General features: G+C 32.2%; 13 protein-coding genes and 1 non-coding gene across 27 annotated transcripts; 11 read left to right on the forward strand and 3 right to left on the reverse strand.

Moving 5' to 3' along the window:
• Positions 1–6,125: 6,125 nt before the first annotated feature.
• On the forward strand, positions 6,126–17,789 carry LOC8283160 (sterol 3-beta-glucosyltransferase UGT80B1). The gene is made up of 15 exons (XM_015722462.3): positions 6,126–6,412; positions 7,373–7,713; positions 8,763–8,911; positions 9,434–9,679; positions 9,941–10,052; positions 10,450–10,620; positions 11,484–11,547; positions 12,952–13,009; positions 13,115–13,292; positions 14,417–14,547; positions 15,118–15,220; positions 15,828–15,904; positions 16,211–16,258; positions 16,437–16,586; positions 17,316–17,789. Exons 2-15 carry the CDS (start codon positions 7,398–7,400, stop codon positions 17,517–17,519), a joined length of 2,007 nt encoding a protein of 668 aa, XP_015577948.3. The 5' UTR covers positions 6,126–6,412; positions 7,373–7,397; the 3' UTR covers positions 17,520–17,789.
• Positions 17,790–18,364: 575 nt separating this feature from the next.
• On the forward strand, positions 18,365–22,505 carry LOC8283161 (protein PHLOEM UNLOADING MODULATOR). The gene is made up of 4 exons (XM_002524248.4): positions 18,365–18,837; positions 20,378–20,772; positions 21,413–21,600; positions 21,707–22,505. The coding sequence occupies exons 1-4, from the start codon at positions 18,539–18,541 to the stop codon at positions 22,103–22,105; spliced, it is 1,281 nt and encodes a 426-aa protein (XP_002524294.1). The 5' UTR covers positions 18,365–18,538; the 3' UTR covers positions 22,106–22,505.
• Positions 22,506–22,883: 378 nt separating this feature from the next.
• LOC8283162 (thioredoxin Y2, chloroplastic) lies at positions 22,884–26,201 on the forward strand. The gene is made up of 5 exons (XM_002524249.4): positions 22,884–23,355; positions 24,959–25,047; positions 25,274–25,451; positions 25,827–25,897; positions 25,997–26,201. Exons 1-4 carry the CDS (start codon positions 23,176–23,178, stop codon positions 25,890–25,892), a joined length of 513 nt encoding a protein of 170 aa, XP_002524295.1. The 5' UTR covers positions 22,884–23,175; the 3' UTR covers positions 25,893–25,897; positions 25,997–26,201.
• Positions 26,202–32,413: 6,212 nt separating this feature from the next.
• On the forward strand, positions 32,414–33,678 carry LOC125369362 (abscisic stress-ripening protein 1-like). The gene is made up of 2 exons (XM_048371496.1): positions 32,414–32,758; positions 33,284–33,678. The coding sequence occupies exons 1-2, from the start codon at positions 32,516–32,518 to the stop codon at positions 33,464–33,466; spliced, it is 426 nt and encodes a 141-aa protein (XP_048227453.1). The 5' UTR covers positions 32,414–32,515; the 3' UTR covers positions 33,467–33,678.
• A 3,039-nt stretch (positions 33,679–36,717) lies between these two features.
• On the forward strand, positions 36,718–37,466 carry LOC8283164 (abscisic stress-ripening protein 3). Its single transcript, XM_002524251.4, has 2 exons — positions 36,718–36,957; positions 37,076–37,466. Exons 1-2 carry the CDS (start codon positions 36,820–36,822, stop codon positions 37,256–37,258), a joined length of 321 nt encoding a protein of 106 aa, XP_002524297.3. The 5' UTR covers positions 36,718–36,819; the 3' UTR covers positions 37,259–37,466.
• Positions 37,467–38,296: 830 nt separating this feature from the next.
• On the reverse strand, positions 38,297–38,722 carry LOC8283165 (egg cell-secreted protein 1.1). The gene has a single exon (XM_002524252.1). The coding sequence runs from the start codon at positions 38,720–38,722 to the stop codon at positions 38,297–38,299; it is 426 nt and encodes a 141-aa protein (XP_002524298.1).
• Positions 38,723–54,496: 15,774 nt separating this feature from the next.
• Positions 54,497–61,240, forward strand: LOC8283166 (cellulose synthase A catalytic subunit 5 [UDP-forming]). Its single transcript, XM_002524253.4, has 14 exons — positions 54,497–55,107; positions 55,759–55,954; positions 56,051–56,271; positions 56,403–56,499; positions 56,611–56,785; positions 57,164–57,430; positions 57,507–57,852; positions 58,134–58,271; positions 58,386–58,511; positions 58,598–58,810; positions 58,912–59,209; positions 59,458–59,654; positions 59,765–60,115; positions 60,311–61,240. The coding sequence occupies exons 1-14, from the start codon at positions 55,027–55,029 to the stop codon at positions 60,890–60,892; spliced, it is 3,288 nt and encodes a 1,095-aa protein (XP_002524299.2). The 5' UTR covers positions 54,497–55,026; the 3' UTR covers positions 60,893–61,240.
• Positions 61,241–61,948: 708 nt separating this feature from the next.
• LOC8283167 lies at positions 61,949–71,441 on the reverse strand. 5 transcript variants are annotated; one of them, XM_048371143.1, is made up of 12 exons: positions 70,798–71,400; positions 66,905–70,145; positions 66,770–66,829; positions 66,305–66,697; positions 66,139–66,189; positions 65,855–65,917; positions 64,451–65,737; positions 63,760–63,981; positions 63,131–63,559; positions 62,879–63,028; positions 62,546–62,665; positions 61,949–62,451 (listed from the first exon to the last, which is right to left on the reverse strand). In XM_048371143.1, exons 1-12 carry the CDS (start codon positions 70,909–70,911, stop codon positions 62,159–62,161), a joined length of 6,423 nt encoding a protein of 2,140 aa, XP_048227100.1. In that variant the 5' UTR covers positions 70,912–71,400; the 3' UTR covers positions 61,949–62,158. The 5 variants fall into 5 exon arrangements, 4 of the variants coding, with proteins under 4 accessions (XP_048227100.1, XP_048227098.1, XP_048227099.1 ...); XM_048371141.1 differs by having other exon boundaries at positions 63,760–63,972; positions 66,305–66,829; positions 70,798–71,441; XM_048371142.1 differs by having other exon boundaries at positions 64,451–65,713; positions 66,305–66,829; positions 70,798–71,399.
• Positions 71,442–76,937: 5,496 nt separating this feature from the next.
• On the forward strand, positions 76,938–79,731 carry LOC8283169 (60S ribosomal protein L3-1). The gene is made up of 6 exons (XM_002524256.3): positions 76,938–77,067; positions 77,570–77,669; positions 77,910–78,020; positions 78,231–78,535; positions 78,743–79,152; positions 79,259–79,731. Exons 2-6 carry the CDS (start codon positions 77,585–77,587, stop codon positions 79,515–79,517), a joined length of 1,170 nt encoding a protein of 389 aa, XP_002524302.1. The 5' UTR covers positions 76,938–77,067; positions 77,570–77,584; the 3' UTR covers positions 79,518–79,731.
• Positions 79,732–80,377: 646 nt separating this feature from the next.
• On the forward strand, positions 80,378–87,934 carry LOC8283170 (polypyrimidine tract-binding protein homolog 3). Of its 2 annotated transcripts, XM_048371145.1 has the most exons (16): positions 80,378–80,526; positions 81,229–81,296; positions 82,196–82,267; positions 82,367–82,443; positions 82,596–82,677; positions 83,790–83,913; positions 84,254–84,318; positions 84,425–84,474; positions 84,736–84,777; positions 84,878–84,929; positions 85,032–85,053; positions 85,198–85,211; positions 85,972–86,079; positions 86,172–86,315; positions 87,130–87,545; positions 87,736–87,934. In XM_048371145.1, the coding sequence occupies exons 2-15, from the start codon at positions 81,240–81,242 to the stop codon at positions 87,529–87,531; spliced, it is 1,311 nt and encodes a 436-aa protein (XP_048227102.1). In that variant the 5' UTR covers positions 80,378–80,526; positions 81,229–81,239; the 3' UTR covers positions 87,532–87,545; positions 87,736–87,934. The 2 variants fall into 2 exon arrangements, with proteins under 2 accessions (XP_048227102.1, XP_048227101.1); XM_048371144.1 differs by having other exon boundaries at positions 87,130–87,934.
• Positions 87,935–88,354: 420 nt separating this feature from the next.
• On the reverse strand, positions 88,355–93,719 carry LOC8283172 (protein LIKE COV 2). Of its 2 annotated transcripts, XM_025158284.2 has the most exons (8): positions 93,338–93,719; positions 93,163–93,215; positions 92,962–93,071; positions 92,705–92,872; positions 91,184–91,281; positions 90,123–90,249; positions 89,130–89,245; positions 88,355–88,768 (listed from the first exon to the last, which is right to left on the reverse strand). In XM_025158284.2, the coding sequence occupies exons 1-7, from the start codon at positions 93,455–93,457 to the stop codon at positions 89,145–89,147; spliced, it is 777 nt and encodes a 258-aa protein (XP_025014052.1). In that variant the 5' UTR covers positions 93,458–93,719; the 3' UTR covers positions 88,355–88,768; positions 89,130–89,144. The 2 variants fall into 2 exon arrangements, with proteins under 2 accessions (XP_025014052.1, XP_002524305.2); XM_002524259.4 differs by lacking the exon at positions 88,355–88,768 and having other exon boundaries at positions 88,837–89,245; positions 93,338–93,715.
• Positions 93,720–107,333: 13,614 nt separating this feature from the next.
• LOC8283173 (eukaryotic initiation factor 4A-14) lies at positions 107,334–109,075 on the forward strand. 7 transcript variants are annotated; one of them, XM_048371102.1, is made up of 5 exons: positions 107,340–107,400; positions 107,450–107,476; positions 107,542–107,628; positions 107,761–108,191; positions 108,326–109,075. In XM_048371102.1, exons 1-5 carry the CDS (start codon positions 107,340–107,342, stop codon positions 108,962–108,964), a joined length of 1,245 nt encoding a protein of 414 aa, XP_048227059.1. In that variant the 3' UTR covers positions 108,965–109,075. The 7 variants fall into 7 exon arrangements, with proteins under 7 accessions (XP_048227061.1, XP_048227059.1, XP_048227056.1 ...); XM_048371104.1 differs by lacking the exon at positions 107,450–107,476 and having other exon boundaries at positions 107,334–107,409; XM_048371099.1 differs by lacking the exon at positions 107,450–107,476 and having other exon boundaries at positions 107,340–107,413; positions 107,525–107,628.
• Positions 109,076–110,037: 962 nt separating this feature from the next.
• On the forward strand, positions 110,038–112,531 carry LOC8283174 (5-formyltetrahydrofolate cyclo-ligase-like protein COG0212). 2 transcript variants are annotated; one of them, XM_048371504.1, is made up of 6 exons: positions 110,038–110,537; positions 110,687–110,777; positions 110,908–111,134; positions 111,451–111,526; positions 111,808–111,951; positions 112,241–112,531. In XM_048371504.1, exons 1-6 carry the CDS (start codon positions 110,127–110,129, stop codon positions 112,390–112,392), a joined length of 1,101 nt encoding a protein of 366 aa, XP_048227461.1. In that variant the 5' UTR covers positions 110,038–110,126; the 3' UTR covers positions 112,393–112,531. The 2 variants fall into 2 exon arrangements, with proteins under 2 accessions (XP_048227461.1, XP_002524307.1); XM_002524261.4 differs by having other exon boundaries at positions 110,047–110,537; positions 111,808–111,933.
• Positions 112,532–112,625: 94 nt separating this feature from the next.
• TRNAN-GUU lies at positions 112,626–112,699 on the forward strand. Its single transcript has one exon. It is a non-coding gene; the product is annotated as a tRNA-Asn (tRNA).
• Positions 112,700–113,757: the final 1,058 nt, after the last annotated feature.

The raw sequence follows: 113,757 nt of genomic DNA on the forward strand, positions 1-113,757 counted from the left end.
AAGTAAATCAAAGAAAAGAACTCCTATTAATGTAGAAGAAATTAGTTTAGTTTAGAGAAAAAATATAAAAAATTATTATCTTTCATAATTTAGTAATATATTTCACAATTCTAAATTTTTTTAGTATTTTCTACATTTGTCAATTTTTTATAAAATATTAAATTTATAAAATTAATTATTTTTTTGTAATATCATTTATTTTCTTACAACTAATAATATTTTGTGTGATGAAAATAAAATACAGAGAATTCATCAGGACATCAACTTATGCTATTTCAAAAAATTTACGGACTTATCAAGGCTCGCCCTAGCAAACATAGAGTTATCGCTCACGTCATTCCTTTCTTTTGTGTTCTTTGTCTACCCTTGTGTTTAAATCAATTCTACTTGATACTTGCGCTTAGCCGTATGAAAGAAAACAGAGAACTTGAGATTTTTTTTTTCTTATCGGACCCGAAATCCTACCTATATTCTGATCTCGTTCGTTTCTTTTTTGCCTTATATAGATTTTATATTATTTTTCTCTTATAATTCCTGGTGGTATGGATGATTTTGTTAATTCCAAATGGTGACTAGATACTAAGAATAAGACAAAATAATTAATTTATGCTACATATATAATTGTCCATAATATGATTATGATTTATGAAAGTTGAACTATTTTTAGAGGCTATTTCCAATGAAAATATATAACTTGCAAGTTAGCACCACAATTTTATTTTTTTTTCTGTTCTTAAATAATAATTAAATTATTTTGTCACTCTCTCTTTCTTTAAAGGAATTAATTTCTTTAATTCCCTGAACACGAGTTCAGGTGGGAAGCTATCTCAAGGTATTAATATATGGGATATGAATGCCCTTTTGAAAATGTAGACTCGCGTTTTTATTTGGATTCATTTCAAGTATAAGATTATTTTATTTTATTTTATTTTTTCCCTTTATTCAACCTAAAATTTAAATATAGTTAATTTGATTTACATATGTATGATAATAATATGAATAAATTTTATATACAACTAGGATTGATAATATGTAAATATCATAAAATATATTTCATAAAATTATTTAGATCTTACCATAGCTGTGCTACTTACTTGGATTGATCCAAAATTTTCCAAATTTGATAATGTAATAACTTTTGTCTTTAGCATAACATAGTTGAAAATGTAAATTTCATATCCATCCCAATTAATTTAGAAATTAGAAATTAGAAATGCTCAGGTTGCAAGCGTGTTTATTATTAAGAGTAAGAGATTTCAAGTTCAAAGTTTTTTATATATTAAATGTGTTATTATTTTTATTATGAATATAAAAAAATAACTATTTTTATTACGTAATCTATGGCCATTGACTTTTTAATGAATAAAAAATTTAGAAAATATAAATAAAAAAGAAAGAGATAATGCAATTGGTGAGATAAAAGAGAATTGGCCTCTCACATGTATTTAACCACAATGAGCTAAAAGAAGACAAAAATTTTATAAGAATTTATTACATTTAGCGACTAAAAAGAGTTAAAATAAATGATTATAATATTGGTGTATTTGAATCACTAGCAAATAATATTGGCCTAATAAAGAAAGAAGACAAAAAGGAAAAACGTCCAAACACTGAGGAGAAAGAAAATAAAAAAGATATATTTTATTTTTTTTCATTGCAAAAAAGGAGCCAAAAGAAAAAAGACAAACAGTAGATAGATACTTTTTTTTTTTTCTGAATATTCCTTTGAATGTGGATGTTGTATGGTTTAATTAAGGATTTTATTCAAAGATAACAAAAGCATAATTCTTATAAGATACTCAATAATATTTTTTTTAATAGAATCTACTAATGGTGAGTGGTTAAGTGCATATATTTTACTTACAATTTATTTCATTACAAGTAATAATTGAATAAAAATAAATTTAAAATTCAGATCAACCTGAAATATACATCTAAAACGTCAAATTATTATTATTATTATTATTATTATATAATATTTATCTATTTTTTATACATAGTCAATAAAAATATTTTAATTTTTAAAATATTATCTGAATATTTATTTGAAATTATATTTAATCATAGTAGTCTATTTTTTAATTCCAAACCCAACAATTGAAATACATTTTTAGATTTGAAAATAAAAATAAAAATAAATAAAAATAAAAACTAATTTCAATCACATAAATATTTAATTAATAAAATAAATTAGTTTGATAAATGTGACTTAACCGTGTTGTAAAGGTGTAGCCAGCAAAAGCGCGGCTGGATACAAAAAGATTCCTTCCTTAATTGTTTGATGCAATAACTACCCTTCTATTTTTATTAGAAAATGCCCATGAAGTTATTAAAAAAATTTAATTAAGTTTTCATATTTTCTTTAGCTCAAATAAATTTTATTAATTTTTATAAAATATTTAATTAATTTTTTATTTTTTTAATTCAATTAAATCTATTAACTTTTATAAAAAGTTCAATTAAATTTTTATCTTTTTTTAGCTCAACTAAATCCATTAACGTTTACAAAATGTCCAATTAACTCTTAATGTTGACATTGTCTAAAATATCATTAAGTATAAGGGTTTTATTATTCTGAGAGCGTAAATAATAACTGTTTTGAATATTTTAAATTCACATCTATATCACGTGAGAGAGAGAGAAAGCCATTTTTTCTTTTTTATTTAACTTACATCGTAGCCCTGAAAAGAAAAATTTAATTAAGATTTTTGTAATAAGTTTAAAAATATTTTTATACTTTTTACTTTAATTATTTGATACAGTAACTACCCTTCTTCTTTCTTTAGGTTTGAGTATCATCTTAATCCCTAATCATAAATATTAGTAGTGCCTTTAGATTATAAAACAATTTAGAAAGTATACAAAATTATATTGTGATTCTAAGAATCAAAATAAGTTAGTGTTAAGTATTTTATTTAAACACTCTCTAGCCGTTTTTTTTTAGTCAGTCTTAGAGTATAGGTTTTTTTTAATGATTAATTTGGTAAATAATTAAAAAAATATCCTTCTTTAATGGCATAAATATTCGCAAATGCAAATTAATTTTTACATTTTATATTTTAAAATTATAATCTTTTGTAGAGAATTCGATAAAAAAATTTCAAAAAATAATAGAAAATTAAGGAAAATAACTAAAAAAGTCTTATAACTCTAAAATGAACTATTTTTTAGACCAAAAGAGTATATAATTCTAATCAATAAAAAGTCATTTTTTTATGAGACATATGAGCTAAAAGAAGATATTTTTGACAAATAAGTTAATGTTTTTAATTTGTATGTTTAGCTTACATATAGATAAAAAGAATTAACGCAATTTCTATGTTTATTTGACTTATTATATTAATATTACAATATATGATCAATTCAGTAATTATTATAATATTTTATTAAATAATTGATTACAATACTAAAAAAATATAATTAATATAATAACAAATAAATTACTATTCTAATCACACAATGATTACTTATTCTAAAAACAAGATATTGATTGTAATTTTTATTAAATTATATAAATATAATTAATGTATTAATAAATTTTTGCGTTTTATATAATGTATTGTCAATTATATATTTTATTGAACTGTTATTTATATTAAATTTAGTGTTAGTTAAGTTTTAAGTATATAAAAATTTTTAAATAAAAAATCTAATTTAAAATTTTATAAATTGTATAATAATAACATTTTTGTATCAGGTGGGTAAATAATTAGATTATAATAAAATTTTAATTCTATATCTTATTAATATTTCTCTAAATATGGTTTTAAGTATCAAATTTCAACTTGACGGCTTCAAACTTTCCATTTTAGTACCAATTTTCCTTCACATGAATTTTATGAAAATACTTAAAACTTTTCTATTGAGATCCCAATTCCGTTTCACATTAATTTTATGAGAAATAAGGAAATTCACAAACCATTTGTACATAGTTTAACACAACTTGCTAGTGTGTCTTAAGGTTCTTTCTAGTCAAAACTTGTTCTTTAATCCAATAAAAATAACAAAAGAAAGTAAGAAAATAAATTTAAAATGAAAATGATATACAAAATTTGTATATAGATAATTATTAATTAGTGTTGAATAAAGATGTAAATAAGTCAAGTCCAATTATAAATTAATTAAATTTATTTTATAAGAATTTCATTAGATAAATTTTCAAATTTATGTAATTGAAATTACAAAATTGAGCTAAATACTAATTTTAGAATAGTTAATTTGAGAAACTTACCAATTTAAACAAGTAAAATAAAATTGTTTTGTTTAAGTATCCTTGATCAAAGTGTCTATTCGAACAATTTTATTTAATCTTTGATCTAAGGTTACTAATTTTCTTATTAATGATAATATTACTTAAACTAAATTGAACTAAAATACATTCAATTATAGATAGAGTTGAACTTGAATATGATAATAAAATTAATGCTATATTCGGTTGAAATCTATTTTAAATATTTATTTTAATTTAGAAAAAACATAACAGAAAAAAATAAAATAAAATAATAATGTTGAAATAGATATTCTCGTTTTGAAAAATGAAAGAGATATTTTGATGTTATAAAATATATTAACAAACTAATGTAAAATTAAAATTTTATTTATTTTGTTAGAACTTAATTTAGCTATAATCAATTTTACATAAATTTAATTATGTAGAATTCTAACTTACTTTTGACTTTATTCAAAATATATAAACTTTAAATTTGTAAATAAATTTTATGGATTTCAATAGAATATAATACAAATAAGTAAAATTTTAAATTTAAATTTTTGAGTTGAGTAAGATTTAATATTCTATTAATTAAATTACGGTAAATAGCATTAGAGTGAAAATTGATTATTAGTATTTTACTATATTATATTTTTAAGGATTACTGCCAACCCTCCAAGGTTATATGAGAGATATAAGTCGATTTTCTATTTTTCAACAATACATTATGACCTCCTTAAGGTTTAATTTAATATATTATTTATTTCTTGTTAATATAATTAAAATACGATTTACCTTTATGAGATAAATTACTATGACCCCTATACTATATTAAAATTATTATGACCTTTTCATCATATTAAAATTACTATATATCAAATTTATAAAATTTTAAAAAATATTTTTTTAAAACTTTATTATATATTTAAAATAAATTATAATTATAATAATTTAATTATAAATTATAAATATAATTATATTTAATATTAATTATAAAACTTAGTAAAAAATATGCGATTATATTTTTATCATTTAAAAGAATTATAATTATAAAATTAAAAAATTAGTATTATATATTGTATATACAATTTGTAAATAGAAACTTGTAACTTTATTGATTATATTGTAATTATAAAACTAAATTTATTAAATTTACTAAATTTTAATAAATTATAAGAAATTAATATAGAATATTTAATTTAGTTTTAAAAATATATCATAATAAATTTATTTCATTCACCTTATTTTTTATAATTTATAATTAATTATCAAAAAATTTATTATCATAATCTGTTTTGGTAAAGTTATTACTATAGTTATTTGTAAGAAATTTAAAATTTTTATAATGTTTTATTATAATTTAATTTATTATGTTAATACATTTCATTAGTTAATAAAAGATAAAAAATAATTTTAATTTATAAACTAAAAAATCTATTAATATATTATATCATAATTAATGAGAAAAATAGTAACACACTTGGAGAGCTATTTTAATATATTAAAATTATTATACTTTAGTTATTAGAATATTTTTTAAAATTTCGATAAAAGAGTTAAAAGATAATTAAGTTACATCTTAAAAGAGATTTAATATATTATTAAAAAATAAAAATAAAATTAATTTATATATTTTATATAATTTCAGATATCGTACTAATTTATTTATTTTTAAATGTATATTTATTTTCATAACATAAAGCTTTAAGACTGTAATTCTTTTTAGACAAAATATTGTTTGTAAAAAAATAAAATAGTCGTCCAGACAATTTATGCTGCGAATTTTACGTTGTCTAACATGCAATACAAAATCTAATTTTCTTTTTATAATTTATTTTTATTCATTTTTAAAATACAATAAACAATTTCAACCTTTTTTCTTAAAAAAATATATCTTTCCTTCTCGGAAGTCGCAAACCTTTTCAATTACAGTCTTCCTTTTGTAAAGTTTTCGTGCCTTTTGTTTCTCAAACCTGAGACAGGGAGAACTGGTAGAAACTGAAAACTCTCTCTTCTAATCATCATCATCACCACCACCGCCCCTTCTCTTCAACTTCAACGTTGCTGGTTATCCAATTCTTTCAACTCTCAATCTTTGACTCATTTTTTTAAACTAACTCTACACAGAAACCCCTTTAAACCCCTCTCACATACTTCTTGCTTTCTGCTCATTTTTAACCTTCCAATTCGCTTATGATTAGTGTAAGTTGGCAATTATTACATAATTTAATGAATGTAACGCCTCTGACACTGTATGAACCTATAGAAGTTACAGTTTTTTTTATTGATATAAGTGTCAATGGTGTTGTTCTTGCTGTGGGTTTCTCTTGAATCTGCCTTATCTCGTGTTAATCGTGATTCTTGATTTTTGGAACTTTTTTAGCATAATTGTTGCCTCTAATCCGGGTTTAGTGTGACAAAACATGCTTGCCTAACGTTCTTTGTGGTCCAGTTGACTGGTGGTTGGGGTGTGTGTTAGTTTTCTTGCCTGCTTAAATTTGTTTGTTTGTTTGGTCTAAGTATATTCTTTATATAGTATTCAAAGCTTCATTTTTCTGCTTCTTTTTGGTCTTTTTGACTTCTACCCACCTTTTCTTTTTCATGTTCATATCCATTTTTATTCAAAATTTCAAGAATTTGTATTCTGGGCTTGGTTTAGTTTTATTGGATAATAGTAGGCTTGTAGTTAACTTTAGTTGTTGGAGTTGTTCTTTGAGGAGTTGGATGAGGGCGAGCTCTTAAAAGGGTTTCTAGAGCTGTAAGACTACTTAATGCTGCCTTATGATTTTTGCGTGTATAGCTTGAATCCTTGGAGAAATTTGGGAATGCATACTAGGAACTTTTAGTGAAGGGTTTGGGGGTCTTGTGGGTTCTTCTAGGTTTTGATTCAGATTTTAGGTTTTTTTGGCAATTTTTGGGAACTGAGATACTGGGAAGTGTTATTGAATGGCAGTAGAAATTGTAGGTCTTGGAATTTTTATTCGTTGATTGGTTACTTTTGACATTTTGCACTTGGAGTATTCAGTGATTTAGACTTGTGTGCCAGGTGACATTTGCTAGTTGGCTTTGTATTTCTACATTTCAAGTTCTAACTTGCAAAAAGATTGAAGAACTCTGGCGTGAAATCTGTGGTAGTTGAACTTAATGGTCTTGTTTGTCTAGGTTGTTGGACTCTGGATTTGATGAAATGGGGAGTAATGGAGTAGATCATCCATTGAAGAACTCAGAAGAGGAAGGAATCAGCAGCAACCAGGAACTGGAAAAGAGCTTCCACCAGACTGGTGGTGTTGAAGGGTCAGTGACATTAGAGTTTGTTTCTTTAGATGAAGAATTTGAAGCAGGTCCTCTTCAAGAAACACCAACACAGGAGACAGATTTGGGAAATACAAGAGCTGATCCCCTTCATGAAACAAGAAAACAGGAGGAAAATTCGGGGCAGCGTCCATCAGTTCTAGAGATTTTTCAATCAAAAGAATTGAACATTACCTCTTCCCCTAGACGAGGTTTCTATTTGGCAACTTAATCTTTTGTTTCTTAAGTTATTTTTTGTTCACTTTAATTATACTTGGCTGTCTATATTATTAAGGAGGAAAATCTATAGTATTGAAATTGACATTGCAGTGCATAAATCTGATGATGATGGGAGATTAAAAACCTTATAGAAATAGAATTTGATTTTCCTTGCTAGGAATTGCATTTTATGCTATCTAGATTTTGATGGCTTCCTTTCTTCTTTCAACCTTGAAGATATTTTTCTGATTATTTTGGATAGTCTGTTGCATTTATTAAAAGCTTTTGGAAAATCTGCTCACCTAAAAGTTTATATTTTTTTTTAATCTCAAATCTGTGGTCATGCTTCAAGCATCTTAACTGAAAAAGCATGGTGTAAATATAATAAATCGCAATAAGAAAAGCTATACATGTATGTCATGCACATACACGGGATATCCTAGCAATGCAGTTCATCTAAAGGAGAATAGATTTGTAGGTATACTTCATCGAGAGAGAAATTACGTAGTTCTTTTTATTACAGAAGTAATGTATGGCACCTTCCTTTGCATGCATTGGATATTCATGCTTATGACCTGAGTTGAGTTGGAGGAGAGAGACTTCTACCTGAAGCCACATATCTGCCAGTAATCAATGAATTTGTTCATTTTTGTCTCCCAGTGCCAATGGCATGGAAATTCCAGTCAGTTTTGGCTCTTATGGAATGCCATATACAGTTCCAGCTTACACATGAATTGCGAGCCCCTTGGTGCTAGTTGTAGTGATATACATTGTTGATTGTATATGTGTATATAGCTCAACTGGTTGTACTAAACTTTGCTGAATATGGCTTTAGAGACTGAGTTGATATTCTATACCTTACAAAGCCTTAATACTACTTCCCCTTTTAAAAGATATCTATTGAATGGACGCCTCAATTATTTTCCTAGTGTATGAGTTGAAATTCTTGATTTGGAGATCTCAACTTTTGTAATAAAAATTGAATCTTATGTGTAATGAAGTTTATTCAATGTATACTTTGAATTAACATCTTATTTTGAAGGTTTGGATCACTGCACCACCGCCCCTGTTCGCGCCCATAGACATCCTCTTCTTGATGACCATGATAACATCATATTCTATAGATCCATGACAGAGAAGAAGACCTCAAAGCATGAGCTAAAATTGGATAGACTATCAGAAAATGAAAAGGTAATTAGCAGTGCCTGCAAGTTTCCTAGCTTGTGCCTCATCATATATTTTCCTAGCTTTCTATACATTGGCAAATTATGTAGCTGAGAGGATTTTTCTTTTGCTACTACACTTTCCTATTCTGCACATGATATGTTTTGTCATGCATGATTTCTACAAATGACAGTCTTTCTGTACTTGAATTTGATAGAAGTTAGTGCCTGTCATGGAAATAAAAGAAAGGAAATCCTAAACTATCTTTCATATCATTATTTCACAAACCAACATCTAATTCCACTGCGTTTGCCTAATTTTCTTTCTCAAGAAAAATTATAAAACTATTAAAATTTAATTTCATCTGTTGCATTCAGTATTACATGGTTGTGGCAATTTATTGAGCTGTCATTGATGAACTTGGTTGAGGAATTTACTACACAAATTTTTTATCCATTTTACCTTCTTCATAGATTATATCCTTGCATTCTTTTTAAGGTAATGTTTTCTTCATAATGATCATGTTACTTTCTTTTAATGGTTTTACAGCAAAAACTAATTATTGAGCTAGTCAAGATTCAAAATGATGGAACAGTGGAAGTTGATATAGAAAAAAGTGCACCCGTTGCTTCTGAATTGCTAGAGCTTTCCTCTGTTGAAGGGGCATCCTTCTATGTTGATGATAACTCTCTTAGTCCTTCCAATAAATCAATTCCAAGGTTAAAAATTGCCATTCTTGTGGTTGGAACAAGAGGAGATGTACAGCCTTTTCTAGCTATGGCCAAGAGACTTCAGGCATGTTTACCATAGTTTGTTGACTCTGATATATTGTTTTGTCTATATTTTTCCTGCTTCGTGGTGCTGAAATCTTCATTTATTATTTATTCATGATTATGTCAATTTTTTGTGTTATTTTTCCTATGTTTATTTTCATTTTCTGCATATTATAAATTTCCTCTGTTTGTATTGTGTGCCCCAATTCCATATCATGTAGCTAAATAAACCTTGGTAATCATTTGTTACATTATGTTTTGATGATCTGATGCTTCATTACAGGAATTTGGTCATCATGTTAGGTTGGCAACTCATGCTAACTTCAGAAGCTTTGTAAGGTCAGCTGGTGTAGAGTTTTATCCCTTGGGTGGTGACCCTCGGGTTTTGGCAGGATGTAAGAGGTTCCTAACTTGTGAATTATGTTTATATTACTGTTTCATTTCAACTCTAACTTTTCTGGTTGCTACCCTGTTCGAGGACCCTCCATTTCCTTTTTTCTGCTCTATCATGTTTATAATTTTCTGTAGCTTTTACAAACTGATGGGAATATGCATTAACGTATAGTTAGCAATACGTGGCAATTTGTTATCAACTTTTAAAAGCATTAAGAGCTTTACTATAGTTGCATATTAAGATCTCATCTCTTGGAACTCTCATTGTCCTCGGCTACATGCACCATTTTGAAGATACCCAAATATGTCCTATATGATCTAGATTCTTTTTTCTTTTCCATCTTTTCTTTGAAAACTGCTTGTATTACAGTACTAAATGTGAGTGACTTTGAAATTTAGATATGGCCAGAAATAAAGGTCTCATCCCATCTGGACCAGGAGAAATAAGCATCCAAAGGAAGCAGCTGAAAGCCATAATTGAGTCTCTTCTTCCAGCATGCACAGAACCAGATATGGAAACTGGTGTGCCTTTTAGAGCCCAGGCAATTATTGCAAACCCACCTGCTTATGGTGAGTTGATATAACATGAAGATCATCACCATCTTCTTCTAAAATCATATCTCTTCATTTTAGTTTTCCTCCTCAAAGAAAGCTTGTAGTTTTATACATTTCTGATTGATAGTTGTGCCTTTAGCTTATGTGCAACTCCTGTTCTGTTACTGTGTGCTGCACTTTGAGAATAGATTCTAGATGCTGAAGTTTATACACAAGTAATTTGCTTCACGTCCCTTCTTACATCATTGCTTGTCACTTGATCACACTATGAAGAAGTTAAATCCTTAAATTATATCATTACATTATGTTAAATCTTGCTTTTGATGATTTAGATTATATTTACAAATGAAGCCTCTTGCTTGAGATCTGGAATCAAAGCTTCCTACCTAGAGCAGTGGCTGGAAGGAATAAAAATCTTAGTTATGTGGAACATATATGGAAGCATTCATTTGGTGTCAAGATTTTGTTCATTGGTTTAGGACCAGATTTCTGTTTGAGAAAGTAAAGCTGTTTGATATAAAATTGAACAATATTTAAACCTTTGATTTTACTTATTTTTGTAACTTTGATTGATTCATTGTGAACTTTGCATTTAAGGTTACTATATGCTTGGTTTTTGCTACATGTTATCTTTATTTTATTAAGTCTGTGGAAGTGTGTTTTGACGGGCAGGAGCCTATAGGAGAAGTGAAAGTAAGAGGAAATGTACTAAAATTGAAATGCTTATGGCACAAGGAGTGACAAATGAGAATATTTACTAATATTAGTGCTTGATATTTTTTATGTTTGGGGACCTTAGGATCTTCTCCATATTTTTCTTTATGGAGATAATGTTACTTCTCAATAACATCAGAATCTAATTGTAGTTTGTATTGCAGGACATGTACATGTTGCTGAAGCACTTGGGGTACCGATTCACATTTTCTTCACAATGCCTTGGACGTGAGTATTAATTAAATATTGTTTTGCTTATAAATTTGAAATTAAGTCATTAGCTTGAATCTTGAATATTCTGAAGTAATTGCTTTACTTTTACTATGAAAATGATGCTATTGCTTCCTAAAAAGAAAAAAGAAAAAAGAAAAGATAAAACAGCCATTTTTAACTTTTAATTATAGTATGCTGAATATGCTCAATAAAGCAGAGATGCCTCTGCTTGATTGCTTTAGTTTTATGCTTGTTATTCTGATGCTTGCTTTCATAGTTGGAAAATGTTCTTCTATTTTTGAACACTAGTCATTTTTCTCTCTTGATACACGGGTATCTGTATTCCAAAAAATACAGAGATAAATATACAGTAGAATTTTAATGTTGTTCCTTCATAAAATAAAAACAAGTTTGTGATTTTATTTTTTTTGAATAAGGGAAGGAAATAGAGAGGTGTTATTATTTTTAGCACATAATCAAATTATACAGACTTATGCTTGGTTATCTTAATAATTTTTTTATATAAAAAAATTAATTCAACTTTAAATATGTAATTCTACTTTTATCTAAAAAGGTGATTGAAATTCTTCCAATTGAATTTAATATAGTTATAGCTGTTTTCTTTCTGTTTAATAAAGGAAGTAGCATTATCACTAAAGGTATTGAATTTTGTAGGTAATAACAAATGATCTTATAACTATAATCTGATAAATCATTGTATATATGCAATCTTTTTATTGCAATGTTAAATGTTATTCCCCAAGTATGATATACACATGCTTTTAGTCCATTCCATCTATATCAAACACTAAAGAACGTCTTTTTTTCTTTAAGCATATCACATATCATTAAAATATAATATAAAATGTATACATTAACATATAAAATTCACATTGTAAAAACTCATATTAAATTACATAAAAGAAAGAGGCACTCTTAAGCTTACAAATTAACAAAACATCAATTCAGAGAGAATTAAGTTAATTTAATGAGAGAATAAAATATAATTCTACTCTCATTATTAATTAAGAACTACATATTCACCCTCATTCTCAATTGTTGACCCCTTATCAACTCACTCTAAAATTAATTCTAATCAAAATCTAACTTTATTCTTTCACTTTCACACACATATATATATATATATATATATATAATGTAGTTCTAAGTCTGGAAGAATCTTCCATGGGTTTTGGATAAAGCAACCTGCAAATCATTGGAATTGGTTCATGTAAATGAAATGGGAAACGGTTAGTTTAGGACTGACATGATGATGCAGATGGAAATTATGGGAGAGATCAACTACACACACACACACACACACACACACACACAACATGCTATGTTCTCTGAAGCTTTTGCAATTTTATAAGTTTTTACTTGAAATTATGTTGTCTTACTTCCATCTTAAATAGGCAGGCCGACTTATGAATTTCCTCATCCTCTAGCACGTGTACCACAAAGTGCTGGCTATTGGGTATGTTCTTAATTCGTGTGCCACACTCTTATCAAATTCTTTCTATACCAGGCAAATCATTGGGGTAATCCATAAAGTGTTTACACTTGTTCTTACTGGTTCCAGCTCTCTTACATTGTTGTGGATTTACTTATATGGTGGGGAATAAGAGGACATATAAATAGCTTTAGGAAAAAAAAGCTGAAGCTTCCCCCAATTGCATACTTCAGTATGTATCGTGGATCAGTATCTCACTTGCCAACAGGTTATTTGTGGAGTCCCCATCTTGTTCCAAAGCCAAGTGGTAAAATTCTTTGCCCCCTTCTTTCCCCTGTAATTAATTATAGCTGCACAATCCTTTCTTTGTTCTCTTCCATTCAAACATGTTATGCAGTTAGAACTTGTATAATTGTCTAAATGCCATGATCCTAGTGAGCAACCTTTGTGCATGGTTGTATGTGAACAACCTCAGTTTGGTCATATATTATTTATATATTATTAATTTTTTTTTATGTTTTCAATGCAATTGAACAAGGAGGCAACCTAGGATCTCTACCTGGACCCTTAAGTCCCCCAGCCACTTGAGCTAAGTCCAAGTGGCTGTGATCTAGGACATCACTTTAAAAAATTTGTGTTAAATTTTCAAGTCACTAGGGCAAGTCTACAACTTTCATCTGGCAATATTTTGCAGAGATGGGAAAGAAACTCATTGAACATGATTTAGAAGAAATATTAGATGGCAATACATATTTAATTGAAAACATTCAGCTACAATTAATTCCTTGTTTTTGGTGTGTGAAAAGCATGGTATCTATTTAGGATAAATGGTTTAAGTAGCTGAACAAAAATTATTTATTGTGGTAGCAATTTCAAGATTATGCCTTCTAATGCATTTGGTGTTTTAGCTGACCTTATCGGTTGGCAGGCTTGGTTAGTTGCTGGCAGAAATATGATTATCTTTGCCTGGCAGAGTAATTGCCAACCCTGGTCGGGTCTGGGAACTTGCTGTGGACTTTTCTGTAGTTTGGATTGGGCTAGTCCCTATGCCCATGGTTAGATTCAATTTTTCAGTAGCTGAATATTGTTGTCTGGTTAAGAGCAGTCACAAAAGCAGCGCTACCCCAAAATGAGTAGCTTTATTGCTTAGCTGTATGGAGAGTTCAATTAGCTATATAATTATTGGGTTCTTCACATTTCTCTTTGAAGAGAGAGATCTAGCCTTTGCTTTGCTCCAGATCAGTTGCTAATTACTCTTTATGTTCTCATTCTCTGTGCCATTCCTTTTTGGCAATATGATTCCTTTGGATGCACTAAGTTTTTTTATTTATTTTTTTTTTATTTTACTTACAGTTTATTATATATTTGCTATGGCCAATGCTAAATTTATGCTTTATTATTGAAGACTTAACTTTATAAAATATTCTGCAGATTGGGGACCTATAGTGGATGTTGTTGGTTATTGTTTCTTAAACCTTGGGTCAGAATATCAGCCTAAAGAACAATTTAATGAATGGATTCAGAAAGGAACAAAACCCATATATATTGGATTTGGGAGTATGGTATGTTAGTTTCCCGAGAGCAGTTGTAATTGTTATTGTATTTTATATTTATTTATTTACTTATTGTCCTTTCTTTTATTTTGTGACCAGATGTACTGCTGTCATCCTTCCATTCCCTCCATATTGTTGTTGTATTGTTATATATTTCTTTTTTTTATATTCTGCACATTGTTTGAAACTCCAGTCCATTTGTTGGAGTATTGGGGCCTGAAGGGATTTGTCATATCTGTGGACCTGCTTAAGTAAAACTAAGATAGCTAGTTTCTTAGTTACAGACTTACAAGTATTGATCCTATTTATGGAAAAATGTGGGGCCACGATACTCACTTTTGGTCTAGTGCTTACCTTTAGGAATGCTATTAGGTAGCTCATTATATGTTTGAACTTTGAAGTGATTCAGGAAGGGAACTGGTATATCTTTTCTTGTGCTTACTTACACAAAGCTACCATTTCCATGTCTATTGCTCTTGTATGCTCCGCATTATTTTTTATGATTTGTACATTTTGAAGATAGGATTAGCTTCTCTTAAAGAAGGCTTTAACTGAAACTATCACTTTTTCTTTGCTAAGCCTCTTGAAGATCCCAAGAAAACTACAGACATGATATTGGAGGCCTTGAAGGACACTGGACAAAGAGGAATAATTGACCGAGGATGGGGAGATTTAGGGAACCGTAAGTATATCCTTTTCATCTTAATTTGCTCTTTTTTGTTTGTGGGTGTTTTACAACTTCTGATCACTTGGACTAAGAAACCCATTTTTTATGCTAGTTGCTGGTTTAGTTGAAACCGCATCAATTCTTATAATTTGGCTGTGTGCCTCGATGGCGCAGAGGCTTGCTGACTCTTGTTATTTGCTGGTAGAGATTCTTTGTTGCCCCATTATATTTTCCAGTTTGTTTTCTTGAACTTAATCAGCAATATTAGAAGAGATTGCTAAATGGAGATGCTCCTGCCTGTGATAAAACCTTCTATTAAGCTTCCGTTGCTTTTGTAATCCATTCTTCTCCTTAGAATAATACCCTTCCAAGAGAGAAAATGGGACTCTCTTCCTTGGATGTTTGAAGGACATCTTTTCTGGAAGAGGAAATGTATCATCAGGCAACCAGCAAGAGCAAATTGGTTCCAGATGAATATTTTTTTTCATCATATGATGATTGTTGCTTTATGTTTGGTTATGTGGTGCTGTAGTTTTAGAATTTTTATCAGGTATGATTTGTAGTGAGTATGCTAATTCATTAATCGTGTTTAGTTTTCCTCTTAATTGTTTGTATGTTGCAGTTATGGAAGTTCCTGAGAATGTCTTCCTTTTGGAGGATTGCCCCCACGACTGGTTATTTCCTCAATGTGCTGCTGTCGTAAGTATCTTTTGTACTCTTAATGGAGCACAACTTATTAACAATTTTGTTGCAATTTGACGAACTTCTGGTAGTTGGCCAGCATATGGTCTTCTGTTTTTGTTGCCCACCAACTCCTCTCCTCCTCTCCCAGTTGCAACTAGTCAACTTTCTAATCCCAACAGCTTTAGTTGCTGCACAATTTTTAATTTTGTGAATTTGGTGTACTCAATATGGTAGAATGATGTACATGGCATTGTTAGTAGTGCACGCATCATGTTTCTATTATAATGATATGTGGTTAACCTTGATTATAACAATTTCCAGGTTCATCACGGTGGTGCAGGAACCACAGCTACAGGACTGAAAGCTGGGGTAATGCTCTTATCAGTTAGTCTCCATTCTAATTATCATAGCTGCATGTGAGATGGAATGGCTGAAATATATCTCCAATTTTTCATGTAGTTTGAGCCTCTACTTCAAACTATATAATCTTACATTTACTACAACTAAATTGCTTTTAGTTTCTGAGATCATTTATTGCTAATTACAGTGCCCAACAACCATTGTGCCATTCTTTGGAGATCAGTTCTTTTGGGGTGACATAGTACATAAGCAAGGGCTGGGACCCGCACCAATACCAATAGCTCAACTCAATGTTGAGAGCCTTTCAGATGCAATAAGGTTCATGCTCCAGCCAGAGGTAATTCTGATGCCATATATAATGTGCTCCAAATATATGGAGTTGATTCTTGAGCATTGCAAGAGAATAGATTATAGTGGTCTTGCTTTATCATCTCGACAAATATTAATTAGTGTCGGACAATATTTTATTGTATTTGATTTAATGCTCGAACACGGGTAATTTGCTCCGCTGGTACCAAACCCTTGAACTCTGTATCTAATTGGCGCACAATGTTTTAATTCTTCTTTTTGATATCAGTATTTCTATTTTTATTTCAATTTAGGATACTTCTAATATTTCTGGTCTATTTTTTAGACGTGGCTATCGAAAATGGAATGTTCTTGATTGATTTGCCACATCAGCAATATTAACTCACTAATAACTTATCTTATGTGCCCACTTCTAAATGTGTGTGTAGTTTGAAAAAATTTATAAGTGGGTAATTAGTAAGATAAGTTATTAGTAAGTTAACATCGTGGATGTTGCGAATCAATAAAAATATTTTATTTCCAATAGCCACGTCAGCAAACATAAGCTAAGAGTTGTAGATACCCTAAATTGAAACAGAAATAGGAGTACTAGTACCAAAAAGAAAAAAAAAATATATTGGGTATCAATGAGATATTATGTCGACCATCTCCCATTTGATGTTAGTGACTGCCATGATATGCTTCAATCTCCATTCCTTCAATTTTCTTTACAAAAGCTACTGGTTAGTTACTAATGGGGCACTTTAAACTTTCTCAGGTGAAATCACGAGCAATGGAACTAGCAAAGTTGATAGAAAATGAAGACGGTGTTGCAGCTGCCGTTAACGCATTTCACCGGCATTTGCCTCCTGAGCTACCTTTGCCTGCTGCTTCTTCAGATGAAGATGAAGGACATCCCAACTCTATACAATGGTTTTTCATTCAGCTTAACAGGTGGTGCTGCCTTCCTTGCCGTGTGTAGGCTTCTTTGTTGTACCGCTGAGGATTGTATAGATTGATTCTTTTTTTATTATATTCACAGGCTGATTTTTGTCATTACTTTATAATATGATTCATTCATTCCATTGAAGGGTTATACTGTGTGGTGTGTAGCAGTTGCAGTTCAAGCTTCAGATATGAGGATAGGTTAAATATTTTTGTAACAGTCTTAGGCTTTGTTTGGGGTTAAATATTTGTAACAGTGACCTCATAAAAATTGAATGCCAATAAGCTTAGTTTATGGATTGGTTAATTTCTTCGTGTCTTCTGGCCATTTATTACTCATTTGTTCATCCAAAGAATGATACAAAAAAATTACCCAGAAAAAGTTCCACAGGACAAACACAGAATTTTTGTTAACCTCTTTTCTCTCCTCTGGATCACCTCCCCTTCGCTTCTTCCTCTCCAACAGTCTCTACTTTTGCACTCAAAACCGCCAATTGCCCATCCGCCGCACAACCACCACCACCACCACCCACAAAAACCTCACTCCCCAACTCCATTCGAGCTCTAACTTCCACTCCTCTTTGCATCAATAATGCAGGAGAATCGGGTCTTACCTTAGAGCCAGAACAAAAAGAGTGATGGAATTAAATAAAATCTTGCACGGATTTTTAATTTAGAGTTTGAAATACGGATTTGGATTTTTTTTTAATTTTTAAATCTAAAAGTTTCTTTGATTTTATTATTTAAATTTGATATATATCTCATTTATATGTTAAATCAGTAGATGATTGCTTTAGCTTTAAATGATAGATTATATATTAATTAAGAAAGCTCTAAACAGTACTAAAATAATAGAATCTATTTAAAATAACGCAGTGTCTGATTATCATACATAATTATTCATTGTGCATTATTAATTACTTATTACCGTTGTTGAAAAAGAGAAATTTACTTATTACTTAAAAAGAAAACTAACAAGACTTGCCACTTTTTACTTTACGCTTACACTATACTTTGGTCTGTTTGTTGTTTCCCGATATCACCGCTACCACGACCATGAGGCGTTTAACTCCGGTGAGAACCACCGGCGGTCTAGGCGTGGCCGCGATATCGTACGTGGCGGTGGACTACCTCCGCAACATATCCCCGACTTGGCATGAGCGGCTGCAGCCAGCACTTTGGTCAATACTCGCACTAATAGCAATCTCTCGTGTTCCTTTCTACAAGCACTGGTCCTCCGAGATTCGCGCCGCTATTCCATTTGTCGGTTCAATGCTTTTTATGCTCTCTTGTCTTCTCTTTGAAGCTCTTTGTGTTCGCTTCTCCACCGCCGTTCTTGGCCTTGATTGGCACCGGTAATTAGTTTTATTTATTTATTATTATTTAAGTTGAAACTGGAGTGACCGAGATGGTGAATGTGGCTTCAGGTGAAGTGGGTTCGGTTTGTGTGTGTGTGTGTGTTCATTTTTGGGGTTAATATGATGTGGGTCAAATTGTTTTATCTTACTTTTTATATGAAGCGGGTCAGATTTATTTTAATTTCTTTTCCAGAATTGGTGTTTTTCTGTGCTTTTCAGATTGTGCAAGATAGAGATGATTGCGCAAGTTTAGTTTAATGTTACTTCTTGGATTTGAGCTATATGCTAAGTTACACCCATTTGGAATGGTATTGATTTGATATGGTATCTGATCGGTGATCTAAATTATGGTTAACTTTATTGCTTAAGTAACTGATTTTTAGACTACGTCAATGGTAAAGTTCCTAGCTTACTTGTTTGTGGTGCTTTCGGGCTGAGATATTCTGGTTCTTTCCCCTTCAAATAGTTCAATCTGCAGATATCACTCAATTAATCATGGATTTTTAGGGATTGGGTGGGAGAATTTGAGGAAATTTTTCCAGATATTCCCCATAATGTACAATTAGTTTGCAGCTTTTATAAATCATGAATGCATGTGCATTTCATTGTAGTAAGTGATTAACAGGTTGCAGTCCAACAAAAAAAAAAGTGGTCAATATGTCATAAGGCAGTCTTAAGATAACTTTGTTTTGATTAACATGCGGGTCTTTCCATTTTGTAAATCATAGAAATCATTGAACTCAGTTGATAATTTGTAGATCAAGTGAAAAAAGGAAAGGGTAGACTTAAACTAACATGGAGTAAAGTGGTACAAGATAATCTAGTGGCTCTACATATTTCCAAAGATGTAGTCCAATATCGTCTGGAGTGGAGAAAAAGAATCTATTAACTGATCCCAGTAAACATGGAAGAAGGCTTTGTTGAGTTGATAAAGAATAAGTAGGTATTTGAAATGAGGTTTAAGTTTATGAGTTAGAATTTTATTCATAATCATTAAGTCTATTAATCTTTAACAAGGGAGTGATCTTGATGGTAGAGTGCATGTGCTTAAGACTTCTCAACAGAATTCATCTGTAGCCATCACAAGGGCTATATACTAGTATGCTTATATGGTTGTGTTTTGAACCCATTGTAATTGGTGTCAAGATACGGGGCACTGTATTATCTGTGAATTGTGTTTTATGAAGGTCTAAGTCCCAGTATGAACTAAAATAATTATTAACTCTATTCAATCTCACCAACTCATTAAGAAAGTAGATGCAAAATATATATTACTAGAAGAATCAGACCATATATTCTGATAGACAAGTACTTCTCTGATTGAATACTAAGTCAAAATTTCCTCCCTTCGCCTGATGCCTCCAAATTTTGCATGACTTGCATTTCAATAAGCTAATTCAATCTGTGATTATTTGTTTTTATCAATTTTCATGAGTTTTCCTGAAAAACGGTACTTCCATATCCTAAGCTGTTTCATTTTTATATATTGGCTAATATTCTTAACAGGACTATTCATTGGCTTGGTAATATTGAACAGTGGTACACCTCCTCTTCCTGACGCTGGCCAGTGGTTGCTCCTCTCACTGAATGAGAAACTTCCTGAACCTTTGGTTGAGATTCTGAGAGCTCATATTATTGGACTGCACCATTATCTGATGTTGTTTATGATACTGGCATTCTCTGTACTGTTCGACTCTGTAGAAGCCCCTGGCCTTGGACTAGGAGCACGGTACATGTTCACGATGGCAATTGGCCGTTTTCTTCGGGCTATAACTTTTGTCTCCACAATTCTTCCATCTGCTCGACCTTGGTGTGCTGCATCTCGGTTTTCAGTTCCAGCATATCCTCATCATTGGGCTCAAAAGTATTATGTCCCTTATGCTTCAGATGCTAATGCTATTCGTCAGATTATACAACAGGATATAGCCTATGGTATGTTCAGTTTGGTAAATGCATGTCTCAGCATATATTTTGTCTTAATTCTGTGTTTTAGTAATTTCATCTCCACCTTAGACCCAATTTTGTATCTGGTTAATTTACTATCGTACTTCAAGAAGTTCCAAAACTTCTATGGTTTCTTTATTGTCTAGCTGAACTTTGCTTAAATTTACCTTGTTACTCCAGAGTAAGTAAAATCCATTATTCTTTTAAATCTTTCCCAGTAGTTCCATTAGTGGATTCATGTTGAAGCTGCATTTGCTGTAATGGAAGCTAGATGGCTTTCTTGGAATGTCACCAGACAAATTGGTTATCATATTGTTCTTGATTACTGAAATTTGAATCTGACCATGGTGTTCCGAGGACTTATTCTTTTAGCCACTCTAGTTCACAGATTGGGTAACACCCCATCATAGAGAACCATGTTCGGAGGGTTAATGGTGGTGGGATTTAATCTTATGTTATAATGAAGCTCTTTTGGTGCTTCTTGCATGTTGTAATCGTTTCTCCTTTTGTAAAGCTATTCCCGAATTAACTTACAGATGTGTTTGCTTTATGTTAGAAACTTCTTTTTCACATTTTATCATTTAGAAACTTTTTGTTTTTCTCACATTATCTCGTTTTCCTTTTCCAGCTGATACTGGTGAACTCCTGAGGGATTACCGTCCCAATTGGGGTTCAATGAATTTCCTGATAGATATCTTACGACCGACTTCAAGAGGATCATGGTTCAGTCTACTGAAAAAAGCTGGAGGTGGCTGCAATGACCTCATATACAGTGGCCACATGCTTGTTGCTGTACTAACAGCTATGGCTTGGACGGTAGATTATAGTAACTCAAATTGATTGTCTTTTCATCTGTGGCTAACTGGCGAGTACACAATTTTTTCTTAGTGGGTTCTTAATCTCTCATTGCTTATTTCTGCAGGAAGCTTATGGAGGTTTTAGCTCAGGCATTATATGGCTGCTTGTACTGCACAGTGCACAGAGAGAAATACGGGAACGCCACCATTATACTGTAGACTGTATCGTGGCCATATATGTAGGCATCCTTCTCTGGAAGATGACAGGTTGTATCTGGCCAACTAAGAATGGCACTAGAAGAAGAAAGGTCTCGAAGCTTGAGAAGATTCAGCGTAGATTAATCCAAGCTGCAAAAGACTCGGACATGGAAGAAGTGAGGGAGCTTCTTAAGGAGGTTGAATTAAGCAATCAGGAAACCCAGAACAAGGGCCAAAGCAAGTTTATGTGGGTGTTTGCTTGTGTGACCATTATCTCAGCACTTGCGATTGTTCTTCTAGCCTTCACATTGACAAGCGACGGGTGATCTCTTCCTAGTCCTTCTACACGATTTTCTCTCATGAGTCTGAAAGTTTGAAAATGTATTTGTATGTGTTGTAACATTGATTACGTGTTGTTGTAGGGTTTGCCACTTAATGGGGAATGGTACCTGGAAATTCTTGTAATTCTTCCAGGAACCAGTTCCCAAAGCAACAGCGAAAGACATTTTACCACATTCACAAAATGTCCAGTGGGTAATGCTTAAAGTTTAGATAGTTATGGAGCTTTCGGTTTGCCCCTTTTCTGCTGGAATAGTTTAAAGCCTTCTTCTTAGGGATTTAATGGATGCTGTTCCAACAGTTGAAATCTTTGTGACTTGTATCTACCCATGGATGCTCAAATTATAGTCTGAAGAATGAGGAATTTCTTTTTTCTTTTTTCTTTTAGATCTCTGTTAACAGCTAAAGCTTCTTTCTTTCTCTTTTTCTTTTTTTTCTAGTGATCCTACAAATTTTAGATTACTTAAAATGTCCATATCTGATTGGCCTCTCAAAATGTGGAAGGGAAAGCATGTGGATTGGGCTCAATCTCATCAGACCGAACGAGTGGGAAAATAGGATTGGGCAGTTATTAACTCCTCCACTTCCAATTTAAATGACACGTGTCAACCAACTGTCTCCACAGTTACAGGAAGATTAATTTATGTTGGTCTTTGAGTTTGAGTTTTCTGGCTTACCCAAAACAGATGTTTAGGTGGCACCATATATTCTTCTCTTCTCACGTCATCAGGTGGAGCCAACCAAATCATGACCCACGAACACACATCACCCATCAATGACTCTCATCATCTGACGGCTCAAAAATCCCACCGATCCTCTACATCATATAATCCGACTGTCGCCAATCAATCGTTCTAATCTTCAAAATTGTTCCGAAAAAATCCTAATTCACATAATATAAATAAAACCCACCAATAAAATCGGCCTCTCTTTGCCACTCTCTCACAATTTTGTTTCTTGCTATCAAGATATATATATTTCTTTTATTCTTATTGTTTCAATTTTTATAGTGCTTTTTGTGGGCTTTGTGTTTCCAAGGAGAATTCTCTAGAAAGAAATGGCGATTTCTTCTGTATCAGCATCAACAATCCCTTCTTTGAAGACACCACCCTCTCAGTCCCAACTGGGTACCAAATTAACTTCCTTATCTTCTCTGCAGCTTCCAACTCAGCTCCATCGTTTTCAATTTGGGAACGGATGGATTTCTTCTCCTTCTAGGTCTAGAATTTTGCCTCTGGTAATTGTTCTCATTCAACTTTAGAAGATTTGCAATGCCCTTTTTTGTTTTTTCGTTTTTTCTTTTATGTCTGCAAGTAAATTTTGTATCTTATCGTTGACTTATCAGGGATTAGGTTTTAAGCCGGCCTCACACCATGTTTTATATGATATGATTGGGTACAGGTCTTTTATGCTTTAAACAGTTAGCTAAATATAGAACCATTCTGCTTGCTTAAAATCGCTTTCAGTTCCAGATTTTAGCTAGTGAACTTGCAACAGAGTAGATGTCACTTGGAACATCTTGATTTTATATTAGGTTAGCATAGATGAAAGGCTAGGTGTTAAACCCAGGGGAAAAATGTGCAATCATGTGCCAACGAATTAACATAAGAGATAAATTGATGGGATATGGATTGTTATGTTTATTTGTGGCCTGGGATATGGAATCAAATTATCTGTTTCTTTTCGAAAAGGTTCCATTTACATTTTCTCATGAATCAAGCAATACCATACATTGTGCTCTTATGCTTAAATGTGCTTGGAATGCTTATCTTCCCCTATTTATACACGATTGTGCCATGGGTTTAAATATGTTTCTGGAGTACATTGTCACTTGTAGTCATAATCAGTAAAGGGCATTTATATTTCCTTTTCTCTGTTTGTTGTTAACAACACTAAGTGCTTAATGAAAAGCAGTTGCTTAAGGATTTACAGGCCTTGATGTTTACCCCATTAACAGTTCCTTGCCTGGTAAATGAACTATATTAATGAAACTTGTATCTTGGAAGGAGATGATTTCACAACTTGGATCTCTGTTTACCATCTCTAGTCTCAGTTCATTTTGTTCTGTCCTTCTGGGTAGTTTAGGTGGTCATGGTATTAATAGGACTAGATAACAGTATCAAATATTATGGTGCTTTAAACTTACAATTGTTAACATTACCCTTTACATTATGACTATCGCACATAAACTGATGGTAGCAACTCAATTACCTCTGTTGTGGATCCCATAGCACATGGTATTGGTATGGCATTGCGGTGTGTCATTATCGCAGAATAAAATTGGTGCTTTAAAGCACATGTATTTTTTCCAATAAGAAATTCTGCGTAGTATTGCGGCTTACAGAAGTCTTATCTGACGGCACAGCTATAACAATGTAATTTTATTATGGAATGAACTTATTCCCTGTTTTAGATTGGTTTTCCTGGAGGGTGTTCTTTAGGCTTAAAGTAATTGGAAAACAAGCAGCTTTTGTCTATATTTGAGTGTTTCCCGCATTTAGTCAAACATTTCTATGGTCAAATTGGCAGTTAAACATAGTACACGCATTGTAGTAGATTTGTCTACCCATAAATCATAATTACATAGCGACTATTGGTTTCATTCACAACCATGAATATTTTTTCCATCTTATGCTTTTGTATCTCTAAGGATAGATTGATTTCAATTGTGCATGTGCTTTAGTTGAATTTACAATAATGCAATCTAGAGAGTCTTCATCCTGACTAGATCAAATTGGACATAGTGATCGCTTATGTTAGTAGTTTTCTTTGACAGCTAAACTATATCGAATTCAAAGTGCCTTTTGTATGACAGTGTTCTTTTCCAATGATTGCTGTAGGTCGCAGCAAAGAAGCAAACATTTGCCAACCTTGACGAGTTGCTGGAAAATGCTGACAAACCAGTGTTGGTTGACTTTTATGCAACTTGGTATATTCCATTACAATTTTTTTCTATATAATTTTGTAATTAGCCCCTCTTTTCATCTCATATTGTGACATGGAGATGGTGAAAGTAAAAGAATTTCAAAATAGTTAGTTCTTTTCAGAATTATTTCCACATATAATGTGAAACTGGATTAGCATTTAAGTGCAAGGGCGGAATATGAGTGTTTGGGCTTAAGAGCAAGAATAATTAACCATGCTGTGGTTTGCAGGTGTGGTCCTTGTCAACTTATGACTCCAATTCTCAATGAAGTTAGTACTATTTTGAAAGACACAATCCAAGTGGTGAAAATCGATACTGAGAAGTACCCTAGCATTGCCGATAAGTACAGAATAGAGGCATTGCCTACTTTTATCATTTTTAAGGATGGCAAACCTTATGATCGTTTTGTAAGTTCATTCAGTATCCACTTACTTTTCTGTGAAAATAGCTATGCATCTTAAGCATGATATTTAGAAATGCATAAATAAAGCTCTTTTATGAGACCATCTGTTTTTTTTTTTTTTTTTTATCAAACCATCTGTTTCTCCATATGTATTTGATTGTGATTGTCCTGCCAACAGCACTATTCATGTTATAATATCAGAATAAGATATAAACCAGAATAGACAGTGCATCATAATGGCATTCTTTATTGCAAGGCCTGCATCCAATTGAGAATACAGTAATTCACATCCTCTCAGCATTAATTATCACCAAGCTGATTTGTTTCTTTTCTTGATGAGTTTGAGTTTTGATGACTGGTTTGATTTTTTTTTTTCTAGGAGGGTGCTTTGGCTAAAGATCGTTTCATTGAACGTATCGAAAGTTCATTGCAAGTGAAGCAATAGTTACTGTGAGCCCTTTTGTTATCCCTTTTGTGTCTGTCCCTTTTGAAATGCTTGACTTGGATCTGAGAAGATAACTCTTTTCGTCTCTCGTGATTGGCCCTCAGGTGGTGTGAGCAAAGCAGTGATTTGAATTCTTCCCAGGAACAGAGGCCCATTCTTCCCCTCCCAAAATGCTGTAATGACTCATTATATACCCAGTAAAGAGTGACAAACACAAATACTGATGGCAAACTTCTTTTAACTGCTGGAAATTTTGCTAAATGGTTGTATTTATTTTAAAACATTGATAAGAGAAGTTCTACTTGCTTATTTTGATGGTTCCTCTACTTGGTGTAGCCAATTATCAGGTGAAGATTGTGTTTGTGTGGAATGATGTTACCTGATTGCAATTCAGAATAGAAATTAAACTGCTGAATGAGTCCTCAATTCTAGCATTTCGACTCCAAGAAAGACATGAAAATTTAATTGTCAATCACCACAGGCCCTGCTCTGTTGACTTGCTGCTACTCTGAAGCCTTCACAAAATTGTTCACACTCTAGTCCTTCTCTTTTTCGTTCTTTTTCCTGCTTTTCGGGTAGTGATAGAATTGAATATTACAAAAGGAAAGCTTGATGCAAGGGGCGTTAGTAAATGAATCTACTTGTATTTGACTTGAAAAATAATCAAATTTGCAAATTCAGTTTGATTATTGTCAAGTGGAGCTTGAGTAATTCAAATTTTGTGATGCTTGAATCGAGTAATGATTGGCTGGTGAGCGTAATATATAGATTCTTAAAGTTAAATTTGAGCTCATTCAATAAAAGCTCATTTGAATTTTTCTTAGCATTATTTTGAAGTGATGAAATTTTATTTATTAAAATACAGTAATAACCGAGTCGAGTTGTCCTTAACTTGACTGTGATTGAAGTCTGAGCTCAAGTTTGGGAACTATACTGACTCGATGTATGCTCAGTGCTTGGGTTCCGTTGACTTGATGTCTCAGATCAAATCAATCCAAATTACGCTTTGGTGTGTAATTGTTTATCTGTGGATAGATTTGAAAGCCAAAGCCAATTGGTTGCTTGCTGAAAGTCCAAATGAAGATTTTGACAACATTTTAAGTGAGTTTCTGAAATGTGATCCCTAGTTCTTTATGAACATGTTTAAAGATCCCAGAAATTTCATTTTGCTAGAAAATTGCTGTATGTATCAGATTTCTCGATTTTTGAGGCTGCTTTAGTCGCAAATCACATGGATTCAGATTGTTGGTCTGAGGGCGAAGAAATTCCCGCAACCACAGGACTACAGATTAAACATTGTTGAGCCTGGCGTCCATCGCTTGCTCTCTGCGGAATTCCTGGCAAGCATTTGGCGTGACAAGCATTCCCTGTTGGACTAGACACATTCAAAGCCTCTACATTATGAAGAGAAAGGAAACAAATTGCTTGGTTGCATTATCATTAATGCAGTATGTTAGTTAATCTGAATTTGCTATTACACATTAGCCTTTGCCATTTCATTTCCTTTTGTCTAACAGAAAAGCAAAAGATCTTTCTGGATGCCAGGGTTTGATCTCTACAGATGATGAACAGCTTCTTTGTCAAGACCACAGATTAACAGTACCAATCCCCAATGATCAACGATCACACTTCCCATTTTAAATAAGGACCTAAAATCATTTAGCCTGTAATCACTTTATGTTAAACATTTTGTCAAAACAATGACAGCGCAGTTGCATGGAAAGCTTGCATGTATTCGTAAATGTTCAAGATTTTTGAAGATATCACAAATTCAACACGTATTGGCATAAATATAAATCTATCTTATATCGCAATAGAAATATCTAATCTCCATTTAATGACATTATCATACGACGGAGTCTGGTTGCATCCATCGACTTAGCCTGATAATAAGTGTATCTTGCAATTCAATTAAGATTTTAAATTAAAATCCTCTTAGCTTCATTGGTAATAAATAAAAAAATAAAGTGGTTTATGGCAAATCAAATGAAAAAGAAAATTGATTCCTTTCTATGGAAATCAGATGGCACCTTAGAAGGAGAGAACTACAAAATATTTGAACGTTAGGTTAGAAAAGAACAGTATTAATTACAATGTACTATATATATGAATCAACACCTCCTTACACCACACAATTTTCTGTCTGTTGAGAATAGTTTTGGTTATTTGATGGGAGTCGTGTTCTAAATAACATAATAAATTATATGATACAATCAAGATATTATGTCATTATTCCATTAAAACATAAGGTACATATTTCTTTCTGTTTTTCAAACATTATGAACATGAAAGTTTCTGAATGGTTATTAACAGAGATGGGTTCTTCATGATGCTTTAGTTTGTAATGTATGACCGACAACCTAATCCAAAAGTAACAGTAACAACTGCTTCACCCACTTCCAAAGACTGAATTGAATGCACTAAACCCAACTGCAATCCTCTCTTTCTTTCTTTTACATTTGTGTGGTCCTAAATAACTCCCAACAAGATACGACTAAGGTTAACAAGACTTGGAACACGCGTTGCACACTCGGTGTACAACAACTTAATTAAAAAAAAATATATATATATTTGTCCTGTAATATTAAAAAAAAAAAAAAGAAACAAAAACAAAAATCAAGAATCAGATTTTGGATAATGTTTTTCTCGTTAATCTGAGTTTATAGAATTATTTAAGATTTTGAGACTTTGGAGCACGAAATCTTATAACCGTTTTTTTAGAATAAATTAATTTTAATTTTAAGTGTGGAAAGAGAAGAGAGAGTAAATTTTTAATAATTATATATATATATATATATTATAATATTATTCTATAATATTAATTAATCTAGAATATTGTTATTTATGGAAAAGTAACTTATCTTGCAACTAAAAATTAATAATAGAAGGCTTCATTTTCTAAAGATATCATAACAATTTTTGCAAATTTTGAATGATAAACTTGAATAATGGGAATGTAAATGACTAAAAAGGGTAAATAAATAGTGAAACCCAATTGGTTATTTGCATTATTTAAAGTGAAAAATGTCAAAGTAATCACATTATTTATATCACTTCTGCTGATCATATCTCCACTTTCTTTCTTAATGATTATTTGCATTATCTCCAATTGATTTAAAGTAGTTTTAACTATTATAGTTGCAATAAAGATGCATATATTTTCTATTTATTTTCTCCAATTCTCTTCTCCTTCCCTTTATTTTCTATTTATTTTCTTACGACAAAAAAATAATAATTATAATTTGACTTGGACCAGTTTGTGCATCTTAGTGTATTAGACTAATGATTAGCATCTAATAATTTTCTCGAGATATAAATAAAATGATTTTTTTTAATTATTCTGAATGCATTACATGCATATAAAATAATTATAAAATTTAATAAAAGATTGAAAAGTATTTATATATATTTAAATTCGTTACTAGTTGTTGAAAAAATAAATTTAAAATTCTTTAATCTAATATACTAAACTTTTTTTAATTTTGATATAAATTGTTTTCCTTTGAATATATATTTAGAAAAAGTATTAATATATCTATTATTTATAAAAATTAATGAAAATTAAAGCTTTGATGACCTTATTGATACGGTGGAAATGAGTTTATGAAGAGATGATATTTGTAGGAGTGGAGTGAAGATGGATAATACCTTTGCCGACACATATCCATAACCTTTCAACTGCCATTCAATGGACCTCTCATCTCTTCACCCTTCATTATTGCATTATATCTTCTCCAACACTGATGGGACTCATCTCACCCACGTATTTCTTTTTTTTCTTTTTCTTTCTGAAAATCTCTTCACCAATTAATATATTTCAGTAAAAATATATAGAAAAAAATAATAAAATTTATTTAGAAATTTTATCTATTTTATTAAAATTTAATTTAACTATTTATATAAATTTAATTATATAAAATTCTATATTAAAACCAAATGCTTAATTGCCTACTTAAAGGTGTGCATCTCTAAATTACTTAATTTCTAATGGCTTCATATATTAGTCAAATGATTGCATATGGAAAGAAATGACTCAAATTTTCTTTACTGGTTAGAGTGGAGTTTGATTAAAAGCATAGCATAAAAAGGTCTTAAAATCGGATTTTTTTAGTTCACAATCCATAACTTAGATATAGGGTTTTCCTTATGGGTAAAAGAGGGAGAAAAATATTATTATTTTTTGAAACTTAGTGATGTTTAATATAATTATACAACTTACTTAACTTAGGCATTGTGCTTATTTAACCTCATTAAATATAATTATATTTAGGAAGTTTTTGAACTTTCCGCCAAAATGCAATTGAACTCTTAAATTTTAAATTAGTTTAAATACAGCTCCAAAGCTTAAAAAAATAAAATAATTATATTCTTGGAGCTAATTCTTTTTGTAACTACTGATGATAATATTGATTTTTCTTTGTCAAAATGAAGAAGAAATTAGTATTGTATAGTTTACCCACTAAAGATAGAGTCAATACTTTAAAAAATGTGACTTGAAAACAGTTAATGCACTTTCTTTTAGTATTTAAAATCAATTAAGTCTCATGCAATTTATCCGGTGAAATAGAAGAAACTAGCTTTAAGAATGCAATTATTATATTTTTTTTCAAATTTAAAGGATGTAATTGAATTATTTAAAAATTTAAAAATTTAATTGTGCTTTGGTCGAAAGTTCATAAATTTATTTATTCTTTTACCTCATGTTTAATTTATTAAATGTACATGAATTTTTACTTTTTTTGGTTTGGAATACAAATGTATATATAAATAATATTCAAATACTATATTTCTATCTTTTGTTTAGAGAACACAACAAATACTTAATTAGATGAGATAATGAATGGATACATAATAATACGGACTACTTTGATAAGATGAATCTTAGGACTACCTTTAATAACATGAATCTTATATTCTTAAGCCAATTTTCATAATAAAACGCTAATGTAAAAACTTCATTTTATTTAAAAAAAGAAAGACATAAAAGAAATAAAATGAAAATGATATAGTTGTAACAGATATTTTGGTGTAACATAATATATTAACAAATTAATATAAATTTATTTAAGAATTTTACATATTTTATTAGAATTTAGTTTAAGTATAACAAATTTCACACAATATAGATTATGCAGAATATTAAATTGATATATAGATTTTGGATTTGTAAACGAATTCTATAACTTTTATAGATTTTAACTAAATACAATGTAAAAAAAAAAATCATATCTTTTTCATTATAGTACTTTTGGTAATTGGTGCATATTTCTTTATAATATATATATATTTATGTATATATTATATAATCTTCTTAATTTCATAGGTTAGCAATAAAGTTAACACTTTATGCTTAAACAAATGTTTCAGATTGAAACATCTTAGGTTTCTTTTGTTCATTCACCGAAATTAGGTTATAAAAATATAAGAAATGTCCGTTTTTCTTACTTGAACGAAATTCCATAACTTCCCATGTATATCAAATGATTCATGATAAACCAATTATAATTATGCCTTATTTTTTTAAATAGAAATATGGATATTCGATTAATGAGAATTGACAAATACATTTTAATATAAACAATAAAAAATAAGCATTAAATCTGATATAAAGAAATTTATTCTTAACAATTATCATTCGGGTTGATGAAGCAGTAGATTGCAATTCTACGGGAAGAATGCTCCACTCGGTGACACTAAGCCACGTATCGATTTTATAGATGTATTTTAACAAGTCTAATTATTTGAATATCGTATTTGATTTTTTTTTCTCTTTATCAATCTTATAAAGAGTTTAGTCAACATTCTCATAATGGAGGACCATAAATTTCTATAAAAGAAAAACTCAAAATTCTCATAATAAAAGACTATAAAATTCATCAAGAAAAACACTAATATTTATTTATAAAACTAATCAATAAAAAAAAAAAAAAAAAAGGAACCACCATCAATCTAAAAGTAATTAGCAGTGGACCAAAAAAAAATTTAATAAAAAATAAGAAAATAAGAGAGAAAGAAAAGATGGGGCGACGGTTTGTATTTTTCTCATTATGCATTTTCTATTTAAGAAGTATAGAATCTTTTATATAAAGAATAGATATAAAAATAGTTCTACAACATAAATATGTCATTTACTTCAAAAAATATATTAGATGAAATTCATGAAATAAATAAGATATATTCATGAAATAAATAAGATATACATTAAAAAGGAAAAATGAAACATCTTTTAAGCCATTAAATTAAATTTAAAATATCTCAATGTTTTATAGATTATTCTGAAATTCAGAAAAAGATTTCCAATATAAAGCTAAAGATTATTAAAAGATCATCTGCTAATTTCCTTTTCCAGAAAATTTACAATGTAAAACGAAAAATAAAAAAAAATCCCTGTAACATGATGAAAATATTGTGGTTTTTCTTTTCTGGGCTGATGAAATTCGAATTAATGTTCAACCATAAAATAAATTAATTACATTCACATTGACTAAAAGCTTCTTGCCATCACTTATAAATAGCATCCACAACCTATTGTCTAACACAACACTTGCATCATAAACCCAGCAAACACCCCATTGCTCTTCCTTGTTATTGCATTTTCTTAATCAACTCTCCGCCACCTTACCATGGCTGAAGAGAAGCACCGCCATCACCTCTTCCACCACCACAACAAGGACGAGGAAACGCCCACTGAGGCTACTTTCGGTTATCAGAGTAACCAGTTCTCTGAGACTACTGCTGATGCTTACCCTAGTGAAGTAGTCCCACCACCAGTTCATGAACATGACTATAAAAAGGAGGAGAAACACCACAAGCGTCATGAACACCTCGGGGAGCTTGGCACGGCGGCCGCCGGTGCCTATGCCTTGGTATTATTATTGTCTTACTTTTATAATTACCTTTGTTTATGCACTACACAGGAAAAATTAATTTTTAAATCTATGTGGCTGTCTATACACCAAATCGATAAACGATTGATTTATATCTTATCACTGTTAAATAATTAAATATATATAGATAATCTAATATCAAAGTGTAAATATTCATATTTAAGTTTTATTCTTTTATTCATGAAATTTATGTAAATAAATTTTTTTATTATCAGTGCGTTTGAGATGAAACTAAAAAATGATTTTTTTTGCTAATGAATTGCACCGACGAGGCATCAAATTAAATTTCAGAATGCCCCAAAAATATTTTTAAATTTTGTTTATTACTGACACAATCATTAATAGATTTTAGGTATAATTGGCTTATCCGGTGTGACTCCCATATACAGATATTTGAACATCAAGTTAGTAATTCAGTTAAAAGAATAATTCAGCATATCTTAGAATCATAGCGATCCTTTTTTTATTTAAATTTTATACAAATTAATGATTAAAATATTTCAGTACGAGAAGCATGAGGCAAAGAAAGACCCAGAGCATGCACACAGGCACAAGATAGAAGAGGAGATAGCAGCAGCAGCTGCAGTTGGAGCTGGAGGATATGCCTTCCACGAGCATCATGAGAAGAAAGAAGCTAAGGAAGAAGAAGAGGAAGCTCATGGAAAGAAGCACCACCATCTCTTTTAATTAATTAATTATGTGTTTCTACCTTTAGTTACTATTATTAAGAAAAACTCTGAATAACATTTGCTTCATCCATAGCTGTGAGCTTCCTGCTGCGTGTTAAGTACCTGTCCCTGTCAAAACCGTTGGCTTATCTGTTTCCTTTTACGTTGTAATCCATGTTTAAAATAATATATATATATATATACATTCTAATAAAGCTTCTGTTATCTTCAGGCATATGTATACATATCTAAATCAGTTCTTGTTACTAAATATATGAATTTTTTTCTTTCTGAACTGAATATATAATAAATAAGTTCTTTGTTATGTTTGTACAAGATAATCATAAAGAAAATAATGTATTTAGTTAGTTGCTTATGGTATGTTTATTAAAAGCTTTTTCATTCTTTAGACGGTTAATTCTGTTTATAATCAAGCCCAATGCATATAAAAACACAATATCAGAATTAGAAGTAAACCAGCCCCAACGTTTGCATCACTACTTTGTAGTAATACGGATGACGTTCTCAGAGTTGTCATGCAGGTAGTTATTGCAGTAAAAGCTAACCGAAAACCTCGGGGACGAGGCCCCTGGAAACGCAGAGATTTCATCAAAGTGCAGAAGTTACCAACAAATCTGGTAGCTTCTTCGACAGTCCCATAAAAAATTCAAGAGCATAACAGCACTTGAACATAGCACAAAAACTCACCACAGGCTTTTACCAAACTCTTTTCTTTTTCAGAAAAGGTAGCAACAAAAGATCAGAGCATGGCGCCATATGACAGCAGTTTCAAAAACCCAAATTCCAAATACAAGACAGTGTTCTCACCATCGCCTTCCTAGTACTACACAAAAAGACAACTCCATGATGATCGGCCGCTATTAGTTATAAGGATAGCGTGGCACAAAAATCAGCCATGCATGAACAGAACCAGAATGACCAACATAAAAACTGATACATACCTATAATACTAAATTTGTTGTATTACATATTCCTGGTGAATTCTATATAACCGTATAATAAAGTATTTTCCATTGAATTACTGTATTTACATAATATATATCCAAAATAATATAAAAGAAAATATATTTTACCAAACAGTACTATCAATTTAATGGCCCATTAAAGACAGATGAGCTATTGCATGTACGATTTAATTTCTTTTTCTTTTCTTTTTTAATTTCATATTGAACGGTGGATATAATTGGAATGTCAGTTGGGAAAAGATCTCTATTTTCTAAAAAAGAAAAGGTTAATAAGCTAAAAGAATAATTCAAGAGTTTATGTGGTGTTGTAGACATTCTCTTGGATCTGGTGTATCATCATTCATATCTTTATGCTGTGTTTCTGGGATCATGATTTGACTTAAAATCTCTAGCATCCAATAGTGAGAGAACAGCACTAATAGCTGAGCTTGGAAAAATGCATATTTATGCTACACTATAAATTGCTCTCTGCGGGGTATTCTTAGTTACTGTATAGTCCATATATATAATAAATGATATGTATTAACTAATTAGGTTCCACCACCATCAATCTTTAATGGGCCCATTAGCTGAGTTAATTGTATTATTAAAATAAAATTCACCGAATTTTATATTTTTTAATAATTTTATTAAATTATTTTAAAATTTTAAAATAAATATTTATTTTTTTAATTTATTTTAAAAAATAATTTTCAATGACAGTATTTAAAATCTCATAGTAAGAAAAATAATATAGAAAATAAATTATATTTACTAAAAGAATGAGAAGTATGAATCAATAAAAATAATTTATCTTATACTTAATAACATAACCATTAAAATCTCATATATTTGCTTTCTATCACTTGTTTTACATCTAAATATATTTTATTGGCTCACTAATTTTTATGTTAATAAGCAGAATTGATTTGACACGTCATTTTTTTCATTATAAAATTTTAAAAATTATTATCGAAAAATATTTTGAAAAATATAAGTATTTGTTTTAAAATATTAAAATTATTAAAAAATATAAAGTTCAAAATTTAATAAATAATTAGGCCAATAAAATTTGATTTATCCTTTCCTTCATTTTTATTTTTCCTGTCACAAAAGCCCCTATTTAGGTACATGTTGATGAGATTATAAGACATAAATATATCACTAATCTCAACTAGAATAATATAAAGAGGAAAGAACTACTTAACTAGAAATGTTCATTTTTATTGATTGACTAGAATTTTCTCTTATCTAGTAAGTAAAAATATTGGTGTAACTAACATCAGCTTCATTGAATAGGAGTACTAAAGTAATTTTAGATCAGGTGATCACGGATTTAATAGTCAAATTCTTTGTTCCTGAATGGAAAAAGAAAAAACTAAAGTTCCTATTAATCATTTTTCTTCTTTTTAAGTGAAAATTGTAATACAATTTATGTGATATGCATACCCATAGTATAAGCCAGTTATGAAGTGTATATTTAAAATTATTATTTAATTTAAATATATATTTTTATTTATATATTAAATCGATAAATAATTAATATAAATTAATTAATATATCAATTATACATATTAAAATATAAAATATTCATATAAATATATTAATTTCTTATTCATTGCGGATAAAAAGTATATACAACAAAATATAAGATAAGACATTTGAGGTCTAGCTCAAACGATAAAAATATTTACTCTGTATTAAATGAGCTTTTATCTTAATGAGTTGCACACGGCTCAGATGGCTCTCTCAATATATTAAAATAAAATAAAAAGAATAAAACAGCATATGCATTTCACAGTTTCATAATTACGTGCAGGTGAGTAGATCAATAAGTGATAACAACTTAATATGGTGCCTCAGTTCTTAGATTCGAATATTCTTTCTCAATTTTATTTTATTTTCTTAAAAAGAATTATTTTTCACAAAAGTAAAACTAATTAATTTAATTGGTGCCTTAATTCAATAATAAGATAAAATAATCTTAAAAGTGAGTATCTTAAAACCAAGTAATCCAAATTCTGAATAATTCACTGCAATGAGCCAAAAATATATATATATATATATATATATATTATGACTTAACTGATTGAACTAGTGATTATAGGTATGTAAGCGACAGTATAATATCATTTAAATCCACAAATTTAAGTTTAATTTTGCCATCAATGCTATCACTGCTAATATGCGTTGCATTTCATGATCATTTAATCTTTATATGTAATATTATTAATATCAATATTTTTTAAAATAAACCAATAAATAATTGAGTGAACCGTGCTTTCATCATGTAAATATATATATATATCCCCATAGCCATCTCCTCTATACCATACTGTAAACAATCTTTGATCATCTCTCTGTTGTTATCAATTTTTTAGCATCTTTATCATCATCCCCACCAGATATGGCAGAAGAGAAGCACCACAATATCTTCCACCACCACAAGGAGGGTGAGGAAGACCACAAGAAGGAGGAGAAACACCACAAGCATCTTGAGCACCTTGGTGAGCTAGGTGCTGCTGCTGCTGGGACTTATGCCTTGGTAATTCTTTAATTAGTTCATCTTTTGACAATTAAATACATTTTTTCTTTTAAAAAAGAACAGGTTCTGAGGTTTTTACTACTTATTTACTTGGATATATATGTATATCTGTAATCAGCATGAGAAGCATGAGGCAAAGAAAGACCCAGAGCATGCACACAGGCACAAGATACAAGAGGAGGCAGCAGCAGCTGCTGCAGTTGGAGCTGGAGGATTTGTCTTCCATGAGCATCATGAGAAGAAAGAAGCCAAGAACGAGGATGAGGAAGCTCATGGAAAGAAGCACCACCATCTCTTCTAAAATCCTACTTATTATTAGTTATGGCTTCAATGTGTTATCTTGATCAGTAATTATTACAGTCCAGTGAGTAGCTATGTTTCCTAAATAATTGGAGTAACATCTGGTGAAATGTTTCCCTCTGCCTGTCCTTAATTCTTGTAACAAGTGATCGTGTTGTATTGGGTCTCTTTGTACTGTATCTATATACTAATATCTAAATGTTATATTATATAGTGAGGCATGCAAGTGGCTTGATCTATGAAATTGGAGTTTCTTCCAAGTCCTTGGCAGGGTCTGCCCACCAGCTAAGAAAATTCCAAGACTCATCTTTTCTAAAGGTTATAATAGGTCGAGTTCAGCCAAAAAATAAAAGAGTAAAATACTACTTAATTATGATTAAAGACAAAATTTAAACCATGAATTTGTTCATTTTTAATCATAAAACTTTGGTAATACTAAGTGCTATACATATCATTAATTAATTTCTTTCATTTTTTTCCATCAGAATTAGAGAACAAAAATAAAAATTGAAAATTAAATTACATATATAACCTTAAAAATGTATATACTCTGTCACATTTATGCATTTCATTATAGACCAATTATAAACATGACGATGAATCAACTGATAAATATAATAATTTTATATTTATTGGAAAATTAGGTGGACAGATCAACTTGTGCAACTTCTAGCCGTTTTCTTCCTACTCATTATAACATACAATGATACAAATAATTATAACTTTAAAATTTATCGTGGATATATGTATTTTATGTTTTAACTTTAGCAAAGTTTCGAGTTTGAATTTCTATTTTTTTTATTTATAAAATAAATTAGAAAGAAAAAACTGTTCCTTCGCTTTAAGAATTAACTAGCAAATCAACTGTAACTAAAAGCAAAACCTTAATAAAAATCCATTGAATTCACTGGATCGTGGATCCAGAAAACAGAAATTAAAATTCGAACATAAAATAAGTTATAAATATAACCAAAGCATGCATATAACTTTTTTTGCATTTTATTATGTATCATTATGAATACCCAATACCAAATTCCGTTCAAGGAACTACAGTTCCTTTAGCAATAGCCTTATCATTAGGCCCTAAGGAAGGTGGTGAAGGAGGATAAGTACTATCATCATCTGCTTTATCACAATACCCTTCAAGTATGTCACCTTCTTCAGTCGTAAAACCTAGAGTATCAATCATGGTTGGCCAGCATTGCTTTGTAATGATTCGGATAGCTTCACAGCAACTGTGTCCTAAGTACGTTTCACCATTGAGAAAGAAAAGAATGATCTCTCCAGTACAAGCTTGAAGTTGGACCAAAGAGTCCCAACAGCTTATTGACGATGCTTCTTCGTCTAATTTCAGTCGTGCCAAAAGGGTTGGGCTTAAGCTTAATGGTCTGGCTTTGGCTGTTAATTCTGTGGTGAAATATGATAGAACAACAATGAGAACAATTAAAGTGGAAGTGCGAGCCATTTTTAGGTCCAAAGGGAAGTGCGAGTTGGGGTGTATTGCTTGGTTTATTGATTTATATAATACAAGATAAGCAGAAGCAAATTAAATGCATTTATTTTAATTTTGAAGGTTATGGGAAGTAAAGAGGTCTAAAAAGAGTTTTAAGAAAATGGAGAGACAATAATAATATTTAAGGTGTTAAATTATAGCATTTTATTTCTGAATTAACACCTCCATGGACATTTAATAATTCTTTTCATTGAAGAATAGGAGATGTGAACAGACCAAGAAACAAGAATCTGAATGGCCTCTCCTCAGAAACTTCTATTTTGGGCTTAAGGGAGCCTAATGGAAAGTAGACACATATCTTTGGTTTGACTAGGCTCTGCCTAAATGTCAAAATAAAAATTAACTTGATTAAATCATTATATCTCCTTTTTCTTTATTTTCAGTTAATTATGATATCATATAGTCATATTTAATCATTCTTTTGGGTTTTATTCACTTAATGAATTAGTATATGAAAAGGGTTTTGGAATGGCAAGTAAAATGTCCACCCGAGAAGATACGGACATTCCCATTTATGAAGTGATTATTATAATTCTTCATCACTTGTTTGCTTCAGAAATTTATGACCATAACGTAGGAACTTTGGACAATGTAAGAACAGAAATTTCACAGATTTGCATTAATCAATGAATGTGAAACCACTTTTCATAAATACTTTAAAATCAATAAAAAAAAAACATCATTTTTATTGTGTATATTTTTTTCCAAAAATACCGTTTCTTAAACTTTTTTTATAAAAATATGCAGTTATTTTTTAAATTTTTCTTTACTTATTCTTTTATAATATACATAACTATTTTTATTAATTTTTCAATTTTAAACAAGTCACTAACCCAACATAATCCTAGGTGAAAGTCGTACATTTCTGAATCTCTGACTTTATTGCTAATCTGGCAGGGGCAATCTGTGGGCTAAATATCCAGAACATGACTTGGGATGTTTCATTGTAACCAATGACTGCCCTGATTCTATTAGAAAAATTATTGACTATTTCAATGTATTGCACCAGAATTTTATGATAAAGTAACAAGAAAAAAAGTGATATAAACTTTAAGTTTTATAACTACTTAATACATGTTACTTATCCAATAATAATAAAATGTAATACACTCGGATCGTTATCGAGAATCATTTTATTATTTAACTAGCTATGATATTACAATATAGTATTAAGTTTATATTTTGGTATGATAAAAACCCATTGATCTACACTAAATATTACTTTTTTTTTGTTTTATACTAATTGTCTTTTTTTAAAAATAAAAAGAGATTCAATTATTTGTCATTTTATATATTAAATTTAATATTATTATTTTTATATTAGAATAATAGATGTAATAAATTTTATAATATTTGTAGAAGGATAAATTTAGTCCAATTTAGTTAATGTTTTCTATAACTAAACCTATTTAATTTATTTTTTTAATTCAAATAATTTACTAATAGAATTGGCAGTTAATAAACAATAGAGAAAAACGACAGTTAATAAAGAGGAAGTATTCAGTAACTTATAAATATAATTGTCTTCTGGTTGGTGTTTGAAACAGCATACGACTGATTGGAAACTGAGCTAAGAGAACTTGACCCACAGGCCAGACTCACTTTGTTAAAGAAGCAGCATGGTTTCTGTGTATGTGTGTAGGAAGGAAGGCCAATCATGTAGTTGACATATTGGAAGAACATTCTCAATGCACTTTAAAATTGGTGTTCTTTCTTCTTCTTCTTCTTCTTTTTCCTGGCAAAACAAAAGTTAAAAGCATATGACAATTAGTTGGCCTCATCATTCTCATAATTGAATCAAAGTAACTATAGTCTATATTGCATGGTTTTCCTCACCATAGAGAAGCCACAAATGGCAATGGAGACTTCTTACTCTTTACCTCTTTGTTGTTCTTTTTCTCATGGGCATAGCCATCATTTGCACTCCGTAGTTTATCTCTCAATTTTCTTTTAGCACTTAGAAATTTTCGTGAGAAATAAATTTATAATTTTTATATTTGGTTAAAATAGAAATTTATTAAATATTTTATAATTATCTAAAATTATAAAATTAATTATTACTAAACTGAATTCTAATTAATAATTTTTTTAAATAAATTACACATCTAGAAATCAATATATTTATATTATTCACCTTACTTCTTTTGACTTTATTATTTCATTTCTTTCCATAATTTATTTATAATATCATATTTATTTTATTTAGAATGAATTTTATATTTATTATTTAACACTGTAAATATAATGAATTTCTATTTAAAAACTATATATAAATAAAAAAAATACCGGATTTGAATTTAAAGTGTTCATTTAATTCATTTACTTTTCCTTATTCTTTCTAATACATCATCAAAAACTCACTTCTTTTTTTAGTGTAAGTGTGGAAGACGAGATTTTCTCAAATACTACTTTATTCAAATAATTTGTTTATATATTGTTTTATTTTGATGTTAAAGTAATCAAATTCGACTATTAAGAAAATCCATGTGCATAAAATCAACTATGAAAGGTAAAGTCTTCTAAAAAAAACTATAAAGGTAAAGAAAAAATGTCAAACTACTATTTTACTTAAAATACAATTTATTACCTTAAAAATATAACTTATTGCAAGTTTAATAGAATCAAACAACACTAAATATATAAAAGAAAGGTATATAATGCACATTCTTATAATATTTATTTGAGAACATTTCAAATTAAAATAATTGTTTGTGCGAAATTTCAGTAATTTCTCAAGTGAGAGCTAATGAAAAAATAATTGGTTAACTAAATTACCCAAGTCGATTTTACATTTTCTATTTTTAAATCAGTTCTATAAACCCATCATTTCTTCTTTAATTGAACTGATATTCTTATTTTCATCATTAAAATAAATTATTAATCAATTAATAACCGGTTAATTTTATTGATGGATTCATCTAAAGCCATGAGTTGGTCCAATAAAAGTTATATTGTCACAAAGAGAATAAGAAAGTCAATAAGCCAATGAACTCTATGTATGAATTGACTCTCCGACAATAGGAGATCAATTTGACAGAATAACAGTGTCAAAAAAGTAAAAATGTATGTTATACATATAGAAAAATATGAACCTAATAGAGCAAAATCACAGCTAATAATTTGAGAAAATAAAGATAAAGTAAGACAATATACACAATAGAACACATAGATTTACGTGGAAAACCCCTAAACAAATTAGGATAAAAACCACGGGCAAGGATAGAAGAATTTTACTATAAGAAAATAATAGGAGTTACAAACTCTCTATTTATAAAGGAGAAAATATTAAAATTCTCTCTTTATAATAGGAGAAAAATAATTGCTTAACTCTCTAATATTTTTCTTTTATTTTTGGGATGATAGAATAACAAGGTGAGGCCTCTATTATATAGGCTTGGAAGGTACCTCAACATTGTTAACTTAGCAATGTGGGAGAAATACTCCTCAAAAATTAATAACTTAATAATGTGGGAGAGATACAAATCCCTAAATATCAACAATCTCCCACTTGAAGATTTGATTGAGGATCAGTCAGATCTTCACACCGTTCTTTCTTCCTTGCCTTTCCATGCTGCTTATACTTTTATCAGGCCACTAGAGGATTGACACCAAATAAATTTATCAGTGTTAACTGCCTTCGTCAAAAAATCTGCTAGGTTGTCTTTAGTATGAATTTTTTTCATATCCACAGTGCCTTCTTCCACTTTTTCACGAACGAAGTGATACTGGACTCGTATGTGCTTTGACTTTGAATGAAAAGCTGGATTCCTTGCGAGATGCAAGGCACTCTGACTGTCACAGAACAGAGGAATATGCTCTTGTTCGTGTCCGAGTTCCTCCATCATCATTTTCAACCATACTGCTTCCTTACTAGCTTGTGTAGCTGCTACATATTCTACTTCTGTTGTTGATGTCGCCACAACTGACTGCAGTTTTGATACCCAGCTCACAGCTCCGCCAGTAAGTGTGAACACATACCCTGTAGTAGATTTGCTTTTATCAAGATCACCTGCATAATCTGAGTCAACATATCCTTTGATAATAACTGTTCTGACTCTTCAAACTCGGCTGGAGATCTTAAGGAAGAAAAGTTATTGCACAAATCTTCCTATTGTGGGGTAGAAATTGACTTACAATCTTGCACATTGAAGCGTCGCAAGTCCTTCTTCAAATAATTTTTCTGAGAAAGCCAAATCTTCCTATTGTTTGTGTCTAGGTGAATTTGCATCCCTAGAATCTTGTTTGCTGGTCTCAAGTCCTTCATTTCAAATTCCCTAGCCAACTGTGCCTTTAGTTCTTCAATATGATCTTTGTTGGGGCATGCTACCAACATGTCATCTACATACAACAGTAAGATAATAAAATCACTTTTACCAAACCTCTTGAAATATGCACAAGGGTCTGCATTAAGTCTGTTGTATCCAAGGCTCATGATGAAGGAATCAAATCTCTTCTACCAACACATCGGTGCCTGCTTTAAACCGTATAAAGATTTGTTCAATCTACAAACCAAATTTCGCTTTCCTTTTTCTTCAAAACCTTCTGGCTGGAGCATATAAATTTCTTCCTTAAGATCTCCATGAAGAAAAGTTGTTTTCACATCTAGCTGCTCTAGATGTAAGTCAAATGTAGCACACATCTCCAAGACTACTCGAACAGTTGTTAATCGAACCACAGGGGAAAATAATAACTTTTCTTTCCAAGTCAACATATCCTCTGATAATAACTTTTCTTTCCAAGTTCTGACTCTTCAAACTCGGCTGGCTCTTCCTCTTCGTGCTCTGGTGCTACTTCAGAAGAATCTTCTTCTGTAGACTTTCTTTCCACCTGTATAGTTGTAGTCTCTGAATTTTCTTTTGAAGTGCTATCATCGTCTCCCTTCAATTTATCTTCTAAGAAGATTACATCCCTGCTGATTATAAACTTGTGGGCAGTGGGATCCCACAGGCGATACCCCTTCACACCATCAGCATATCCCAAGAATAAACACTTCCTGAATTTTGGATCCAGCTTTGTAGTTTCTTGGGTATTATACATCACATACACAAGACTTCCAAATATATGGAGGTTTGAATAATCAATTGGCTTCCTAGTCCACATCTTCATCGATGTCTTTTGATCAATTGCTATAGATGGAGACCGGTTAATCACATAACAGGCGGTATTAACTACCTCAGCCCAGAATGCCTTATTTAGGCCTGCAGCTCCCAACAATGCTCTAGTTCTTTCTAACAGAGTTCTATTCATCCGCTCTGCCACTCCATTTTGTTGAGGAATGTATGCCGTAGTGAACTGCCTCTTGATGCCTTCTTGCTTGCAAAAGCTATTAAATTCATTACCTATGTATTTTCCTCCATTATCTGTCCTTAAACACTTGATCTTATTACCTGAATCAAGTTCAACCCGCGCTTTGTAAGTTTTGAAAACTGCAAATACATCTCCCTTGCTCTTGATAGGATACACCCAACATCTCCTGGAGTAATCATCGATGAAGGACACAAAGTACTTAGCTCCTCCTAGTGATGAAACTGGTACTTGCCATACATCAGAGTGAACTAATTCTAGAACATCCTTGCTTCTAGAATTGGATGTATTGAACTGTAGTCGATGCTGCTTGCTTGTTATGCAATGCTCACAAAAGGGTAATGACACATTTGTGAGACTAGGAAGTAGATTTTTCTCAGCAAGAACCTTCATGCCTTGTTCAGACATATGTCCAAGCTTTTGATGCCACATTATTGCAGATCTCTTGCTCGAACTACTTGAAGCAACAGATGTTTCTGCTTCATGCATAGTCTCTCCTAAAAATATATACAAATTAGCAGCAATTTTTTCTCCTTTCATAATTACAAGCGCTCCTCGGCTAATCTTCATGATTCCTTTCTGAACTTTGATGATGCAATTAAGATCATCCAGTTGTCCCAGAGATAACAAATTCTTCTTCAGACCTTCCACATGTCGCACTCCTTGAATAGTGCGGACTGTACCATCATGCATCTTCAACCTGATAGTTCCAATGCCTATGATTTTTAAGACATTATCTTCACAACTATACACAGATCCTCCTAAGATAGGTTCATAATGATGGAACCATTCTCTTCGAGAGGTCATATGATAAGTTGCTCCTGAGTCAAGAAGCCATACATCGACAAATCTCTTCCTGCTCTCAGTTGATATTACTGCTTCACAGCACAATACATTTCCATCATCCGAAGTGCATGCCACATTCCCTTGAGGATTGGAATTCTTCAGACTCCAATAATCCCTCTTCAGGTGACCTTTCTTACCACAATGGTAGCATTTATAATTCTTTTTACTTTTTTATTTTGATCTACCATGATTGTGACTCCCATTTGGACCACGTTCTGTTGATCTCCCTCTCATCACCATCAAGGCTTCCACCTATTGTGAACCTGCCTGCTTGTCTTCCTTGTTCCTTCGCCGATTTTCTTCTTCAAGAATAGCGGCTGCTATATCATCAAAGACTAGAATTTCGGTAACAACATTATTTGTCAAACTGATGATGAGTTGATCATACGAATCAGGTAAAGTTTGGAGTAGAAGTTCTGCACGTTCTTGTGACTCTATTTTATAGCCCAAAGATGTGAGTTGAAAAAATAGAGTATTCAAGACATTAAGGTGCTCTGTCACTGAAGTAGATTCTGACATTCTTAATGTGTAAAGTTTCCTCTTAAGGAAAATTTTATTGTGTAATGACTTAGCTTCGTACAGTCTAGTGAGGTGGTTCCAAATCTCCTTTGTCGTTTTCTTTTCTTCTATACTGGACAAAATCCCATCTGAAAGTGCCAGATGAAGGTTTGCAATAGCATTCCCATCTATCTCGTTCCACTTATTATCATCTGTGAGTGTTGTCGGTCGTTCACTGATAGCTGCAATACAATTGTATTTTCTCAATACAGCCTTTATCTTTAATTTCCACAATGAGAAATTACACCCGTTGAACTTTTCAATCTCAAATTTTGTCGTCATTGCTTCTATCACAAACGGTGCCTTTTAGCTTGTAAAATGAACCGCAGTAATGAACACAACTCACTAGGTAAGTTCCCAAGAAAGACTGGAGGGTCACAAGCGGACCTCTTAAATACCAATCTCCATAGACAGAACCTTCCCTAAATTGTAAGTATTCTTACTACTCCACACAAGCTCTTTTGCACCAAAGAAACCTCAAAAACCCCTCTTCTGATGTGAAAGATTAGACTGAGCTGCAACCACCGAATTTTAAGAAATTTCTTATTAACCAGGCCCTGATACCAATTGTAGAAAAATATGAACCTGATAGAACAAAATCACAGCTAATAATTTGAGAAAATAAAGATAAAGTAACACAAAATACACAATAGAACACAAAGATTTACGTGGAAAACCCCTAAACAAATTAGGGTAAAAATCACGGGTAAGGATAGAAGAATTTTACTATAAGAAAATAATAGGAGTTACAAACTCTCTATTTATAAAGGAGAAAATATTAAAATTCTCTCTTTATAATAGGAGAAAAATAATTACTTAACTCTCTAATATTTTTCTCTTATTTTTGGGATGATAGAATAACAAGGTGAGGCCTCTATTATATAGGCTTGGAAGGTACCTCAACATTGTTAACTTAGCAATGTGGGAGAAATACTCCTAAAAAGTTAATAACTTAACGTGGGAGAGATACAAATCCCTAAATATCAACAATACATGTGAAAGATAAATATTTATATTTGATTGTTGGACATGTTAGTTTAGTGAGGGAAAAATATATTTTTTTTCAGAAGAATACCGACTCATTAATTCTGCTATAACCGCCCAATGGCTAGGAACAACCGGCTATCTTATAGTTAGGTAACGTCACTAGAGGGTTTTATGTTATTATTATAATCTTTTTAATTTATTTGCAAATTTTATTTATTGGTGTGAGAAGCGCATCATAAAATGTGAGACCAAGTTAGTTTATTGAGATTTTGTATTACTTAATAGATTTGAATAAAAAGTCGGCAATTTAACCTAACCGATTATCCTATCATAATATTTATTAATTTTTTTTATATATGATATAATTAACTAGAATAATAGTTTAATTTAATTTTCAGTTAATCAAAATCAATCATTTTTATAACTCACAATCCATTAAATAAATTGCATTACTCATGATATTATTTAATTTGTATCACAATTATGAATTATAGAAATTTTAGCGCCATAGTCTCCCGCCATTTGTAGACGGGATCAGAATTTTTGAATTACAACCTTGACCGACCACATTGTACTATGTAACGTTCCCGATTTCCCAAACAATGAAAAAAGAAAGAAAAAGAAAAAAGAAAAAACGTTTCTTTTATTAATAGAAAATTAAAATAAATAAAAGCGGGGCTTTTAACGGCGTCATCCACTAAACCGGTAATCTTGCGGCAGGAAGCGAAAATGACAGACGGCCAGATCCTCCGTCATCATTAATTATGCTACCGGGTTTTCAGTTGATGCGTGGCGTATCCACATACCATTAGATTGGCTATAGCCTATAGGACAACTGTATGAATGATATACACCGTAGTAGCCTTGGCCTTGGCGTTATGTTGACGTGGGTCGCTTTCAATCGAAGAAATCAAGGCCATAGCCAGCTTGCTGTTATACCACGTGGATACTACTAGTGCTGATTTTGGGTCCCGCAGATGACGTGTACTTGGACGTGGCATAGCTGAGGAGTAGAGTACAATGATGAAAAAGTAGTAATAAAGATAATGTATAAGTGTTACTTTTTTTACTTAATCATGTAAAATGATCAGTCATTCGGATAATAATTATTAAAAAGAAAATATGAGTTATTACTCATGACCTGGCAGTTGAGCTTTCCCCTCTCCTTATCACACCTCACGACTACAATTTAAAATGGGCACTTTCATAATAACATATTTAGTAAATTAAAAAATTATTAAATATTAATATTTAGAAAATTAAGTTCTAAAAATTTATTAATTTATTATAAATAAATATAAAAAGATCTCTTGTGTTTGAAAGGAGAAAAAAAACCATAAAAACAGAAAAAAATTAAATAAAATTGAAAGAATTTGAGAGATAATAGAAATTGATATTGTATTAATAATATTTGATAATTCTCTTTTATCATTTATAGTTGATTTATATATAAGAAATCTCTTTAATATTTATATTTACATGCGTTTTTTTAGAGGTCTGCAGCCATTATGTGGCATAGGGGTTACATTCCGAACGAAGCTTAATAAGCAATTAGCTCTTAATGCTGCATCTCGCCCGAGACTAAAATCTTTTATTACAACTTCTGCCCGTTGCATACCTTGATCCACTATTATTCGAATAGCATTTCCTGTTGCGATATGAGCTGCAAATGGTATTCCTCTTCTTGTGCCCCTTAATCCACAAGTGCCGGCGGAGGACCAAAAAATCACTCGACCCTATACATCTGTAACGGTCACAATAATATTGTTCAAACTTACTTAAACATGAATAACTCCTTTTGATATTTTATGTGCACTATTACATAAATTTTTTTATGATTCGGTTATATAATAATAAAATTTTCTAATTTATAAAAGATAATAGATTAATGCTTTTATTGATCTAATTAAATTCGATGAGTCAAAAGATTTAGCTGCTATAGCCATTTTATGCAAGAAAGCTAATGGAGATTTGGTTGATGGAGTTGCTGTTCTGGTGGTGCCCAGTTTCTCTCAAGCTGCTATGAAAGCCAGAGCTATCCTCTTTTGTCTCCATTTGGCTCAGGATTTGGGGATTAGATCTTGTGTTCTTTTGTGCAAACAAAAATGTTAATGCTTTTATTAGTAATTATGAGATTCCTTGGGAGGTTCTTAATGCTGTAAGCCAAGCAAAGGACAGAATTCATCATTTTAATATGGTCAATTTTGTTTTTGTGTCTTAAGGCCAGGAATTGCCCGCTAGGTGGTTGGAAAATAGGGTTTTAAGGGAGAGTCTCTTCTGTGCTTGGTTATCTTGTCCTCCCATAAGTTTCCTACAGTTGTATCTAATGATTGCTTCTTTCGCTAATGGATATATTAAGGCTTAATTTTAATATCAGTCATGAACTAACTATTACCATATATGCAAAAATTAATCTATGATCTCAATCTTTTTATGGCAATATAAAAAAATTAAAATACATATTACTCAAAACTTAATTATAAATCATAATCTAGCAATTAAGGTGCTTCACATGTAATGATTATTCTTGAATCCCAAAGGAATATGAATTCCCATTGAGTGCATTGCTAGGTGTCATCAAATAGGGGAGACTTAATCAGGTCTAATTGGCCAATGATGGTCAGGGTTAACTCATAAACTAAAGATTTCTGTATAGTTATTATTATGCTGTGAGTGTAAGGAATTAAGCATATATAGTGCAAGAGGAAATTAATCAAACCCTTTTTTTTAGGAATGTATTAAGAACTAGAATCAGTACAAAGTTGTTAAGAAATTAAAATAGAAATTGACATAGGAACATCTTCAACTAAGAACAGGCCCACAATATTCTCAAAATCCAGGGCTGCAAGAAGCTCTTGAACTCCAACTCCAAGTCAGAGAACAAGACTGAAGAGAGCAGATAATTAAACCCTTATAGCAATTGTGTTACATATGAGGTGGCTGGGTCACAAATTAAAAGTACACAAATTTTAATTTGGATATAAGATATGCAACTTCTAGCAATTCCTAGAGTTTTTCTTTAAGAAAGAAAATTGAAGGGAAAAAATGGATGAACATTAGCTTCTAACTTCTTATTTCTATTTTATTAGGAAACCATAAATTATTTTCAGCATTATGCGTCAATGTCTTACCCTATTAATAAAATAAAATTATTTAAAAAATATAGATAATTAATGAAAAAATCCTTATATATATACCATAAGAAATATAAAAATAACAAATTTATACGAGTGTTTTATATTTTATATTTTAGACAAAACTATCTTATCTATCATGATTTTTGACTAATTTCGCAAATATACTCTCACATTTAATATATATATATATATATATATATATATATATATATATCATAAGAAATATAAAAATAACAAATTTATACGAGTGTTTTATATTTTATATTTTAGACAAAACTATCTTATCTATCATGACTTTTGACTAATTTCGCAAATATACTCTCACCTTTAAACTTTATTATTTTAATCAATTATCTTAGTAATTTTTATTGAATTTATCCAAGCTTATTTAGACGTGTGCTTTTGATGATTTGATATATAAACGTACTTTTTTTATGAATATATAATCACTCGTGCTATTCCATTTATTATGATATTTAGTCATTTTCACGAATATACCCTCATAAAAGATGAAAGGTAGAAACCACACCTTTTTTTTTTATATATATAAAGAGATTTTAGAGAAAAAAAGTGAAGAGAGATTTGTGTTTATAGAAAAAAAGGGAAAAGAAGAGGACGACGACTATTATTAAAACAATAAAAAAAAAGAAGAAGAAGAAAGTGATGGAGTAGTCTTTTCTAAAAAAAATTATCGTCCCTATTTGCTAAAGTATAAGAACAAGAAAAGATACAACGCTTGATTTTGAAGATTTTGATGAAAAAGAGGATGTAGTTTCTACCTTTATATATATATATATATATATATATATATTATTAGTAAAACGATTTGTTTTAACTTGACGAGGGTATATTTGAAAACATGGCTAAAGATTAGGGTAGATAAGATAGTTTTGGTTAGGGTTGGATTCCATATTGGCAAAAAATAAAACACATATGTATGTTATATCATTAAAGACGCATGTCTAAATAAGTTTGGATAGATTTGGTAAAAAAAACTCAAAAGTAATGGATCAAAATATTAAAATTTAAAAATGAGGGTATATTTTAAAATAAATGAAATAGTTTTTTTCATATTTTAATATTGGATGATTGTTATATACTTCATCGTTTAAAACTATTAAATCATCTATCATTCTAGTTTATAGGTAAAAACATATACCTGAAATTAAATAAGTATCTTTTTAATCTAAGGAATAATTTAAAATGGCTATCTTTCTTAATTTCACTGCACCTTTCCAGTTATTTCGGATTTTTCATATATTAATGAGTTGCTTAAGAAATTGCTTATGAGTATATTGAGAATCCTATTGAATCTAAATATTTCGCTGTTTTGTTAACATGTATTCCCCCATTTATGATTAATAAAAACGAAATAATGTTTACTATATATAACATTTTTTTAAAAAAAAACTTACAATCACCATTCTTTTACCAAATGGGAGTTTCTGTGATGCTTTTGTTCATTAAAACGGAATACATTATCTAAAATGGAATGACTTGAAAGAAGAACCTTGTGGCTATGCCTTATAGAATAGGAATAATACAAGAAATGGAAGTGCATACACGGAGAAGCCATTACTCATTGCCTCCATCAAAAGCTAACCTGGGGAACCCATTTAAGCCTTTTGCCATGCTCCAATGTAGGGGACTGTTTCCCTTGAAGTAGAAACTACCCTATGGACAGAAAAGAAATGGGTCACCCCACCCTCAGAAAGTAGTACCCAAAAACAAGAAGAATAAACATAAAGATTAGGAATATGGGACAATTGGTACAAAGTAAAAGGGTTGAGTTGCACAAAAGAAATCAAAACCCCAGTCGACAAAACCTAAACTAATGGTCCCCCATTATGTATTCACCATTCCACATTGTTCACACAATTGTTGATTCTTTCTTTGCTTACTAATTTGCCTTTTTCTTTATCACCTTTTCTTTTATAGCAAGTGTTGCATTGCCTTAAAGATTTCACTCATGAAAAAGAAAAATTAACTTGTGTTGTGAATTTTGATTGGTTGGGATGGTAAAGACACTTATGTTAACCATTTAAGTTGTTGTTTACATTAATATATTATTATTAGTATGTTTTGACTTGCTGATCTGACGGTTGAACGAGTTACACTTGCATAATCTATCCGCTAAAGAACAATATTAATAGATAGTGTAAAATTTTTTAAATTATTTTATACAAGGATTGAATTAATATAGTTAATCTAAGTTAGGTATGTCCCTCTTTCATTCCTTTTTCCCCTTCTTTTTCATAAAGTCTATGTCTTTAGTATAAAGTTATTATTTATTGGAAACCCTATAACATCAAATCAAAGTTGCCATTGTCGTTTTCAAAACTCAAAATAATTGAGTCTTCATATGCATAATTAATCACCAAAAACTTTCAGGAATTTTGTCGGTGCATTACATATATATTAACACTGGACGCACTTACAACAATTATTGGGCTATCTCGTCACTTGAAATACATGTGTAGGGTTATTTTCAGTACCTATATGCATGTCACCATTAATGGGTGTCTAAAAGTCTTAATAAAACAACTGTAAGTGAAGCCAAGACAGGGAAATCTAAACTACATTGGGGACCTTATTTTATATTTATAATATATATATATATATCTTAGCTTTAAACTTGGTTAATAAGCCTTTAATTATCATGGTTAAGTAGTCAATTAAATCCTTCATTATAGTCTTATATATTATCCAGTTAATAAGTCATTAATCATCATTTTTGCAAAACTCATTTGATTATTATGTAATATTCATTTTTGTATGTTTCGATGTGTGTGTATATATATTATGGCTTTGATAAAATAAAAATAAAATTGTAAGCATGTGAAAACATTATTCACACAGATGAATTCTTAAAATTCTCTTTGGATTCTCCCACTAGCATGCTACTAAATACTTTTGTTTGGTATGCAGGTCAATGCAACATGTTTTTTTTTTTTTTTTAATAATATTTATTTATAACAAAAGGGTCCTGTTTATTTATTTATTTTTAATTATAATAAAATCACATCCACTTGTTTATGGGTCTATAAATATTATCCATTAGGTCGATGTTCTAAAAAAGAAAAAAATAATAAAATCTTCAGTTGGTCAATCGTTTTCATTAGCATAATCATTGACAAAGAGAGTTGGGATTATGCCTGTGGCAGTTTCTGGCCTTCTCGAGCTGGTAAGACTGCAATTTTATATGGCTACCGACACTGCTTTTCACTGTTTTCATAACCTAAAAATATTCACACAAATTTGTAGTTTTACTTTGTACTTGTTAAATTATATTTTTACTATTATTATTATTATTATTATTATTATTGTTGTTGTTGAAGAAGAATTCTATTGGTGAATTTGACTATTTTTTTATATAAGAACAATAAATACATATAAAAATACATATATATCAACATTATTTTCTTCCCTTCTAAGGTATAGAAATAGAATCGGACCGGTAAAATCACTCACATATTAGTCAAATAAATAAATATATTTTTTTTATTTGAATTAAATTTTAAATTTGAATTTTCAATTACTTACATACAATAAAATAAATAGAATAGCTTGAATTAATTTATTATTGGGATGTTATAGAAATGGATATAATATTATACCATATATATATATTATATTGCCGTAATTTAATACGTCATTAAAAAAACTTATTTAATAATATAATTTATTAAAAATACGATGACATTTTATTTGATTCCATATTGGTATTTTCTCTAAAAATAACTGTTTCCTTACATTTGGCTTTGCATTCAATACTATTATCTTACGTGTGCAAGCAATCACAAAAACGCACACATTATGTCAAAACAAAAACACAGAGGATTGCAAAGCAAATATGAAAACGCATATACCGTAGAGCAGAATTAAAATAAAATAAAATAAAGGAAAGAAAGAAGGAAGAGTGTCCCCTAAGGCTAAGTTGGGACATTAAGGCCAAATTATACGATGTATGACGTTAACCACATTTGTTCCCAAGTAATTCCTAAGCAAAACTGTTGTTTGTTTTGTCGATTATTTAGTTTAATACTATAACTTTTTATTTAATCTAACGCACATCTAAATTTATTTTTTATAATATTTTAACACTTTTTAATATATGTCTTCATTCAATTCGTCTATATGTATTGCATAAAAATATTTAAATATTACTAAAAATTAAAATTCAAGTGTATATTAAATTAAAATGAAAATTAAAAATATTTAAATATTTTAAAAAATAAAATTCATGTAGATGTTTAAATATTTTAAAAAATAAAATTCACGTATGGGTTACATTAAATTTAAAATTTAAGTATATTACTATATAATTGATAAAAATTATTTAGCGAAAGAAATATAAAGGGATGAGAGGCTTATTTCATTACAAAAACTCAGTAATGACTAAGCATACAAGCGGCACGTGATACTTTCGTGCCTGAATTCTCCCGCCCATGAATAAACCTCTTTCACTGTTTTTGCCTTTTTGGTACTTTACTACGTTTTTCTCTATAACAAGACAAGGCCTCTAGTCTCTCTCTCTCATTTGACTAGACACAAAATTATAGACCCGCCTGCCCAAATCACAAAAATACCCTTTCAAATAAATCACCACATCACCACCCTTAGCTCCGGTGGGGCATCACCACCCTCTGGCCCCACCAACCACCACCATCAGTATCACTCCCTCCGCCATGAAATCTTTTATGGGTCCCCGCCAGAGAACCTCTATTTAGTTCCGCTATAAATAAATATATATACGTACGTACATACATACACATATGTAGATTATTAATGAGGTAAATACTAATCCTTTTGATCACTTCCCTTGTCCTTGTCTCTTCTTTCTCGAGTTGAATTTTTTTTAGATTCTCTCTTTTTCCTTAAAAGAATAAAATAAAAAATTTCTCTCTCCAAAAAGATATGTTTTTTTTTCTTTAATAATTTGTGCCTGTATATAATTTTCCATTTTGGCATAGAGAACCCACCTCAGAGAAAAGGGGGGGTGTGGGTCTTTGAAGAAAGGAATCAAGAAACACCAACAAACGCAAACAAAGCATTTTCCTTTTGTTAGATAAAAAATATATAATACGTTTTTTCTAATTGCTCTTATTTTTTAATTGCTAATTAGCATTTTTGAAATTATTTTTTCTGTTTCTACTATATTTCACAGACATACACTCTCTCTCACTCTAATATGATGTGAGGTTGGTTGGTGTTTCTTGGTATGGGAGCTGGAGAGGGTGGGCTATACTTAAAGCAGCTAATGATTTATACATAGAGAGAGAGAGAGAGAGAGAGAGAGAGAGAGTAAAGCTTTGTGCTTTGTGGGTTTTTGAGTAATGAGAGCGTTGAGAGGAGAGAAGAGGCTTGTAATTGATACTGTGAGTTGAGCTTTAAGGGAAGTATTGGGTTGAGCTATAGCTTTTCATGGAAACTAAAGGGAGACTGATTGCTGGTTCGCACAATAGAAATGAGTTTGTGCTTATCAATGCTGATGAGATTGCAAGAGTAAGTGCTTCATGGAAGTTCTTATTTTTTTTTTCTCTTATTCTTTTGTGTGTTTTAATGAGTTTTAACCTCAAAATGGTGTGTTTTGTCTTTTAGAATTGTTTTCTTTACCCCATTTCTGCTATCTGAAGATACCCATTTGCTCATTTTTCAAGTTATTTACACAGTGGTACTACTTGGTCCGGGAGCTGCAATAGTTGATTCTGTTTTCTTTTTGGTTTTGGTGGAGATGGGGGGTGGTTTTATTTTGCGTTTTAACTATTATTTCATTGCCTCTTTGGATGGTTTTTTTTCTTTTGTAGCTCACTGCTCATTTTCCATCGTTACTAGTTTTCTTTTTAACTGATAGACCATCATTCTTATACAAAATGTGCATTCTTTTTTAGTTATCCAAGTGTCTGTACATTTTTGTCATCAGTGTTCATCAATTAGTTAATTCTTTTGCCTTTTAGTTTCTAGATTCCAGAGCTGGTCAATACTACTTAATAAAAAATTGCAACTTTGATTCTGCATGAATAGTCTGATTATCAATTCTTCAGTGGCATGAACAATTAAATCCCTTAACCGCCTCATTTTTTACACCCATAACTTTTGACTTTGATCATATGTAATCCGATTTAATTTACATCCATTTGCTTCTACCAATTCCAGGTTACTTCTTTTAAAGAACTAAGCGGGCAAATTTGCCAGATCTGTGGGGATGAGATAGAGATTACAGTAGATGGGGAGCCATTTGTTGCTTGTAATGAATGTGCATTCCCTGTATGTAGACCTTGCTATGAATATGAAAGAAGAGAGGGAAACCGAGCCTGCCCTCAATGCAAAACCATATACAAGCGCATCAAAGGTTAGCCTTCCCTGTTTTTTAAAATTGGTCATTTTGTTCTTGTTATCCTCCTTAGCAATATTTTAATATTGCAACAAAATACCTGAGCTATTGCAGGGAGTCCTAGAGTTGAAGGGGATGAAGAAGAGGAGGATACAGATGATTTGGAAAATGAATTTGATATTTCTGCATCTCAAAACATTGCTGAGGCTATATTCTCTGCTCACCTTAACATTAGCACGGCTTCACAAGTCAATGTTTCAGGGTTTGCTGCACCTCCTGAGTTAGATTCTGTTCCCATAGTTTCTGAGATCCCTCTTCTGACTTATCATGAAGAGGTGAATTGAGTTTAAGTAGAAACAGTTTTCTTCATTTTCTAAACATATCTATAATCCATAACTGAATATTCATAACCAACATTTATAATTAGCCATTCATACAATGTTTAAATTGGTCCCTTTTGGTGTAGGATGTTGGGATTTCCTCTGATAAGCATGCTCTTATTGTACCCCCATTTCGCGCAAAACGGATACACCCAATGCCATTTCCTGATTCTTCCATGTCTTGTAAGTTTGTTAAACTTAACACATGTAATGGTTCAAATTTATTCGATTATAGTGGCTGTTTAGACTTGCTTTTGCTTTGGTTAGTGTGTGGTTATTTTGTTGACACTGCAGTGCCACCCCGACCTATGGATCCTAAGAAAGACTTGGCAGTGTATGGATATGGAACAGTCGCATGGAAAGAGAGAATGGAGGAGTGGAAGAAAAAGCAGCATGAAAAACTTCAGGTGGTTAAGCATCAAGGTGGAAACAATGATGGAAATGAAATAGATGATCCTGATTTGCCCATGTAGGTTCATTTTCTTTGTCTTCCTAACAAAAATTTATTTTGCTCCTCTTTCCTTGTTGATCAACTTTCTTCTGTTCCATTTCTTTTATCTTTTATTTTAAACAAGCAAGCAGTAGATAGAAACTGCTCTTTGCTATACACTGGGACTTGGCTGCTGGCATTTGTTAAGGAAGAGATTTCAGTCAGTAAAAGAGTACAATTAGGCATATGTAGCTGAAGTCTTGTGCATGTCAAAATACTTTATCTATCATAAGCATCATCTCTAATTTTGTTTAAGCAGTTAAACAAGTATATACAGTAAAGGTCTGCTCATATTTTTCTTCGTAAAATTTTTGCACACCCGGTTTAGAGAAGTTTATTATCTTTATGCTTTGGCAGGATGGATGAAGGGAGGCAGCCTCTGTCAAGGAAGTTACCAATTTCTTCAAGCAAGATAAGCCCATACAGGTTGATAATCATACTCCGGCTTGTAATCCTTGGCCTCTTCTTCCACTATAGACTTCTCCACCCAGTCAACGATGCCTATGGATTGTGGCTAACATCAACAGTTTGTGAAATATGGTTTGCTGTATCATGGATATTCGATCAGTTACCAAAGTGGTATCCGATTGAGCGAGAAACATATCTTGATCGATTATCATTGAGGTACTCTCTTTTATCTCTCTTTGATAGTTATTATTAGTTTTGGCAATTTTACATTGATGTATAATCTTGTTTATAGGTATGAGAAAGATGGGAAGCCATCTGAGTTAGCTGCTATAGACATATTCGTTAGTACTGTTGATCCAATGAAAGAACCTCCACTTATCACAGCAAACACAGTTCTATCTATCCTTGCTGTAGATTATCCAGTCGACAAAGTTGCATGCTATGTCTCAGATGATGGTGCTGCTATGCTCACTTTTGAAGCACTCTCTGAGACATCTGAATTTGCAAGAAAGTGGGTCCCTTTCTGCAAGAAATATAAAATTGAACCCCGTGCTCCAGAGTGGTACTTTGGTGAGAAGGTTGACTATTTGAAAGATAAAGTAGATCCATCATTTATCAGGGAACGCCGTGCTATGAAGGTTTGTCGCTTTTTCCCCTAGCCTTCTTTATGTTGTTATATGCACATGATGGAAAAGGTGGCTCTGATGATGCAATAGAATATGACAGGTAGAGAAGCCTTAGATTTGGTATTATTGGAGAGGGAGAGGGAGAGGGAGAGGGAGAGGGTGTTAAACTCGTCCTTTTTCTTTTTAAACTGTCTATGCATGATAGAATTTCATAAACTTTCATGATAAGTAAAGTTTTGGCTAGGTTTCAAACAACTGTTTGTAATTTCTTCTGCTGTTGCATGCTAATACAGAGAGAATATGAAGAGTTCAGAGTTCGAATAAATGGACTGGTTTCCACTGCACAGAAGGTTCCCGAGGAGGGATGGACAATGCAGGATGGAACTCCATGGCCTGGGAATAATGTCAGAGATCATCCTGGAATGATTCAGGTATAAAAAGTTATTTGGACATGTTATGAGGATCATCACATGTCATGCACTCATCTCACCCGTCTACTAAGAAGGTGAAAACTTCAGTGATTCTAAAGCTTTATCACCCTTCAGGTTTTCCTGGGACAACACGGTGTTCATGATGTTGAAGGAAATCAACTACCTTGTCTGGTTTACGTGTCTCGTGAGAAGAGACCAGGATTTGATCACCACAAAAAGGCCGGCGCAATGAATGCTTTGGTAAAGATCTCTGTTTCTAAAATTTCTCTGGGAGTTTATGGGTGTTGTTTCAATTCTAACTGTTTTCTTTTGGCTGATTGATAAAGGTGAGGGTATCTGCAATCATATCAAATGCTCCATACCTGCTGAATGTCGATTGTGATCATTATATAAATAACAGTAAAGCACTTCGTGATGCTATGTGCTTCATGATGGATCCAACATCTGGCAAGAAAATCTGTTATGTACAATTTCCTCAAAGATTTGATGGGATTGATCGTCATGATAGATACTCCAATCGCAATGTTGTATTCTTTGATGTACGTGTAAAGTCTTGGTATTGTTTATGTTATACATACAAATAAACTCTTCTTCATCTGTATTGAAGGACAAAATGAATCCTTTTTCCTATTAATTGCAGATCAACATGAAAGGACTGGATGGGATCCAAGGACCTATATATGTTGGTACAGGGTGTGTCTTCAGAAGGCAGGCGCTGTATGGGTATGATGCCCCCATCAAGAAGAAGCCACCAGGCAAGACATGTAACTGCTGGCCAAAATGGTGCTGCTTTTGTTGCAGATCTAGAAAGAAAAATAAGAAAGGAAAATCAGCTGAGAAAAAGAACAGGGAGGCCTCCAAGCAGGTGCATGCAAAGAAGAACAGGGAGGCTTCCAAGCAGATATATGCATTAGAAAATATTGAGGAGGGTATTGAAGGTAAGGATAACTTTCTGCTGGCTGATGCAGTTGCATATTTGTTACCTCCAAACACATGTCAGATTAATATATAATCTCTCATGCTTGTGTGCACCTCTTAAATTGGGTCTTAAATTTTCCACACAGGATCAGAACAGTTAGTCCCTACTTGAGACCTATGTGGGTTTACTTGCTTTGCTTGTTAATTTTCTCATTGGAGATTGTATGAAACCTGAATCGTTTATGGAATTACTGCACTCTCCATACAGGAGTAGATAATGAAAAATCAGAATTAATGCCCCAAATAAAATTTGAGAAAAAATTTGGGCAGTCAGCAGTTTTCATAGCTTCAACACTCATGGAAGAAGGTGGAATTCCAAAAGGAGCAACTTCTGCATCACTTTTGAAAGAAGCAATTCATGTCATCAGCTGTGGCTATGAAGATAAATCCGAATGGGGGAAAGAGGTATGCTAGACACCAGAATTCCACATTCCTAATTTGGAATTTAGTTTCCCCAGGCTTCCTTTTGAGAACTGACTTCAATGCTCTGCTTATCTAAATTTCAACTGTTATAGGTTGGGTGGATTTATGGTTCTGTCACTGAGGATATATTGACAGGCTTCAAGATGCATTGCCATGGCTGGCGATCAGTGTACTGCATACCAAGGAGACCTGCGTTTAAGGGCTCAGCTCCAATAAATCTTTCAGATCGTCTACACCAGGTTCTCCGATGGGCACTAGGATCTGTTGAGATTTTGTTGAGTAAGCACTGTCCAATATGGTATGGGTATGGGTGTGGATTGAAACCATTGGAGCGCTTCTCATATATAAACTCAGTTGTTTATCCACTGACCTCAATTCCCTTGGTCGCATACTGTACCTTGCCAGCTGTTTGTCTCCTTACTGGGAAATTTATTGTCCCTGAGGTATTTTTTTTGCTTATCATATGAAGAAATAAATAGAGATATCACTATCCTAAGATAATTTAATTTGAATATATCAGCAAGATTCAGTTGTAGGACCATATTTTAGTGATCCTAGTGAATAATTGTAGAAGTATGATGTTAATCTTTTTCTATCAGCAAGCTATTCTAACACATCGTATCTTATCGTGATTGCAGCTTACTAATTATGCAAGTATCATTTTCATGGCCCTCTTCATAACCATAGCAGCTACAAGCATCTTAGAAATGCAATGGGGAGGGGTCGGGATACATGACTGGTGGAGAAATGAGCAGTTTTGGGTGATTGGTGGCACGTCATCCCACCTGTTTGCTCTTTTCCAGGGTCTGCTCAAGGTATTAGCAGGTGTTAGCACCAGTTTCACGGTTACTTCAAAAGCAGGAGATGATGGAGAATTTTCAGAGCTCTACCTCTTCAAGTGGACATCTTTACTGATCCCTCCTTTGACCTTGCTTTTCATAAACATTATCGGAATCGTAGTTGGAGTTGCAAATGCCATCAATAATGGCTACGATTCATGGGGTCCATTCTTCGGCAGGCTATTCTTTGCAGGTTGGGTCATTCTCCATTTATATCCATTCTTAAAGGGATTTTTGGGGAAGCAAGACAGGCTTCCCACAATCATTCTTGTCTGGTCAATACTTCTAGCTTCAATTTGTTCGCTTTTGTGGGTTCGACTCAACCCCTTTGTGTCGAGAGGTGGCCTTGCTTTAGAAGTTTGTGGGTTGGATTGCGACTAAGGAACACCTAGAAGGTTAGATATTGGGTTACATGTAGAAATGTCATTTTAGGATTCTGCAAAAGCAAAAGCTACAATTCTCATCAAAGATGAAAGAAACCCCCCCTATGACATAGTATGATTCTTCTCAATAAGTTCTGAAGGAAAATTGTGGTGGGTACGTGTGTGTAGATATAAAAGGGCTTTGACATATTGTCATCTGTTTGGCCTAGTTTCTTCTGATTCTTTTTGGTACATGTGGATTTCTTGGCTGATTATTAGATGGCTGTAATCTGAGAGGACAAGGGTCTACTTTATTTATATTCCCTTTTCAAAGGGACTAATACAAAATTCCATCTTACTGTTTGTACTTTCCAGTCCATCAGCTTTTCCTACAAAAACTGGACTTGTGTATGACACTCTGGTATAGTCCATGTCTATTGTGCTCTGCGGTGTAGCTGCAGTGTTGGTTTGTACTGAAGATTGCAAAGCCTGCCTCGCATAGAACTTGATATCTATCTTCTGGATCAACTGAGCCTTGCCGTTTATGCCCAAACAAGTGATTGGAGGTATAAAATCATATTTCAACTCGAGCATAAGAGAGATTGTAGATTAGGGTTTTCAATTTCTTTATTTTCTTTATTTTCTAAAAAAAAAATTAAAAAAAGTTGGGCATGAATGGTGGTGCAGCAGGCCGGTCCTGTCTCAGTACCATAATTGTTGTCCGACATGATATCTTCTTCTGCCACTGTCATAACCCACATGTATGGATTGTCTCCTGCTTCATATTTTATTAAATTGCTTTAGCACAGAGATATTATTGCAGAAACAATAAATCGAAAGAAGAGTCATATAACAGGTTTTTTGTCCAGCTAAGAAGCAACTCTCAAGCTGTCGAGCACTTCAGTTCACAATAAATACTATAATAAAATAAAATAAAAATATCTTCACCGGTTGCCAAATCTTTTATTTTTTATTCTGGACAATCAACAACGGCAATAAATTTCTGGTTTCTGATAACATATGAATTTTAGATGTGAAAGATGAACCTAAACAATTACAATAGACAAGTAATATGTACATGATAAATAAGCAGTTCCAAAGTGGCACTGCATGTAGTGTCAATTCAAATTAAAATCTTTGAGCAACCAAAAATTGCTCATTTGACGACATGTTAGTTCAAGTCTCTTTCCAAATAAATGCATGAGATATGCTTAGTCCAAAAACCATTAAAAGAGAAAAAAAAAAAAAAGCAAACCGAAAAACAACATGAGCAGGAGCAGAGAATCTAATAATTTCTCAGATCCTCCAGAGGACGCCTCTTTGCTAATGATTTCAGTGCTGTCACATTACCAGGTTGGTCCGTCTTCATGCTTGGTGCATTCTCTTTCATAGCATTGCAGTCTAGAACTTTTTCAAGTGTCATTTGAATCAAAACACTTCTACTAGTCTTTCTTTTCATCACTGAACAAGTCAGTTGTTCACCATACAACTCTAGTTCCTTAGTTTCAGGATGCGAACTTGGGTTGTCAGGTGAAAACATCATCGGATGACAGCTCTGATCAGTTCCAGCAGTACTATCTGCAGGAAAATCGACATGAAGTTTAGAAATTAGTTCCATGCTAATTGTGCCTATATACAATTGCAAATACAGTCTTACGGTTAGACTTTATACCTTGACCCACCATAGAATTGGTGAATGCAAGAGATTGTTGTCCAGTACTTTCTCCTTTTTTCAGCATACCTTCCATCAGCTCCAGTGCTTCTCCCACATCTTCCATCAACATGTCCTTTTCTGATAAAACAGGAAAATGATTAATTTCATTCTCTTGAAACTTAGAGCAACAGAACTTTGGATGTCATCAAGATTGTTAGGCACATTATCCTGCATGTCTGACTCTTCAGGTTTATCAAAAATTGGACTCATCTGAAATGGCAAGGTAAGTGGGTTGTTTTTGCTGTGCTACGCCGTCTACTAGATGTTCGTCTATTGGATGTTCACATTCACCTTGTTGGTCTTCAGCAACTTGTTTGGCATCTTGTTCAGTAAATATTTCATTTTTATGCAGTTTTCTATCGAGAGCCTGTGAGCCAGGTTCTTCAACATTGTATTCTTCTCCCTCTGCAAAAAGCAAATGCAGCTCCACGTCTTCGCCTCCTATCATTTCAGGAATAGCAGATTATTATGGACTGCAAAAACCAAGCTGTTAAAACATTAAAGGATCTCTAGAACATTTCAGATTAGGCATTAAGCACCTACCATGATCTGGAGAAGTACAAACAGCAGAAGTAGATCCGTCATCAGCAACTACTTCATGTTGGAATAGAGAAATATCATCAAGTTTTTCAAACTCAGCTGCTTGCTTAGAGCTGACAGCAGTGAGAACCTCGTCATCAGGCTTGTGCAAACACTGTAGTTCCCCAGCCTCTGCGGGAGATATCTTGCTTATATCATCACATGGGAGTTCTTTTAGCGTTAAACCATCATTATTGTCGACAGAAGCTACTTTATTGACTGGATCTTTTTGCACATCAAGTTGCTCTTTAGTAACCTCATGATGGTCTCTTACATTTTCTCCTAGGCTTGAGCTATCTGTAGGATCAGTTAGGTTTTCACCAACTCTCTGGGCGCCATCATTTTCCCCTATTATAACTACATTATTCTCCTTCAGTTGTTCCTCAAACTCTTCTGCATTCACGGGAAAAATATTATCTCCAAGTTGACAAACGAAAAGAATATTATGAGCATGCTGTAATGTCAGTTAAGTATCTCATAGCATGAGGCTAAATTCATAACAAATTGTCTATCACATCATGAAAAAAGGTTTTGCAGACAAGTTGCAGCAAATTACTTTATGTTTTAGATTCATGTACGATGGTATCACTTACCATTTGATTTTGCGTTCTGTTGTAAGGAAGAACTACCTGAATCGATTTCAGGTTGTTCGAGATAGGCATCTGCAAATGATAAAATTTCTGTTGGCATGTTGTCTTCCCACTGGCTGCAACTTAATGTAGTCCTCTGAAGTTCAGTCCCTGTCATTTCATGTGATGTGTCATCTAAGAAAACTGATAGAAGAGTCCCCCCATCTGCCGCCTCTTCTGGTACACCTTCCCATTGGTGCAAACAAAGCAAATACATTTGTCAGTTGGAAAATTTTCCATGAAGTGGAGTAAAAATGATATCAACGCAGGATCTACATATAGGGTCTCATTTTCCTTAAATTCCAGGACATTTTAATTAGGAGGAGCAAAAAAAAGGAACATCTGAACTTAAATGTTAAATTGACTAGGTCTAGTCTGAAGAGTGAAAGGAAATTCTTACATATTGTATTTTAACCTATTAATAACCATATATCTGCTTTCTTTAATTATCACCTTCCCTTATGTTTCATTCCTAAAGATTCAAATTTGTCAACTGAGTTCCTAGAAAATTTTTCTAAACAAAATGCTTCGGTTAATTAGAAAGGATTAAGCTCAACTAATACTTCTCAACATTGCGTTTTGACTGAAAAAAGAAATCCGTAAGACAAGGTCCATAGAAAATCAAATCTTTCAGGCTTCAAGCAAAAATACTAACCATGGAATGATAAAAGATTTTCGTCTAATTCCTTCTCAGCATCATGACCAGTATCCTTGCCTTCCAAATTACCTTCTAATTTTCCATCTTTTCCCTTTGCATCTACAGCTTTGACATGTACCGAATCATTTGCGTGCACCTCCACTGCATGCTTCTCGACTCCATCAGGATCCTTATAAAGGCCTCCAAAATCAATAGATGCAGTCCCAGATAGAGCAATCCGAGCAGCAGCATTAACTTTTAATAAGCCATCTGTCCAATTTGAAATCACTTTAACAGGCTTTCCTGTGCTATTGGATTCTGAAGTCCCTCCTTCTTGTGCCTGCTGATCCATTGGCATCATGCATGTTTCATTCTCAGCTGCTTCATCCTTTCGGAAGATACCATCAAAAAGATTGCCATCATGCACTTCTGGAGCTTCCTCAGCATCCAAGGGATCGTTCATAAATTTCAGAAAAGAATAAACCTTGGAATCACTGACTTCAAGTTTGTCTCTTTTCTCCTTCATTCCGTCAGTAATTTTAATGTTTCTGGGAGACAGTGAATTCAATTCAACATTCTTGCCCTCAAAATATTCACTTTGTTGGATGCTCCGACTCTGAGTCAAACTGGTAGCTACTTCTTCACCATCACGGTCAGAAAGTTTCATTACCGAAGCACACTCTGCAGTTCCATCCCTTAAAACCTGATCACACTGTTCTGTATTCAACTCACTGCTGATCACTTCCTTAATTGCTATATGTGAATCACTAGATTCTTGGCAAATTGTCCAACTGAAACTCGAGTCACTTGCAGAATTAACCTCTGCAGCAATCTTTAGGGAACCACCATAAACACCAAGCTCAGGTACCACACAATTATCTAAATTCTTGCCTTCCATTTGTTGTTGTTCAACGTTATCCCGAACTGGATTACAGTACTCAGTAACCGGCACGTGCATGACAACATCGACACTGCAGTTCCTATCTACAACTATCTCTTTGTGATTGTGGAACTTTTCAGAAGGAAAGTCTAGATTCCTTGGCGCAGATGCTTCTAATAAAAACAGCTCACCACCATTGTTGTTGAAACTAATTCCTCTTTCACCAACTATGCAATCTCCAACGTCTTGCTGACACAAAATCTCGGCTTTAGATTTCTTTGCTGTTGCATTATTCGATATTTTTTCATCTTCTAGCTCATGAGGCAAAGCATCTGCTGGTATTCCTTCCAAAGCGTCCTTTAGATCTTCATCATCTGAATCAGTCACTATTGTTTTCTCATCTGCAACATTAACAAAATTGCAAACTGCACGAAATTAAGTTCACAGGACATGCTTAAAAATGTTGACTCCCTTCTGCAAACATACAAGTGGAAAGATTAACATAATAAATTATCACACGTCAGAACTACTAGGAAACTCACCTTGATGTTTTTCACTGCTCTCCATAATGAAGTTACCGAAAAAGGATAATTTGGAACCGGATGCTGCAAAAAGGAAAAATAAAATCTGTAAAAAGTATGACATGGTAATATTAGAAGGAAAATGAAGCATAGTCTCGAAAAGGAAAAATATCAAAATCTCATGCCTTAATAGATCATTCAATCTCCATTTCAGAGTTGGTGCAAATTTTCTTGTCCAATTGAACTGCTTTTACAAACCAGACAAAGAGTTACCAATTTGAAAAAGGAGTAACAAGGGAAAATACCTTGTCGATTGTCATCATTAACTTTTGGAATGAAGCAACCGGAATCAGGGGCTGCATAAAATATAACATCTATAATTTAGCAAAAGATGCTTAAAAAAAAAAAAAAAACAAGGAAACATATTACAAGAGGTGCAAGTAATTGCAGGAGTTAGTCATACGTCCATACATGTTAGAGCAACAGTTGTAGCAGAATAGTTTTGGTGATTGACATCATCACATTCATGGTGCATGTCTTCGATTTCCTCCACAATAGTCTTTGCGATAAGAGCTGGCGATGCTTGTCTATCATGAGTTACTGCTCCATGATCATTTGTATCTAGTGTATCATTCCGTCCAGCCCATTCAGGACCAGTGGCTTCATCATCTTCAGCAGGTACTCTTTCAACTTCAGTTGAGCAATTATTGACATCATCAGTTTCCTGACATACATCTTCACTGCAGCTTTTGATTATACTCTTTGCACTAAATGTTGTCGATCTTACATTTCCAGGTCCCAATATGTCCTCAGTTTCTTCTTTTGTATTCTCCTGCTCACTCCTTTCTAGACCACAGACTCCACCTTCAATAGATATCCTATCAACTTCAGCAGAATAATTACTGGTATCATCACTTCCACAGCATGCATCTTTACCTGATATCATTTCTTCTTTTGCTGGAACTTTCTCAAATCCTAAGAGATTAAGGCTCTCACCTACATATGATCAAGAACTTAGCAAAACACTGAAAGAATTAAAAATAAAAAATCCTTTATTAGATACTTATTTACCTGCTAAAGCTGAGTGGTTTACAGATGAGAACCCATCAGAGGGAGAAATTATATCACAAGCTTTTGCTTGAAATTCAGCTAATTTGACCTTAGCTGAATCATGATTATCAAGATCCGCACTGTCCTCGATACTACCATCTGAGATCCCATTTCCTGTGTCATTCATCAGAACAATGTTCCTCCCATTAACAACCACGGAATCCCCTGCAACCTTTGATGCCACTTCTTCTGTGGAATCACCTGCTTTTGCATTATTGCTGTTAAAAAATAAACGCTTTCTTTCACCTGTAGCTTCTGCCGTAATCAGTCCAGTGTCTTCAATAGGTGGTGAAATGTTTATTGGCGTAGTTTTTCTCACTATAATTGGCAACCTTAATATGCTTTCTTGCTTCTTGCCAACAGGTACAGAAGATCCAATTAAATCACTTTTAAAGGCATGTCGAGTAGATTGCCTTGGAGTTTTTCCGACCTCATTACCAACCACAGCAGTTTCTGTCTTCTCAACTGTATCACATTTTTCATTCCCTTGCCCAACACTTTCAGCAACTTCATTCACTGCACTGAAAGTTGCTGCCAAACGCTGTTTAGAAACACTTCTTGTATACCTCCGTGAGTCATCAGTCATGTAGATCCCTTCCGGTGAAATGTTTGCTGGAGAAGTTTTCTTCATGATAATTGGCACTCTTGATATGCTTTGTTGCTTCTCAACAGATTTTCCATGGACAGAAGATCTAATCAAGTTATCTTTGAGGGCATTTCGTGTAGATAGCCTTGGAGCATTTCCAACCAACTCATTAACCACCACAGCTGTTTCCATCTCCTCAACTGTATCACATTTTTCGTTCCTTTGCCCAACCTTTCCAATAGTTTCAGCAACTTCATCCATTGCACAAGAAGTTGCCGCCAAATGCTTTTTAGAAGGATTTCTTGTCGACCTTAGTGATTCGTCAGTCATGTAGACCCCTCCTGAAATGTTTGTTGGGGTAGTTTTTTTCATCGTAACTGGCACTCTTGATAAACTTTGTTGCTTCTTCTCAGCAGATTTTCTGAGTGCAGAAAATCTAACCAAGTCATTTTTAAAGGCATGTCGTGCAGATTGCCTTCGACTATTTCCGACCAGCTTATTAACAACCCCGACAGTTTCTGTCTCCTCAACTGCATCGCATTTTTTGTTCCCTTGCCCAACCTTTTTAACACTTTCAGTAACTTCTTTCATTTCACTAGAAGTTGCTGCCAAATGCTGTTTAGAAGCACTTCTTGTAAACCTCCGTGATTCATCAGTCATGTAGACCCCTTCTCCTGAAAAATTTGTTGGAGTTGTTTCTTTCATCATAAATGGCACTCCTGATATGCTTTGTTGCTTCTTATCAACAGATTTTGTGAGTGCTGAAGATCTAACCAAGTTACTTTTAAAGGCATGCTGTGTAGATTGTCTTGGAGTATTTCCAACCAATTCATCAACCACAACTGTTTCTGGCTCCTGAACTGTTCCACTTTTTCCATGCTGTTGCCCATCCTTTCCATCAGCAAATTCATCCATTTCATCAGAAGTTGCTGCCAAATGCTGTCGAGAGACACTTCTTGTAGACCTGCGTGGAATTTTTGATATGCTTTGATGCTGCTTCTCAACAGGTGCAAAAAAAACTCCCGAAAAGTCATCAGCAACCACAGCAGTTTCTGTCTCCTGAGTAGTTCCACTTTTTCGGTCCTGTAACCCAACATTTCCAACATTTTCAGCAATTACATTCGTTTCGTTTGAAGTTGCTGTCAGATGTAGTCTAGATGCATTTCTTTTGGACCTCCGTGGTTCATTAATCGCACCTTTTCCTGATATAATTTCCGGCATAGTTTCTTTCATCACAATCGGCACAGTTGGTAGGTTTTCTTGCTTCTTCTCAATACATCCATGGGGTACAGAAGCTCCGGGCAATTCACTTTTAAAGGCATGTCGTTTAGAACGCCTTGGGGTTTTTCCAATCAACGACTCCTCGACAATCACAGCAGTTTCCGTTTCCTGAACTGTTTCACATTTTTTGCTCTCTCGCCTAACCTTCCCAACAATTTCAACACTGTCATTCATGTCACTAGAAATTGCTCCCGAACTTTTTCCATAAGCATTTCTTTTAGACCTCCGTGGTTCATCAGTCACATAAGCACCTTTTCCTGAAGCATTTTCATTTAATTCCTTGGCCTTTCCACCAACTTCACCTGCTCCTGTTTCATCATTGGCAACAGTAGAACTTAATATAGTTTTGCGCCTGGACTTCCGGGCTTGCCCAACCTTTCCAACATTTTGAGCAGTTTTGCTAGAAGTTGCTTGTCTAGAAGAATTTCTTGTGGACCTCCGTGGTTCATCAGTCACACAGACACCTTTGCCTGAAACAGTTCCATTCGATCGTGTCCTCTTTCCCACAGGTTCACCTGCTCCTGATTCATCACTAATAACAACAGCAGAGTTAAACACGGTAGTTTTGCGCCTAGACCTTCGTGGACAGACAGCAGATGGTGAAGATGCCTTCTCAACAACTTCTTTAGTAGCGAAAAAATCATTAACTTGGGTCATTACTTCCAAATCAACATTCCTTGACCGCTTTCTGGTGTCCTTTAACACCACTTCCTGCCCATTACTTCCCACCTTACCATCAAACCGTGCAACTGTTTTCCCCGTAGAAACATTCATACCTAAACCTTTCAAAGAATCCTTAATCCGAACAACCCCTTTACTTTCTTTCATAGCTCCAAGAACTTTACCCTCAACTGCAGAAGCTGAAGACCTCGTAACCCTACAAACTCTTTCAACTTCCATAACCTCATAATGTATAGAGTTCGCCTCATTTCCTGTAGCTTTTTCTTCCTCTACAGAATCTTTATCAATCTTTTTGCTTCTCAACCCTCTTTTACCCCTAACGGTTTCAATTTTTTTCTCAACCACTGATGAACTAGTCTCCTCCTTGTCAACCACGGCCCGTGACCGAGTAGCTCTACTAACACTAACACTTTCCACCTTTCCATCATTTCCCTTCTCTCTCTTCTTTCCAACAAGATTGCTTTCTTCAGATTCCTTTGGTACAGTAGTCCTCCTGCTCGTCCTCCTCACTGGCTTAGCATATGCTGAGACCTCATATTCACGCGTTTCAACATCAGGACTAAACCTGACTTTTTTCAATTTCATCTTCGTTGCATTATCTTCCTCCTCAAAATTGTTCTCGTTACCTTCCTTAGAGTTTAGATTTTCCTTTGCCTGTGTATAATTTAAATAAATAAATCAAAATCGCATTCAAAGCAAAAAAAAGAGAACCTTTGCAGTGCATTTTTACAAAAAATGAATGGTATTGAAAATTTTATTTCATTAAACGTAAAAAATAAAGTAAAATAATAAAAATAATAAAAATTGAAAGTGATATTTTAAATTTATTTAAAAATTTAAATTATTTTGTTAGAATTTAGTTTATCTATAATAAATTCTACATAAATTTAATTAAATAGACTTTTAAATTAATTTTTATTCATTTAAAATATATAAATTTTATATTTATGAATTAATTCTATAAATTTTATAAATTTTATAAAATTCAATCCAAACACCGCAAAGAAATTTCACCCAAAAAATCAACATTTAAAACAAATTGTTTTCGAGTTAAATAACATGACTGTTCTTTTAACAAATTAACCAAAAAAACAAAATTAATAAATAGTAACATACTATGCCCGTTTATTTTTTCCTACATTTTCTCGGCAAACAAACAGAAATTTCACGTGTAATACGAATCTCAACATCTTCAGCAACCAAACAGATAACAGCAACTAAGAAATAAAGACGACTAATCACAAGAACCCATTAAACTAAAATTAAAATTTCGCATGAATAGTAGAAAAACAGAAAAGGATCAAACCTTGAAAATTTCAGTCAACCGATTCGCCATTTCGAGATTGGTTAAATTAGCAGGAATGCAATGCTTTTTGCACAGCGATTGTAATTCTTTCCTCTTCATGCTCTCAAAATCCATCTCTCTTCAAATTCTCAATACATCATTATTATTTTTATTATTATTATTATTATTACTATTATTATATAGTTACTTTAATTCGTAATTCACTGAAATGATTCAATGAAACAACATAGAAATATGCGGAGGCAAAGACTAGAATTAATGAAAGGTGTTTTTGAAGTGAGCGTTCGTTTGAATTCAAAAGCTGTGTGGTTTTTCCCGCTCTTTGAATTTTTTTGTTCTTTTTTTTTTTGTTTTTAGGCTGTGTTTTCGTTCAGCACTTGCTGCTGTACATTTTATGAAGTTACTCGCTGTACTCGCTTGCCAACTCACCAATCTTAAGGGTAAAATGGTATTTATGTTTGAATTTTGACTGATGCTGAAATGGATCTGCGGTTACTGTTTTACTTTTGGAGTGGATAAGGCTGCTTTGGATGGTTTCCACGTGGATGTCCAAACTTGTTTGATACTCCATCCACAGCTTTTTGGTCCTTTCGGTTCTTTTCTATTTTCTCTGTATATACGCTTGAATTTATTTATTTTTATTGAACAATGTCAATGGGTTTTCATTTAAAGACTTAAAGCGGTGGATTGGCCCAACAGAATTAAAGACTGAAAAAATTGGAAGTCACCGTGTATTCAATGGGTCGTTATTTGACATTAGATGACAACGATATTATAGAAATTTTATTTTTAATAAAAATAAAATTGTTAATTTTTTAAAGTTTATATATACTCTATAAAATAAAATATAAATTTTATTAAATTTTATATTTATATTGCCTGTAATTATAAAAAAATAATTTATTATTCTTTTCATTCAATAGTTATAACTAAATTTAAAAAATTTAATAATTTAAAATATATATAACACTTTGACATCGAATCGATTGTCGTATTTAATATACATTATTTAAATAAGGTATCAAATTTTAAAAAATAACTAAATTAGTCCAACCAGAAAAATCTTGCTTACACATAGATGAGGTACGTTAGATTGCATAGTATAATTTTGTTTTAAAATATAAATAGAATTTATAAATTTTGGACTCTTTATATATATATATATATAAATTTTTGAGATTTTTTCTATTTGATTTAAAATTATCTTTCGTCTAGCGGAAAGATCTTTCATTTTTAAGTAATTGAGCGTGAGAGCCAAATGAATCGAAAGATTCATGTTTGGTTCGGGAAGGGATCATGGAAGAAAAAATATCTAATTTTCGGTATGAAACAAAAATTTTTAGGTTCATTGGGAATTTCCGAATTTCCCGTTTATTAAAAAAATTTCATTAATTTTTTAAATTTCTAATTGAAAAAACTAGAAAAATAAATCGACGGATTCTAAATTATAACGAATATATATATATATATATATATATATATATAGTAAAATCTTTGTCTATATATAAATAATTTTTATATAATGATAAAGATTAAAAGAAGTATATCAATGTTTATAAAAAAATTAAGTAAAATTTATCTATAGTGATATTTTATATATAAATAATTTAAACAAAATATCAATAAAAATATATTAATATCTTTAACAAAGTAAAATCTATAAATATCATTTATGAATTCACGAACTCTACAAAAGTTACCAATTATAAACTCTTTAAAAATAATTAATTCATAAGAACATACAAATAATTTTAAAAATCTTAATTAGATCATCATCATTAACCGATATCTGAATTATATAAGGGAAAAAACCGAAAGGATTTATTTTTTCCAATGAAAGGTTACAAATATTGAGATATTCAGTAAACTTAATCAATAGACACATCAATTACAAATGAGCTTTTAGATGAACTAATTATCCAAATGATAACACTATATGTTTTCAAATCGACTTAGTTAAATTAAAGATTTAAAAGTTAAAAGTCTAATCGAAATTGATATTATTTTTTATAGGATTAATTAATTTAACGTTCATGAATTATATCAAAATATATTAGTAGGTCTTTTTATTTTTAATAATTATTTTAAATTTATGTCTTTAAACTCCATTAAATTATTATATAATTTAGTTAAAAATAGACATTAAATGTGAAAAATGTCTAATATATTCCTAATGGATTAAATATTTTAAAATTTATGAGTTTTGTTAGATTATACTAGTAGATTCTTATATTTTCATAATTAATTTTAATAATCTCTATTATTTTATTACGTTAAGCTATTACATCCCTGATTTAGAGAAAAATATTAAATGAAATTAAGATATCAATTATATTAATATCACTCACGATAGCCAACTCCAAACTTTGTATGTATATTTGTTCTATAATTAATTTATATATTAAAAGAATATGACTAAATTATAAATTATTTGACTTAATTTAATACTAAGTAAATTGACTAATTATAAAATATATTATCTAATAAAATATTTTATATAATTTTATGTCAAATATTTCCTTTAGTTAAAGTATCTTAGTGCAAATTTTGATTTCTTTAAATTTTTCTAATAATTTATACTTTTAACTTTTAAACATTGAAGTATTTAAATTTAAAATATAAAATATTTTTTTTATTTAAAAATGTTATATTATAAATTTAGGCTAAATATTGTAATATTTCCTGATAATGATGTTAAAATTAATTATTAAAAATAGAGGAATCTATTAGTACGATTTGATAGAATTCAAGGATATTAAAATATCTCTACTTACAAGAGTAGAACTGGTATATTAAATAAAGTTAACGGTTGATTAACGAAAAAATTTAACTGAATGATGTAATAGTTAATTTTATCAAATGAAAGATGTTAAAATTAATTATTAAAAATAGAGAGACTTACTAGTGTAATATAATAAAACTCATAGACATTAAAATATTTGACCCTTTTCTATAATATAAATTAGAATTATTTACTAATGATAAATATAATAGCTTTTATTAATATTGTTATGAGATTACTGTGTTTAATGTAGCATTTTCTTTAAATTTGATTGACCTTTTAAATTTAAAATAATTTTTTTAAACAGAAAATTAAAATATCATAATTTGATAAATTTATAAAATCACATAAATAATAAAATAAAATTTTATATTATATAAAATTTAAGACTTTATATAAATACAATTAATATAAGAAATAATTCTTTACAGTTTTATTTGATAAAATATTAATAATTATATTATTAAAAGATTAATTGCATAAAAAACTGAAATATAATGATTATTTAAATGTATTATGCAATAATATAATATTAATGTTAGTTTATCTATTTGGTTAAAGCACATTTATCGTAATTTGAATGTTACATATTTGAGTTTTTATTTATTTTTTTTGTTTAGAGGCTATCGTATTAATTGTATTCAAAGCAATTTATTTATGTGGTTCTATTATAATATTTAATTTTTTTTATTAAGAGGTTGTCATGTCAATTTTATTAAATTAATTTACTCGTATAATTCACGATGGAGTCGCTAGTCCACTGGTTGGGTCAGTTAGGCTATTTCTTTTATAAAAATGAATTTAAATATGATCAAATTAGATTATAGTTTATTCTATAGATCAATCAATTCAACTGATCGATATGAGTTTAGCAATTATGATAACACTCCATAGAACAACTACCGCATAAAAGAATTTCAACATAAATTACCAATGACATAGCTATATTAGTTATTTGTGAAACCACAAAGAATCCCTTTGAAACCCTTAAAATAATTTATTTTTCATATAATTAAAAATGTAAAAATAGTCACACTAAAAAATTGGAGGAAAAAAAGGAAGAAAAAAGAGGCAAATAAAAGAAATAATAATTGTAATATCTTAAAAAGATAATTTTGTAAAGTACCAAGAGAGCAAATTTTTTATAAAAATAAATTATATATTAATTTTTTTTAAAAGGAGCTTTGGATTACATATACAGTAAATTTTATATTTAATCATACATTTGGAATCAAATAAAATTTATGACATTAAAAAGATTATAATGTAATGAGAGCTTTTAAGTATTAAAATTATTCTTTTGACTTAATATATAATTTTATTTATGAAGTAATTTTTAAAGAAATTCATATTTATGATAATATAATTAAATGTAATAATAGACATTTGTAATCAATGTTTAATTTTTCGATGTCTGAATAATTAATTATATTAAATATATAAAAATAAAGAAATAGAAGTAATACTGATTTTGGATTGGGTTTGAAGCGAATGATAAGCGGAAGAGTAAGTTGGGCGTTTTATGGTGGTGGCAACGGTGATGTTAAGGCTGTTTTGCCCTAATTCGCAAACTATAGATTTTTCTTTGATACAGCCGAATTGACTATTGAAATAGGGAACAAGGAGTGCGGGCATAAACGACATCTCATTTTAAACCGTGTGTCGTATTGGCGGCTGTTTGCTAATGGAGATGCAAGCTATTTGATATTAGTGAATTTGACCCAGTTTTAGAAGTTATTTACATTTGGACAAGTTCCAGAATTTTATTTAATCCCGCAAGTATGACATGATGGCAAAAGATATTAATAACTGGATTATCCTACAATGTGAAGTGAAGGCATCTCAAAGGATATATATACCTTCTAAACTATAATTTTTAAGTTAATAAAAAAATATTGAACTAAAATTACATTAATTAGTTTTTAATTAGTTTTTAATACGATAGTATTAGCCAAGTAAATAATAATTAATGACCTATTTGGTCCAAGATCAATAATAAAAATGAGAATGAAATAAAGTAAAAATATGTATGATTATTTTTTATATATTATTTGGTTCAGTGGAGAATGAAAATTCAATTTTATTTATCATTGACACTAATAATTATATTTAATTATTATTAAAATAATATTATTTAATTTGTTATTATAGTCTATAATAAATATAGTAAAACAACAATATAAAAAATAAAATTATTAGTTCATTCGTTTAACTATTTATAATTATTTTGAATTGACTTTTAAGTGATTAAAAGCTTAAAAGAGGAGAGAATGAGTAATTTTCATTAGTGGAAGAATCTCATTTAGATTCTAAAATAATTTCTTACTAACTAAACAATAATAAATAGAATTACTTATTCTAGTTCTTTTTCATACTCTATTATTTATCAAGCAAATCACTTTAAAGTTTTTTCCTTTCACATAAAATGATGAAAAAGTCCAACTCGAAAAGAATACACCCAAACATTATATATTCAATTTTAAATAATTAAACTATCTTAATTATATTTTTAATATTATATTTAATTTATTAATTAGGTAATAATTTTGAATTTTAGAATAGTATGTTAACTATATTTTCATAGTTAATAACATAATTAATAAATCACATAATACTTTTTTACATGTTATTTATTTTTGATATAAGTACTATGTTAATGTATCATTTTTCGTATTTATTATATAATTAATATATTAACTAATAAGTTACTTTTTAATTACACAATAATTCTAATGTGAAATAATATTTTAATTAATTTTTTTATTGTATTAACTAATAATTTATTTCCTTAATTATATAATATTTTCTAATTTCTAAAAGAAAATATCAATTATATTTATAATATTATTGTTATATATATATATATATATATATATATATATATATATATATTTCAAATAATTTTTATATTATTACATTAACAAAATTTTAAAACATAAAAAGTTTTACTAAAGTATATTCACTTAAAAACATATTAAATTATTTTATTTCAAAATATAATAAATAAATATAAAATATTAATATTTCTATTAATCTTTTTTTATAAATTTATTAAATTATTATTTATAATCAAATAATACTAAGAATTATACGACGTGGAAGTAAACTACTATTTTTCTTTTATATTCTATCATACTTACTATAAATTTGATAAATGAACCAAGTACTAGTTTGTTCATTTACGATAAAATCATCTAAGCCAAATTGGGATTTTCAATAAAAAATTTCTTAATAATTGCCATGGTTAAACCAAATGAATCAATTATTTTCTAGTATCTATTGTTAAAAGTCCATTTGTAAGTCACAAGGACCCAATTAAAATAAAATTGCAATGTCGGGGCTATTGTGACATTTAAGAAATTAGAGGTAGGCTTATGCAAATTAAAGAAAGTAGAAACCAATCTTTGGAACTACGAATATTATATAAGACGCAGTTAGGGTTTATTAAGGGTCTCTGGAGCTAGACTTGAGTAGCCGCACGATACAAGGTACAGAGCTCACCTCTTTTCCTACTCTCTCTTTCTCTCTCACACACATTCTGTGTTTGGTTGCTGAGAAAGTTTAGGAAAATGGAAAAAGCTAAACAATATCTGGCGTTTAGATCTCACTGTTAGAGCTGATTGTTATCGTTTAATTCTGTTGGAAATGGTTTAAACAAAAAAGAGTTGGTTTTATTATTTTGCATTTCTCTGTAAACATCTCTTGATGTTTCATTAAGGTTATTTTTTCAGTAGAAATTTTAAAGCATAGCACTTTGCTTTCTCTCTGTGTAATCTTTGAGGTTCAACAAAATATACGTCAATGTTTTTAACATGTTTCGTGATTTAAATCCAATAGTGTATTTTTAGGTGTTTCATGCATCTTGTTTTTTTCTCTGATCTCTTTATACTTTTATTATTTTTAAAACTATCATTATGTTTGGGATTTTGAATAATGTTAATCTTGAATTTGTTACTAATTCATAGATGTTTCGTTTTTGTGGTGGTGAAGGAGTAGGATAAGAAGATGTCTCACAGGAAGTTTGAGCACCCAAGACACGGGTCCCTTGGATTCCTTCCAAGGAAGAGAGCTTCTCGTCAGAGAGGAAAAGGTATCTCCTTTCTTATGTCATTGTTCAATTGATTAACGAATTTAAATATTGGGACTCATCTTGTATATATATATATATATAAAACTTATTTGCAGCAGCCTTTTGTTATTGGTGGGTTATGGGGGGGTGTTAGAATGAATGATTTTCTTGATTTCAGATTTATCTGAGATGCTATGGTTGTTGATTCTTTTTATCTCTTTTATTACTGCTTGCATTTAATTCTTGTTTTTCCTCATACAGTGAAGGCTTTCCCAAAGGATGACCCTACCAAGCCTTGCAAGCTTACTGCCTTTTTGGGTTACAAGGCTGGTATGACTCACATCATGAGGGAGGTCGAGAAACCTGGATCAAGTAAGCAAGTTGTTTTTGTCGAACTATCCTTATCACTTAGTGAAATATAAAATGTTAGAAAATAAGTTCTCATAAATAGGGGGAAAAACTGCAAATTGTCTCTGAATTGCCAATTGTTTTAATGATTCCTACTTTTTATGCATAAACAAAGATATGTAACAAGAATTCTTTTGTATAGCTTGCAAACTTTTCACATTCTCTCTTATGCAGAGCTTCACAAGAAGGAGACCTGTGAGGCCGTTACAATTATTGAGACCCCTCCTATGGTGATTGTTGGAGTTGTGGGTTATGTGAAGACACCACGTGGCCTCCGTTCTTTGAACACTGTCTGGGCTCAGCATCTTAGTGAGGAGGTGAAGAGAAGATTCTATAAGAACTGGTGCAAGTCCAAAAAGAAGGCTTTCACAAAGTACTCAAGGCAGCTGGAGACTGAGGAAGGAAAGAAAAGTATCCAAGCTCAGCTTGAGAAAATGAAAAAATATGCAACTGTTATTCGTGTCTTGGCCCACACTCAGGTAATATCTAGAATTTTGATTTACTATTACACTTTTTTCATCATAAGTTTTAGCTCAATGTTTGCCGTTTATTGGTTATCAAAAGATATTCACCTAGATTTTGTTCAAATTATGGATGTAGTTTTCTCTGTGTTGGCTTTTGTTCCTGCTATCTAGGCATGTTATTTTGAAGATAGATTTAACTCGTGCCTTGTATTGTTGTTACAGATCAGGAAAATGAAGGGATTGAAGCAGAAGAAAGCTCACCTGATGGAGATCCAGGTCAATGGTGGGACTATTGCTCAGAAGGTGGACTTTGCCTATGGCTTTTTTGAGAAGCAAGTTCCAATAGATGCTGTTTTCCAGAAGGATGAAATGATTGACATCATTGGTGTCACCAAGGGTAAAGGTTATGAGGGTGTGGTCACTCGTTGGGGTGTTACCCGCCTTCCTCGCAAGACCCACAGGGGTCTCCGTAAGGTTGCTTGTATTGGTGCCTGGCATCCTGCAAGAGTCTCATTTACTGTTGCCAGGGCTGGTCAGAATGGATACCACCATCGTACCGAAATGAACAAGAAGATTTACAAGCTTGGCAAAGGTGGCCAAGAGTCCCACACTGCTATAACTGAATATGACAGGTAATTAAATTGTTCCTAGAACCTCATAGGACATTGATTTTATGAACAGGTGTTAATTCTTGCTTTACTGTCGTAGTCTGAAACTTCTCTCTGGTTAATGTGACAGGACTGAGAAAGACATCACTCCAATTGGTGGTTTCCCTCACTATGGTGTGGTGAAGGATGATTATCTAATGATCAAGGGATGCTGTGTTGGACCTAAGAAAAGGGTTGTCACACTTCGCCAGTCTCTGCTTAAGCAGACATCTCGTGTGGCCCTCGAGGAAATCAAGCTCAAGTTCATCGATACCTCTTCCAAATTTGGCCACGGACGCTTCCAGACTACACAGGAGAAACAGAAGTTCTATGGACGTCTCAAGGCATAGTCGTCGAGCAAACAGATATCAAATTTTGATTTATCCTAGTGAATTAGTTGATTTACAATTTTTATGCCAGAGGTGTTTGTTTTAGACAGCTGTGCGATGGTTTCCTTATTTTGGTTGTTTGAACTGCCAAGAGCTGTGAACTATTCCTGAATTTGATGTTTCTGTTGAATTACTTGTTATTTTAAGTTGCTGAATAGTTTTATTTGCAAGGTCACTTGCTGTCGGCTTGCCATCTGTTACAGTTGGGGTGATTATGCTCTATATGGGTTCAGGATTAATCTTCAGGGCAACAATTTCTGTTTCATGATTAATACAAAGTATTACAAGGAAATTGGATGAAATTTATTAAAAAAAATTATTATTTTAAAAGTTAATTAAAGAATTCATTTTATTTAAAGATAAATCTAATTTTTAAATTTAGTTATCTCCATGGGTAATTTTTTAATGTTACCATATTGAACATTTCTTCCATATATATATATATATATATATTAAAATAAACTTTTGGCATTTTATTTGAAACCCTAAAGAAACAAAGACATGGCAATGCACTAAAAGGGGCTAAATTGAAGTACTTTATTATTTTATAAAGTTATTCTTCTTCTCAAAGTTATTGTATTACATGCATAATTAATCTCTTTTTTTTGGAAACTACATGCATAATTAATCTTAAGATACCAGCTATTTGCCATAACGATTATTAAATTCTTTTATATAATTATGAACCCTCTTTTCCTTCTAACATTTAAAAAAAAAAATCTTTCCAGAACCAAAATAATAAAAAGGATAATATATTGGGTCCCAAATATTAAATAAATAGTAATAAAAATCTGGTCCCACCACTACTCAGCTCCAAACCAAAGTAAAGCACAAATATATTTTTTATAAGGAGAGGGAGAGATAGGGTAAAATAAAAACAGCTTCGAACCGCAACAACAACATGCGTAGCAGTCGATCTATACTAGTACATCTCTTCTGATTCTCTCTCTCTCTCTCTCTCTCTCTTCAGGCAAGTCCTCTGCTTCTCTCTCTTCGCTTTTAGATTTTCACTAGCCTTTTTCTCTATGCATATATGGTCTGTTTTGCAGCTAAGAAAAACAAAAACATCTTATTGATAAACGAAGTTAATTACCTTGATAATTTCATAGCGTGAGTGCACTGTGTTAGCTCTTGTTTTATTAGATTTTGTTGAAACAATGTTTCCTTTTTGACTTTTCTCTCTGCTTCTAGGGTTTTCAGTTAAACAACAAATTTCACTTGCTCTTTTGACCGTTTTATTATTTTATTTTAATTGCTCTGATATTGATTACTACTGATTTTGTTTTTGTTTTTTTTTTTTTTTTTTTTTTTTTTACATTTTCAATTTTGTTTTTTTAAGAAATGGATTGCTTATGATATACGCGTGGATTGTTGGATACAAAGGCAATTGCTTAATTAGTTTATATTTTTGTAGCTGCTTTAAAAAGAAATTACTTGCATTGATTTATTGTTTGGTTTTAAGCAAGTTGTTGATTGAATATCGGCCCACATGTAAATTGTAAAAGTTGATGTTGCTTTGAGCAATTAAAGGGGTGTTGTTATTTGTTTTGTTTGCGAGTGGGGGGAGTTGGTATATTTAGTTGCTTCCATTTTGAGCTATGAAAGTAAGTCTTTTAATGCATTATGATTCTTTTTGTGGAAATGAAGAATTATTAAACCTGACTTGTTACAGGGTGCTTCAAAATGGCAGAACCTTCCAAAGTTATTCACGTTCGCAATGTTGGGCATGAAATTTCTGAAGTATGGTTTTCCCTCTCTGTCTCACTCGCATACACACTCTCTCTTGCGCGCGTGTGGATATGCACACATGATTATGCAATTAATAGTCCTACCTTAACCATTTTATATGGTATCTTTATGTATTCAAATTGTTATATATTTATCTCCAGAAGAATTATAGGAGTGGCATTGCTTTTTGACATTTATTACTCACTTCATAAGATTTATGTTTCCTCATTTTCTCTGTAAAAATCCTGTTAAATTCATTAATGCTAAATTTATTGACTTTTGGGTCAGTGTTTTGGCATTCATGAACTCAATGTACGAAGCACCCTTTGTGGTTTGGGAGTTTCTCATTTACAACTATGATAGAAGAAATTCAATGAACTCTAAACTGGAAGTTATTTGGAAGATTTTGACAATAGGATTTACCTTGATTATAATCAATGAAAGGGCATTGCAATTCTGATTTTTTTCCGTCTCAAGTTAATTGGGATGTTACCTCAGTGCTAGATGAAAAGTAAAAGAAATCTTTTGTATCTAGATGAATAAACATGTAGCATGATTTGAGCTACCATTTGTTTAGCCTGAGGTAATTGCGTTGCTGCTGATGACTAAGGTTGAACTCAATCTAGTTAATAAGGTAGAAGCACAGGATCATAAGTAATTCTACTTGCTGTTATATCTTAAGTAAAATTATTACTTTTTTATCAAACCAAACTTGCTACACAAAATTATTACTTGCTGACAATTTTTTCCGGAGTCAAATTGCATCTCTGTAATTGTGTAGCGGTGGACACTACAAGAAATTTTGTTAAGTCTGCCATATTATCTTGAGAATTATTATAGATTTGTGGAATGGTATTCTTATACTAGATAAGTATTTTAATACCTGATGCACCATCAACTATCCTTTGCAGAATGATCTGCTTCAGCTTTTCCAGCCATTCGGAGTGATAACTAAGCTTGTCATGCTTCGTGCTAAAAATCAGGTTTTTCTTTTCTTTTCTCTTTGATGCTGATCAGACATTGGCAATTACCTATGCATTCACTTGCAAAAGGCTTCAGCATTATCTCTACTAAATCTGCAGGCTCTCCTCCAAATGCAAGATATCCCTTCCGCCATTAATGCTCTGCAATTTTATGGAAATGTCCAGCCGACCATAAGGTGTGCCAAAATCAGATATGCTTTTTGTTAGGAACCTTGCAGCAAAAATATTTCATTTGATTTAATGTAGAATCTGCTGCTCTTAATAGCTATTGTTTCTCATTTCAACTTTTCTAACTGTAATAATTGTCAATCTTTTCTTCTTTTACTAGGGGTAGGAATGTTTATGTCCAGTTCTCATCACATCAGGAACTAACCACAATGGATCAAAATTCCCAAGGACGGGCAGATGAGGTTGGTGCTTGTAGCCTAATATGTTTAAAGAGATATCATGTTCTTTATATTTGTACATGAAGAATTTTTAATGGACCAAATATTTTGTGCAATTGTTTTTTGATTGCTACATGTCAGTTGATATTGCCTTAAAATATTGGACACATTAGGATTGTTTTTATCCGGAAGAAGGAGAAAGGATTCTTATTGTGCTTGTTCATGAACCAAAGGAGCAAAATAAGTATTTGGGTTATAACCTCTTATCTAAGTTGGGAAGCTTTTATTTGTCAAGTGTTGGCTTATAGAGGAACAAAACTTTATAATTTAGTGTAAGCTGTAAATCATCGGGGATGTTACTATAATGGATGATTGTGTCTTTGGATGACCAGCCTTTTGTATTAGCAGTTCGATTTAAGTCCAACTTTGATGGGATCAACATTATTGGTCTTACTTCTTACAATGCAATTCAAGGGATTAGAAGAGGATTGAATTAATTAAAGTGTAACTTTTCCTTCTTGGACTGCATAATATTGTCAGTTGTACTACACTCTGTAAAACTTGAATAGCAGATTTTGGTATTTTTCTGTGGCATTTGATCCATGTTATTCTGATGATGATGATGTTAATTTCTTTAATTATTAAACTGAAGAGACTAAGCATTTTCAAGTGTTTTTTTTTTTTTTTTCAGAAATACTGTCTGACATATAAATATAAATTAATTCACTATTATTGGATAATCTTGAAGCATTTTTCTGTTGAAGTTATGGACCAATGCTTTTCTTGACCTGTTTGATGTGTTTGTTTCTAAAAATTTCACATGCATACATTTTGCACCAGAATAGCATCATTTTGAAAATGAATTAGAACTTTATAATGTGTTATGATCTATAAATTTAAGCTCATCTGGTTTGCCGTTCTCATCTTGTACTTCTCATTTTTTTGCTCGTCATTTTGCATTGTGTTAAATGCTTTCAGTATGCTTTGTTATTATTCATTTGTTCTTTTTGGTTCTTCGTTTATGTAGATATAATTCTCTATGTATCTCTCTTCTCCCTATCTATGCTTCTCTATTTATTCTCTTCTCTCTCTTCTGTCTCTATGCTGGTTTGCTGTTGGGAACTCCGGATGCTCAGCCGAATCGAATTCTTTTAGTTACAATCCATCACATGCTATATCCTATTACAGTGGAAGTGCTACATCAAGTTTTTTCTCCTCATGGATTTGTGGAGAAGATTGTCACATTTCAGAAGTCGGCTGGTCAGCTTCTTCAAGTTTTCTTCTCTTTCTCTCTCTCCACTCTATTTCTCTCTCAATCTTTAATTTCCACCTAGATTAGTTCTGAATTTTTTTGGTAAGGCCTTTTTGTATGCTTATCTTTTCATGATCAGTGTCCAAATGGTCATATCAAGTATCTTTATAGTTGGACTTGTGAATAAATCTGTGTTTTGTTTTTCCTAACTCTTTTCTTTTGAGTTTTATGGATTTCTCTTATGCATTCAGAAAGTGACAGAGGCATAATGATTTCAAAGAGTTGTGACTAAGAGTTTTCATTGTTTTTAATAGTTCTTTTCTCTTTCTATTACTTCATGCTGTTCAGGTTTTCAAGCCCTTATTCAGTATCAGTTACGCCAGAGTGCTGTTGCAGCTAGGACTGCTCTTCAGGTATTTTTGCATCTGTATGCTTTGTGTGACTGTCATTTAGAATTTTTGTTTTCTTCTTGCAAGTTGCTTGATTCGGATGAATTTTTGGATGCTGCTTCTTTTTTAGGGACGTAATATATATGATGGTTGCTGTCAGCTGGACATCCAATTTTCAAAGTAAGTTACAAGTAATGACAAGATCTTGGAAATTTTATTGCTCCTTAATGCTCTTCTTTTCTCACTTCTTAATTTTTTTTATTTGAATTTTGTTATCTATTCTGTGTCTTTTTTTCTTTTGGGTGTGTGGGTTTCACAACTGGCCATGCTTGCTTACTCATGTTTACAAATGGTTGTTTCCAACTCCTTAGACTGTCTACAGAAATTCTGATTCCTGTTCTTCCTGTTGTTATTAATTGATCCATTGTATTTGCATTCCAGCTTGGATGAGTTGCAAGTGAACTACAATAATGATCGATCAAGGTGTGTGAATAGTTGAATGGGATCCCTGTGTAAACACACTTTTATCTTTCTGACAATATCCTACCAGTGTTACTAAATACTATCATCTCTCTTTGGACAGGGATTTCACTAACCCACATCTGCCTGCTGAACAGAAAGGCAGATCTTCACAAGTAGGCTCCATTCTCTGGTTTTCATTTTCTGGGGCTTGTATGTTTGTTGGTTGATAGGTGGTTTGAAATTATAGAATTCCTGTATTTTCTTTTGTCCAACAGGCTGGATATGGTGATGCAGGAGGTATGTATGCCCTTCAAGCTACTGGAGCAAGGGCAAGTGTTGAATTTGGAAGCTACATAATGATCTGCTACTCTTAGTTCTTTGTTTGTCTTGCTTGAGCATTAACTAACAGGATTTCGTTTTTTTCTTTTTCGTTTATTGCAGTTGCATATCCACAGGTTAGAACTTTATCTTCTATCTGTAATTTCAGGATTTATCTGCTGACTGTTATCACAATTTTTACCTTTTATTTTTCTGATCAATATGAGTTATACATATACAATTGTCTAAATGATGTAAAATATTGAACTCTGTTGCCAGCTTTATTGATTTGCTTTAGGATCAGCAATCAAACTCATCTGATTACTGAGATGAGGTTTCGAATTGCTAAACTTAAACATAAATGTGATGGGTGCAGTGAAAATGGATTTGAGGAAACTAAAACTGAACTAGAATATCTTTATTTTGATGTTATGTGGACATCGTAGATATCCATATTCTCTGTCATATTTCCTCCAAATATTTCGTAATGTGCCTGGTTCTGCTGGTAGAAGCATCAGATTCCCTAAGTTTATGAACATTTTAGACTTCCAGATTCTGTAATTTGTAAGTGGAAAAATATTTGTTATTCCCTCAGAATGGGGAAGAAGGGAAATAACAGGGCATGGGATGATACCTTGGAGTTTTATGTGGCTTGATTTTCTTTTTTTTGGGTGTATTTCTGGGAAGTCTACACATGCATAGACATGGCTTATATCACTTCTGCTATTAGGTATATGAGATTGCTAGGAAGTTTCATGTGATAGCCTTGTCATTTTTGTTTGGCCCTCTTTAAGATGATTGTTCCAGCTTCTTTAGTTGAAAAAGGTGTCTTAAATGCAAAAGTTATTTAGATTAGGATTGTGGTACCATTTGATTGATCATCTTTTGATATATTAGATGGCCAATGCTGCTGCTATTGCTGCTGCCTTTGGTGGAGGTCTGCCTCCTGGAATCAGTGGAACAAATGATAGGTGTACGGTTCTCGTGTCCAATTTAAATCCTGATGTAAGTTATATCTAACTCTGTATTTTTCTATGAATAATTATTTTTTGGTTGGCTCATTTGGCATTCAAGATTAAAAAAATTTCTGTGGTCAGAAAATAGACGAGGATAAACTCTTCAACCTGTTTTCCTTATATGGGAACATTGTGAGGATTAAACTTCTCCGCAATAAACCTGATCATGCACTTGTTCAGATGGGGGATGGCTTTCAGGCTGAATTGGCAGTACACTTCTTAAAGGTTTGGTTCATAAAGCTTCTTGAGCTACATTGCATTGATTGGTTGGGAATACTTGTAAATATATCTGTATGATTATATTTCATTTTCCCTTTTATTTGGCTATACTTGGCATCTAACCCTTTAAATTAATGGTTTTTTGAAATTTCAGTTCTCATTGGTGAATGTAGCTTACTCTCTAGCATTTAACTTCATTAGTTTAGTGAAAATTTTGCCAAAGTAATACTAAGTGCATATATCTTTTTTTTTCTGTTATAATAAAACAATGCATAAGAAATCTCTAGGATCTAGAGGGTCTCATGAGTATGATCAATTGTTTGTTTTATTCTTGTTTTCTTAATTTCTATTCTTTTGGTTCGTCTTTACTTGTGTTTTAAGCACTATGTACCATGTTGATTTTTCTTATCTGATGCAGTAGTCAACTCTCTTTTATCTTATTTTTATATGCCTGTCATGTAATATGAAGTGTCTATTAGAAGTTTGTGTCCCTTGATTTAAATAATATCAAGTTAAATGACTTTAGGAAAGATTTTATTATTAGTTGGTCAAACAATAATGTCTGTCCCTTAGGGTCGGATATTTTGTGTTAGATAACACATGAATTAGGAATTTTATCCCTGTTTTTTGTTTACTTCAGTCTTCCAGTTTCTCTTACCTTTCATTTACTGGATCCTACCGTTTGATGTTTTTATATGGATCAAATTTCCATTTATGTTATCAGAGTGCTAATTTTGCTTCTTGTCTTTTGTTTCATCAAATATATTAACCTGATGCTCTTCTACTTTTGGAATTCAATGGGTCTTCTAATGTGGAATAGGGTGCGGTGCTTTTTGGGAAGCGATTGGAGGTCAACTTTTCAAAGCATCCAAATATAACTCAAGGTGCTGATACGCATGAGTATGTCAATTCTAATCTCAATCGCTTCAACCGCAATGCTGCAAAGAACTACAGGTACTGCTGCTCACCAACAAAGATGATCCACCTTTCTACTCTACCTCAGGACATCACAGAAGAAGAGATTGTGAGCCACTTGGAGGAGCATGGCACCATTGTCAACACCAAGCTCTTTGAGATGAATGGGAAAAAGCAGGCCCTTGTTCTGTTTGAAACAGAAGAGCAGGCCACTGAAGCGCTTGTGTGCAAGCACGCCATATCAGTTGCTGGGTCAATAATCCGGATCTCCTTCTCCCAGCTACAATCAATTAGAGAATCCTCATAAAACAATGAATGGGGGTAAGGATTCGTCTTCCAGTGGAAATCAACTTTTAAGGATTGGTACTCAGCAAAGGATATTTAGTATGTTGGTTTCGTTGCTTGCTTCTTTTTGTCTTGTAACAGTTCATTTCTTCTATGACTGATGGATGCTCTTGTTTCTTATTTACCATCCTTCTTACTCTAATATTTGTAGCAATTATTTCTTTAGGTTTTTGTTGAATATGAGGATTCCGAGTAGATTCCTTCGTCTGCAGCAGAAATGCTCAATTTTGAAAGTAGGAAGGGAGAGTGAATGTATCATCCTTTTTTTTAGTCATGCTTTTGTATCAGTTTTGTAAATTTTGCTTATAAATTCAGGCTAATTGGGCGTTTTCTGATGTTTCTTAACCCAAGCCCAATTTGTTCTATCGTCTGCTCAGATAAGCTAAACTACTTTGCATGTCTTTCCCTCTATTCATTTTATTCTTCCTCTTCACCACCTCCTTCTCCTCCTCATCCTCCTTTGTCTTCCTCTTCTGCTGCTGCTGCTCCTCCTCCTCTCTCTCTGTCTCTCTCTTGTGTTTGTGTATTTCGTTAGCATTATCTCAGCAATAAGTTTTACTCTTAAGCAAATGATTGCAACTGACGGATTAAGAGATGAGAGTGGTTCTCCAGATAAAGCTCTTGGCAAGGGATTATTTCAGTATTTAATTCTTGTACATCACTTCCAAAAGCCTCCGTGCAGGAAATATGGTATATGAAACTGAATCATGACTGCGAGGATAGGGTCTAGTAAATTGCAAATGTTGTAAGATCCAACTGGTTAATAACAGTTGAATTACTGGTTCTTAAGGAGGATCAGACTAGTCGATTTTGCTACTCAGTTATATATAGCTAAAGCAGTTCTTTGTCAGCAAATGAGAGTACCAAGAAATCAATCCAAAAAACAATAAAAATACAGGGGTCACATATGGGTTATTCCTTGTATAAACTATCATTGCATTTCTTGGTCTGGTTGGTTCCATGCATTCCTAGATGAAGAGCATTACCTTAATCTATGCCCGGGTAGACACAAGTTGTTCGACTCCTCAACATCATTTGAGAATCTCTCCACTTGAATCTGACATGTTTCTCCCCTGATACTATTCTTGAATCTGGTATGACAGCCATTGATGATTCAACACCAGTCATCGCAAAAACTATTCTGAATCCTGCTTCCTGCTGTTCCATCTTAACCTCCTACTTCAAGCTTACAATTAACTCTGTAATTATGTTGAGCAACAAATAAATTATTTTGTCTGCATGCAATTGTATATATGGGCTCTGGGAATTGGAAATGATTCCTTATTTAAAAGGGACTGCTTTGAGAAAACTTCTGTTCCTGCTCGTTACAATTGATATTAGCAAGTTGTAAAGATGAAATTATACATGTATAATCTGCTAAGTCCACATGGTTTTCACCTTTCCATGTGGAAGTATGTTGCCTAAGCATCTAATTCTCTAAAAATTATAAACCTGACTGTCAATCATTAAATTGATGAAACAAAAAAAAATGCCCAAGTGGATGAAATAAGCAACAATCGGGGGAGACATCTGTAAGTTCTATAATACATCAACAATTACCATTCTTCTGTACTTTCATATGATTCTGCTCATAGGAATCCTATTGCTCTGATGAGGAATCCTTTCTATAGAAGTGATCAATTGCGGCATAGTCATACCAACTGAAACAATGATCTCTGCATCACAAGGGACAGGTGGGGATCAACAAAATTCAAGCACACAAAAACATGCAGCAAAAATAGTTGAAAGAGTTGGGCACCAAAAAACTCATGAATAAGTGAGTTCTGACATTGCCATTGTCAGCTATGCCCTCTGTTTGATGTTAGATTCTGATACTTTATTGCATTATTGCTAAGACAGCAAAAAAAAAAAAAAGAAAAGATAGAAGATTTATGGTCACTATGAACTCAAGTGACAAGTTGAATGACAGTCAATTAACATTTTCGCTGTGGTTTCCCCACTCACTATGAACATGGATCTAGAAGAGACAACACATATTATATTGGTAAAAGTGACCTTTGAAAAATATAGAACACAATATGATAAGAAAATACAGAAGATGTGTGTTTGCTTTAAATATTACTTAACTACTGTTGTTCCTTGTACACAAAGCTATTACTTCTTCAGCATTATTTTTCTAACAATTGATGCACATAGATGGCAGGTTGGTGGGAAAAGAATCCAATGTTTAACAATACTGAAGACAGTTAGGTATATGCATCCATATAAAGACCTCTTGCTCTTCCCATATGCATATGCATTGCAAGGGATCAAACAATTTCCACTAGCACATATGAAAATGTGTCACATTAAGAGAATCCAGAGTTCCGGACTTCCTTCTTGTAAGTCCTAGAGGCATTTCACTATGAATTCCAGCGGCCACAATTCAAATATGAAATTTTTGTGTGTTAGTTGAACTCATTGATATCAGAATTCATGCACCATTAAGGAAAAAGTCAGAAACCAAAATATTTTTCCACAAATATTCAAGAGTTTTGTAGCAAAACACACAGCAGATATCAACTGAATCAAAAATAGCAGGAAAAACCAAACCTATGCCTTCTCGAATAGACAAGTTTGGTCTTATGATCTCCTCTGAATTGACAAGAAATATGTCACCAATGTACAGATGGTTTGTTGGGACATAAACGCTGCATAGCTCTTCATCTCCATCATCTCTCTAGAGTAAATCAATCATAAAAACATCCTTAGGAAAGAGCTCAAAGACATCTACAACTAATGTGAATCAACATTATCCTAATTGTCTTCCATGATGAAAAATGAAAGGCAGATATTCTACAATTTGAGATTTAGATGACTACTGCAGAAGGAACACTTTTCATCACAAAAGCAAATGTTCTACAATTTGAAATTTAGATTACTACTCCAAAAGGAATACTCTACTATTTTAACTTAGATTTGAGGAATCTAAAATTTTCAAGAACAGATAAGTGATTGTCTAGGAATTGCCCATGGAACTCGTTAATGATGGTTATCTTGTCAATTTCCATTTATGAAAAATTTCAGTGGAAGCTAATACATTGGATTACATTTGGCACACCTGCAATACATTACCTTTAATTTACTTTTTCCAAGTCTGTCTCTACATCTTTTTAGTTCAGCTTAATTATGAAGGTAAAAATCTATCTGCTAAGCATGAAAATTTCTTCAAGTGAAATCCAAGTATTCACAAAAGTAACCTTCCAAAATTATATTATCATAATCAAAACATAACTCCTCAAGGACTATATTAAGCTGCCACAATCTTTTTTAATTACAAATGAGTAGAGAAGTGGTTTCCTTTTCCCAAGACAGTGGCTTTACAAACGCAATTATCTTTTTCCCAACAAAGCAATTAAAAAGATATGGTACATCCTCTAAAAGGTAATGCAAAAGAAAAGATCTCTCGAGTTATTTCCTTTCTCTCTATTCTGATTCTGTAGTGTCAGACAAGCTGAGCAGGTTGCATTAGTTATTTCCTTGTACGTTCCTACTTTTAGATATCTATTGTTAAACAAGCAACTATGTTTTTTAACTGCTCTCCAGGTGGTTCTGAAAGCAAGTTTAAGCAAATTATAAGAGATATACATATTAAACTTAGAACTAAAACTCACCTGAAGGATGACAGATGATGTGATGAAACCGAATGCATATTCACCATGTCGCGGATGACGAATAATAGCAACCTCTTTAAAAGCAGTTGTATTTTGGTCTGCAAGAGAAAATGAAGATTTATCATTGCAATAAGTGGAGCATATGAAAGTTTAAGTCTTTAACTTCCTGATTCTTTCCACGTCAGGGATACATAATATAAACAATCAAGATGAAGCATCAAAATATATAACTTAAACGATCATAAAATCATCAAAGTTTTCCAGACTAAGAAGAAATTACTTGATATAACTTTACTTATTATACAGTCATATTCAAACAAAATAAAGCCCATTATGTATTTGAAGGCATATATAAAGCAACTCTAAGAAACTATTAAGTTCTCATTAATCCATATCAATCATGTCAAGCTCGTCAAACAAGATATCTGCAGTTTTTGGGGAGGCTGTGGGATGTAAATTGTCTAGAAGACCTAGTTACTACTCATTTCTTTTAAACTTGCAGAAGAAAATTAAAGCTAGTGATAATCCTAATGGCATTTTGTGCTAAACATAATGCTCATAGTCTAATTACGTATCCAGTCAAATCTTAAACTGTTGGTACAGATAAGTATCACAGAAGCAATTGATATTAAAAATTAACTGACTTGATAGAATACCCATCAACAGCGACCAAAATAAAGGTACAACAAGCAAGTACAACAAGATATAGAAGGCCAAACACTGCATCAAATAATAAAGAATGATAATTTATGCTAATGCCATCGCAGAGTGGCCTCCCAAAACAAAGAGAGTAAATTTCTTCTAATATTCACTTCCATCTACCAAGGACTGGAAGAATTGGTATAAAAATATAGTTTCCAATCCCAATGAGAAAGTAATTGATACATATTCAATGACTGGTGCCATGATATCCCCCTTGTGCGATCAATCATAAATTCACAAGCAGCATAAAGGCAAACAATCAATGATTTTTATGTCAGATGAAGTTTCCAATCAGTCTCCTCCACCTGAAGTTCATTGTTTATTTTGAAAACAGAAACTGACTGGGCTATCTTGATTTAACCTCATTGCTAGACATTCTTGGGACATATAAACTAACTTAAATCTCTTACTTGAACAAGTTTGTCCCTTTCTTCATATTCAATGATAACGTGGCTTGCTAATTTTGCTTATGATGTCACTAACAAAAGCACTGGCACCACTGAATGTGGCAATTTTATTTGCAACTCCGCTCATTTAGGTGTTCAGGCAATACTAGAATAGGAAGCCTCCTACTACAATGGATCATTGCATCTTCACTTCTCTATGCCTAGCATTAGGGAAAGGCTTTAAAATGAGAAAAGAAAAGTAATAAAATAGAATGACCAGATTTAAATTTGCTCTCATGAGCATTTCTTGGAAACTTTTAGTTATTTCCACCAGAAAAGCAAGGAATAAGAACTAAGAATTTATAAGATAAACAACTAGTTAATCCATGACTACTCTGAATTGTAATGTGAGCAAAATAAATGAAAGAATCACCAGGAGAAACAGCAGCACTAATTTGTTTGGAAGCAGAATAAATGTGCTTCATAAAAGGCATTCGCTTAATGAACCATTCACCAACCCAGAAAACAGTAGCACCCATCCACGAAGAAGCAAAGACACCGACAAAGAATATGAAAAGCAATGAAGTAACAAACCCAAGACCTGTATCGAAACAGCAAAAAAAAAAAATTCATCAAGATATAATAGCCAAATCAAATAATAAAACACTAATTAGAGCTGCAAAAGCTTACCAAAGATGTCAACACCAAGTTTGGCATAAAGTGGACTAAAGAAACCATCAACAAATTGAATAAACCACCATGTCACTAAAAAAGTAACAGCAACAGGAAACAGAACCACACTGCAAAATTTTCAAACAATTATAATCATCAACAAAAAAATGTTCAAGAAAAGAAAAAGAAATTCTTTTTTTTTTAAAAGAAAGCCTTTACCATCCAGTCATGAACTTCTTTGAAACCCAACTTTGAAGAACAGCATAACAAGCCTGATGTAAATTAAGCAAAGATCTATTAATTTTCGAAAAATTAAGAAAAGAAATTCCTTTTGGAGAAAGCAAGAAACTTTAACAAAAGAATCAAGAAAACAAGAAAGAAAGTCTATTAAAACCTTGCGAGTAGAAGAATTAGGGGAGCTGGGAGGAGATTTTGGGATATCATCTGGGTCTGGATCACGCCGAGTTAGTCCTTGACTCAGTGAACTCGACGTTGAATCTTTGTTATCTGCCATTTTTAGTTATTGAGTAGTATTCTTCTTCTTGAATGTTAAAACTGTCTTTCTTGGTTTTGTTGGCTGAAAAGCTTGACTTCCTTTGATCTCTGATATAACTGTATTACACATCTACACCAATCCAGTTGAAATGCATGTTTTTTTTGTCGGTATTACAAACTTGACCTTTTTTTTTTCTGAATTTTGTTTTTCTTTTAAATAACTTTCAATTTAAAATTGTCTCTGCAAAACAATGAGAGCATTCAAAGACAATAAACAATAAAGCTTTCCTGAAACAGGGACACACCAAATTTTTAAAGTTAAATATAATGTATATTTTGTGAAATAAAAAATAAAAAAATAAAAAGTATTGTAAAATAAAAATAAAGAAAGAATAAATAAAAAGAGAAAGGAGAGTAGTTTTTTTATATGTATATATGTATGTATGTATGTGTTTATATATTTACGTGTTTCATTTCATTGATTGTAATACTTATTTATACGTGTAAAGAGTTACAGAAATAGAGTTCTATTTATACAAAGAAATTTATCTATAAACATCATGATAGACATCTAATATAATCCAAATATTATCATAATATTCCCCTTTAATGTCTATTACAATGAATATGCCTTGTTAAAATCTTATTAAAAAAAATCTTAGTGAAGGAGAAAGAGTACATTATTCATGTAGAAGCTTGCGTCATAACAAAACTTCGTTAAAAATCTTGCTAGAAAAATCCAATGAGACAAAACCTAAGCTAAGAAAAAAAAGAGTACAATGCATCAAGATCTCCTCCTCATAAAAACATGACTTCTAACAAATATTTCTTAGTCTCGCATGCCAATTTTGTTCACCAACTTCTCAAATATTATTGTAGGGGAGTGCTTTTGTAAACAAATTTGTTAAATTATCAATAGATCGAATTTGATGAACATCTAAAATTCTTTATTTTTGAAGTGTGTGAGTGAAATTTTTTTTTAGCGAAATATACTTGGTTCTATCTCCTCTTTTGAGTTAGGCAATACAAGCAGGATTACCTTCATATAGTACTATTGGACTTCCTTTATCAAATGGAAGATCATATGTTTCCTTGATATGTTGGATCATAAATCTCAACCATACGCATTCTCTACTAACCTTGTGCATTGCCAATATTTCAATATGATTAGATGATGTGGCAGTTAGAGTTTTCTTAGTAGAACACCAAGATATAGCAGTGCCACCTATATGTAAACAAGTAACCCATTTATGATTGAGCTTTATGTGGATCATATAAATATCCAGTATCTGCATATCCAATTAATTCTAACTTCGAGTCTTATGGATAAAATAAACTCATATTTGATGTACCACGTAAATAATGATAAACTTATTTCACACTGTTCCAATGTCTTCAAGTTGGTGAGGAACTATATCTTGCTAGCAAATTCACAGAAAATGCTATCAGGTCTTGTACAATTAGCAAGATACATTAATGCTCCAATAACACTAAGATATGGTACTTCTAGATCAAGTATTTCTTCACCATCTTTTCGAGAAAGAAAATGATCCTTTTTTACATTCTGGTGTCTAACAATCACTGGAGAACTCATTGGATAAGATTTATCCATATTAAAATGTTTCAGTATCTTTTTAATATAAATTGACTGATGAATAAAAATCTCTCCAAATAAATGTTAGATCTGCAAGCCAAGATAAAATTTTGTTCATCCCAAATCTTTCATTTCAAATTTATTTTTTAAATAATTTAGTATTTCTGTCAACTCTTCAGGAGTTCCAATGATGTTTAAATCATCAACATACTGCAATTATAGCAAAACCAAAATTTGTTTTCTTAATGAAAACACATAGACAAATTGAATTGTTAATATATCATTCATTCAAAAGATATTTACTTAGGCGATTATACTATATTCATCCAGATTGTTTCAATCCATATAAGGATTTTTGCAGCTTAATTGAATACATTTCTCGTGGTTTTGAGCCACATGCTTCAGATATTTTTAGTCCTTCAAAAACCTTCATATAAATGTCATTATCAAGTGACCCATATAAATAAGTTGTAACGACATCCAAAAGATGCATATGAAGTTGTTCCAAACTTGTTAAGTTAATTAAAAATCTAAATGTAATTGCATCCACTAATGGAGAATAAGTTTTTTCATAATCAATACCATGTCTTTGCAAGAATCCTTGTGTTATAAGTCATGCTTTGTATCTCATAATCTCATTTTTCTTACTGTGTTTACGCACAAAAATCCATCTATAACCTGTTGGCTTAATATCATCAACTATTAAAACAATGGGCTCAAAGACTTAACGTTTTTCTAATGAGTTTAATTCTGCCTGGATTGCATCTTTCCATTTAGGCCAATCATTTTTTTGTCAATATTTAATGATAGACTTAGGTTCAATGTCCTCACTTTCTTTTGTAATGTCAATTGCTACTACATATGTAAATACATTATCGACAACAATTTCACTTGGGTTCCATCTCTTACCTGAAGTGACATAGTTGATTGATATCTAATTATTTTCATCATCTTCAGTCACTTGAACCTCTTCTGAAATTATTTGTTCTTCTATATCTTTTATTATAGATTCTTTAGAAACATCAATTTTGGGATTGTCACTTTGTTTATTTTATTTTCTTTTATTTTTTGGATTTTTATCCTTGGAACAAAGTAGCCTACCACGCTTCTGGCATGTCATGGACTCATTTGCTATAATATTAACATGTTGTCCTATTGAGACATCAATTCTAGCTGGAGCATTTTCAGCTGGTATATAAGATTTAGTAACTCTATTTAGATTACAAAATGTATCTGGCAATTGGTTTGCTATACTTTGCAAATGATGATCCTTTAAGCTTCTAGCTCGCATTGTTTTGAGTAAAGATCAAGATGATTTAATAATGGCTCATTCCAAATAATTTTTTTCTCTAATTGCTTGTTCTCTCCTTCCAACTTAGGAAACAAAGCCTCATTAAAATGATAATAATTAAATCTTGCAGTAAAGACATCCCCTGTTAATGGCTCGAGATATTTAATTATAGATGGAGATTTATATCCAATATATATTCCCAATATCCTCTGAGGTTCCTTTTTATGCGATGTGGGGATCAATTGGGATATAAACAGCACATCCGAAAATTCTCAAATGGAAAATATTTGGCTCTTGGCCAGAAACCAACTGTAATGGTAAAAATTTATGACAACTAGTTGGCCTGATGCGAATAATAGTTGTTGCATGTAAAATTGGAGCTACTTGAGACGTTTAATAAAATATTCTGCTAGACCATTTTAAGTATAAACATGAGCTACTGGATGTTCAACTGTTATTCCAATTGACATGCAATAATCATTAAAGGCCTTCGATGTAAATTCGCCAGCATTATGAAGACGAATTATCTTAATAGCATATTCTGAAAACTGTATTCTTAATTGAATTATTTGAGCAAGTAATTTGACAAATACCAGATTTCGAGTTGATAATAAACATACATATGACCATCTTGTTGATGCATCTATTAACACCATAAAATATTCAAATGGTCCACATAGTGGATAAATTGGTCCACAAATATCACCTTATATACGTTCTAGAAATCTAGGTGATTCATTTTGAATTTTGTTCAATAAAAGCCTAATAATCAGCTTTCCTTGAGAGCAAGTTGAACATAACAATTCATTAAATTGAAGAATCTTCTGGTTCTTCAATCAATTGCCATAACAGCTTTTAATAATTTTTTGCATCATTATTGATCCAGAATGACCTAATCGATTATGTCAAATAAGAAAAATATTTGGATTGATAGGTTTACTACCATATTTGTTTCAATAGTACACATATATGTGTAATATAAGCTAGAAGAGAAAGTAAGTAATTTCTCCAATACACATTTATTTCTTATTGTGAGAGTTCTAACATAGAGATATTCTATATTTTTCACATTTGTAGTTTCAATATAATATCCATTTCAGAGAATATTTTTAAAGCTCGATAAATTTCTGATATTTTGGGGAGATAATTCATTTTTAATAAAAAAATATGTATCTCTAGGTAGTAATATATTTACTCTTCCGGAGCCTTCAATTATTCTTTTACTACTATATATTGTATTGACATAAGTTTCTTTCATTGTTAAGTGAGAAGAATATTTATTATCTCTTAATATGGTGTGCATCGTAGTACTGTTTGCAAGATATAAATCTGAATTATTTGTTCTTAATCCTACTAACGATTGAGTATGATTCATAATATTTTACCTTTTTACATAAGAAAAAATAAATAACATGTCAATTAGTATCAATCTTTTAAAGACTAATATATTTAGTTCTTCATGAACATAAAATATTAATTCCTTAATAAATTGGGATACTAAATTTCAAAATACTTAATTCTTCGGGAACTTATGATCATAATTCTTTAGGAACTTATACTTTTAGTTATTTATTTATTTAATTCTTCAAGAACTAAAACTAATATTAGTCTTTTAGGAACTATAATTCACAATGCAAGTTCTTTAGAAATTAAAATTTATGATACAAGTACTTCAATAATTAAAATTTATAATACAAAGTTCTTTATTAACTAAAATTTATAATATATATCTTTTAGGAACTAAAATCTATAATATAAGTTTTTCAAAAACTATGTATCACTAGTTCTTCAGAAACTAAAATTTATAATACAAGTTCTTTAAGAAACTAAAATTTATAATACAAATTCTTCAAGAACTAAAATTTGTTATATGAGTCATTCAGGATCAAAATTTATAATAAAAATTCTTCAGGCACTATATATAACACTAGTTCTCAAGAAACTAGAAATTAATTAATATTAACTAATATCAAATAATATATCTATAATAAATTAATTAAAATAAGATAGAAATAAAATAAAACCATGGTTCTATAAAGAATGCAGACAAAATTATAATTGCAATATAAATTAATATTTGGTTAAAACAAAGAGATTAGTAGAAATTCAAAAGCCATAAAACCAAAATAAAGAAATATGTGTTATATACTCATTAGGACAACCAAAATGGGTCCTTATGAATTTAGTAATAAATTCAATAAAGATAGCATATAGCTTCATGCAATTTTTTTTAAAATATAAAAAGAATAAAAATAATTTTACTTTAAATTTTATTTTAAGCAATCATGATTACATGTTGTGAAATAAAGAATAAGAAGAAGAATAAAGAGTATTGTAAAATAAAGATTAAATAAAGAGAAAAGGGAGAGTAACATGTATATGTGTATGTATATGTCTTCATTCATTGATTGTAACACTTATTTAAAGGTGTAAAATGTTACAGAAATATAGTTCTGTTTATGCAAGAAAATCTATCTATATATATAAAATAATAGACATCCAACGTAATCCAATATTATCATAACAATTTAGTAAATTGGTAATTTTATTGATAAAAATTTCTTTTATCCCTCGTATTTAGAGTACACTCAAGTTAAATTTTTGAATATTTAGACCAAAGTTTATATTTTTAGAATCGAACTTGACTTATTGTAATAGTTTTAAGTTTGATTTGAAATGTACTTATATTTAATAAATTATAACTCAAATTCAGGCTTAAATTTAGATTAAATTTTAAATTTAAACATCGAATATATAATTATAAATATTTTAATTATAATAAAAAAATTATTCAATTTAGTACATTTCACCTTAATTATATCTTAAAAATAATTAAAAACTCGCTACCTATAAATAAGAAACCGGTTTGATTATATATACATTTGTCTTACTATGGCATTGTATTACCATTTTATTTTTGGTCAATAAGAAAAATACCAGAATTAATGGGACATTTAGCCTAAAACAGTACAAGCTATCATTTTACAGTGATTAAAAGCCCACCTAATAGCCATAAAGGCATTAAAAGTTTAACCAAAACTACTCCTTAATGGGTTTGAAATAGAAATTTTTTTAAGAATATCTTAAAATTAATAAAAAAAATCATTTTTGTTATGTAAATAATTTTTTTAAATACTGTTTTTTTAATTTTTTTAAAATTTATTATTTTTTATTACTTTTCAGTTTTTTTTTGTTATTTTATCTAAAAGTAACTAAAAATGTAAATTTAAAAAATAAAAAATTAATATTTTAACACAGTAAAAATATATAATTTAAATTTAATAAAAAAAAACATAAATATTTCTGATATTTTTTCGTTGAAATAAAAGGCACATGATTCATTAAATGCAAGAGACCCGGCTCAAGCTCGAGTTTATTTGGCCCAAAGGCTTACCAATAAAAGGAAATTACAAATCAATCCTCGATTTATTTTCAACCTTCCAGAAGTCACTACCAGCGCCCCAGTCTCTTTCGCCGCCGGAGACGGCTAACCTCCATTAACCCTCACACAAGATAAAGGTTGAGCAGGGTGCATGCACTAAAGGACTCCAAATATTTTCCCTCTAAATCGATCAAATTTCTCCTCGGAAACCCATATGATAGATTCCAAACTCTCTCATTCAATCGACCACCATTTACAGTCATATCCACCTGAGAGCATGTCATATGATATGAGGAAAAAGAAGATCGATTAAATCCAAAGATGAAACTTGAAGTCTTTTGTGCTTTCCGCTCCTATTTACCAACGCCAGCAACCTTCTCTCCCCTTCATCGACGACCATCAACACATAGCTTCCCACAAGAAATTTGTTGACGAAGAAGCTGCATTTGCTACACAAAAACTTTGCCATTTGAGATCGACACAAAACCACAAACATAACCCATATATTTACGCAAACAAATAGACCAAAAGAGATGCCCAACTGGCTTTAGACTTATTAATACTACTGGAATGGAATGAAGGAAGGTAAAGTTTAAGGGCTTCGGGACAAACTTCCGATGGTTATATTATAGCCACTGAAAGCCACTCCTTAGACAAAAACTCAACTGGTGGGTACTGTGACAGAAGCACGGATGCACAAAATTTATTTAACCAAACAGATTAAACCAAATCGATCAAATCTAATCCAAACTAAAAATCATGGGTTCGACGTGTTATGGATTAGTTTAGTTCTTGAATCAAAGAAAATAAATTTTTTTGATTTGATTATGGTTTAAGAATATAAAAGCAATAAAAATCAAACCCGAACATTAAAAAAATAATTTTTTTATTATTTTTATTATAGTATATAGAGTTAATATACGAAAATATTACTTTAATAATTATTATAAAATCTGAAATTCTTTATATAAAACGAATTCTACCATATTAATTTCATTTTATATATTTATAATTTTCTAGAATTTTTAGTTTATCAAGTTTTTTTATAAAGTAAAAATAATTTTTAATTTAACGTGTAACTATAAATAATTTAACTTCTATGAGATATAAGTTTATTTATAATTTTTGAAAAAAATAATATTATATTAAAGAACAATGGTAGACGGTCTATTATTTTTATTCTATTTTTTATCCATTTAATATGATATCTATTAATTTTATAAAATTATTTTTTAATATTTTAGAATCAAGAAAAAGTTTTATAAAAATAGTGGATACCATGTTAAATAAGTAAAAAATACAATAAAAAATAGTGGGATGTCTCATTTTTCTATTATAAATTTATTAAATAATGCAAACCACCAAATCGATTATTCAGACCGAAATTCAACAGATATAGTTTAAATAAGTTTTATAATTACTTAATTTGGATATGGTTTAAATTATTTATAAACCGATTAAATTGATTTAGTTTAAAAAAATTTCATTAACTGACCAAACCAAAATCGAACCATGAACACCCGTCCAAACCAACGTTTCTTCCTTCAATCTAACAATAACCAGTGTTTTATCAAATCGAAAATTTAGATGGTGGCTTAAAGTGCTATTCCCTTTGTTTTTTGGTATTCTTTTGGCTTAACATTTAAATCTTTCAGGGCTCCATTCAAAGTCTTAGTAGGTTGAATATTATTATTGGGCGATGGAGTATTCTCTCCTCCCACCTCTTTGTTAGCTATCTTCATCTCAATCTCAAGTGTTTCTATTTTCATTTTGGGTTGTGTTTCAGAAGGGCAAGAGAACAAGCCCTTGTGGAGATGGCACTGTGGCTTTAGATGCTACAGCTCCTTTTCCTCTTGTTAGTGTTTGCTAAGTTTATTTGGATTATTTAGGCTTTATTTTATTTTATTTTTATTTATAGGCTTTTCTATAAGGTCTAATTTGATTAGTCTCAGGGTTTATGGGATTTATATACTTTATTTAATTGAATAATATTTCAAGTTAATTGTCAAGGAGAAAAAAAAACATCCTAAAGATATTATTTTCTTAGGATTTAAATATAAATTTTCTTAGGTTATTTTAAAAGATGTTTAATTGAAATTAAGAGTTTAATTTCTTATAGTAATACTTCTACGTGGCAATAAATACGAGTAAGTGTTTGTTTTGTAATTATTTTTATTAGTCAGTTTAATAAAGTTTAATGGAATTAAAATTTCAGCTAAGAAGTTCCTAATCTATAATCATCAAAAGAGAAAAGTTGCTAATCTATAAAATTTCTTAGTTAACAAATAATATCTAATTATTAATGGGCTTAATTAGTAAAGGACTATGTTGGAAAAGAAAGAAACTCAGAAACTCAGAAGGACTCACAGGCTGCACAAGCTAGGTTGTTTGTGCAGACCTATCATCACAGTCCTCAGGGTTAAAAAGGAGCAACATTTCCAGCTTTGCAGGAAAGGTCACTTCGACCCATACCCATAACAGAAAGAGTTGTTAGGCAACCGTTGGAGTAGTTTTTACAATACAACAAATCTTGTATATATATCAAACAGCTTCATGTAAAGAACTCAGAATTTTATCATATATCCAAATTACACAACATTCTTCATTGTTCCATTTTTCACATGGTATCAAAGCTGGTTTAACCAGTGCTCATCACTTACCTAAAATTCCCTTCTCAATCAGCCATGTCTCAAAATGACAGGTTAACCAACATCATACTCAAAGGAAACTCAAATTATTTCGAATGATAAAAAACAGTGTTTATTGCCCTCAGTGGCAGAAAAAAAACTGGGGTATATCACAGGGACAAAGAAAAGGCCGAAGCCTCAAAGATCAGAAGCACCAACAGAAGAAGAAATCGAAAAATTAGAGGAGTGGCAGACATCTGACCACTTGGTCATGTCAATGCTCACAAACATTATGGAACCTCAAATTTCTCGTCTCTGCATCTTAATAGAATCATCAAAAATAATTTGGGATAAAATGCAGAGCCTTTATGGTCATCAACACAACTTCGCTCACATATTCAGATTAAAACAAGAGTTATCCCAAATCAATCAGGGAACAAAAAGCTCAACTCAATACGCAACAGAGATACTTACAAGGTGGGAAGAGTTACAGAATTACCTTCCGCCTTCAAACGACCCAAATGAAATACAAAAAAGACCAGAACAGGATCTTGTGTACACTTACCTTAGAGGTCTGAACTCAAGCTATGAAAGCTTGAGATCACAGATCCTCCTTGCAACGGACCTTCCGAAGATCGATGAGGTAATTGCTAGTGTCCAACGTGAAGAAACACGAAGAAATACCATGAACCCTCCTTTGAATCTCAGTGACAATCACGCCTACGCCTCCTGAAGAGACTTGTCCAGACAACGAGGAGGACCTGGCATCATCGCTCGGTGTGACCACTGCCAAAGGCAGGGTCACTCCCGCGATGGATGCTGGTTTCTCTACCCGCACATGAGACCAGCTTGGAGGGGAGGAGAAGGCATCGACGCGGGCAACTTAAGGCGAGGGGGGAGAGAAGAAAAGAGAGGAGGAACCCGAAGCTTTCATGCTGAAAGTGAGAGCCAAAACAATGAGAGGCTAGGGTTAAGAAAAGAGGGAAAAGAAAAAATTTATATGGAGTCCGAATGGCTCTCCACTCGACCCAACCCGACCCAGCGGCATGATGATCCGACCCGGATGGAGACCGGCCCGACTGGCTTCCAAGCCCACTCCACTAGGTCCGGCCTATCTCAGTTGGGACAACAAATGGGCCGACAGCCCAAAGAAGTCAGCCCATCCAATGCCTCAAGCCCGCAGCTCAACCAAGCCCACCTAACAGAAATTCTAGCCCAACTTCAGGCCTTGGTTCTGCAACCCTATGGGTTTGGGTCCTCCCAGCTTGATGGGACAGGTTCGGTTCAAACCATTTTAAATTCAGTTCAAAAAAATATTAATTCTTGTCATCAAGCCTGGATTATTGACTCTGGAGCAACATATCATATGACTTGGGATTCCACAAAATTACACAACATTAATTCTCTCGGGGAATCCCCGACGTGATTGCCAATGGAAATAAAGTCAAAATCCAAGGATATGGCACCACAAAATTATTTCACTCCAATATTCATGATATTTTATTTTTACCTGATTTTAAATCTAATCTCTTATCTGTTGGCAAAATTACTCGTGACTTAAACTATAATGTTATTTTCTCACCATCTTCGGTCATTTTTCAGGATCGAATCTCCGGGAAGACGATTGGTGAAGGTCAATTAGCCAATGGTCTTTACTATCTGCATAACCCCCCCAAGGCCTATTTTGTGTCCGCTAATTCTTTCCAAGCTATGTTAATGCACCAAAGATTTGGGCATCCTTCTGACATTGTTTTAAATAAATTACTTTGTTCAAGTTTCAATTCTAGCAATTGCGATGTATGTAAATTTTCAAAACATACGCGCCTACCTTTTTCCTTGTCATCAAGCGTGTCTGAACACGCATTTGATTTAATTCATTCGGATGTTTGGGGACTTGCTCCCGTTACTGCCTATAATCATTTTCGCTATTTTGTCACCTTTATTGATGATTACTCTCATACCACCTGGATATATTTATTAAAAGGCAAAAATGAAGTTTTCTCTCGTTTTCAATATTTTTTCAATTTCATCAAAAATCAATATAATGCTCAATTAAAAATTTTCTGCTCCGATAATGGTACGGAGTACGTAAATCAAAATTTTTCCACCTTTTTTAAACATCATGGCATCATACATCAAATCACTTGTGTTAACACACCCGAGCAAAATGGCATTTCTGAACGTAAAAATAGACATCTTCTCAATGTCACTCGTACTCTCATTTTTCAGAATAACGTCCCTTCTGCTTTTTGGTCGGATGCCCTCTTAACTGCCGCTTATCTCATAAATCGTTTATCCTCTGTCATACTAAAAAATATGAGCCCCCTAGAGATTTTCAAAGGCCGAAAAATAGACTTTGGCCACCTTAGGGTATTTGGCTGTACCTGCTATGTGCATGTCAAACGCCAACATAAACTCGATAAAAGTTCTGTCAAAACTCTCTTCTTAGGATATTCCTCCATTCAAAAAGGGTACAAATGTTATGACCCCTTGACTCACAAAACCTATGTTTCTCGTGACGTCACCTTTGTCGAGACTAATCCCTACTTCACTAGTCCTATCAGTGTTGACTTCCCTCACGAACCCTATCAGTCTTTATTTCCGCTTAACTCTGATTTACCTCTTAGCAGCTCTGATCAAGATCATCGCCTGTGGGGAGTCCCTTCCCAAGGTCGCCTTCAGGGGGAGAAACTCAACCTCAAGAAGACGAAGAAATTTCCTTGAGAAGATCCACTCGTCAATCCAGACCGCCTGTAAAATTTAGAGACTATGTGTCTCATACGGTAACATATCCAATCCAGAACTTCATTTGCTATAATGTCTTATCTAACTAATATCGCAACTATCTTTGCCAGATTTCAAACCACACTGAACCCACTAACTTCTACGAAGCCAACATCGACCTTAAATGGTGTAAGGCTATGGAAGAAGAACTCCTTGCCTTAGAAAAAAATTATACCTGGAGTATTGTTCCTCTTCCTCACAATAAAAAACCCGTAGGATGCAAATGGATATACAAGATCAAGTACAATAGTGATGGAACCATTGAGCGATACAAGGCCAGACTTGTAGCTCGAGGCTTCACTCAAACCTATGGAGTGGACTATCAAGAGACATTTGCCTCAGTGGCCAAAATGAATACAGTAAGAATCCTTCTCTCAATAGCAATCAATTATGGATGGAATATATTCCAAATGGATGTCAAGAACGCCTTCTTACAAGGCAACTTAGATGAGGAAGTTTACATGAGTCTTCCTCCTGGACACAAGTCAACCTTAGATACTACCCGGGTATGTAAGCTAAAGAAGGCTATCTATGGCATAAAACAGTCCCCGAGAGTATGGTATGCCAAACTCAGTCATTTTCTATTAAGCATTAACTTCAGTAAGTGTGAATCTGATTCTTCCATGTTTGTGAAAAACACTCACAATCACATTATTGTTATTTTGGTGTATGTTGATGATATCATAATAACAGGGAATGATAATCAAGGGATAGAAAATGTCAAACAAAGTCTAAAAAAGGAATTCGACATCAAAGATCTTGGTCAACTGTCATACTTCTTAGGCATAGAAATGGCAAAATCTAGCAAAGGCTTATTCCTATCTCAAAGGAAATATACCCTTGATCTTTTGAAAGAAACTGGAAAAATAGGTGCTAAACCTGCTACCACCCCTATGGAAACTAAAATTAAACTTAATTTAGAAAATGGAGAACCCTTAACAAACATAGGGCATTATCAGCGCTTAGTAGGAAAACTTATTTATCTTACTGTCACTAGGCCTGACATTTCTTTTGCAGTTAGTATGGTGAGCCAATTCATGCATGCTCCTCGCACCAGCCACCTAGAAGCTATAGATCAGATTCTCAGATATCTCAAAGGAACTCCCGGGCAAGGAATCTGGATGAAGAAGAACAATACTTCTAATATAGTTGGTTTCTCTGATGTAGATTGGGCCGGAAGCTGTGACAGGAAGTCCACAACAGGGTACTGTGTCTTTGTAGGAGGTAACTTGGTAACTTGAAAAAGTAAAAAATAAAGCGTAATGGCCAGATCAAGCGCTGAAGCTGAATATCGTGCAATGGCATATACTGCAAGCGAACTTATTTGGATCAAACAAGTCCTTAGAGATATGAAAATTGAAAGTAAAGAACCAATGCAAATGCACTGCGATAACCAAGATGCTCGACACATAGCATCAGATCCAGTATTCCACGAACGTACTAAACATATTGAAGTTGACTGTCACTTCATCAGGAAAAAGGTTCAAAAAGGAGAAATTGAGACTCCTTATGTCATAAGTCAAGATCAACTGGCAGACATATTCACTAAGGCTCTCGACAAGCAAGATCATCATTCAATCCTCAACAAGATGGGTTCAATCAACTTATTCGAACCCACCTTGAGGAGGAGTGTTGGAAAAGAAAGAAACTTAGAAACTCAAAAGGACTCAGAGGCTGCACAAGCTAGGTTGCTTGTGCATACCTATCATCACAGTCCTCAGGGTAAAAAAGGAGCAACCTTTCCAACTTTGCAGGAAAGGTCACTTCGACCCATACCCATAACAGAAAGAGCTGTTAGGCAACCGTTGGAGTAGTTTTCACAATACAACAAATTTTGTATATATATCAAACAGCTTCATGTAAAGAACTCAGAATTTTATCATATATCCAAATTACACAACATTCTTCATTGTTCCATTTTTCACAGACTATTTTAACTAACTGACACAAGAAATAATTTAAAAACAAGACAATTTTAGAAATTCAATTAGGCAGCTAGATGGGTTTAGTATTTTCTATTCAAAATATGATTTTATAATATAGTTTTTCTTATTTTATCTCGATTAGGAATTTAATATGGTCGTTTTCCGTATTTATTTAGAATTCTTGAATAAGTCTTTTGTACGAATGAATTAAATCAATTCTTGAGTAGGATTAGGATTTAATATAGCTATTATAAATAGATGATTTCAAACTCAATTGAAGGTGTTTTTGTAGCTAGTCATGGCAGGTTTGGCACTAGAAGGATCACAATTTGACGCCAGGCAGTATGACGCCAAAATGAGTGAATTGAGTTCCCTTTTTCTTTTTAATTTTTTCTAACATTCAGATAGATATGTATGGCAGAGATTCTTTTGACAGTATTGTAATTGCTAATTTATATCTGATACTTGACGACTCTGCAGGCTCTCAAATGACGCACAAGAATTCTTCACCTCAAGTGATGAGGTGTATGACAGTTTTGATGCAATGGGATTGCAAGAGAACCTTCTGAGGGGCATCTATGCTTATGGTAATTTCATTGGCATATGATTCTGTTGATTTCTTGTCTTTTAACGTTCTTGAAGATTTTGAGAAGCCACAGTTACACACTTTGTCAAACTTCTTGCTGAACCCTGTCTTGTCTTAAATGTCTTTCTTTAAGGTTTTGAGAAGCCTTCTGCAATCCAGCAAAGAGGAATTGTTCCATTCTGCAAGGGTCTTGATGTAATTCAGCAGGCGCAGTCAGGAACTGGAAAAACAGCAACTTTCTGCTCTGGCGTTCTCCAACAACTTGATTATGGTCTAGTCCAATGTCAGGCATTGGTCTTGGCTCCGACTAGAGAATTGGCGCAGCAGATTGACATGGTTCTGCGGGCCCTTGGTGATTATCTAGATGTTAAGGTCCATGCTTGTGTAGGTGGCACAAGTGTTCGCGAGGATCAACGGATTCTTCGAGCTGGCGTTCATGTTGTTGTGGGAACTCCTGGTCGTGTGTTTGACATGCTGAGAAGGCAGTCACTTCCCGCAGATTACATCAAGATGTTCGTATTGGATGAGGCTGATGAAATGCTTTCACGTGGTTTCAAGGATCAGGTTTGTAATCTGCATTTTAGCCTCATTCCCCGATCAAGTTTTAGGCACTCCTGATCACGGCATCATCTTCTTTTTGGCTGTTTCTAATTGTATTTAATAATATGATTTTTCTTTCTTCTTCTTCTGGCTGTCAGATCTACGACATTTTCCAGTTTCTGCCAGCAAAAGTTCAGGTTGGTGTGTTCTCTGCCACCATGCCACCAGAAGCTCTGGATATCACAAGGAAGTTCATGAACAAGCCTGTCAGGATCTTGGTCAAGCGTGACGAGCTTACCCTTGAGGGTATAAAGCAGTATTATGTCTACGTTGACAAGGACGAATGGAAACTTGAAACACTCTGCGATCTCTACGAGACACTACCCATCGCTCAGAGTGTCATTTTTGTCAACACGAGGCGCAAGGTTGATTGGCTCACTGACAAAATGCGAAGCCGTGATCACACAGTCTCAGCAACACATGGGGATATGGATCAGAACGCTAGCGATGTTATTATGAGGGAATTTCGTTCCGGTTCTTCTCGTGTTCTCATCGCCACTGATCTCTTGGCTCGTGGCATTGATGTGCAGCAAGTCTCTCTTGTCATAAACTATGATCTGACGACTCAACCTGAGAACTATCTTCATCGCATTGGTAGAGGTGGCAGGTTCGGAAGAAAAGGCGTTGCCATCAATTTTGCGACTAAGGAAGATGATAGAATGCTGTTTGAGATTCAGAAGTTCTATAATATGGTCATCCAGGAGCTGCCAGCAAACGTTGCTGATCTCCAGTTATGAGAAGTTTTTGGTGCTTGTTGAAATGGGGTTTTATATTTGACCATAAATGTGAGAGATTTATTTTCTATTTCTGTTTTTAGTAGTGGTTTTAAGTGTAAAGGTATTCCTAGAATTCATCTCTTTCAATTTGAAAGAATCATGAATCATTTCAGAACTTGCATGTTTTTTCACATAATTTTATTCCAACCAATTCCTTAATCTTCTCATTTCATCTCTAATATGTTTTAGAACAATGCAGCAAACAGGGTAGAAAATCAAACGAACAGAACAGGGAACAAAAACAATGAAAGCAACGAGTGACCCTGAAAACCAAAGAGTGGATTCAAATATTCAGACTCAGTTCTTGATCTGTTGAGAGGGTCCATCCATAAATGCCTAAAAGCTTCACAAGAAAATTGGGAACTGACACAAAAAATTTGTCCGTTCAACCAATAAGAACAGAAGCCAGATTCTGCATGATTCAATGTTTGTCTTATCCGATAATTGCTCAGATAATGGTGCAGTTTCCCATCACCAGGCCCAAATTTCAGCTCCCTGAAAAAGACTAAATTGTGCATGACATCCAGAGCATTAATCAAAGACATCAAAGTCTGTTTTTATTGGCATTTCCTTGAGCAATGGTATTTTTGAAGCAAATGGTTGTAACTGATCAATTACAGGACATGTAAGAACTGGAAAGATGGTAGATGAAATCGAATCATGGGTATCAGGAAGGAAATTAGTGCACTGTTCTCTGATAAAAGTAAAATGATGTACAACATAAAATTGTTCATAGGCAGGCTACATATTTATAGTTTTAATATAATTAAAACTTTTGATAAAGCATATAAACAAAATCCAAGATCCTGTGGAAGGACACTATGGATAAACATATATTTAGTGAGTAAAACACTATTTTTCATCTAACTACCTGTGGAAAAATATATACAATATAGATTTTATTAAGTCAAAAATAATGAAATTGAAATAAATCTGAGAGAAATTAGAATATTTAAAACATAGTTCAAAAAAGTATTCTTAATTGGCGGGTATCTGTCCGCTGCCTTCTACAGGTTAGTTCAACTTTTAACTGCCAAAAAAATCTAAGCCTTCCATTTCTTATCGCATTTGTTCTCTATATACGGCTACAGCATTTAAAACAGAAAACAAAAATTTTCACTACATGGATTCAACTCTGACCCGAATTGCAGCTCCACTTTCGCTTAAACAAAGCATCCGCTTCAGCAATTATCGAAATTTCCATTCTCTCCCCTCCCGAGAACTCTCTGTTCAGAGACTGTTTTCTTCCAATCCAAACCTGGAAACAAGCAGCAGCAACAGAAGAGCTCCTGGAAATGACACCGTCTTCGACGAGTCCACTTTTGAAGCAGAGAGGCTACGACTCGATGCCAAGGCGCGAGAATCCATGGCGGAGACTTCTAAATTAGAAATGCAACTTGATCCGAAAGCTTGGAAATGGGTCATCCGAAAGAGAATTTGGGATTTCATGGAGGCCCGAAATATAGCCCAGAACCCGCGACCTGTTCACCACCGTATCCCCAATTTTATTGGCGCCTCAGCTGCTGCTCAAAATGTAGAGTAATATATCTGCATCTTGCTCCTTAACTATGTCTTCTCATATTTAAATCTGCAGTATTAAATTTAACAGTTGATTGTTATTTTTTCTTTTTTAATGCTTGTTTTAACTCAAATATGTGAATGTAATTAGTTGGGTTATGGCAGATGGCCGGGTTAGAAGTATTTCATGATGCGGGTTGTGTGAAGGTAAACCCGGATTCTCCTCAAAAGCAAGTCAGGTTCCTCACTCTCTCTGGTTAGTTGTTTTAATTTCTTTTTGTGTTCATTGTCTTAAAGATCATTTGCTTTGTTCGGTTTAGTTTGTTTTTATTTTTTCTCATTTCTTGATGAAGAAAAAACTTTTTATTTTCCTTGTGAATGCTAAGGTGGAAAGGAGCTGTTGACTCCCCAACCTCGTTTGAGAACAGGGTTTTTCTCTGTACTTGAATCTGATATGTTGGCCCCTAATACCATTCTTGAAGCATGCACCTCAGTTGGGGTTGCTAAGTATGGTAGGCCTATTGGATTGGATGAAAAGATTAAGGTTGATCTAATTGTCATCGGTTCAGTTGCTGTTGACCCAAAGACTGGTGCTAGACTTGGTAAGGGAGAGGTACCCACATGTTCCATCTTGCTAATTCATTCGAAAGTTTTAACTATGCTCATGGTTTGTGGGCGCCAAATAGGAAAGTTTGTTGCTTTATTGATAAAGATTGCTATCACAAAGCTTACCCAAAATTATTGCTTTTGCACCTATAATTCCTTTCAGTTTTAATGAAGTCGCTTTTATTAACCGTTGGATTATCAAATGCATCATGATTCCGTGTTTAATTTTGGTCAAGATTTGAAACTGCTTTAGAATGGTAAAATACATACTGCCTTTGAAGAGAAGATTCTATGACGTTGCTGAAAAAGGATTTGGGGTGCAGGGGTTTGCAGAACTTGAATATGGAATGCTGCGTTATATGGGAGCCATTGACGACTCAACACCAGTCGTCACCTCTGGTAGGTGCAATAGTTATTCTGGATCCTGCTTCCTACCTTTCCATCATAATGTTACAACTAGATTTCATATCGCAATTATGTTGAGCATTCTTAATTAAGTCCCTACTTCTCTTTTCTGGTAATTTGTATAGACAGAAGTTGAATGGTTATATCCCATACCACATGTAATGCATACCCATCAGAGCACCAACAGTTCTATTTAATGTTAATTAACATTGAACTACCTTATATTAACTTAGTTTCTCCTTGTGTCCATCTCTCTGTTTTAATTGCTCTTGCAGTGCATGATTGCCAATTGACAGATGATATTCCAGTTGAGAAATTGCTGATCCATGATGTTCCTGTTGACATCATATGCACCCCCACCCAAGTCATCTTCACCAACACAACCATCCCCAAGCCTCAAGGTTTGTGGAGCAGTGAAAGTTAGTAGTGCAAAGTCTTTAATTCTGACCATCATAACCTCTTTTTGTTAGGGTGTATGTCTTGATGAATGTGGTTTTTGATAAATGCGGTCCTGATAAATGTGAATCTATCTTGTGAAAGGCATTTGCTGTAGTGGCCAGGTAATGTTACCATGCATATCCTAGGATGAAGCCTTTTTATACAGACAAGACAGATTGCCTGAGCTTCATAGTCTGCAGAAGTGTCTATTTCTGTCTTGACCATTTTTCCTTGCATACATAAGTAACATGGGATTCTCTTGGATTGTAGGGATCTATTGGGACAAATTATCACCTGAGAAGCTTGGCCAAATTCGGATACTGAGGGAACTTAAGAGAAGAATTGAATTGGAGACGGGGCAGAAACTTCCAACTGGACCGTCCGAGAAACTGCCCCCTACAGCTCAACGGAGAAAGAAATGAGTTTTATATATGCACCATAATGCAAGTATAGGTTGTGTTACCTTGGTATGTGGATTAAGATGATCCGAGACATTTGCTTATGCAAATGTATACATACGTGGTTTCGGGAAATGGAAATGGTTTATTATTTAATGGTCTATTTTTGACATTATTAAAGACAATTTCAATAATGTCATTGGGGAAGCAGCACCAGATTCAAGTTTTTTTTGGACATGATAGACTATCAACCAAGAGCTGGAATAGCTCAGTTGGTTAGAGCGTCTGGCTGTTAACCACAAGGTCGAAGGTCCAAGCCCTTCTTCTAGTGCATTTACTTTTTCATTATTTTTACATGCTTTTTTACCATATATACAAATCAATTTGTTTTTTTAAGAATTGTAATATATATATATATATATATATATATATATAATTACTAATTTGTTAAGCAGTTTAAAGTATATAATATTATAAGACTCTTTCTTTTTATATAAATGTAAGTGTGCTTATTTTGATTTGAAAAGATAAAATATTAAAAAATAGGACTAGATTCATTGAATAAGAATTTCAGATAAACTCTTTTATGGCATTAAGTAAAAGATACTTTTTTCAAATATTACATATATAATATGTAGTATTGCCTTATTCATAAATTAACTATCACAAGCTTCCTGGACTGAAATTTTTACTAATTAATTAGTTTAATGCATGATATTGCAGCTTATCTTTTTTATTAAGTTTCATGGGTTTTCTTTTATAAAAAAGCTTCATGGAGTATTGAACCATTTTTATTAATTAAATAGTTTAATATATGAGATTATAAGCTTTTAAGAATAAATATTATGACCTCGAGGATAAATTCTTATAGTTTATATATATATATTCTATTATTAATTTTAAACATATATAATCGTAGTTCACATAAATATTTCATGAAAATTATTATCTAAGTTTAATGTATATTTCCACCTATATATTAAACCGATAGATGATTGACATATATTCATTAGTTTTAAGTGATGAATATGTCAATTCTCCAAGGCCAAAGTGTAAAACACTCATACATATATGGTACTTTTTTATTAGTTGTAGTATATCAAACATAGATAAGAAATTTCAAATATTACAATGCATTCGATTAATATAAAAATTTAATTCTAGAAAAAATATTATTAAATTATTTTATGGTTTAATATATTTTTATAGTAGGTTTTGTGGTTTGTTTTTTGTCGCTTTAATATTTTATGAATATAATTATTAATAAATAAATGTCAAATTACACAACACCGTTAAAAGATTTTGACATGGCATGCAATAGCCATTGTTCTTTTAACTGTTATATTAGCACTTGTTAACAGTATTGTGCAATTTAGCCGTTATTTATTA

This window comes from Ricinus communis, chromosome 2 (assembly GCF_019578655.1).
Source record: "Ricinus communis isolate WT05 ecotype wild-type chromosome 2, ASM1957865v1, whole genome shotgun sequence".
Classification (NCBI taxonomy): domain Eukaryota; kingdom Viridiplantae; phylum Streptophyta; class Magnoliopsida; order Malpighiales; family Euphorbiaceae; genus Ricinus; species Ricinus communis.

Bases quoted from the DNA above. Each gene is read 5' to 3' on its own strand.
- LOC8283160 (XM_015722462.3), top strand. From the start codon at position 7,398: ATGGGGAGTAATGGAGTAGATCATCCATTGAAGAACTCAGAAGAGGAA. The intron at 9,680-9,940 runs GCATGTTTACCA...GCTTCATTACAG, and splicing joins CTATGGCCAAGAGACTTCAG to GAATTTGGTCATCATGTTAG. The intron at 11,548-12,951 runs GTGAGTATTAAT...TTAAATAGGCAG, and splicing joins TTCTTCACAATGCCTTGGAC to GCCGACTTATGAATTTCCTC.
- LOC8283161 (XM_002524248.4), top strand. From the start codon at position 18,539: ATGAGGCGTTTAACTCCGGTGAGAACCACCGGCGGTCTAGGCGTGGCC. The intron at 18,838-20,377 runs GTAATTAGTTTT...AATATTGAACAG, and splicing joins CTTGGCCTTGATTGGCACCG to TGGTACACCTCCTCTTCCTG. The intron at 20,773-21,412 runs GTATGTTCAGTT...TTCCTTTTCCAG, and splicing joins ACAACAGGATATAGCCTATG to CTGATACTGGTGAACTCCTG.
- LOC8283162 (XM_002524249.4), top strand. From the start codon at position 23,176: ATGGCGATTTCTTCTGTATCAGCATCAACAATCCCTTCTTTGAAGACA. The intron at 23,356-24,958 runs GTAATTGTTCTC...TGATTGCTGTAG, and splicing joins GGTCTAGAATTTTGCCTCTG to GTCGCAGCAAAGAAGCAAAC. The intron at 25,452-25,826 runs GTAAGTTCATTC...TTTTTTTTCTAG, and splicing joins GCAAACCTTATGATCGTTTT to GAGGGTGCTTTGGCTAAAGA.
- LOC125369362 (XM_048371496.1), top strand. From the start codon at position 32,516: ATGGCTGAAGAGAAGCACCGCCATCACCTCTTCCACCACCACAACAAG. The intron at 32,759-33,283 runs GTATTATTATTG...AAAATATTTCAG, and splicing joins CCGCCGGTGCCTATGCCTTG to TACGAGAAGCATGAGGCAAA.
- LOC8283164 (XM_002524251.4), top strand. From the start codon at position 36,820: ATGGCAGAAGAGAAGCACCACAATATCTTCCACCACCACAAGGAGGGT. The intron at 36,958-37,075 runs GTAATTCTTTAA...ATCTGTAATCAG, and splicing joins CTGCTGGGACTTATGCCTTG to CATGAGAAGCATGAGGCAAA.
- LOC8283165 (XM_002524252.1), bottom strand. From the start codon at position 38,722: ATGGCTCGCACTTCCACTTTAATTGTTCTCATTGTTGTTCTATCATAT.
- LOC8283166 (XM_002524253.4), top strand. From the start codon at position 55,027: ATGGAAACTAAAGGGAGACTGATTGCTGGTTCGCACAATAGAAATGAG. The intron at 55,108-55,758 runs GTAAGTGCTTCA...TACCAATTCCAG, and splicing joins ATGCTGATGAGATTGCAAGA to GTTACTTCTTTTAAAGAACT. The intron at 57,431-57,506 runs GTACTCTCTTTT...TCTTGTTTATAG, and splicing joins CTTGATCGATTATCATTGAG to GTATGAGAAAGATGGGAAGC.
- LOC8283167 (XM_048371140.1), bottom strand. From the start codon at position 70,911: ATGGATTTTGAGAGCATGAAGAGGAAAGAATTACAATCGCTGTGCAAA. The intron at 66,190-66,304 runs GTATGGACGTAT...TATTTTATGCAG, and splicing joins TACAACTGTTGCTCTAACAT to CCCCTGATTCCGGTTGCTTC. The intron at 62,666-62,878 runs GTGAATGTGAAC...CTGTTTTATCAG, and splicing joins AGTTGCTGAAGACCAACAAG to AAAAGGACATGTTGATGGAA.
- LOC8283169 (XM_002524256.3), top strand. From the start codon at position 77,585: ATGTCTCACAGGAAGTTTGAGCACCCAAGACACGGGTCCCTTGGATTC. The intron at 78,021-78,230 runs GTAAGCAAGTTG...TCTCTTATGCAG, and splicing joins GGTCGAGAAACCTGGATCAA to AGCTTCACAAGAAGGAGACC. The intron at 79,153-79,258 runs GTAATTAAATTG...TTAATGTGACAG, and splicing joins GCTATAACTGAATATGACAG to GACTGAGAAAGACATCACTC.
- LOC8283170 (XM_048371144.1), top strand. From the start codon at position 81,240: ATGGCAGAACCTTCCAAAGTTATTCACGTTCGCAATGTTGGGCATGAA. The intron at 82,444-82,595 runs GTGTGCCAAAAT...TTCTTTTACTAG, and splicing joins AATGTCCAGCCGACCATAAG to GGGTAGGAATGTTTATGTCC. The intron at 86,080-86,171 runs GTAAGTTATATC...TTCTGTGGTCAG, and splicing joins TGTCCAATTTAAATCCTGAT to AAAATAGACGAGGATAAACT.
- LOC8283172 (XM_025158284.2), bottom strand. From the start codon at position 93,457: ATGGCAGATAACAAAGATTCAACGTCGAGTTCACTGAGTCAAGGACTA. The intron at 93,216-93,337 runs GTTTTAATAGAC...AATTTACATCAG, and splicing joins CTAATTCTTCTACTCGCAAG to GCTTGTTATGCTGTTCTTCA. The intron at 92,873-92,961 runs GTAAGCTTTTGC...GTTTCGATACAG, and splicing joins ACTTGGTGTTGACATCTTTG to GTCTTGGGTTTGTTACTTCA.
- LOC8283173 (XM_048371099.1), top strand. From the start codon at position 107,340: ATGGCAGGTTTGGCACTAGAAGGATCACAATTTGACGCCAGGCAGTAT. The intron at 107,414-107,524 runs CCTTTTTCTTTT...ACTCTGCAGGCT, and splicing joins AAAATGAGTGAATTGAGTTC to CTCAAATGACGCACAAGAAT. The intron at 107,629-107,760 runs GTAATTTCATTG...TCTTTCTTTAAG, and splicing joins GAGGGGCATCTATGCTTATG to GTTTTGAGAAGCCTTCTGCA.
- LOC8283174 (XM_048371504.1), top strand. From the start codon at position 110,127: ATGGATTCAACTCTGACCCGAATTGCAGCTCCACTTTCGCTTAAACAA. The intron at 110,778-110,907 runs GTTAGTTGTTTT...GTGAATGCTAAG, and splicing joins CAGGTTCCTCACTCTCTCTG to GTGGAAAGGAGCTGTTGACT. The intron at 111,952-112,240 runs GTTAGTAGTGCA...CTTGGATTGTAG, and splicing joins AGGTTTGTGGAGCAGTGAAA to GGATCTATTGGGACAAATTA.